At 59.0% G+C, this 117,350-nt stretch overlaps 3 protein-coding genes across 6 annotated transcripts; 2 read left to right on the top strand and 1 right to left on the bottom strand.

The window, feature by feature from the left end:
• The first annotated feature begins 3,982 nt into the window (after window positions 1-3,982).
• Window positions 3,983-24,999, top strand: LOC102455887 (adenosine deaminase domain-containing protein 2-like). Of its 3 annotated transcripts, none has more exons than XM_075914392.1 (10): window positions 3,983-4,133; window positions 13,788-13,982; window positions 15,788-15,913; window positions 16,433-16,558; window positions 18,303-18,453; window positions 19,530-19,697; window positions 20,429-20,643; window positions 23,655-23,889; window positions 24,295-24,427; window positions 24,755-24,999. In XM_075914392.1, exons 2-10 carry the CDS (start codon window positions 13,793-13,795, stop codon window positions 24,863-24,865), a joined length of 1,455 nt encoding a protein of 484 aa, XP_075770507.1. In that variant the 5' UTR covers window positions 3,983-4,133; window positions 13,788-13,792; the 3' UTR covers window positions 24,866-24,999. The 3 variants fall into 3 exon arrangements, with proteins under 3 accessions (XP_075770507.1, XP_075770505.1, XP_075770506.1); XM_075914390.1 differs by having other exon boundaries at window positions 19,527-19,697; XM_075914391.1 differs by having other exon boundaries at window positions 4,127-4,148; window positions 19,527-19,697.
• A 6,720-nt stretch (window positions 25,000-31,719) lies between these two features.
• Window positions 31,720-103,645, bottom strand: LOC102457460 (scavenger receptor cysteine-rich domain-containing protein DMBT1-like). Of its 2 annotated transcripts, none has more exons than XM_075914359.1 (17): window positions 103,345-103,645; window positions 87,017-87,043; window positions 85,519-85,848; window positions 76,719-77,048; window positions 66,402-66,731; window positions 64,425-64,754; window positions 61,208-61,540; window positions 56,474-56,803; window positions 54,105-54,434; window positions 49,191-49,520; window positions 45,680-46,009; window positions 44,572-44,901; window positions 43,707-44,036; window positions 37,085-37,414; window positions 35,108-35,437; window positions 34,273-34,386; window positions 31,720-33,758 (listed from the first exon to the last, which is right to left on the bottom strand). In XM_075914359.1, the coding sequence occupies exons 1-17, from the start codon at window positions 103,457-103,459 to the stop codon at window positions 33,628-33,630; spliced, it is 4,680 nt and encodes a 1,559-aa protein (XP_075770474.1). In that variant the 5' UTR covers window positions 103,460-103,645; the 3' UTR covers window positions 31,720-33,627. The 2 variants fall into 2 exon arrangements, with proteins under 2 accessions (XP_075770474.1, XP_075770473.1); XM_075914358.1 differs by having other exon boundaries at window positions 43,707-44,039; window positions 103,345-103,644.
• Window positions 95,431-96,859, top strand: LOC142823392 (uncharacterized). The gene is made up of 2 exons (XM_075914423.1): window positions 95,431-95,741; window positions 96,216-96,859. The coding sequence occupies exons 1-2, from the start codon at window positions 95,462-95,464 to the stop codon at window positions 96,632-96,634; spliced, it is 699 nt and encodes a 232-aa protein (XP_075770538.1). The 5' UTR covers window positions 95,431-95,461; the 3' UTR covers window positions 96,635-96,859.
• Window positions 103,646-117,350: the final 13,705 nt, after the last annotated feature.

Raw genomic sequence — 117,350 nt, 5'->3', positions numbered from 1 at the left:
TCCCTCCTAGGGCTGCCAGTTTTCCCGGCTAGGTTGGGAAAGCTGGAAACTCTCATACAAATGTCTTACAGCAGGACCCTTCCAGAAGCACAATTGCTCTGTGAGAATTAGGGTTGCCATGTGTCTGGTTTTGAACTGGACAGTCCAATATTTGAACTTTCTGGTTGGGAAACAAATTGAGAAAATATCAATGTCCGGTATTTTCTAAATAAGATGACATGTAGACTGTGATGTAATGTCAGGTGTGTCCGGTATTTTTGTTTAAACCATCTGGCAACCCTAGAAGGATGCCTAGTTTACCTTTGCACATTGAGACCGAGCCATTAGCCCGCTTGGAGTCCATTTAACATGAGGCATGTTCCTATTTTAATTTTCATGTTGTGCAGTATCAGGCCAAACACCTTACAGAAGAGCGTGTAAATCAATGAGGAGTCCTGTGGCACCCTAAAGACTAACAGATTTATTTTGGGCATAAACTATTTGGGCATAAACTTTCCACTTTGTTAGATGCAGTGAAAGAAAAGAGCATGAATTCTATGTCAACACTCTGACCTTTATGGTGCTGTGTAGAATCATAGAACATTAGAACTAGAAAGGATCTTGGAGCTCATCGGGTCCAATCCTCTGCCCTCACGGCAGGACCCAGTACCATTTAGACCAGTATTTTTCAACCTTTTTAAATAAAGTATCCCCTTTTCAAATAAAAAAATAAGTACCCCCAGTACCTACAGTTTTCAGACACACATTTGTTTTCTACCATTGCAACACGTGTTTAAACAACTTAATCATAGCTGGGCGGGCGATGACATTTTTGGGTGTAAAAAGTACAAAAATAATAAAGCGCTGTAAAACTTAGAACAAAAATTCAGTTTTCTCCAAATTTCAGTTGTGTTGACGTACTCCCCAGACTTCTCTCAAGTACCCCTAAGGGTACTTGTACCACTGGTTGAGTAACACTGGTCTAGACGATACCCAATAGATGTCTATCCAACCTGCTCTTAAATAGCTCCAGTGATGGAGATTCCACAACCTCCCTAGGCAACTTATTCCAGTGTTTAAACACCCTGACAAGAAGTTTTTCCTAATGTCCAACCTAAACCTCCCTTGCTGCAGTTTAAGCCCATTGCTTCTTGTCCTATCCTCAGAAACCAAAGAGAACAATTTTTCTCCCCCTTCCTTTCTCTCTTTTAGATACCTAAAAACAGCTATCTTGTCCCCTCTCATTTTCCAAACTGAACAAGCCCAATTCTTTCAGTCTTCCTTCATAGGTCATGTTCTGTAGTCTAGACCTTTTATCACTCTTGTTGCTCTTCTCCTGGACTGTCTCCAAATCTTTCTTGAAATGTGGTGCCCAACTAAGGCCTAATCAATACAGAATAGAGCAAAGGAATGACTTCTCATGTCTTGCTCACAATTCCTGTTAATGCAGCCCAGAATCATGTTTGCTTTTTTTGCAACAGGCATCACACTGTTGGTACATATTTAGCTTGTAGCATAAGCCCTTCTTTAGAGAGGCTAGCCATGTGGCCCCATCCCTTGTATCTGTAACTATCACCAAGCATAACTGAACCTGGGACCTCTAGAGCTTTGTGTAGGTACCACTACAGCTTGAGCTATGAAGCCAGCTGGTTTTCAGCTTAGGCTGTAGAGCTCCCAGTTCTTCTCTCTCACAGTAAGTGGTCTAAGTGCAACTACATGGGACAGTGAACTACACTGGGGGTACGTCTAGATTGTGGGGGGTTTTCAGGATACCAGAGGTATCCCGAAAAAACTCAGCTGCATCCAGGGAATGCATTTGCTCTTCCACTTTTTTTTGCAGAAGAGCAGACACGCTCTTTCGGAAGCCCTGTCTTCCTCGTTCCACCTCAAGTGCATTTTTGCGCAAATAAAATGAAAGAACAGGGATTTTTTCCGGTGTAAGTATTCCTCTTTCTACAAGGAATAACTCCTTTTTGCACAAGAGCTCTTGCACAAAAAGGTGGGTGTGGACGGGGAACAGGGGTTTTTTTGCGCAAAAAGAGGCAATCGAAAAGCGCCCAGTTGCCCTGGTGGCCATTCAGTAAATAGCAATCAGGTTCCTTTTTAAGAGAGTGTCCATGAAGTCTGGACGTTCTCTTGCACAAAAGTGCATTGCTTTTTTGATGTGTTTTTGCAGTGGGGACACGCTCCTGCGCAAGAAATTTTTGTAGAAGATCTTTTTTGCAAAAAGCTTCTTGCGCAAGAAGGTTGTACTGTAGACGTAGCCTTACTGGGCCGCAGGCTCACCAGATGGTGGTGCAGCTCAAGGTCTCTCTCTTCAGTTACTTCTCTCCTGGGTGCCTGGAGGAGGGACCCCAGGATTTTTCCCTCTACCAACCCTGGAAAAACCAGAACCCTGCTTCTACTACTTTCTGAACCAGAAGAGTCCATGGGACCCCTGTTCCTGCTGGTGGGGAGTGTGTGTGTGGGGTGTCTTGTGGCTCACCAGCATCAAAGAGCCCATTTGGGAAGATTGCTCCAGGAAAGGGTCGAAATCCAGGGCTCTGGCACCAGAATGAAGTCCTTGGGAAGGAATGACTCTTGTGCATGAGATTATTTGGTTAGCATGCCCCCTGCTACAGAATCACAGCCACTGGCTACATGGGACCCTGGTGTCTGGGATCCAAAGTGTTTATAATAGGGAATAAATTTCCCCAATGGTAAAAGGGTAAAAGGAAGGCGCTCCAGAGACAAAGGGGGCGGCTGGAAGGTGGGTGACAGCAGGAACACCTGGCCCTCAAGGCTGAGATTCACCAACTCATCACAGCAGTAGCTGCACAAAGTGTCAGCAGATCCTGCCTCTGTACCTCCCCGTCCCTGCTGCATCCTGGTGTGTGGGGGTCTCCAGGTCAGTACATCCCAAGGAGAGGTCTCTGGGTCACTGCAACTCCCCCCCCACTGCACCCCAAGGGGAGGTCTCTGGGTCACTGCAACTCCCCCCCCACTGCACCCCAAGGGGAGGTCTCTGGGTCACTGCAACTCCCCCCCACTGCACCCCAATGGGAGGTCTCTGGGTCACTGCAACTCCACCCCCCACTGCACCCCAAGAGGAGGTCTCTGGGTCACTGCAACTCCCCCCCCCACTGCACCCCAAGGGGAGGTCTCTGGGTCACTGCAACTCCCCCCCACTGCACCCCAAGGGGAGGTCTCCGGGTCACTGCAACTCCCCCCCACTGCACCCCAAGGGGAGGTCTCTGGGTCACTGCAACTCCCCCCCCACTGCACCCCAAGGGGAGGTCTCCGGGTCACTGCAACTCCCCCCCCCACTGCACCCCAAGAGGAGGTCTCTGGGTCACTGCAACTCCCCCCCCCACTGCACCCCAAGGGGAGGTCTCCGGGTCACTGCAACTCCCCCCCCCACTGCACCCCAAGAGGAGGTCTCTGGGTCACTGCAACTCCCCCCCCCACTGCACCCCAAGGGGAGGTCTCCGGGTCACTGCAACTCCCCCCCCCACTGCACCCCAAGAGGAGGTCTCTGGGTCACTGCAACTCCCCCCCCACTGCACCCCAAGGGGAGGTCTCTGGGTCACTGCAACTCCCCCCCACTGCACCCCAAGGGGAGGTCTCCGGGTCACTGCAACTCCCCCCCACTGCACCCCAAGAGGAGGTCTCTGGGTCACTGCAACTCCCCCCCCACTGCACCCCAAGGGGAGGTCTCTGGGTCACTGCAACTCCCCCCCACTGCACCCCAAGGGGAGGTCTCTGGGTCACTGCAACTCCCCCCCACTGCACCCCAAGGGGAGGTCTCCGGGTCACTGCAACTCCCCCCCTGCACTCCAAGGGGAGGTCTCTGGGTCACTGCAACTCCCCCCCCACTGCACCCCAAGGGGAGGTCTCTGGGTCACTGCAACCCCCCCCCCCCCCCACTGCACCCCAAGGGGAGGTCTCTGGGTCACTGCGGCTCCCGCCCAAAGCTGCGGAAGGGGAGGGGGAAGGGAAAGAGGAGGGGGAGGGGGAGGGGAGAGGTTCCTTCTTAGGCTCGGATCGCTCAGACACTCGGGGATCTGTCTCGCCTTCCTATTGGCCGAGTGCGAAGGGGCGGGGCCTCGAGGCTCCCGGGGCCGGGAGCGGCACGTGCCACTGCCACGTGGAGGCTGCAGCCTGCGGACCGGAGGGTAAAAGTGTCGGGGGTCAGCTGAGCCCCCCCAACTCCCCCAGCCAGCCCCCCGCCCCCCAGCCCCACAGCTGTACCCCCAGCCAGCCCCCCTCTGCCCCCCGCCCCCCAGCCCCACAGCTGTACCCCCAGCCAGCCCCCCTCTGCCCCCCGCCCCCCAGCCCCACTGCTGTACCCCCAGCCAGCCCCCCTCTGCCCCCCGCCCCCCAGCCCCACTGCTGTACCCCCAGCCAGCCCCCCTCTGCCCCCCGCCCCCCAGCCCCACAGCTGTACCCCCAGCCAGCCCCCCTCTGCCCCCCGCCCCCCAGCCCCACTGCTGTACCCCCAGCCAGCCCCCCTCTGCCCCCCGCCCCCCAGCCCCACTGCTGTACCCCCAGCCAGCCCCCCTCTGCCCCCCGCCCCCCAGCCCCACAGCTGTACCCCCAGCCAGCCCCCCTCTGCCCCCCGCCCCCCAGCCCCACTGCTGTACCCCCAGCCAGCCCCCCTCTGCCCCCCGCCCCCCAGCCCCACTGCTGTACCCCCAGCCAGCCCCCCTCTGCCCCCCGCCCCCCAGCCCCACTGCTGTACCCCCAGCCAGCCCCCCTCTGCCCCCCGCCCCCCAGCCCCACTGCTGTACCCCCAGCCAGCCCCCCTCTGCCCCCCGCCCCCCAGCCCCACTGCTGTACCCCCAGCCAGCCCCCCTCTGCCCCCCGCCCCCCAGCCCCACAGCTGTACCCCCAGCCAGCCCCCCTCTGCCCCCCGCCCCACAGCCCCACAGCTGTACCCCCAGCCAGCCCCCCTCTGCCCCCCGCCCCCCCAGCCCCACTGCTGTACCCCAGCCAGCCCCCCTCTGCCCCCCGCCCCACAGCCCCACAGCTGTACCCCCAGCCAGCCCCCTCTGCCCCCCGCCCCCCAGCCCCACTGCTGTACCCCCAGCCAGCCCCCCTCTGCCCCCCGCCCCCCAGCCCCACTGCTGTACCCCCAGCCAGCCCCCCTCTGCCCCCCGCCCCCCAGCCCCACTGCTGTACCCCCAGCCAGCCCCCTCTGCCCCCCGCCCCCCAGCCCCACTGCTGTACCCCCAGCCAGCGCCCCTCTGCCCCCTGCCCGCCAGCCCCACTGCTGTACCCCCAGCCAGCCCCCTCTGCCCCCCGCCCCCCAGCCCCACTGCTGTACCCCCAGCCAGCCCCCCTCTGCCCCCCGCCCCCCAGCCCCACTGCTGTACCCCCAGCCAGCCCCCCTCTGCCCCCTGCCCGCCAGCCCCACTGCTGTACCCCCAGCCAGCCCCCTCTGCCCCCCGCCCCCCAGCCCCACTGCTGTACCCCCAGCCAGCCCCCCTCTGCCCCCCGCCCCCCAGCCCCACTGCTGTACCCCCAGCCAGCCCCCCTCTGCCCCCCTCTGCCCCCCGCCCCACTGCTGTACCCCCAGCCAGCCCCCCTCTGCCCCCCGCCCCCCAGCCCCACTGCTGTACCCCCAGCCAGCCCCCCTCTGCCCCCCGCCCCCCAGCCCCACTGCTGTACCCCCAGCCACCCCCCTCTGCCCCCCGCCCCCCAGCCCCACTGCTGTACCCCCAGCCAGCCCCCCTCTGCCCCCCGCCCCCCAGCCCCACTGCTGTACCCCCAGCCACCCCCCTCTGCTCCCCGCCCCCCAGCCCCACTGCTGTACCCCCAGCCAGCCCCCCTCTGCTCCCCGCCCCCCAGCCCCACTGCTGTACCCCCAGCCAGCCCCCCTCTGCCCCCCGCCCCCCAGCCCCACAGCTGTACCCCCAGCCAGCCCCCCTCTGCCCCCCGCCCCCCAGCCCCACTGCTGTACCCCCAGCCAGCCCCCTCTGCCCCCCGCCCCCCAGCCCCACTGCTGTACCCCCAGCCAGCCCCCCTCTGCCCCCCGCCCCCCAGCCCCACAGCTGTACCCCCAGCCAGCCCCCCTCTGCCCCCCGCCCCCCAGCCCCACAGCTGTACCCCCAGCCAGCCCCCTCTGCCCCCCGCCCCCCAGCCCCACAGCTGTACCCCCAGCCAGCCCCCCTCTGCCCCCCGCCCCCCAGCCCCACTGCTGTACCCCCAGCCAGCCCCCCTCTGCCCCCCGCCCCCAGCCCCACAGCTGTACCCCCAGCCACCCCCCTCTGCCCCCCGCCCCCCAGCCCCACTGCTGTACCCCCAGCCAGCCCCCCTCTGCCCCAGCCCCACTGCTGTACCCCCAGCCACCCCCCTCTGCCCCCCGCCCCCCAGCCCCACTGCTGTACCCCCAGCCACCCCCCTCTGCCCCCAGCCCCCCAGCCCCACTGCTGTACCCCCAGCCACCCCCCTCTGCCCCCCGCCCCCCAGCCCCACTGCTGTACCCCCAGCCAGCCCTCCTCTGCCCCCCGCCCCCCAGCCCCACTGCTGTACCCCCAGCCAGCCCCCCTCTGCCCCCCGCCCCCAGCCCCACTGCTGTACCCCCAGCCACCGCCCTCTGCCCCCCGCCCCCCAGCCCCACTGCTGTACCCCCAGCCAGCCCCCCTCTGCCCCCCGCCCCCCAGCCCCACTGCTGTACCCCCAGCCAGCCCCCCTCTGCCCCCCGCCCCCCAGCCCCACTGCTGTACCCCCAGCCAGCCCCCCTCTGCCCCCAGCCCCACTGCTGTACCCCCAGCCAGCCCCCCTCTGCCCCCCGCCCCCCAGCCCCACTGCTGTACCCCCAGCCAGCCCCCCTCTGCCCCCCGCCCCCCAGCCCCACTGCTGTACCCCCAGCCAGCCCCCCTCTGCCCCCCGCCCCCCAGCCCCACTGCTGTACCCCCAGCCAGCCCCCCTCTGCCCCCCGCCCCCCAGCCCCACTGCTGTACCCCCAGCCAGCACCCCTCTGCCCCCCGCCCCCCAGCCCCACTGCTGTACCCCCAGCCAGCCCCCCTCTGCCCCCCGCCCCCCAGCCCCACTGCTGTACCCCCAGCCAGCCCCCCTCTGCCCCCCGCCCCCCAGCCCCACTGCTGTACCCCCAGCCACCCCCCTCTGCCCCCCGCCCCCCAGCCCCACTGCTGTACCCCCAGCCAGCCCCCCTCTGCCCCCCGCCCCCCAGCCCCACTGCTGTACCCCCAGCCAGCCCCCCTCTGCCCCCCGCCCCCCAGCCCCACTGCTGTACCCCCAGCCACCCCCCTCTGCCCCCCGCCCCCCAGCCCCACTGCTGTACCCCCAGCCAGCCCCCCTCTGCCCCCCGCCCCCCAGCCCCACTGCTGTACCCCCAGCCAGCCCCCCTCTGCCCCCAGCCCCACTGCTGTACCCCCAGCCACCCCCCTCTGCCCCCCGCCCCCCAGCCCCACTGCTGTACCCCCAGCCAGCCCCCCTCTGCCCCCCGCCCCCCAGCCCCACTGCTGTACCCCCAGCCAGCCCCCCTCTGCCCCCAGCCCCACTGCTGTACCCCCAGCCAACCCCCCTCTGCCCCCCGCCTCCCAGCCCCACTGCTGTACCCCCAGCCACCCCCCTCTGCCCCCGCCCCCCAGCCCCACTGCTGTACCCCCAGCCAGCCCTCCTCTGCCCCCCACCCCCCAGCCCCACTGCTGTACCCCCAGCCAGCCCCCCTCTGCCCCCAGCCCCACTGCTGTACCCCCAGCCAGCCCCCCTCTGCCCCCCGCCCCCCAGCCCCACTGCTGTACCCCCAGCCAGCCCCCCTCTGCCCCCCGCCCCCCAGCCCCACTGCTGTACCCCCAGCCAGCCCCCCTCTGCCCCCCGCCCCCCAGCCCCACTGCTGTACCCCCAGCCAGCCCCCCTCTGCCCCCCGCCCCCCAGCCCCACTGCTGTACCCCCAGCCAGCCCCCCTCTGCCCCCCGCCCCCCAGCCCCACTGCTGTACCCCCAGCCAGCCCCCCTCTGCCCCCCGCCCCCCAGCCCCACTGCTGTACCCCCAGCCAGCCCCCCTCTGCTCCCCGCCCCCCAGCCCCACTGCTGTACCCCCAGCCAGCCCCCCTCTGCCCCCCGCCCCCCAGCCCCACTGCTGTACCCCCAGCCACCCCCCTCTGCCCCCCAGCCCCACTGCTGTACCCCCAGCCAGCCCCCCTCTGCCCCCCGCCCCCCAGCCCCACTGCTGTACCCCCAGCCAGCCCCCCTCTGCCCCCAGCCCCACTGCTGTACCCCCAGCCACCCCCCTCTGCCCCCCGCCCCCCAGCCCCACTGCTGTACCCCCAGCCAGCCCCCCTCTGCCCCCAGCCCCACTGCTGTACCCCCAGCCAGCCCCCCTCTGCCCCCCGCCCCCCAGCCCCACTGCTGTACCCCCAGCCAGCCCCCCTGTGCCCCCCGCCCCCCAGCCCCACTGCTGTACCCCCAGCCACCCCCCTCTGCCCCCCGCCCCCCAGCCCCACTGCTGTACCCCCAGCCACCCCCCTCTGCCCCCCGCCCCCCAGCCCCACTGCTGTACCCCCAGCCAGCCCCCCTCTTTCCCCCGCCCCCCAGCCCCACTGCTGTACCCCCAGCCAGCGCCCCTCTGCCCCCCGCCCCCCAGCCCCACTGCTGTACCCCCAGCCACCCCCCCTCTGCCCTCCGCCCCCCAGCCCCACTGCTGTACCCCCAGCCAGCCCCCCTCTGCCCCCAGCCCCACTGCTGTACCCCCAGCCAGCCCCCCTCTGCCCCCCGCCCCCCAGCCCCACTGCTGTACCCCCAGCCAGCCCCCCTCTGCCCCCAGCCCCACTGCTGTACCCCCAGCCACCCCCCTCTGCCCCCCGCCCCCCAGCCCCACTGCTGTACCCCCAGCCAGCCCCCCTCTGCCCCCAGCCCCACTGCTGTACCCCCAGCCAGCCCCCCTCTGCCCCCCGCCCCCCAGCCCCACTGCTGTACCCCCAGCCACCCCCCTCTGCCCCCCGCCCCCCAGCCCCACTGCTGTACCCCCAGCCACCCCCCTCTGCCCCCCGCCCCCCAGCCCCACTGCTGTACCCCCAGCCACCCCCCTCTGCCCCCGCCCCCCAGCCCCACTGCTGTACCCCCAGCCAGCCCTCCTCTGCCCCCCGCCCCCCAGCCCCACTGCTGTACCCCCAGCCAGCCCCCCTCTGCCCCCCGCCCCCAGCCCCACTGCTGTACCCCCAGCCACCGCCCTCTGCCCCCCGCCCCCCAGCCCCACTGCTGTACCCCCAGCCAGCGCCCCTCTGCCCCCCGCCCCCCAGCCCCACTGCTGTACCCCCAGCCAGCCCCCCTCTGCCCCCCGCCCCCCAGCCCCACTGCTGTACCCCCAGCCAGCCCCCCTCTGCCCCCCGCTCCCCAGCCCCACTGCTGTACCCCCAGCCAGCCCCCCTCTGCCCCCCGCCCCCCAGCCCCACTGCTGTACCCCCAGCCAGCCCCCCTCTGCCCCCAGCCCCACTGCTGTACCCCCAGCCACCCCCCTCTGCCCCCCGCCCCCCAGCCCCACTGCTGTACCCCCAGCCAGCCCCCCTCTGCCCCCAGCCCCACTGCTGTACCCCCAGCCAGCCCCCCTCTGCCCCCCGCCCCCCAGCCCCACTGCTGTACCCCCAGCCAGCCCCCCTCTGCCCCCCGCCCCCCAGCCCCACTGCTGTACCCCCAGCCAGCCCCCCTCTGCTCCCCGCCCCCCAGCCCCACTGCTGTACCCCCAGCCAGCCCCCCTCTGCCCCCCGCCCCCCAGCCCCACTGCTGTACCCCCAGCCAGCCCCCCTCTGCCCCCCGCCCCCCAGCCCCACTGCTGTACCCCCAGCCACCCCCCTCTGCCCCCCAGCCCCACTGCTGTACCCCCAGCCAGCCCCCCTCTGCCCCCCGCCCCCCAGCCCCACTGCTGTACCCCCAGCCAGCCCCCCTCTGCCCCCAGCCCCACTGCTGTACCCCCAGCCACCCCCCTCTGCCCCCCGCCCCCCAGCCCCACTGCTGTACCCCCAGCCAGCCCCCCTCTGCCCCCAGCCCCACTGCTGTACCCCCAGCCAGCCCCCCTCTGCCCCCCGCCCCCCAGCCCCACTGCTGTACCCCCAGCCAGCCCCCCTCTGCCCCCCGCCCCCCAGCCCCACTGCTGTACCCCCAGCCACCCCCCTCTGCCCCCCGCCCCCCAGCCCCACTGCTGTACCCCCAGCCACCCCCCTCTGCCCCCCGCCCCCCAGCCCCACTGCTGTACCCCCAGCCAGCCCCCCTCTTTCCCCCGCCCCCCAGCCCCACTGCTGTACCCCCAGCCAGCGCCCCTCTGCCCCCCGCCCCCCAGCCCCACTGCTGTACCCCCAGCCACCCCCCCTCTGCCCTCCGCCCCCCAGCCCCACTGCTGTACCCCCAGCCAGCCCCCCTCTGCCCCCGCCCCCCAGCCCCACTGCTGTACCCCCAGCCAGCCCCCCTCTGCCCCCCGCCCCCCAGCCCCACTGCTGTACCCCCAGCCACCCCCCTCTGCCCCCCGCCCCCAGCCCCACTGCTGTACCCCCAGCCAGCCCCCCTCTGCCCCCCGCCCCCCAGCCCCACTGCTGTACCCCCAGCCAGCCCCCCTCTGCCCCCAGCCCCACTGCTGTACCCCCAGCCACCCCCCTCTGCCCCCCGCCCCCCAGCCCCACTGCTGTACCCCCAGCCACCCCCCTCTGCCCCCGCCCCCAGCCCCACTGCTGTACCCCCAGCCAGCCCTCCTCTGCCCCCCGCCCCCCAGCCCCACTGCTGTACCCCCAGCCAGCCCCCCTCTGCCCCCCGCCCCCAGCCCCACTGCTGTACCCCCAGCCACCGCCCTCTGCCCCCCGCCCCCCAGCCCCACTGCTGTACCCCCAGCCAGCGCCCCTCTGCCCCCCGCCCCCCAGCCCCACTGCTGTACCCCCAGCCAGCCCCCCTCTGCCCCCCGCCCCCCAGCCCCACTGCTGTACCCCCAGCCAGCCCCCCTCTGCCCCCCGCTCCCCAGCCCCACTGCTGTACCCCCAGCCAGCCCCCCTCTGCCCCCCGCCCCCCAGCCCCACTGCTGTACCCCCAGCCAGCCCCCCTCTGCCCCCAGCCCCACTGCTGTACCCCCAGCCACCCCCCTCTGCCACCCGCCCCCCAGCCCCACTGCTGTACCCCCAGCCAGCCCCCCTCTGCCCCCCGCCCCCCAGCCCCACTGCTGTACCCCCAGCCAGCCCCCCTCTGCCCCCCGCCCCCCAGCCCCACTGCTGTACCCCCAGCCAGCCCCCCTCTGCCCCCCGCCTCCCAGCCCCACTGCTGTACCCCCAGCCAGCCCCCCTCTGCTCCCCGCCCCCCAGCCCCACTGCTGTACCCCCAGCCAGCCCCCCTCTGCCCCCCGCCCCCCAGCCCCACTGCTGTACCCCCAGCCAGCCCCCCTCTGCCCCCCGCCCCCCAGCCCCACTGCTGTACCCCCAGCCAGCCCCCCTCTGCCCCCCGCCCCCCAGCCCCACTGCTGTACCCCCAGCCAGCCTCCCTCTGCCCCCAGCCCCACTGCTGTACCCCCAGCCACCCCCCTCTGCCCCCCGCCCCCCAGCCCCACTGCTGTACCCCCAGCCAGCCCCCCTCTGCCCCCTGCCCCCCAGCCCCACTGCTGTACCCCCAGCCAGCCCCCCTCTGCCCCCCGCCCCCCAGCCCCACTGCTGTACCCCCAGCCAGCCCCCCTCTGCCCCCCGCCCCCCAGCCCCACTGCTGTACCCCCAGCCAGCCCCCCTCTGCCCCCCGCCCCCCAGCCCCACTGCTGTACCCCCAGCCACCCCTCTCTGCTCCCCGCCCCCCAGCCCCACTGCTGTACCCCCAGCCACCCCCCTCTGCCCCCCGCCCCCCAGCCCCACTGCTGTACCCCCAGCCAGCCTCCCTCTTCCCCCCGCCCCCCAGCCCCACTGCTGTACCCCCAGCCAGCCCCCCTCTGCCCCCCGCCCCCCAGCCCCACTGCTGTACCCCCAGCCACCCCCCCTCTGCCCTCCGCCCCCTAGCCCCACTGCTGTACCCCCAGCCAGCCCCCCTCTGCCCCCGCCCCCCAGCCCCACTGCTGTACCCCCAGCCAGCCCCCCTCTGCCCCCCGCCCCCCAGCCCCACTGCTGTACCTACCCCCAGCCAGCCCCCCTCTGCCCCCCGCCCCCCAGCCCCACTGCTGTACCCCCAGCCACCCCCCTCTGCCCCCCGCCCCCAGCCCCACTGCTGTACCCCCAGCCAGCCCCCCTCTGCCCCCCGCCCCCCAGCCCCACTGCTGTACCCCCAGCCACCCCCCTCTGCCCCCCGCCCCCCAGCCCCACTGCTGTACCCCCAGCCACCCCCTTCTGCCCCCCGCCCCCAGCCCCACTGCTGTACCCCCAGCCAGCCCCCCTCTGCCCCCCGCCCCCAGCCCCACTGCTGTACCCCCAGCCAGCCCCCCTCTGCCCCCCGCCCCCCAGCCCCACTGCTGTACCCCCAGCCACCCCCCTCTGCCCCCCGCCCCCCAGCCCCACTGCTGTACCCCCAGCCAGCCCCCCTCTGCCCACCGCCCCCCAGCCCCACTTCTGTACCCCCAGCCAGACCCCCTCTGGCCCCCTGCCCACCAGCCCCACTGCTGTACCCCCATCCAAACCCCCTGTGGTCCCACTCCACCCCAGACACCCTTCCGGTCCCCCATATCTCTGGCCGGCCCCCATATGTATCCAGACCACCTTCTTGCTCCCCTCCAGCCCCCAATACTTCCTGGCCCCCCCATGCCGCCAGCCAGACCCCCTCTGGCCCTCCAGTACCCCCCGACTTCCTTCTGCCCCCTCTGGCCCCCAAACTCCCCAGCGACCTCTCCTCCAGCCCCCATATGCCCCCAGACCACCTTCCAGCCCCCAATACCTCCTGCTCCCCCATACACTGAGCCAGACTCTCTCTAGACCCCCAATACCCTCCCCTTCCTTCTGTCCCCCCTCTGGCCCCCCATTCCCCCAACTGTGTGTGGGGAGGGGTGTGACAGCCTGCCGCCGCCAAGCAACCCTTGTTCACGGTGGACAGGACTGCCCCTGGGGGCAGAGGCTGCTGGACAGCGTGAGCCAGGACCGAGCAGTCCCGGCTCGCACTGGTCCGGGACGCTGCGCCTCTGCATTTTCAATGTAGTAAGATCCCGGCAGCTCAGTCCCAGCTCGAGCAGGCTCCAGCAGCTACCCCTCTGGGGCTCTGCAGAGCAGCCCTTATCGACTAATCGTGTAGTCGATTCAAATTGTATCCACTATACGATTAGCCAGGTAACCACAATTTAACTCTGGCCCCCAATGTTTCTCAGTCTCCCCCCTTCTGTCCCCAATACTCCCACCTTCCCCTTTCCAGCCCTCCCTCTCCAGCCCCCAGTACCTCCCAGCCTCCCACCTGCCTCAGTACCTCCCAGCCCCCTGCCCCTACCTTCCAGGCTCCTAATACATCCCAGCTCCCTGCCCCAAAGACCTAGCTCTCCAAATTCCTCTCAGATCCACCACTGCACCTTCCAGTCTCCACATACCTCTCATCCTCCCCTCCCCTCCCCATCTCCTAGGCCCCAAACATCTCTCACTTCCACGTCCCTCCAGCCCTTCCTATCCCCTTGCTCCCAAATACCTTCCGTCCTCACCTCACCCCCCAACATCTCTGATCCTTCCCCCAAATACCTCTTAAAAGCCGGCTCCCCTGAGCACTGGCTCCTGACCCCACCCCCCAGTGTAAACGTAACTGCTCACTAAAATTTCCAGCAGTTACACGTTCACATGCACAAAGGCCAGTTCACATCCCTAGTGCTGATCTCAGCCTGGGCTGCTACTAACCTCCCCCCCCGCCCTTGCTGCTGTCTGGCCCACGGCTGGGTTGTCATTTCAGCTGGCATGGAGGGGGCTCCACTCGAGGGTTGCAAGAAACGCCGGCTGGCGGCATCTCTCTGGAGACAGCCCTCGCCCCCAGGGGAGTGCCTGGACTCGGAGGGGAAGGACCCGGGGCCCGAGAGGCCCCTGCCCGGCTCTTCAGGTTGCACCTCCTGGCCAGTGGATGCTGCAGTGCAGGAGGCAGCTGGTGGGGGTGAGTGGGGCTGAGCAAATATTGGGGCTGGATTAAGCCGGTCCTGAGTCCTAGGTGCATGGTGGCCTTGGGCTCTGCCCTCTCACCGTCTGTACCCCGCATCGTGGCAGAGCATCGGGGAGGCCCCTCCCCCAGGAGTGGCAGCAGGTCGCTCTAGGGATGCAAAGGGACGGCCCTTGGAGCTGGAGTGTGTCTGCTGGGGTGGGGGCAGGCAGAGTGGGCCTGCTGCACTCCCCCTCACCTGTCACACAGCAGAAGGGTGGGGGTGGCTGTGTATGAGGGAGGCAGGGATGCAGTGGGGGTGTGCAGAGGGGTGGGACTGGCTGTAGGAGGGAGGCAGGCGTGCAGAGGGGTGGGGGTGGGGTGCAGAAGGGTGGGGGTGGCTGTGTATGAGGGAGGTGTGGGAGTGTGGTGCAGAGTTGTGCGGGTCGCTCTGTCTGAGGGAGGCAGGGATGCAGTGGGGGTGTGCAGAGGGGTGGGACTGGCTGTGTATGAGGGAGGCAGAGGGGTGGGGGTGGCTCTGTATGAGGGAGGCAGGGGGCAGTGTGGGGGGCGGGGTGCAGAGGGGCGGGGGTGGCTCTGTATGAGGGAGGCAGGGGGCAGTGTGGTGGCCGGGGTGCAGAGGGGCGGGGGTGGCTCTGTATGAAGGAGGCAGGGGGCAGTGTGGGGGGCGGGGTGGTTGTGTATGAGGGAGGCAGGGGGCAGTGTGGTGGCCGGGGTGCAGAGGGGCGGGGATGGCTCTGTATGAGGGAGGCAGGGGGCAGTGTGGGGGGCGGAGTGCAGAGGGGCGGGGGTGGCTCTGTATGAAGGAGGCAGGGGGCAGTGTGGGGGGCGGGGTGGTTGTGTATGAGGGAGGCAGGGGGCAGTGTGGGGGGCGGGGTGCAGAGGGGCGGGGGTGGCTCTGTATGAAGGAGGCAGGGGGCAGTGTGGGGGGCGGGGTGGTTGTGTATGAGGGAGGCAGGGGGCAGTGTGGGGGGCGGGGTGCAGAGGGGCGGGGGTGGCTCTGTATGAAGGAGGCAGGGGGCAGTGTGGGGGGCGGGGTGGTTGTGTATGAGGGAGGCAGGGGGCAGTGTGGGGGGCGGGGTGCAGAGGGGCGGGGGGTGGCTCTGTATGAGGGAGGGAGAGGGCAGTGTGGGGGGCGGGGTGGTTGTGTATGAGGGAGGCAGGGGGCAGTGTGGGGGTGGGGTGCAGAGGGGCGGGGGTGGGTCTGTATGAGGGAGGCAGGAGAGCAGTGTGGGGGGCGGGGTGCAGAGGGGCAGGGGTGGCTCTGTATGAGGGAGGCAGGGGGCAGTGTGGGGGGCAGGGGTGGCTCTGTATGAGGGAGGCAGGGGGCTGTGGGGGGCGGGGTGCAGAGGGGCGGGGGTGGCCCTGTATGAGGGAGGCAGGGGCAATGTGGGGGGCGGGGTGGTTGTGTATGAGGGAGGCAGGGGGCAGTGTGGGGGGCGGGGTGCAGAGGGGTGGGGATGGCTCTGTATGAGGGAGGCAGGAGGGCGGGGTGGGGGGCAGGGGTGGCTCTGTATGAGGGAGGGAGAGGGCAGTGTGGGGGGCGGGGTGGTTGTGTATGAGGGAGGCAGGGGGCAGTGTGGGGGTGGGGTGCAGAGGGGCGGGGGTGGGTCTGTATGAGGGAGGCAGCGGGCAGTGTGGGGGGCGGGGTGGCTCTGTATGAGGGAGGCAGGGGGCAGTGTGAGGGGGTTCGGAGGGGCGGGGGAGGTTGTATACAAGGGAGGTAGGGCTGCAGAGGGTTGAGGCGGGAGATTCCTGGCTGTATCTGACCCTTCCCATGCCGATGCCTGTGCCCTCTGCAGATTCCTGCTTGGTGCCGATTCCACCCTGTGACCCTCCTGAGGGGCAGTTCCCGAGAAGATGCACCAGGCCCCAGGGTAGCCCCAGGGTGCTGCTCAGCCTGGACACCCAGCGCCCCCAGAGCCCTGGTAAGTGGGTATGTGACTCCCAGGAGAGCAGCAGTGGGAAGCTGGCCCAGAAAGCCCAAGGTGGGGGGGGGGCAAGACCCCCCAGCTAGTGCTGGGAGTTAGCGGCAAAGCTGGGAACAAAACCCAGGAGTCTAGTTCCCGGTGCCGCCCTTCTCCAACCACTAGGCACCAAGCCCCTTCCAGAGCCGGGAGTAGAGCCCCAGAGTCTGGGCGGGGGGGCAGCTCTGGTGCTCCTTAAGACAAGGTGTGCCCCTCCCCAGCCGGCAGGTTGGGACCTTTTCTCTTGCTGCCTGTAGCCAGGCCCGGCCTCAGGGCCCGAGCTGTGTCCGGAGGACGTCACCGTGGCGTCACGTCATGTGCGCTCCCCCGCCCTGACCCCGTCGCCTGCCCCCGCCCACTCTGACCAGTTGCCTCTGTCCTGATCCCACTCTGCGGTCTCTTGCTGCAGCATCCGGGCTGAGCCCCTCGATGCCCAGGGGCCGGATGTGCTCTCTTCACTTTCCTCCCCCCTCACTCCAGAAACCGTGTCCCCCGACGTGACTCAGTGCGCGGCCCTCACCAGCGACACCTTTGACTGGCTCCTGGCGGCCGACCCGCAGTACCGGAGCTGTAAGAGCAGCCTGGCAGCCTTCCTGCTGGAGCGAGGTGAGGAGCTGGCTGCCCCCACCTCACGTCCCCTCAGGGTTGGGTGGCGCCCAGGGGAGTTCTCACTTCCCCCGTGCCTTGAATAAACCCCTTGAGCAGATGCTGCCCGGCAGCAGGTGGCTGACCCGCTCTGCCTGCGGCCTTGGCTGGACCCGGACAGCGCTGTGCTCGGCACTGGTGGGTGGGCGTGGGGTCAGTGGACCGCAGACAGTCCTCCTCTGTGTGGGGTTCCTGGTGCGTTCTCTGGTGGGTGGGCGTGGGGTCAGTGGACTGCAGACAGTCCTCCGCAGGGTGGGGTGCCTGGTGCGTTCTCTGGTGGGTGGGCGTGGGGTCAGTGGACTGCAGACAGTCCTCCTCTGTGTGGGGTTCCTGGTGCGTTCTCTGGTGGGTGGGCGTGGGGTCAGTGGACTGCAGACAGTCCTCCGCAGTGTGGGGTTCCTGGTGCGTTCTCTGGTGGGTGGGCGTGGGGTCAGTGGACTGCAGACAGTCCTCCGCAGTGTGGGGTGCCTGGTGCGTTCTCTGGTGGGTGGGCGTGGGGTCAGAGGACTGCAGACAGTCCTCCACAGCGTGGGGTGCCTGGTGCGTTCTCTGGTGGGTGGGCGTGGGGTCAGAGGACTGCAGACAGTCCTCCGTAGTGTGGGGTTCCTGGTGCGTTCTCTGGTGGGTGGGCGTGGGGTCAGTGGACTGCAGACAGTCCTCCGCAGTGTGGGGTGCCTGGTGCGTTCTCTGGTGGGTGGGCGTGGGGTCAGAGGACTGCAGACAGTCCTCCTCTGTGTGGGGTGCCTGGTGCGTTCTCTGGTGGGTGGGCGTGGGGTCAGTGGACTGCAGACAGTCCTCCGTAGTGTGGGGTTCCTGGTGCGTTCTCTGGTGGGTGGGCGTGGGGTCAGTGGACCGCAGACAGTCCTCCGCAGTGTGGGGTGCCTGGTGCGTTCTCTGGTGGGTGGGCGTGGGGTCAGTGGACTGCAGACAGTCCTCCGCAGCGTGGGGTGCCTGGTGCGTTCTCTGGTGGGTGGGCGTGGGGTCAGTGGACTGCAGACAGTCCTCCGTAGTGTGGGGTTCCTGGTGCGTTCTCTGGTGGGTGGGCGTGGGGTCAGTGGACCGCAGACAGTCCTCCGCAGTGTGGGGTGCCTGGTGCGTTCTCTGGTGGGTGGGCGTGGGGTCAGTGGACCGCAGACAGTCCTCCGCAGTGTGGGGTGCCTGGTGCGTTCTCTGGTGGGTGGGCGTGGGGTCAGTGGACTGCAGACAGTCCTCCGCAGTGTGGGGTGCCTGGTGCGTTCTCTGGTGGGTGGGCGTGGGGTCAGTGGACTGCAGACAGTCCTCCACAGTGTGGGGTGCCTGGTGCGTTCTCTGGTGGGTGGGCGTGGGGTCAGTGGACTGCAGACAGTCCTCCGCAGTGTGGGGTGCCTGGTGCGTTCTCTGGTGGGTGGAGCCAGGACTCCTGGGTTCTGTTCCCCGCCGGAGAGGGAATGAGCTAGGAAATTTGCCCTCTTTGAAATGCTGTTTTGAACAGCTGCACAGCTTGGTCGTCTCAGGAGACTTGGCTACGCTGCTGAAGTCGGAGCTCCCAGCTCCCGCCCCCTCCCTTCCCTGAGCTGGGCCTACAACCCAAGGGTCCAGGCCCCCAGCCCCCTCCTCTGATTACTAACCTGGAGGATTCGCTGTAGTTTGGGGCTGGAGCAGAGATGAGGGCAGGTCATCCCTGGCCCTGCTGCCTCCTCGCCCTGCACTGTGCGTCTCCCGGCAGAGGTGGTGGACGCCCAGCAGGGCTGCAGGAGGCGGTTTGAGCTGGTGGCGCTGGGCGCCGGCGATACCTGCTACGGCGGCTGGCTGGAATTCAGTGGGCGGCGGCTCCATGACATGCACGGCCTGGTGATGGCTCGCCGGGCACTGCGGAGGTGAGATGTGCCTGGGACTGGGCTAGTAATGGGGCCGGGGACGGCCAATGGGTCTGGAGGAGCCAGCCTATACCAGGGAGGGGCCCAGTAGTTGTATTAGGAGACTCTGTCCTTCCCATAGTCAGACCCTCCCCTCCCACTCTAACCACTAGACTCCACTCCCAGAGCTGAGGATGGAACCCAAGTGTCCTGGGTCCCCACACCCCCGCCAACCATTAGATTCCATTCCTCTCTCAGATCTGGGGATAGCAGCCCCTCCTGCTCTAACCACTAGACCCCACTGCCCTCCCAGAGCTGAGGATAGAACCCAGGAATGTGCCTGGTCTGACTCTATTGTACTGCTCACCCCTTCCCTCCTGGCTGCCCTCCTGGGCCCTGTCGGGGCAGGGGAGAGGGGTCCTGGGGGAGGAGAGGAACTGAGGGTGTTCGGTGGGCTTGGTGCCCTGTGGGAGAAGTTGGGAAGGCAGGTGCTCGCTTTTAAATAGGCAGGGATGGGGAGGACCCTGGTCTTCTGTTTGCCTGTGGGTTTTCTACGGAGGGCTTGGGGAGGGGAATGCTGCTGCTTGTGTAACCTGGCCAGTGGGGCAGGGTGTGATCACAAGAGCGTGCGAGGTCTGGGCCTGCCAGTGGGGCAGGGTGTGATCACAAGAGCGTGCGAGGTCTGGGCCTGCCAGTGGGGCAGGGTGTGATCACAAGAGCGTGCGAGGTCCGGGCCTGGAAATGGGGCAGGGTGTGATCACAAGAGCGTGCGAGGTCTGGGCCTGGCAATGGGACAGGGTGTGATCACAAGAGCGTGCGAGGTCTGGGCCTGGCAATGGGGCAGGGAGGTGTGATCTGCACCTAGTGTCAATTCTAGGGTTTTGGTGCCAGGGGGAAGAGGGGGCGGGAAGACATCTGGGCCTTGAGGCCGAGTCAGGATTATATGGGCAGGGGCTGGGGGAGTCTAACGTGGATGGGGCAGGAGGAGCGATTGGTTCCAGGTTTGGGGGCACACACAGGCAGGTGCTGGAGGGCGGGGCTCTGAGCTCTTGTGGGTCTGGTCCTGGCTGTGACGGGGGATCTCTGCCCCTAAGCAGGTACCTGTACAAACAGCTGCTGCTGTGGGACAGGCTGGAGCACCCGGCGGAGCAGGGGAAATGCATCTTCCAGCCCGCGGCAGGCGGGGGGCTGCTGGCGCTCAAGCCCAAGGTCTTTGTGCACCTCTACCTGAACTGCATGCCCACGGGGGCCTCGGAGACCGCCCCGTGAGTGGGGGAGGCAGGGAAAAGGGCCTGAGGGGTGGGGCAGGACTGGGGAGTGGCAGGGCCGTGCTGTGAGACACAGGTGCGGGGGACGGGCAGGGAGCAGGCCTGTGGTCAACAGGGTGGCGAGGGAAGCACAAGAGTGGGGCAGATCTGGGAGCAGGGACAGGGTGGTGCTGTGGGGCCGTGGGGATTGGTAGAGCTGGGGAAAAAGCTAGGGTGCGGCAGGGCTGGTGGGTGGATCTGAGGGGCAGTACTGGGTGGTGGAGCAGAGATGTGGGGCCAAGGGGTGGGGTGGACATGTGTGGGGCAGTGCAGGGGAACAGTGCTTTGGAGAGTGAGGGGCTGCTGGAGACAGAGACATGTTTTGGCGCTGGGGGGTGGCTGCCGGTGGGAGAGAGGTGGGGCTTTGGGCCAGAGATGTGGGTCAGTGCAGAGGGTGCTTCTGGGGGGCAGGGCTGGGTGGCAGACGTGTGTGGCAGTGCTGCTGTGGGACAGGGGGTTCAGAGACATTGGCTGCTGCTGGGGGGCAGGAGCTGGAGGCAGAGATGTGGGGCAGTGCTGCTGTGGGGCAGAGGGGTGGGGCTGGAGGCCGTTGATTTTTTCTCCCCAAAAATCAGCCTTCTTTCTAGTGGCTGTGACTTAAAATAAATCCCAAGCTGCCCCGGGCCTGGTGCTCCTGTCCCCTGCCCCCCATGACCCACAGTGCCCATCCCCCGCCCTGCCCCCTGCAGCATCCTGTTCCCTGGGAGGAATCCATCCATCAGGCTCTACATCCACGCCAAGGGCCTGCTGGGATCCATCCACAGCTGCCCCCCCAGCGTGCTGGCTTCCCGCGTCTGCTGCGCCTCCGGCAGTGACAAGCTGAGCCGTTGGAGCGTGCTGGGCCTGCAGGGGGCGCTCCTCAGCCACTTCCTGGAGCCCCTGTACCTCTCGAGCATCATCCTAGGTGAGACATGTGGGCAGGGGTGGGGGCTCAGCAGGGGGCTGTGTGGGGGGAGCGGGATGGGGGTTCAGCAGGGGGCTATGTGGGGGGAGCGGGATGGGGGCTCAGCAGGGGGCTATGCGGGGTGGGGGTTCAGCAGGGGGCTATGCGGGATGGGGGTTCAGCAGGGGGCTGTGTGGGGGGAGTGGGATGGGGGTTCAGCAGGGGGCTGTGTGGGGGGAGCGGGATGGGGGTTCAGCAGGGGGCTATGTGGGGGGAGCGGGATGGGGGTTCAGCACGGGGCTATGCGGGGTGGGGGTTCAGCAGGGGGCTATGTGGGGGGAGCGGGATGGGGGCTCAGCAGGGGGCTATGTGGGGGGAGCGGGATGGGGGTTCAGCAGGGGGCTATGCGGGGTGGGGGTTCAGCAGGGGGCTATGTGGGGGGAGTGGGATGGGGGTTCAGCAGGGGGCTGTGTGGGGGGAGTGGGATGGGGGTTCAGCAGGGGGCTGTGTGGGGGGAGCGGGATGGGGGTTCAGCACGGGGCTATGCGGGGTGGGGGTTCAGCAGGGGGCTATGTGGGGGGAGCGGGATGGGGGCTCAGCAGGGGGCTATGTGGGGGGAGCGGGATGGGGGTTCAGCAGGGGGCTATGCGGGGTGGGGGTTCAGCAGGGGGCTATGCGGGGTGGGGGTTCAGCAGGGGGCTATGTGGGGGGAGTGGGATGGGAGTTCAGCAGGGGGCTATGTGGCGGGAGTGGGATGGGGGTTCAGCAGGGGGCTATGTGGGGGGAGCGGGATGGGGGTTCAGCAGGGGGCTATGTGGGGGGAGCGGGATGGGGGCTCAGCAGGGGGCTATGTGGGGGGAGCGGGATGGGGGTTCAGCAGGGGGCTATGTGGGGGGAGCGGGATGGGGGTTCAGCAGGGGGCTATGTGGGGGGAGCGGGGTGGGGGTTCAGCAGGGGGCTATGTGGGGGGAGCGGGATGGGGGCTCAGCAGGGGGCTATGTGGGGGGAGTGGGATGGGGGCTCAGCAGGGGGCTATGCGGGGTGGGGGTTCAGCAGGGGGCTATGTGGGGGGAGTGGGATGGGGGCTCAGCAGGGGGCTATGCGGGGTGGGGGTTCAGCAGGGGGCTATGTGGGGGGAGCGGGATGGGGGCTCAGCAGGGGGCTATGTGGGGGGAGCGGGGTGGGGGCTCAGCAGGGGGCTATGTGGGGGGAGCGGGATGGGGGCTCAGCAGGGGGCTATGTGGGGGGAGCGGGATGGGGGCTCAGCAGGGGGCTGTGTGGGGGGAGCGGGATGGGGGCTCAAGCAGGGGGCTGTGTGGGGGGAGCGGGGTGGGGGCTCAGCAGGGGGCTATGTGGGGGGAGCGGGATGGGGGCTCAGCAGGGGGCTATGTGGGGGGAGCGGGATGGGGGCTCAGCAGGGGGCTATGTGGGGGGAGCTGGATGGGGGTTCAGCAGGGGGCTATGTGGGGGGAGCAGGGTGGGGGCTCAGCGGGGGCTGTGTGGGGGGAGCGGGGTGGAGGCTCAGCAGGGGGCTGTGTGGGGGGAGCGGGATGGGGGCTCAGCAGGGGGCTATGTGGGGGGAGCGGGATGGGGGTTCAGCAGGGGGCTGTGTGGGGGGAGCGGGATGGGGGCTCAGCAGGGGGCTGTGTGGGGGGAGCGGGATGGGGGTTCAGCAGGGGGCTATGTGGGGGGAGCGGGATGGGGGTTCAGCAGGGGGCTATGTGGGGGGAGCGGGATGGGGGCTCAGCAGGGGGCTGTGTGGGGGGAGCGGGGAGGGGGCTCAGCAGGGGGCTGTGTGGGGGGAGCGGGGAGGGGGCTCAGCAGGGGGCTGTGTGGGGGGAGCGGGATGGGGGCTCAGCAGGGGGCTGTGTGGGGGGAGCGGGATGGGGGCTCAGCAGGGGGCTATGTGGGGGGAGCGGGATGGGGGTTCAGCAGGGGGCTATGTGGGGGGAGTGGGATGGGGGCTCAGCAGGGGGCTATGTGGGGGGAGCGGGATGGGGGCTCAGCAGGGGGCTGTGTGGGGGGAGCGGGATGGGGGTTCAGCAGGGGGCTGTGTGGGGGGAGCGGGATGGGGGTTCAGCAGGGGGCTGTGTGGGGGGAGCGGGATGGGGGCTCAGCAGGGGGCTGTGTGGGGGGAGCGGGACGGGGGCTCAGCAGGGAGCTGTGTGGGGGGAGCGGGATGGGGGCTCAGCAGGGGGCTGTGTGGGGGGAGCGGGATGGGGACTCAGCAGGGGGCTATGTGGGGGGAGCGGGATGGGGGCTCAGCAGGGGGCTGTGTGGGGGGAGCGGGGAGGGGGCTCAGCAGGGGGCTATGTGGGGGGAGCGGGATGGGGGCTCAGCAGGGGGCTATGTGGGGGGAGCGGGATGGGGGTTCAGCAGGGGGCTGTGTGGGGGGAGCGGGATGGGGGTTCAGCAGGGGGCTGTGTGGGGGGAGCGGGATGGGGGTTCAGCAGGGGGCTGTGTGGGGGGAGCGGGGAGGGGGCTCAGCAGGGGGCTGTGTGGGGGGAGCGGGATGGGGGCTCAGCAGGGGGCTGTGTGGGGGGAGCGGGGAGGGGGCTCAGCAGGGGGCTGTGTGGGGGGAGCGGGATGGGGACTCAGCAGGGGGCTATGTGGGGGGAGCGGGATGGGGGCTCAGCAGGGGGCTGTGTGGGGGGAGCGGGGAGGGGGCTCAGCAGGGGGCTATGTGGGGGGAGCGGGATGGGGGCTCAGCAGGGGGCTATGTGGGGGGAGCGGGATGGGGGTTCAGCAGGGGGCTGTGTGGGGGGAGCGGGGAGGGGGCTCAGCAGGGGGCTGTGTGGGGGGAGCGGGATGGGGGCTCAGCAGGGGGCTATGTGGGGGGAGCGGGATGGGGGCTCAGCAGGGGGCTATGTGGGGGGAGCGGGATGGGGGCTCAGCAGGGGGCTATGTGGGGGGAGCGGGGAGGGGGCTCAGCAGAAGGCTGGGGGGGGCCGGGGCTCAGCTGGGGGGCTTGGTAGCTTGGAAAGGCCACACAGCAGTGGCCCTGCAGCTGCCTCTCTCCTCCCCCTGCCCAGCGGACTCTGGCCCCGCCCAGCCCGCCCTGGACTGGGTCATCAACAAGCGGCTGCAGCTGGGCCCGGAGGCGGGGCTGCCAGCCCCTTACGCCCAGCATCAGGCCTGCTTCTTCCTGGGGCCCAGCCTCAGCCAGCTCCGCCCCAGCGCCGAGAGCCCCAGGCTGAGCCTCAGCTGGTGCCGTGGGGACGCCGCGCCCCAGTGGGTGGATGGCACCACTGGCCTGACCGTGCTGAAGTGAGTAGGGGGCAGGGCTCCCCTGGGTCTCCCACACCTCCTGGCTGGTCCTGTAGGGGCAGCACTGCCCATGGGGTGGGGGACGGGGTGGGGGTTGCTGCTTCCTGAAACCCGGTTCCTCTGCTGTGATCCCCCTTGGGCACAGTTCTGGGGGGGGGGGGCGTGTCTTCCTCCTGCAGCACCCCCCCTCTGGGCCCTCCCCCGCCAAACCTGTCCCCCCTGGAGCTCGGGGTGCCGGAAATGGGCACTGGAGCCTGGTCCCCCTCCACTGCAGCCACAGCTCCAAGCCGCCCCAGCCCAGGGGTGGCCCAAGCCAGCGGCTCCCTTCCCAGCGGGGGAGAACGGCGGCAGGCAGGGGGTCTGCAGCTGCCCAAGCCCCCGCTGAGCATCTCCTTCCTCCCCTAGAGACCCTGCCCTGGAGGGCCAGGCCAGCCGGAGCCGGATCTGCAAGCTGGCTATGCTGTGCTGCTTCCGACAGGTGGCGCAGGCCATGCACAGGAGTGACCTGCTGGCGCTGCCCACTTACCACCAAGCCAAGGTTGGGTGCTGCAGGGCGAGGGATGGACGGGAAACATGGTGGGAGCCAGCCCTCCTGGGGTCTATGCCAGGCTCCGGGAGGGGAGCGGGGTCTAGTGGTTACAGGAAGAGGGGCTGAGGGGCAGCAGGACTCCTGTGTGTTGTCCCCATGCCTGCCCCTAACTCTGCATGTGACGTTAGCCCGATCACTTCCCCAGCTCTGTGCCCCCTCCCCCCCGGACATGGCGCTGGTTCTGACCTAGGTGAGACCTAAACCTCTTTGCTCAGGAGTCTGGTAGCTCTGCGGTGCCTTGGCCAGGTCACAGCCTGATTCTCTCCCCCTCTTTAGGCCCAGGCGGCATCTTACCAGAGCGCCAAGGGACGGTTCTTCGCTCACCTGACCGCCCAAGGGCTGGGCAAATGGCCTCAGAAGCATCTGGTGGACAACTTCACCGGCTAGGGAGCGAAATATCTTGGCCACCTGCCCTCCCGGAAAGGCCTGGGACGCCTGAAAGAGGGACATCCAGATGGGGTGTGTGTGGGGGGAGTCTGGTCTGAAAGCTTGAAAAATAAAAAGAAAATGTGTCACTCCCACCCCTCTGGATCTGAGTGTGAGACAGAATCGAAGAGCAATTTCTGTCCTGCCCTGCTTCAACATGCTCATTCCTGCCAGCAGGGACAGACAGACACACCACGCTCATGTAGCTGGGACAGACAGACACACCACACTCGTCCCTGGCAGCTGGGACAGACAGACACACCACGCTCGTCCCTGGCAGCTGGGACAGACAGACACACCACGCTCGTCCCTGGCAGCTGGGACAGACAGACACACCACGCTCGTCCCTGGCAGCTGGGACAGACAGACACACCACGCTCGTCCCTGGCAGCTGGGACCTGCCAGAAAGTCTCTCTGGTCCGGGAAGGAATAGCAGACTGGCCCTTTTGCTGTGGTTTGCTGGATGGAGTTGGGCATGTGGGAAATAGGTCAATGGAGGGATGATAGGAGTTACTATAGAGAATTTCTGGGTGTCTGGCTGGTGAGTCTTGCCCACATGCTCAGGGTTTAGCTGATCGCCATATTTGGGGTCGGGAAGGAATTTTCCTCCAGGGTAGATTGGCAGAGGCCCTGGAGGTTTTTCGCCTTCCTCTGTAGCATTGGGCACAGATTACAGCTGGAGGATTCTCTGCATCTTAGGGCCTTCAAAGTATTTGAAGGCTTCAATATCTGAGATATAGGTGAGAGGATTATTCTGGGAGGGGTGGGTGAGATTCTGTGGCCTGCACTGTACAGGGGGGTGAGACTAGATGATCATAATGGTCCCTTCTGACCTTAAAGTCTATGAGTCTATGTGTTGATGGTGGCTGCGAATGACCCTCAGTAAAGCATGTTGTGAAGGGCGTCTGGAATGCCCGACACCTGACTATTCCTAACTTAAGACCTGGGCCTACTGGGGGACTGTGTGTGAGTCCTCTCCCTGCTCCGTGCCTCAGTTTCCCCATCTGTGACATGGAGCTAAGGCTGCTGAACTGTCTTGCAGTGCCTGGGGTGGCTGGTGACAGTCAAGCCTAGGCGGGCAGGCTGCTGTTCAGAGCATTTATTTCAAAGACAGTAAGATACATAAGAGGGCTGCCAATTAATTGCAGTTAATGCGTGATTAAATCAAACCATGAATCGCTACCTGGCCTGGGGCCTGCGCAGCACCTGGCACATGTCCTGGGCTGGTGCAGGGCTCAGCGTGGGGCCTACCCATCCTCAGACAGGATCCTGTCAGTGCTCCGTGGCTGACCAGTGGCCCAGACGGACCCCTGTGCAGAGCGGAGGCGTTTCAGGGGCCCCTCTTGGTGCATTGGGGCTTGCGTGTGAGTAAGATTCATGCCCTGTGCACTGGGGGGGGGGGATCACCAAGGAGTCTTGGACATTCTGGGGCAGTTGCACATTTAACTGGGAGAGCTGTTCAGCAGCCAGCAGGGGGAGCTGTGTCCTGGGGGGGCAGGGTTAGGAATTAAGGGGTGGGATCAGCTGTTGGACAGATCCTGCCACCTAGTCACAGCTGGTGAATGGCTGCTCCAGGTGGGGCTGAGCCTGTCAGAGGAAAACAGATCAAGGCCCCTGTGACATCGTGGGGACTGTATTCACTCTGGTTGTGTATTCACTCTGGTTGCTTTGTTGTGTTGTATGTGGTTCTGCTGTCCTGTGCTGCTCTGTAGTGACTCTGTGCGTGCGTGCGTGCGCATGCAGTGCCCAGCGGGAATGGGATCTTTGGGAGAGAACTCCTGAGGGAAGGCACATAGGGAATGGCCCAGGCCTCCTGTCACCTGATCCTAGGGGAAAGTGCAACCAGTGATAGAGACAACACCTTGGGCCTCCCTCTGAAGCAGGACAAAGGAGGGAGCAGGGTTGCCTAGAGGGCAGTGGCCAGTTGCTGGGGGTGTGTTAGTTTTCAGCTGGCTTGGGGGGCCAAACAGAGGCCCAGAACCTTGGCTCTGAGCCCGATTGCCAAGACGGATTGTACTGAACGCTCCTGGTTCCTGTAACAGCCAGTCTGGGCTACGCTGTGTCCCCGTCAACCAATAAACCTCCTGTTCTACCTGCCGGCTGAGAGTCCCGTCTGGCTGTGGATGGGGGCGCAGGGCCTGGTGACTCCCCCACCCTCCATGACAGTGGTAGTGGGATGGACTGCACTGCATGGGTGGAGCATCCGGCAGTAAGCAACGGGGGGCAGGAGAAAGAAGGGGGGCTTGCAAGAGCCAGGCGTGCATGGGATTGTTGTTAACACAGGAGCCAAGAGCCTTCAGTGCCATTCCTCTTGGGGAGCAGGGACCTCTTCCCCCCTCCCTCCTCTCATCCTAAAACCAGCCCCTAGTTCCCAGCCTGGTGTCAGTCCTGCCTCTCCCTTTGTTCCCTTTGGGAGGTGGGGGCCAAGGTGTCAGCTGACTCATCCTCCACCTAGTTCAGGTGTCAGGCTGGCCTGGGCCATTCCCTGTGTGCCTTCCCCCAGGAGTCCTCCCCCAGAGATCCCATCCCCTGCTGACATAGTCACTACAGGGCAGCGCCATAAAGCAGCCAGAGAATGCACAACCACAGTGAATACAGCGAACTACAAGACTGGACAAAATCTCCCTGCATCGCAGGGTCCTCCTGTGGACCGTGGGGAGTGAGCCCAGGAGGTGGAGGGGTCTACACTCTAACCCCCGGGGGGTTATGATGCCTAAGGAGGCTGACACACTGAAGGGTTCTCCCTGGGAACCGTGGAGAACGGGCCTGGGAACAGCTGGGATACGCCCGATACCCATCTCCTGGGGAGGGATATTGTAGAGCCGTGCAAGGGGAGAGGGACGAAGATCGGAGGGCTCAGCAAAACACAGCTAATGGCTTACCTGCAAGAGAATGATTCCCCCACGGAGCTGGATCCTGTCCCAGTTGGGAGCAGCCAGACAGCTCCAGGGTCTCCACCACAACGCAAAGGGCCCAGCACCGAGCTGCTGAGTTGGAAGCTGCTCCTGCAGGACTGTGACATGGAGGTGGTCTGTGTTGAGGACAGTGCTGAGTCCTGGCTGATGCTCTGGCATGGAGAGAGGGGTCTGAACTTCCCCAGGCCACTGGCCGGGAGACCCTGCTCAGTTCGTTCTCGTGCGGGGAGAGATGGGATGGAAAGAGGATTGTATCCGCTGTTTGCTTTGTTACGGTGTATGTGATGCCTACTGTCCTGTGCTGGTCTGTAGTGACTGTGTGTGCAGTGCCCAGCGGGGATGGGATCTTTGGCTGAGGACTCCTGAGGGAAGATATGTCGGGAATGGCCCAGGCCTCCTGTCACCTGATCCTAGGGGAAAATGCAGCCAGTGACAGACACAACACCTTGGGCCCAGGAAGCAGGACAAAGGAGGAGGTGGGGATGCCTAGAGGGCTGAGACCAGTTGCTGGGGGTGTAAATTAGTTTTCTGCTGGTTTAGGGAGAGGGGAATCTAGCTGGCTTGGGGGGCCTGGCTCTGGACACCCCTCTTCCCAAGATGATTGTACTGAAAGCGCCCAGTTCCTGTAACAACCAGTCTGTGCTACGCTGTGTCCTGTTCAACGAATCAACTTTCTGTTCTACCTGCCGGCTGAGAGTCACGTCTGACTGACACATTCTTGGTGAGCTGCAAGTAAGGCATTGCCACGCTCCTGCCTCCCCTCGTGCTCCAGCAGGGGGCGGCAGAGAACCCGCTTATAGCAACGAGCTGGTACGTCACTCGGTAACTCCCTGGCTCTCAAACAGGGGGAGGCAGAGACCAACAGGGTTCTATTAATGAGCGGGCAGCCACTCAGTAACCCTCACTCTCCAGGAGGGGGCAGCAGAGTCCCGAGCAAGCCACAACACTTAATTTGCATATTAAAGCCACGCTGTTCTAGGCCACTGGGCAACACAAGAGGGTTTGACTCTGCAGACTCCAGCTGGGTGTGTGTGTGTGTCCCCTTAGGAAATTCCTGAGTGAAGCTTGGCGAGAGATGGGGGTGGGGATCATGGTCACCATGATGTCAGTGTTTGCTGAGGTGGGATACGGGATCTGCAGGCTGTGGGACTTGTGTCATGAATTCAGAGAGTCTTGATAAGGCAGGTGCAGTGGTTTTGTTTTCCATGAGAGCATGGCAGTTCTTGGGGGTTCTGGTTTGCAACCAGCGGGGGGACAGTGTCCCTGCTCAGAAATAAGTGTGCACCTTGGGCAGTGGGTAGGGTCACCAGGTGGCCTCAAAAAAATACTGGACACACTTGATCAAAGATGGAGGGGACCAGCCGGGAGGGGAGCGGGGCTGGCCGGGAGAGGGGGTGGTAACCGGCCGGCAGGAACCAGGGCTGGCCTAGGGGGCAGGGTTGGGGGCAGCGGGGCTTGCCAGGGGGGATCGGGGGGGACGACCGGCCAGCGGGAAGCAGGACTGGCCGGAGGAGGGGTCGGGGGCAGCGGGTCTAGCTGGGGGGAGGAGCGGGTGGAGAGAATTAGCCGCCGGGGAGCAGGACTGGCCTGGGCGCATGGAGATCCCAGGGTGCTGCCCATCCAGCGCACGGTCCTGGCGAAGCGTGAGTGAGTCCGGCCCTGGGGACTCCCTCCTGCTCTGGCCCCGCCCCCTCGCGTAGTTGCGAACTGCCTTTGGCTGGTAGACACGCTTACGCCGCGTGAGCACGTCTACCAGCCAGGTAGTACGCAACTACGTACTGATACTCGTAATAATAATAAAACTTACCTAATTAGAAAATTTGGTATTTTCTCAATTTGTTTCCCAGACAGAACCCTCAAATACCAGACCGTCCGGTTCAGAACTGGACACCTGGCAACCCTAGCAGTGGGGAAGTTGTGTTGTGTGTGTCTCTGCCAGGAGAGGGTATGCACAGGGCATGACTTTACAAAAGGAAGCCTGCACATGATACAGCCTCACCACACCACAGACCTCCAGTCTACCCTCCAATGAAAAATAAGCTGTGGAGCTAGGAGGCTGGGAGTGATCGCCTCGTGAAATCTGAATTTCACGAGGCATAAAGGATCTGCCAACGAAGGGTGCTGGGGTCGGCAGATCCCCGTCTAGACTGCCGCACTGTGCTGACAAACAGCTGATCGGCACAGCGCAGCGGCCATTTTTATTTAAACGAAGCGGCGATTATTTAAATCGCCGCTTCATTTCCCTTTGTCGTCCTGCCTAATCTACATGGCTGTCTATGGAGGCATGTAGTTTAGAGACACCCTGACTCTCTCTGCTCAGCCTGCTCCCTAAGATACAGTCTGCAACCTCACCTTGGGCCTGTGCTATTACTGGTGAACATCAAATCGATCTTTCCTCTCTAACACCAGGGCAAAGGAAAATTTGGGTCCATTTTGGTTTCACTGTAGCAGCTTGGAAAGAAGTTTTCCTACTGTAAACCCTTCACAGAGGCAGAAGACTTATTGTTCTGCATCTGCTGTGTCTGTTTGTTTGCAAGCGTCTGGTCACAAGTCCAACTGGTGGAGTCCAGGCAGGCTGGGAAATCCCAGACACTCTGCACCTCTCCTTCGCCTTCGGCAGCTGCTGGCTGGACTGAGTCCATCAGACTCCAAGGGAGGGGCTAGAGCAAGGCTCTGATGGCAGCACCACACACCATGCAGACTCGTTATAGGGTACGTCCACATTTGCTCCCTAGTTCGGACTAGGGTTGCAAATGCAGGTGACCGAAATTGCTAATGAAGCAGGGATTAAAATATCCCACACTTCATTAGCAAGATCTCGCCTGGCCGCTAGTCCGAATCACAGCTGATTCGAACCAGGAAGTGCGCACCGAGAAGCGGAAGTTCGAACCAAAGTCCTTGGTTCGAACTAATGTTACTCCTCGAAAACTGTGGACTGTTGTCACTCGCAAGTTGTTTTGGAAGACCAAAACGACAAAAGAGTCCCTGTAGTTTTCGGATAGTACTCTCAGCAGTAGTGGACGGCATTATAGAGACTTCTGGCCATTTGCAATGGGCATCTACTACCACCAAGAACATGCTGCCTTCAAATGGGCCAGTAAAATCAACGTGAATACGTTGCCACGATTTATCAGGCCAGTCCTATGGGTGTAGAGGTGCCAGCTGAGGTGCGTTCCTCACATTCTGGCATGAAATACAAGCTTTTGCCTTCTCTTCAACGGCACCGTCCAAGCCAGGCCCCAAAAAATAGCTTTGTGCAATTTCTTTCATGCGCACCATTCCACAGTGACCTGAATGCAGCTGTTCTAACATCTGTTGTCTCAGTAGCGTTGGAATAATAAGACACATTCCCCACAGCAAGCACCCACAATGGATTGATAACTCCATCCTCCTGGACATGTAGGGAACAAGGTCAGGTGAGACCCGAGAGTCCCATAGAGATGTTCCATGTTCCATGCTGCCCTGTCCTCATTCTACCCCTAGGGATGGATGTGTCATCCCTTTCACACAGCCTGAGTAGTTAACCCCCCCAATAGCATTCATTGCCATGTGCAGTTAGGTTTCCATGCCCCATTTTGAGTTTATGTCCTGTTTCTGGTTGTGCCTCCGTTTAGCATTTCGAACTTTTTGTGTTTGTCGAGGGGAACGTTGTGCTAGTGTGTTCTGTTTTCCCAAATTATTTCCCAAATGTTTGTAAATTTAGCAGACATCCTTATTTCTTTTGCATATGATACCAGGAATTAAATGACCTCTTTTTATCCAAAAGCTTTAGCATTTGTCTTTAAAAAGGGTAGAAAGCCCCTCATGAAAGCGAAGCATAAACCTACCAATTTCCCTTATTTCATTTACCTAAAATAATGTACTCTATAGCCTTTGATATTTATTGGAACTTAGACCATATTAACTTTAGCTGTAAGGACTTTTAATTTAAATATTTAAACACCAATTTACAGGATATCATCTATAAAGTATGAAGACTTGGGGGTCAATATAAGCCCCCTAACATTTACAATAAACATTTAAAAAGAGAAGCAATATTTCTGTAACTGCATGAATGGGGACAGATTGACTTTTCTCATCCTTGTTATCTGAAGAAACATATCCCCCTCCTACTGTCAGCAAAAGAATAATTTAACTTAAGACTTTCTGACTATTCAAAGCACAGGTGGAAAGGTCACTCCAGATAACCCACATTTACACGTGTGTTTCAATAAAAAGTGAAGTTTTAAAAGCCAGCAGCCTCAGCATGAAGAAATGAGTAACTTGTAAGGCGAGAGATAAGCATGAAGCACATTTAAAGGAGCATGTTTCCCCCATCATTTACAGAGCAGTTTTACAATAAAAAAATGTTTAAAAAGAGCAGTGATATGTTTGTACCTGCATGAAGGAGGGAGATAAAAGTTGCCCCCCCTTAACCTTGTTATCCGAAGAAACATGTTTCCCACATCCACTCCTCTCTGTACAAAACAGTTAACTTTTGCAACAAAACGATTAACAGTAAATAGAATCAGAGCTGAACAAAAGTGACTAAAAGCGAGACAATCATCAATTTTAAAAAATAATGTAGACATTTTACAGCTTAAAATGTCAAGTGTATTTCATTGCCACAACTAAATATTTATCATCCCTATGATACAAATTAAATAACGATTTTAGCATTGTTTTGTCTCTGAAGAAAAAACCCTGTTAAATAGCCTTTCCTTTTCTAATTTTGCCTACATGAAGTGATGACCAGACTATAAAGCAAAAACACAAGGGAACAAAAGCTGCCCTGAGGACTTGTCACTTGTAAATGGTAAAGAAAGATCTAAAATGGAAGGTGTGGTACAAAACGCATACCTGATGATTTTTACAATTAAAAAGGTATTTTTTTGAAGAGACTAAGGCCATAGCTTTGTGACTTCTTGAGGGTCAGAGGAAAGACTGGAACCTCTAAGTGGCCCTTACCACCAATGCCCTATCCTGATTTTATTTTTCAGTTTCTCACTTCAGGTGCCTTTGCCAAACAGAGAGGCTGTGTCTAGACTGGCAAGTTTTTCTGCAAAAGCAGTCACCAGCTGTCTACACTGGCCGCTTGAATTTGCGGAAGAACACTGACGATCTCATGTAAGATTGTCAGTGTTCTTGCGGAAATACTATGCTGCTCCTGCTCAGGAACAAGCCCTCTTGCGCAAGAGGGCCAGTGTAGACAGCTAAAAACTGTTTTGCGCAAAAAAGTCCCGATGGCGAAAATGGCGATCGGGGCTTTCTTGCGCAAAACCGCGTCTAGATTGGCACGGACGCTTTTCTGCAAAAAGTGCTTTTGCGGAAAAGCGTCCAGGCCAATCTAGACGCTCTGTTCCGCAAATGCTTTTAACGGAAAAACACTGGGCCCAGACAGACAGGGGCTGGTACATCAGGCCTGGCACTCTGGGCACAGATGGGACCTGGTACATTGGGCACAGACACCCATAATCCATCTCACCCCATAGCTCGTTGGCATGGAGGGGCTGGTTGCTGGGTGGGGAGGAGCTGGCTGTCCCTGGGCACCTAACAATGGTTTGCATGGTGCACACACGCTGTCTGCTCGGCCTGCACAGGCTGCTCAGGGGTAGGGGTGCGACAGAGCAGGGAGCCTTCCAAGGCAGCTGGGGGGGGGGGATGGTGCCACAGGGGGAGCTGAGACCCCCAACCAGCAGCCCCAGCCCAGGACGTGTCCATCAGCATCCCACAGCCCAGGCAGCTGCCAGATCAGGCTGCTCTGTGCAGGATCCCACCGGCCGGTCTTGCTGCAGCCTGAGCCAGCCCGGCCCGGCTGGCATGCGGCTCTCACAGCACCACGTCCTCCCTCACCAGCTGGGTCATCTCACTGTCGGGCTCTTCGGGGGGCTCCAGCTTTGCCAATCTCTGGGGCCGGGGCGGGGTCCCTGGAGCCCCCAGCTCCTCCAGGTGCACGTGGCCTGCAAGCAGGAATACGGGGTGACGAGCCAAAGCCAGTGACCTTTGCCCTCGACCCTCTCCCCCAGGTGCCAGGGCGCCGTGTGAGGGGGAGCCCACCCCGGGGCAGGGCCGTAGGGACAGGCACCCACAGGCCAGGACATGAGCACAGGGCTGACACTGCCAGCCCCTCACGTTTTGGGGGGTGGGCGTCTCCTGACCCCCTGGAGCTGGAGAACCCTCTGCCTGCGGCGGGCTGTGGGTGGGGGGCTGCTCCCAGGTACGGTTCCCTGTTCACATCCCCACTCCCTGTGAAAGCAGCAGGGCCCCGGGTAGGGCAGCAGCGCAGGGCGCGGACAGGGCACAGGGGCAGCTGTTCAGCAGCGCAGGGCGCGGACAGGGCACAGGGGCAGCAGTTCAGGGGTGCTGGGCTCCGGGTGGGGCTGGACTCTTGAGTCAGGGCAGCTGCCCTCGTCCCAGCCCCCGCCCCTCCCCTGCGGGTTTCCCGCCTTGCAGCACTCGGGGGCAGGCTCTTACCCAGGGTGCTCCTGGCAGCTCTGTCCCGCCGCATCCGCCAGCAGAGCAGGGCCCCACAGATCAGCACCACGAGGGCAGCCAGGCTGAGGAGCAGGGAGTAGAGCAACCTGGGGTCTGGGGAGAGAGCCAGGCCGTGAGCCGTACCCCCCGTGGGCCTGCCACAGCCACGGGCTGACCCCGCCTCTGAGACCGACTCCCTCCCCTCCACAGCCCCCTGCCAAGGCTGAATCCATCGCCTGTCCCATGCCCCCTCTGGGTCCGACTCTGTCCCCGTCCCACAAGTCCCTGCAACTGGCTCCCACCCCTGCCCTCTTTCTTCCCCCGAGGCCACCTCCCTGTGCAACCCCACACAGGACTGACTCCCTCTCCTCAGGACCTGAGCTGGCTGATCCTATTCCTGGCCAGACCCCAAGGAGGAGGGCGGTGTGTAGAGCGGGGGCTCCCAGTTCAGACACCAGCCTGAATACAGGGTGCCCATGCGGGGCTGGGGGAGCTCTGGCTGCTGCCCTTGGGGACCAGCCCCAGCCCAAGGAGTGTAGGGGACAGAGATGGGATTCCTTCCCCAGGCCCTCTGGCTCGCTACACCCCCACCCCAGACTCTTCCCCTCAGCTCAGGATCTGCCTGCAGGGAGAGGGAGCCCCGGGGTGGAGGAGGCTGCTCAGAGACCCAGGCATGGAGCCACTGGCTGAGCAGGGCTGCTGGAGCCAGTAAGCTCCGTGTGGTGGGCAGGAGGCCTGGCACTGCCCCCGGGACACCGGCCTCTCTCTGGCATGGCTGGGGTGTCGCCCCCCCCCAGGTCTGCAGGAACGTGGGCACTGAGTGCTGGCCACTCACCGGCCTGCCCGGCACACACCACGCTGGCCTCGGAGCCACGGCTGCAGAGTCCAGGGCCCAGCCGCCTCAGCTGACACTCAGAGATAAGAGACTCCAGGCCTGAGCAGTTCACGCCCTCCAGCCAGACGTCGCCAACCCCGGGGCCAAACTGAGCGGACCCCGGGGCTGACAGCGCCGCGCCGCAGCCCAGCTGCTTGCACACCACCCCCGCCTGCGGCAGGCCCCAGCCAGCGTCACACACGGTGCCCCAGGTGTCGTTAGTCAGCACCTCCACTCGCCCGGAGCAGGGGCCTGTGCCGCTTGCCAGCCGCAGCTGCAGCTGGCCCTGATCTGAAACACAAAGCACAGGGCGTGAGACACAGCACGGCACATGGGGGTGGGGGGCCATTTCTAGATCACACATCTTTGTGCATAGGCACACAAACACTCTGCACCCTGCACACAGCACCACACACAGTCCCCTGCACACCTACATGTCCCTGTGCACACCCACACATTTCCTTAAGCTCACACACTGCCACTAGGGATGTTAGAGATTGTGTAACTGAATAGTCGTGTCACTACACGAAATCTTATCGGTACACGACTATTCAATAGCTACCGGGGGTGGGGCCAGCAGCTCCCAGCCCCACTCCCCCGCAGCCCCCACGAGGGTCTGAGCTCCCCTCAAAGAGAGGCTGCTGCTGGGGTGGGGAAGGCTGTTGTGAAGCAGCCTCTGTCCGTAGTGGGTCACCGTGGACAGAGGCTGGTCCGGCAGCAGCCCCTGTCTACAGGGGGTCCGAGCTCCCCGTGGACAGAGGCTGCTCTGCGGGATGTACAGCAGCCTCTGTCCGTGGGGAGCTTGGGCCCACTGCGGACAGAGGATGATCTGCGGGATGTACAGCAGCCTCTGTCCGTGGGGAGCTTGGGCCCACTGCGGACAGAGGATGATCTGCGGGATGTACAGCAGCCTCTGTCCGTGGGGAGCTTGGGCCCACTGCGGACAGAGGATGATCTGCGGGATGTACAGCAGCCTCTGTCCGTGGGGAGCTTGGGCCCACTGCGGACAGAGGATGATCTGCGGGATGTACAGCAGCCTCTGTCCGTGGGGAGCTTGGGCCCACTGCGGACAGAGGATGATCTGCGGGATGTACAGCAGCCTCTGTCCGTGGGGAGCTTGGGCCCACTGCGGACAGAGGATGATCTGTGGGATGTACAGCAGCCTCTGTCCGTGGGGAGCTTGGGCCCACTGCGGACAGAGGATGATCTGCGGGATGTACAGCAGCCTCTGTCCGTGGGGAGCTTGGGCCCACTGCGGACAGGATGATCTGCGGGATGTACAGCAGCCTCTGTCCGTGGGGAGCTTGGGCCCACTACGGACAGAGGATGATCTGCGGGATGTACAGCAGCCTCTGTCCATGGGGAGCTTGGGCCCACTGTGGACAGAGGATGATCTGCAGGATGTACAGCAGCCTCTGTCCGTGGGGAGCTTGGGCCCACTACGGACAGAGGATGATCTGCGGGATGTACAGCAGCCTCTGTCCGTGGGGAGCTTGGGCCCACTGCGGACAGAGGATGCTCTGCGACAGCCTTCCCTGCCCCACATTTGCTGCTGCCCTAATAGAGGCAGCAGAGCGGGAGAGCAGGTGGCTCCACGGAGCCGGGGCTGGGGGGAACTGGCTTGTAAGATGGCTCCTCCCACCACCAGCTCCTGCTTCCCCCTGCTCCTGCTGCCTCTGTTTCAGATTAACCGGTAAGCCTGGGCTTATGGTTAATCGTATAGTCGACTTCTCATTGACACACACAGATACACTCGGCCACGGAAACATTTCTAAATTGCCACACGCACACCCCTTCACACACCCCACACAGACACTGCCACAAACAGGCACAGAGACAATTACACACAAACTCCAAAACGCCCCCCCCCCCCACACCACTGTGCAGAGCCCCCATCCCACTTCCAGCGGCACCGACTCCCACCATCCTGTGTGTTACCTGAGCACACAACGCTGGCATCCTGTCCAAGGTCACAGTCATGCGTTCCCCATGGCCGAGCCTTGCATTCAGAGAGGGCAGTTTCTGCCCCTGTGCACCGAACCCCATCCAGCCAGATGCGGTTATTTCCTGTCCCAAAGTAAGCCCCGTGTGGGGCTGCTAGCACCTTCCCGCAGCCCAGCTGCCGGCACACGACTGCAGCACTGTGTAAGTCCCAGCCGCTGTCACACACGGTTCCCCACTGCCGGTTGTGCAGCACCTCGACTCTCCCGGCGCAGCGACTGGGGCCGTTCATCAGCCGGAGCACAGCCACTTCTGGGATGACTGCACCTGCAGATGCCCAAGGGATCAAACACTCAGGGAGGTTCCTGTGTATCGGGTCACTAGTGACACTGGGCCGTGAGCCACAGGGCTGGTGGGAGAGACGGATTCTGGAAACTGAGTCAAAAACCTGCAGGCTGCTGCTGAGTGAAACAGGACTTTGTTCAGAGCCCGTTTCGCACTCCAAATCCTTTCATGCAAGACCAGAGCCTGCACCCCAACCCTCTGTCCCTGCCTGGTGACAGGGAGGGAGGATGGGGGAGGTAGGGTGGACGGAGTGAGCGTGGGCGGGGCCTCAGAGAAGGGACACAAAGGAGGCGGGACTAGGGTATTGGGTTTGAGCTAGATCTTGGATTGAATTTAGCAAGGTTGGAGAGAGCTGCCCTAGTAACTTAGGGTATGTCTACACTACAAAGTTAGTTCGAACTAACAGACGTTAGTTCGAACTAACTTTAATAGGTGCTACACTAGCACTCTGCTAGTTCGAATTTGAATCGAACTAGCGGAGCGCTTAGTTCGAACTAGGTAAACCTCATTTTACGAGGACTAACGCCTAGTTCGAACTAGCTTAGTTTGAATTAACTAATTCGAACTAAGTTAGTTCGAACTAGCGCTGTAGTGTAGACGTACCCTTACTGTGATCTGTCTGTTTTCACTTGCAATTGCTTACACCCTACCTTTTACACGGAATAAAACCCCTTTTGTTTTATCAGAGCCAAACAACGGTCACCGGGAAGGGTGGAGAGCCACAGCTGTGCCTCCCTCTTTCAGGAAGAGCACGAGCCTTAGGAGTTTTCTCCGTGTCAGACTTTTATACAGCATAGGACATTGACTTGGTCCCTTTTGGAGGTTGTGTCCCTGGAGTCTGTCAAGGCCCTACAGCTGAGCCCTCCCAGAGCTGAGCTGGTTTCGTGTCTGTGTAGCTCTGTGAGGTGGGGGGTGTTGTTACCCCCCTCTGTGCCTTGGCTGGGGAAGACCAGTGCCTCTAACCCAGCAGGATGGGGTGGTGGGGCGCCCCAGAGAGCAGGTAGGTGGGCTCAGTGGCATGGTCAGCACACCAAGTGACAGCTTCAAGGGGACTTCTGAGAGCGTCATCTCTACAGGGCATTAGGGATGGGATCGAAGAGGAGCCCAGCAGGCCACAGAGCACTTTCCAGAGAGGGGAAAAGGGGAAGGAAACAGCCAAGCAGGCCCTCCCACCTAGCCAGAAGCTGTTCAGAGCTAGCGGCCGAGTGGATGGAGAAGAGGCTACGTGCACAGAAGGCCCTGAGACAGGGGCTGTGGTGGGTCCAGGCTGCAGCAGGGCGTGAGAACAGGCAAGGAAGGGATGCAGGAGCTACGATGAGGTTGCCAACATTGTATTTAAAAATTACAGGCCAGACCTCAGATGGGCGCAGTCTTGACTTGAGCCTCTGGGGCAAGTCCTGTCTCCACACCCACACGTCCTAAGGAGTCTCTCTCTCTCCAGATCTGGATGCTGCAGAGACCCCAGGGCCTCAGGTGTGGGGCCAGCAGCCGCTGCAGCTCGTGTGCAGGTTTTGTGTGGGCACCAGCAGCCGAGCCGGAGGCTGCCGTGGCTGGGCTTTGCCTGTCGCAGGGCTCTGCTCCCTGCTGGGGTAGTTGGCAGAGCCTCTGGGAGCGGGGAGGCTGCACCCCGGGAGAGCATCCCCCCCCCCCGTGCCAGACAGAGCCCCTCCCTGACCCGGGCTCCAGCCGCTTGCCCTGCCAGACGGCGCCTGTGCAGGGAAAGGGATCACACTGGAGGGCAGGAGTCAGCAGGGTGCCTGTCCAGCAGGGGGCAGTATTCACTACACATCTTTCCACTTGCCCTCCGCCCCGGCCCCTAGGCAGGCCCCGTCTGCTTTCCCTGCACAGCTCTGAAGGGCCAGCAGGGGAGGGGGCAGGTGCGTCGGTGAGCACTGCCCCCTGCAGTTGAAGTAGGGCAGGGATCCGCAGTCACTGGCTCCCAGCCCGGCAGGGGAAGCCGCTGGCGAGGCGCGAATGCTTTATTCACCTTGAGCATTGGCAGGTCCGGGCCCCAGAGCTCCCATTGCCTGGGAAGAGCGAACCCCGGCCAGGGGGAGCTGCAGGGACCGTCCCTGCAGACGCTCAAGGTGAACAATGCACCTCACGGCCCAGCAGCGGCTTCCCCCGGCGCGCTGGGAGCCAAAGGTGCCGATCCCTGACATAGGGGATATAAGGCTCCTGCACTGGCTCAGTTCGGGACAGGCAACTTTCTGTTTAAACGAGGCACATGCCTTGTAATGTGGGACTGAAGGGAGGCCAGAGGGTGGGTCGGGTCGGGTCTTCCAGTGGCCTAGTGCAGTGGTCCCCAACCTTTAGAGGCTCCTGGGTGCCAGAGGTGGGGCCACTCACGCGCCGGGCGCCCGGGGGGTGGGGCCACTCACGCGCCGGGCGCCCGGGGGGTGGGGCCACTCACGCGACGGGCGCCCAGGGGGTGGGGCCACTCACGCGACAGGCGCCCGGGGGGTGGGGCCACTCATGCGCCAGGCGCCCGGGGGGTGGGGCCACTCATGCGACGGGCGCCCGGGGGATGGGGTCATTCATGCGATGGGCGCCTGGGGGGTGGGGCCACTCATGCGACGGGCGCCCGGGGGGTGGGGCCACTCACACGCCAGGTGCCCGGGGGGTGGGGCCGCGTGTCCTGGGGCACGCCAAGGGTAGGGATGCCCTTGCACCCGGTGCCAGCATGTGCCCCAGGGCCAGGGCCGGGGCCGCCTGAGCGCCTTGTGCCGTGGATCCGGGGCCGGCGCCACCGCCCGAGCCACGCGCCTGGGGCCGGCACCGGCGCTGTGCGCCCGCATGTGCCCAGGGGCTGGGGCCACCCGAGTGCCGCGCACCAGGCGCCGGTGCGTGTCGCGCGCCTGGGGCCGGCGCCTCCAGTGCGCCGCGCGCCGGGGGCGGGGCCGGCCCAGGTTGTCGGCGGGTGCACACAAATGCCCCGGCAGGCGCCATGGCGCCCGCAGGCACCGTGTTGGGTCCACTGGCCTAGTGGATAAGCACCCAGGAGCCTCTGGAGCTGTGGGTTTGAGCCCTACTTCCTGCCAGCAGCCTGAGCAGAAACCATGAGCTTCCCCAAGGCTGGGCGGACAGGGCAACCCTAGGGCTATGCCTACACTGGTGGGTTATTGCACAGGAATGGCTGTTCTTCCAGAAAACATCCACACTGCCCACTCACTCTGGCGCAAGAAGATTTCCAGTGCAGCATGGTGAGAGAGGGCTTCTTGCACAAGAGCTATGCCCTTTTTTAACAGGCGTAAGCCCTCTTGCACAGCTCTTGCACAAGAGGGCAGTGTGGCTGCCTGGCTGGGATTTCTTGCGCAAGAAAGCCCTATGGCTAAAATGGCCATCAGAGCTTTCTTGGGCAAGAGAGCATCCACACTGCCATGGATGCTCTTGTGCAAAAGCACAGCTCGCACAGGGCAGTGTGGACGTTTTCTTGCACAAGACTTCTTGCACAAGAACCCTTGTGCAAGCGGTTCTTGCACAAGATCCGCCAGTGTAGACATAGCCTAGGAGACCCCTGCCAACACCCGTTTGCTTCCTTCTTCACTCGGCCTGGTCACTGTAGGCTACACAAAGGCAACCCAGAAAAGGGGAGGAGTCTGTAGTCTGGTAAAGCAGCTCCCTCTGACCCAGCTATGCCCAAGGGCCACTCCTGCAGCATGTGAGCAACAGCACCCTGCGGGGCTGGGCCGATGCTTCTACAGCCAGGCCCTGGTCTTTGTGAGGTCAGCGATCAGAGGAGCAACAAGGGAGCTCTCTGCGCTGTGCAACGGGTCTGCAGCAGAGCCCAGCCGCTCAGAGGAACCTGCCCAAGACAGCAAAAGAAGAACTGGGGGAGCACAGACTGCAAACCGCTGCTCTGAGCCAGGCGAGAGCTCTCCTGCTACCTCACGAGCCCCGTCTCTGTGAGAGGCAGCAGCCACGCCCACAGGAGACGCTCTCCTGCCAACACAGCCCTGTCAGGGGAGAGCTGAGATCCCTCCCTCGGGGGTGGGTGTTTCCCAGTTACACCCCAGCGACTGTGCAGCGTAGCCCTGGCCTTGTCCCAGTGGCCTGGGCGGGGCAACACTGCAGAGTGGGAGGAAAGAGAAGCCAGAAGGGGCCGGCCAGAGCTGAGCTGGCTGGGCAGAGGAGCGGCCGCCTGGGCTAGAAGGACACATGTGGCTGCACAACTGGAACAAGCATCCTGAACTTCCTCCTTTTGTGGGGGCTTCACATGGTCAGTGGAAGCTGAACCACTGATCCTTGCTAATAGCACAGGCCAGAGCATGCAGCCGACTGCACAACACGGCCGCCTTCCCCAGACGCCTCTCCACGGCGGATGGGCCTCGCCGAGGGGATACGACGAGCCCTGAACTCCCCTCGCCAATAACCTACGTCCAGCTACGGCCGATGGCTCCAGGGCTGAGGACCAGCCTCGCCCAGGCGGAGTGACAAGGAAACCCGTGTGGCTGGCAGGGCGCCTGGGCTCCTGGAATGCTGCTTCTGTAACTGGTGGGGAGGGGATGCTCTAGTGATCGGTGCAGGCTGCGCCAATGTCGCCAGATGGCGCCAGATCTGTATCTGAGTCTGAACTTGCCGGCTGGGTCCTGTACTGCAGGAAGATGCCGTGGCCCAGGCCTGCCTGTGTGTGCTGGAGCTGGGGTTTGTGCGGTTCAGCACGTTTCAGTGCATCTCACGTCCTGCTGGGACACCCCAGAACTCCACTCCAGAGCTTTCCTAGGCCTCTGCACCGGGGCCCTGCCACTTCGTTCTTTCAGGGCTCGAGCACTGATCAGCCAGTGTGATGCAGGCAAAGCTTGTGAGAAAGGGAGCCCTGTGGCCGGAGGGGTTTCCCTGGGACTCAGTAAACACAGAGGCTGGGTGTGACACTGATTGGTGGGGGTGTGCGTGGGTGTGCCTGTGCATGTGTAGGAGAGAGAAAGAGGCAGCAGAAACACACAGAAGGCTGCAGAGAAGGAGCAAAGAAGCCCAAATGCGGCCAGAGAATCACTGATCACGTGACCTGAAAATGCTAAGAGTTTTGGGGTCAGGATGGGCTGAAAGAGACTTTGAACTATGAGCAAAGAAACTCTCACCTGCTGTTTGATTTCGGCTCTGTTCAGAGAGACAGGACTTTGTACTTGCTTTGTAAATAACCAGGACTGTGCTGCAGAAATCCAGCAATGTTCATAAGACTATGTCTACGGAGCAGCATTATTTAGGAATAACTGACGATATTCCAAAATAACATAGACTGTGTCTACACAACAAGCAGTTATCTCAACATAATGTCGAAATAATGTCGAGCTGGAGGACTTCTTACTCAGACTGTAACCCTCGTTTTCCGAGGAGGCAGGGAAGCCGGAGGAAGAACACTCTTACTCGGACTTCCTGCTGTGTAGACAGCGCCAAAATAAACTATTTCGACTTAAGCTACACAACTGAGTGCCCAAACTCTCTCCCGCCTCTAACTTGCTATTCCCCGTTATACTTCACAGGATCACGTTTGCCTGCTTAGCTGCAGCAATTTCAATCAGTCTCTCCGAACAGAAACAACCCACTTGGCATGACCGTTAGCTAACTGCTCAGGTCAGAAAGAGGCCACCCCAATAACAAGTCATTGTAATGTACCGGGAGCAAACAATTCCTAGGAGCGGCCTAGCGCCGAAGCTTGGGGCAGGGGGCTGGTAAAACTGTTACTAAAGATGCAGCAAAGGCAGACAGGGGAGATGGAGGTGGGTTACCGGAAGCACGGGGAGAGACACCACACTTTTATACTTTACAGTGTAGACACAGCTTCTACCCTGACCCAGCAAAATCAGGCATGTGACCAGAAACACCATCTTGTCACCTCAGCGAGGACAAAGGCCTCAGGACCCCACTCCAGCCTGCGGAGGGGGCTGGGATGAGGTCACATGGCTGGTAGCCTGTGTGTCCCCTCACCAGTCCCCACTGTTCTCAGTTGTGACCCACGGAGAAATGGTGACCCTGACATCCAGGGGAACTGCTTCCTGAGGCACACAGGCCTTGGAGCACCACACTGGGGCCAGCCCTGCCAGCGAGGGAAGAGAGCCCCCCCTTGGAACTGTGAGGAGGGGGAATGGGTTCACCACTGACACCATGCCAAAAGCAGCACTTCCTGTCCCGCCAACTGGTTCCCTGCAGCGCGGCCCCTCAGCACCACCCTGGGGCACAGGGCTCAGCGCTGGCCGGACAGCAGAGCCGGGTCAGCGCTGAAAGCTCCCAGCCCGCTCCCTGCAGCGCCCGGCCTGACGCCAGGGAGGAGGGTTACCTGAGCACACCGCACCAGCGTCTTCTCCATGTTGACAGTTACCATCTCCCCACGGCCGGGCTCTGCATTTGGAGAGGGCAACTTCGGCTCCTGTGCACTGAACGTCGTCCAGCCAGATGGGGTCAGAGCCTCTCCCAAAGTGAGCCCCGTGGGGGGCTGCCAGCGCCGTCCCGCAGCCCAGCTGCCTGCACACGACTCCAGCATCAGTTAAGTCCCAGTCGTCATCACACACGGTCCCCCACTGCAGGCCATGAAACACCTCGACTCTCCCAGCGCAGCGACTGGGGCCATCAGCCAGCCGGCTCGGAGCCACTTCAGGCAACGGGAAGTCTGCTAATGACCCAAGGGAACAGACACTCAGGGAGGATCCTGGGCGTGATCCCTAGAGACAGTGGGGAACACAGCACCTCCTGCTGGTGTGTGCCACTGCCCACTGCTACCACACGGCCACCTCTGGGGGGACATGGCAGCTGATAACACGGGGGCCGGGTAGGAGAGGAAGGGAGGAAGAACCCTGTCTCCGGCCACAGCTCTGGGGGATGTCACCGATGCAGGCTAATTAGCTGAGATCACAATCACTGTGATGGGAGTGGGAGCCCGACACCTGACAGGAGCCAGGTTTCTACTGCCCTGAGCAGCTGCAGGTGCCATTTGACCCAAATCCCACCAAGGGGATCGAGGGTTACCCAGTACCCACTGTGCTGGGGGGGGGCAGAGGGATCAGCGCCCGGGAGGGTCCATGCAGTCAGGCTGTAATTCTGTGCTCGGGCGTTGGGGTCAACATGGAATACAAGGGGAGAGCACCCCCCCCCAAGACCTCCTCCCGCTCCCTGCAGCACTGCCGTGTGTGACGGAGGAGGGTCACCTGAGCACACAACCCCGGCGTCTTCTCCGTGGTTACAGTTGTTGTCTCCCCAAGGCCGAGCCCTGCAATCCGAGAGGGCAGCCTCTGTCCCCGTGCAGCGAAGGTCGTCCAGCCAGATGGGGTCAGATCCTCGTCCAAAGTAAGCCCCACGTGGGGCTGATATCGCCGTCCCGCAGCCCAGCTGCCGGCACACGACTGTGGCATCGGTTAAGTCCCAGCTGTCATCGCACACGGTCCCCCACTGCTGGTTGTGCAGCACCTCGACTCTCCCGTTGCAGCGACTCGAGCCGTTCACCAGCCGGAGTTGATCCGCTTCTGAGATGCTGGCGCCTGCAAACAGCCAGGGGAACAAACACAGGGAGGTTCCTGAGCGTCTGAGAGCCGCCTGCTGCTCAGCAGAGCCATCAGCAGGGGTCACTGTACCAGGGCAGGGGGCAGCAGAAGGTGAGGGTGCATGGTGTGCAAGGGCACTATTTAGGGGTACGAGAGTTTGAACCCCTGGATTTCATACTTGAGGTCTGCTTAAAGCTGCATTCCCTGGCTCCAAAGAAGTTCTTAAATGCAACAGAGTTTGAGCTGCTTGCAGCTTTGCCTTTGGGGCAGGGAGTTTGTTGTAAAAAGAGGGAGGCAGGTGATTAAGAATAACTAAAGCCTGGGGCATTCCAGTAATTGAAGGATTGTTAGAGCATCGTGAAAACATTGCCAGGTACTCCAATAAAAAGATAGGAGGGGAAAAGAGTAACCATGAGTGTTGTGCTGCTCAGATTTGCATTTGGACTAGTACAGTTAAGCTTATAAATGTTCTTGGAAAAAGGGTAAATAGTGAGGTGGCAACATTTGCAGACACTACCAAATTACTCAAAATAGTTAAGTCCAAAGCTGACTGCAAAGAGTTACAATGGGATCTCACAAAACTGGGAGATTGGGCAACACAAGGGCAGCTGGAATTCAGTGTTGACAAGCGCAAAGTATTGCACATGAAGAATATAATCCCAACTAAACATAGAGAAATGATGGGATCTAAATTAGCTGTTACCACTTAAGAAAGAGACCTTGGAATCATTGTGGATAATTCCCTGAAAACAGTACTGTGACGGAGGAGGGTCACCTGAGCACACAACCCCGGCGTCTTCTCCGTGGTTACAGTTGTTGTCTCCCCAAGGCCGAGCCCTGCAATCCGAGAGGGCAGCCTCTGTCCCCGTGCAGCGAAGGTCGTCCAGCCAGATGGGGTCAGATCCTCGTCCAAAGTGAGCCCCACGTGGGGCTGATAGCGCCGTCCCGCAGCCCAGCTGCCGGCACACGACTGTGGCATCGGTTAAATCCCAGCTGTCATCGCACACGGTCCCCCAGTGCTGGTTGTGCAGCACCTCGACTCTCCCGACGCAGCGACTCGAGCCGTTCACCAGCCGGAGTTGATCCGCTTCTGAGATGCCGGCGTCTGCAAACAGCCAGGGGAACAAACACCTGCTGGCGACGGGTGTGACAGTCGCTGGGGTGTGAGCCCCCACCACTGACCAGGCCAATCACTTGGCAAGGCTGAAATTTTCCACCTTCCTACCCACCAGCTGTCACCTAGTGAGATGGACGGGGCCACAGCCTGTGACTGGTCCCGCCAGAGCTCTCCGTGAACAATGGCAGAGCTGGGCTGGAGGGGGCAGCAGCTCTGGGGCAGAGTCTGGCAGATGGGTGGGTGATTGTAGAAGCCCTGACTTGTCGCTGCCTGTTGGCAGCCTGGGGCATAGCCCTTGGGCTGGGGTTCCCAGCCCCTGATGGGTTGGCCGGAGGGACAGCTGCAGCAGAGACTTGGCTTAGCCCCATCTGCGTGTGCCTGTGGGGCAGCAATACAACCAGGCCTCCCCCAGCTAGGGAGAGCCCCCTTGGAAGGCTGCATGGCTGGCTGCACAGCCCCATGGCTGAGCAAGGGCTGAACAAGCTCTCCTCTGACGGCCTCAGGGCCAGGCCTGTAGGTAGGAATTTCTTGGCGGGGGGGGGGGGAGGGGGGAGCTGTTTTTTTTTTTGGTAAATGTGGATTTATTTCCATATAAAGGAGCCCAGCCCCACTCCCAGCCTCGCCTGGGGGTAAGGCAATCAGCCCCAGCCTTCCCTCAGCCAGCGGAAGCACAGGGGAGGGCGGCTGGGGCAATGCCTTTCCCTGCCCATCCAGAATCGCTGTCCTCATGCTTACTTGGGAGATCATGGGGCGGGGGGGAGGGGGTTACACTCTTTGCATCCCCTGAGTATGGGCCTGAAATACTGTGCCCTCATCCCCGAGAACACAGAGCTGGTCGTAACACACCCAACAGAATAAAACTTGTGCTATGAAAAGACAAAACAAAAAAGTAAAACAAAACTCCCAGGTACAAATCAAAGTTCAAAACCCACCGCCAGTGCTAGAATAGAAACACAGGTGGAATTGCAAAAACCAGTAACCTCCCGCTACTGGAATGATTTTGAGCATTAGCTATTACGATCAATACACATAGGCTACGTCTAGACTGGCCACAAATTCCGGAAAAGGGATGCAAATCAGGTAAGTCAGCATAGGGAAATCCGCGGGAGATTTAAATATCCCCCGCGGATTTAAATAAACATGTCCGCCGCTTTTTTTCTGGCTTGGGGAAAAGCCGGAAAAAAGCATCTAGACTGGCACGATCCTCCGGAATAAAGCCCTTTTCCGGAGGATCTCTTATTCCTACCTTATTCCGGAGGATCGCGCCAGTCTAGATGCTTTTTTCCGGCTTTTCCCCAAGCCGGAAAAAAAGCGGCGGCCATGTTTATTTAAATCCGTGGGGGATATTTAAATCCCCCGCGGATTTCCCTATGCTGACTTACCTGATTTGCATCCCTTTTCCGGAATTTGGGGCCAGTCTAGACGTAGCCCTAGTGCCAGGACACGCATTGCACAATGATAATACAGAGAAACGATAAAATGTACAGAGTAATAAGAGAAAAAGAAACAACATCTGTAAAAGAGCAAAACTCTAATGGACGAGGGTTCCCAGGACGGGAGTGCAATTCAGGGAATCACAGACAAGCTTGTGAACTTTTAGGAGAAGTGACGTATGAACCAAAAGCCTTCGAAATCCTCCGACAGTGTTACGCATTCCCTCCAACGCGGTTGTGGGATGTTCTGCAGCAGGGGTGGGGAACCTCAGGCCCGAGGGCTGGATCTGGCCCCCATGGCTCTGGGCATTAGGGAGCCCGCGCTGACACTCCAGCCCCCTGCTGCCCTCCCGTGGGGCTGGAGCACACAAAATCTAGGCTGCCCTCCTCCCCCCCAGGCTCTGATGCGGGAGGGGAATGCTGGGAGTGTCTTTCTGCTTCTCACTCGGGGGCCACATCATTGAAAGGGGTTTCTTGGTGGGTTTTTTTGGTTTTGTTTTTTGTTTTTGCTTCTCAGTCGCATGCAGCCCCCGACCGATTTTTCTGTGGGTCGTTGGCCTCTGACCCCAAAAAAGAATCCCCACCCCTGTTTTACAGTGTTCTGTCCACTGTACTGTAGCAGTGCCGAAAAGGGCACTGTGAGGGCTTGCAGTGAGAGCCAAGGCATCAGGGCAATTGTACCTTTAAGAGCACAGCCGGGAAGCTGCCTTGTGCTGATACATTTCACCCTGAGGCTACAGCTATGCTGCAAGCCTCTTGCAGAAGGGCAAATGCAAATGAGATGCTCATTTGCATATGCAGGGATCTCATTTTCATTTCCCCTTCCTTTCCCTTTTGCACAAGAGGTTTTTGTGCAAAAAAGCGCTGGGTAGACAGTGCCTTTTTGTGAAAAAAAACCCCTTTTGTGCAAGAGCCATTCTGCCTCATTTTTTTGAGAAAATAAGAGCGCTCCATTTGCATTTGCTCTTCTGCAAGAGGCTTGGGCTGTGTCTACACTGGCATGAATTTCTGGAAATGCTTAAAACGGAATACTATTCTGTTTTCAGTTTTTCCGGAAAAGGAGCGTCTACATTGGCAGGCTGCTTTTCCGGAAAAGCCCTTTTTCCGGAAAAGTGTCTGTGGCCAATGTAGACGCGCTTTTCCGGAAAAGAGCCCCAATCGCCATTTTCGCGATCGGGGCTTTTTTCCGGGAAAGACTACTGGGCTGTCTACACTGTGTTCCGGAATAAGGACTTATGCCTGAGCGGGAGCAGAATAGTTTTTCCGGAATAGTGGCTGATTTTGTACAGTAGAGCATCGTTGCTTTTCCGGAAATTCAAGGGCCAGTGTAGACAGCTCTCAGCTAATTCCGGAAAAGCGGCTGATTTTCCGGAATAAGTGGCCCAGTGTAGACACAGCCTTGCAGTATAGACGTAGCCTGAGGCAATAAAAAACCCTCCCTGCCCCCCTTTGTGCCCCCCACATGCCCACCTTTTGCACACTCAGCAGGTGGTCGTTAAGTCCAAAGCTGACTGCAAAGAGTTACAATGGGATCTCACAAAACTGGGAGATTGGGCAACACAAGGGCAGATGGAATTCAGTGTTGACAAGCGCAAAGTATTGCACATGAAGAATATAATCCCAACGATACACAGAGAAATGATGGGATCTAAATTAGCTGTTACCACTTAAGAAAGAGACCTTGGAATCATTGTGGATAATTCCCTGAAAACAGTACTGTGATGGAGGAGGGTTACCTGAGCACACAACCCCGGCGTCTTCTCTGTGGTGACAGTTATTGTCTCCCCATGGCCGAGCCTTGCATTCGGTAAGAGCAGCTTCTGTCCCTGTGCACTGAACATCATCCAGCCAGATACGGTAATCTCCTTGTCCAAACCGAGCCCCGCCGGGGGCTGAGACCGCCGTCCCACAGCCCAGCTGCCAGCACACGACTCCAGCATCAGTTATGTCCCAGCTGTCATCGCACACGGTTCCCCACTGCTGGTCGTGCAGCACCTCGACTCTCCCAGTGCAGCGATTGGGGCCGCTCACCAGTCGGAGCTGAACCACGTTTGACATGCCTGAGTCTGCAACATCCCAAGGGAATAACCTTTCAGGGAGGTTCCTATGTGTCTGATCTGGGGGGGGGGGGGGCAAAATGGCTTCCGCAGGCTGGATCCAGCTCACCAAGCGGGTTGATCCAGCCTGCAGAGGCCCAATTATGGTCTGGGAGCGGGGAGAAGTGCAGGAAGTTTCCTTAGCCCTGCAAGGAGTGCATGGCACTTAGAAGCACCATGTGCTCCTGGCAGGGTGGGCGGGGACTTTGTGTGCTCCCTCGCCCCCAGACCAATCAGGGCCTGAGGGTCAGGGGAAGCACATGAAGTTTCTTCCGCCCTGCCCCCACCCTGCAAGGAGCACACGGTGCTCAGACGTGCCTAGCAGAGCAGGAAGAGACTTCGCGTGCTCCCCTGCCCCCAAGACTCTTCCCATCGCCAGGGGAATGGATACCTAGGGGGAATCTCTGGGGGGGGGCAAAGAGTTCATGGTCTGTGGGTGGGGAAGCAAGGAAGTATTCTGGCCCCACCCCTTCCACTTGAGGCTCCACCCCTTCCACATGAGGCCCCGCCCCTTCCAGTGTGGCCCAGGGCCACTTGAAAAATTTCTGAAGTGGCCTCTGCTAAAATATGATTGCCCACCCCTGCTCTGATCACTAGTGACTCTGAGGAACGGAGTTAACAGCCTCAGTGACAGCCTGTCAGGGGTTCACACCTGCTAAGGCTGTAGCCAAAATATAGTATTTTAATGTTGGTATAAGAATGTAAGTCTGGTGTAGACAGGCAGTCCCCGGGTTACGTACAAGATAGGGACTGTAGGTTTGTTCTTAAGTTGAATCTGTATGTAAGTCGGAACTGGCGTCCAGATTCAGCCGCTGTTGAAACTGACCAGCGGCTGACTACAGGAAGCCGAGGCAAAGCTGCTCTGCCCCGGGCTTCCTGGAATCAGCCACTGATCAGTTTCAACAGCGGCTGAATCTGGACGCCTGGGACAGAGCAGCTGGGGCGCTGCCGGGTAGGTCCCCACAGCGCCGCACCTCGGCACTGCGGGGACCAACCCGGCAGCACCCCAGCTGCTCTACCCCAGGTGTCCCCAAGTCAGCTGTTGCTGAAACTGATCAGCGGCTGATTCCAGGAAGCTCAGGGCAGAGTTGCTCTGCCCCAGGCTTCCTGGAATCAGCCGCTGATCAGTTTCAACAGTGGCTGAGTCTGGACACCTGGGACAGAGCAGCTGGGGCGCTGCCAGGTTGGTCCCACAGCGCCGCTCCTCGGCGCTACTGGACCAACCCGGCAGCGCCCCAGCTGCTCTACCCCAGGTGTCAGCGAGAAAACCCTGGTCTGCTGCGGGGTTTGCAGACCAGGGAGATGCGGAGCAAAGCCTCTGAGGACACGGGCGGCGGGACTGCGGCGCCTCTCTGCAGTCCTGCTGCCCGTGTCTCACTGGTCTGCTGGGGGGGAGCACAGTTAGTGCCCCCCCCCAGCAGACCAGGCTTTTCTCGCCACGGAGGACTCGGGTGGTGGACCGCCCAGACGCACTGCGGTCCTGCCGCCCGCGTCCTCCGCGGCGAGAAAAGCCGCTCCGCGTCTGGGGTGGCCCCCAGCAGACCAGGGAGACGCGGAGCAAAGCCTCGGCAAGAAAAGGGGGGTTCTTGCCATAAGACTGGGTTTTATCCTGCAAGCCAAGCCTCAGAGGAGCCTCAAATCATGATAGATGAACCTCCACTCCTCACTCATGCTCAATCTTACTTGGCTGGTAACATTAACTTAAGTCAGGACAGACTGGTAACTATAAATCATCTGCAGGACCTTTGTGTGTGGATGTATAAATGCATATGCAGCTTTTCATACTGTATTCTTAATAAACATGACGGGCTCGTGGAATAAGAGCCTCCGGAAAAGGGCGCTTTTTCCAGAGGATCAGGGCCAGTGTAGACGCTCTTTTCCGGCTTTTTTAAAAGCCGGAAAAAAGCGGCGGACATTTTTATTTAAATGCCGCGGGGGATATTTAAATCCCCCGCGGATTTCCCTACTACGATAGGTGAAATTTACATGCCCCTTCCGGAAAAGGGGCCAGTGTAGACGAGCCCGACATGTTGTCTTTTCCCCTAAAAAAGATTTTTTGCTTTTTTGCGGAAAAGACTACTGTGCTGTCTATACTGGCCCTTTTCCGGAACAGTTTTTCCGGAAAAGGACTTTTGCCCGAACGGGAGCAGCATAGTTTTTCCTGAAAAACACTGACAATTTTACAGTAGATCGTCATTGCTTTTCCGGAAAAGGACTTTTGCCCGAATGGGAGCAGCATAGTTTTTCCTGAAAAACACTGACAATTTTACAGTAGAACGTCATTGCTTTTCCGGAAAAGCAAGCGGCCAGTGTAGACAGCTGGCAAGTTATTCCGGAAAAGTGGCTGCTTTTCCGGAATAAGTGGCCCAATGTAGACACAGCCCCCCTGAGTCTAAGTATGGGGTTCCTGTGCTCTGTTTTAAACCCTCAGTCCATGTGCTTGGAGAACACAAGTCCAGGTATGAGCCCTGCTGAGGGTATAAAATGACCATTTTTCCGAAAAAACTTCACTTATGTCCACACTGCAATCATGTTCTTTCAAAAGAAAATTGAAAGAATGCAGGGGATTTTCCGACATGGGTAAACCTCATTCTATGAGGAAGAACGTCTTTTCCGAAAGACCTCTTTCCGAAAAAGGTGTGTGTGGATGGGGAAGAGGGAGTTTTTTCAGAAGAAGAGGGAAGAGGAAGAAACACAGGTGCCCTGGTGGCCATGCTATCCATAGCAATCACTGCTTACATGCGAGATAGCGTCCAGGCAGTCTGGATCTTTTGAAAAAGTGCAGCACTTTTTCGATGTGCTTTTGCAGTGTGGACGCTCTCTTTCTAAAGAATTTTTTTTGGAAGATCTCTTCTGAAAAAGGTTCTTTTGAAAGAAGCTTGCGGTCTAGATGTACCCAAGGAGTGAACAGAACAGGGAATCATCATGTGATCCCTTGTCTGTCATCCATTTCCAGCCTCTGACAAACAGAGGGTAGGGACACCATTCCTACCCATCCTGGCTAATAGCCATTGATGGATCTAACCTCCATGAATGTATCTTGTTCTTTTTTGAACCTTGTTAAAGTCCTGATCGTCACAACATCCTCTGGCAAGGAGTTCCACAGGTTGACTATGCACTTCACAAAGAAAAACTTTGGATTGATGTTGAGCAGAATTCATCATCAACATGGACACAAATACAGGCAGTCCCCGGGTTACATGGATCCAACTTACATCGGATCCGTACTTACAAACGGGGTGAGGTAACCCCGCACTAGCTGCTTCCCCCCAGCAGACCAGGGAGACGCGAAGCTAGGCCCCCCCCCCCACCCCGCAGCAGACCAGGGAGACGCGGAGCAGCTTTTCTCAGCAGACACCTCAGCTTGAGAATAAAGGACTAAGGGAAGTGAGGTGTGGGAGAATAAAACTGAGCTCTGGAGAAATGTTTGACTAGAGTTTCCCCTACAATATGTACCAGTTCCGACTTACATACAAAGTCAACTTAAGAACAAACCTACAGTCCCTATCTTGTATGTAACCCGGGGACTGCCTGTACTTTGAATGATGGTCAAAACATGGGACATATGAACCTTTAATGCATCTGGCACATAAATATCTTTTTATGCCAGCTACAACAGTGCCATGCAAATGCCTATTCTCACTTTCAGGCGACATTGTAAAAAAGCAGGCAGCATTATCTCCCATAAATATAAACTAACTTGTTTGTTCAGCAACTGGCTGAACAAAAAATAGGACTGGGTGGATTCGCAAGCTCTAAAGTCTTACTTTGTCTTATTTTTGAATGAAGTTATTTTTGTATATAATTCTACATTTGTAAGTTAATATTTCATGATAAAGAGATTGCACTACAGTACTTGTCTGAGGCGAACTGAAAATACTATTTCATTTGTTTCTTTTTTATAGTGCAAATATTTGCCATGAAAAATCGATATGAAGTGAGCACTGTACACTTTTCATTCTGTGTTGTAATAGAAATCAATATATTTAAAAATATAGAAAACATCCAAAATATTTAAATAAATTGTTTCTATTACTGTATAAAGGTGTAATTAATTACACAATAAATCACAATCAGTTTTTTAAAAAAAGCCTTATTCTGAACAATTGGGATGCAGCCGCCTCTGGTGTAGAACAGGGCAGCTGAGAGACCAGGCACAGAAACTCATGGGCTGTGTAGGCGAGGAAGGAAGAATCCTGGTTCCAGTCACACTTTGTGAGATGTTATTGGCAAAGCGGAGATGGAAATCACCTGGAGTGACAGGGGGAAGAGCCCCACACTTCATACAGGACCCCTGAGTGACTGCATGGCCCATTCGACCCACATCCCACAAATGGGATCAAGGGTTACCCAGAGCTCATGGTGCTGCGGTGGGGCAGGGGGCTCAGCGCCAGGGAGGGTCTCTCACCGAGGCACATGCACTGCTCCCTGCAGTGCAAGCCCTAAGTGTGATGCTGGGGAGCTGGGGGCCAGAACTCACTGTGAGGAGAGAGCGCCCCTTACTGAGGCTCTGTCCCACTTCCTACAACACCCGTGGTGACGGAGGAGGGTTACCTGAGCACACAACACTGGCATCTTCCCTATGCTGACAGTTATGCGTTCCCCAAGGCTTAGCCTTGCATGCAGAGAGGGCAGCTTCTGTCCCTGTGCACTGAACGTCATCCAGCCAGATGGGATCGGAGCCTTGCCCAAATCGAGACGCCCTTGGGGCTAACAAGGCTGTTCCACAGCCCAGCTGCCGGCACACGACTTCAGCATCAATTAAATCCCAGCCGTCATCACACACGGTCCCCCACTGCTGGTTGTGCAGCACCTCGACTCTCCCGGAGCAGGTACTCGAACCGTTCACCAGCCGGAGCTGAGACTCTTCTGGGATGCCGGCGTCTGCAAACAGCCAAGGGAACAAACATTGAGGGAGGTTCCTGAGCATCTGCAAGCTGCCTCCCAGTGACGGGTGTGACAGCCCCAGCCCCCACCACTGACCAGGCCAATCACTTGTCAAGGCTGATGTTTTCCACTCCCCTCCCTGCCAGCCAGGTGCACGGGGCCACAGCCTGCAACGGCTCCCGCCAGAGCTCTCAGTGAAACATCCCACCTCCCACCCCGCATTGCCCTGATGCAGAAGCCAGCAGGAGGCCTCCTGGGGTGCAGATTTACATCCTTGCTCCTGGCACTGCTATTGGCTCCTGTGCAGGGCTGCTTCAGCATATCCGTGATTCACAGCTGAGCATGACCAGATCCCTCCTGTCCATTGGGCAGTTTGGAGCAGCTGCCCCAGGCCCTGTGCTTCGGTGGACCCCATGGCAGCCACTTCAGCCATCCTATGGACAGGGCTGTGGGGCCCAGGGAGGCCTGGAGGATTATTGGGGTGGAGGAGGGGGGGCGCTGGCATGCCACGGCATGGCAACAGGGGTCTCCCCTCCCCCCTCAGCTCAGCAGTGGGAGCCAGAGCTACCCAGCAGCCAGCTCCATGCCATTCTGGCTCCGCCCTGCCTATGTCGCAGCCCGCTGCACTCTGCTTCACCGCAGCGTGGGAAACTGAGCTCCCCGACCCCAGCCCGTTCCCCCCCGAGCAATGAAGGGCTCAGGGTAGCAGGCTGGGACTGGAGTCAGGGTAGCTCCTGCTCCCGCCGCTGCAGTGAGTGTCGGGGGGTGGTCCCACCTGCTGCGTGGTGCCTGACCCGCCTGCTCCCGTTGCATCGCCCAGGGAGGAGGCTTGAGGCAAGGGCTGCAATGAGGATGGGGTGGGGCGTGGGCAGAACAGTGTCATGAATTGTCAGAATTGTCAAGCAAAAAAATTGTTTTGAAAAGGAGGCTGCCCCTTGAAGATGGCCGCCATCTTGGGCACCATTTTTAAAACTCCGCAGCTCCAACCTGGTAAACATAGGGGCTACGTCTACACTGGCATGATTTTCCGAAAATGCTTTTAACGGAAAAGTTTTTCATGAAAAGCATTTTCGGAAAAGCGCGTCTAGATTGGCAGGACACTTTTCCAGAAAAGCACTTTTTGCGGAAAAGCGTCCGTGGCCAATCTAGACGCGCTTTTCCGCAAAAAAGTCCCGATCGTTATTTTCGTGATCGGCGCTTTTTTGCAGAAAACAGTACTGTGCTGTCTACACTGGCCCTTTTGCGCAAAAGTCTTTCGGAAAAAGACTTTTGCCCGAACGGGAGCAGCATAGTATTTCCGGAAAATCACTGACGATCTTACATGAGATTGTCAGTGCTTTTCCGGAAACTCAAGCGGCCAGTGTAGACAGCTGGCAAGTTTTTCCGGAAAAGCGGCTGATTTTCTGGAAAAACTTGCCAGTCTAGACACAGCAAGGGAAGCTGGGAGTTCGGGGGGAGCCAGCAGGGGGTGGGGGCTGTTTGGAGTGGCCTCAGGAGTGGCTTTGCGAGCCTCACTTTTGGAGGGCAAGAGCTTCATGCAGCTTGCGAGCCACGGGTTGGCCACGTCTGGTGTAGAGGGAGGCATCACGTGGCCAGCTCCGGGGTCTCTGCTGGTCACGTGGGCCAGAACAGCGTGTGCTCCGCTCCCACCCCAGCCTGGCACCCCCCTAGCATGGTGCCTGGAAAGTGACTCCTCCTGACCCCCTTTCACTGCCACTTTGACACGCTCCTCACTCCCCCGCCAGACGCGGCAGGGGAAAATTGTCCCCGCCGGGCTTCCGTCGGAGGGAAACCGGAAATACCAGACATTTCACATGTCTGGTATTTCCTGGTTTTTTTTACCGGACGGAGCCCACAAATACCGGACAGTTCACGTGAATCCCGGACACCTGGCAACCCTAGTATGGGCAGTACAGTCTTTGAGAAGAGAACCATCTTATTGCTCCCCGAAGCACAGGCCCAAGCACTGTGGCCCATGATGAGCTACCCACCTAGCTCTCTGCAACACCCACAGTGATGTGTTGGAGGAGCGTTACCTGAGCACACAACACCGGCATCTTCCCCGTGGTGACAGTTATGTATGCCCCACGGCCGAGCCCTGCATACAGTGAGGGCAGCCTCTGTCCCTGTGCACTGAACCTCATCCAGCCAGATAATGTCAGTTCCGCGTCCAAAATGAGATCTCCCAGGGGCTGATGACGCCGTCCCACAGCCCAGCTGCTGGCACACAACTCTGGCATCCTGTAAGTCCCAGCCGTCATCACACACAGTTCCCCACCGATGGCCGTGAAACACCTCGACTCTCCCAGCGCAGCGATTGGGGCCATTCACCAGCCGGAGCTGAACTGCTTCTGAGATGTTTGCATCTGAAACACCCCAGGGAAACAAACAATCAGGGAGGTTCATGTGAATGTGATCGTTAGTGACACTGGGGATCATAGCATCTTCCACTGATGGGACTGAACACAGCTACCATAGAATCCCAGGGCTGGAAGAGACCTCAGGAATCCTCAAGTCCAGCTCCCTGCCCAAAGCAGGACCAACCCCAACTAAATCATCCCAGCCAGGGCTTTGTCAAGCCGAGACTTAAAAACCTCTGGGGATGGAGATTCTGCCTCCTCCCTAGGGAACCCATCCCAGCGCTTCACCACCCTCCTAGGGAAATAGTTTTCCTTATATCCAACTTAGACCTCCCCCGCTGTAACTTGAGACCATTGCTCCTTGTTCTGCCATCTCTCACTACTGAGAACAGCCTCTCTCCATCCTCTTTGGAACCTCTCTTCAGAAAGTTAATCATAGAATCATACCATAGAACTGGAAGAGACCTCAGAAGGTCATCAAGTCCAGCCCCCTGCTCTAGGCAGGACTAATCCCAACTAAATCAACCCAGCCAGGGCTTTGTCAAGCCGAGACTTAAACACCTCTAGGGATGGAGACTCCACTACTTCCCTAGGGAACCCATTCCAGTGCTTCACCACCCTCCTAGTGAAATAGTTATTCCTAATATCCATCCTGGATCTCTCCCACCACAACTTGAGACCATTGCTCCTTGTTCTGCCATCTGTCACTACTGAGAACAGCCTCTCTCCATCCTCTTTGGAACCTCCCTTCAGGAAGTTGAAGGCTGCTTTCAAATCCCCCTCACTCTTCGCTTCTGCAGACTGAACAAACCCAAATCCCCCAGTCTCTCCTCGTAAGTCATATGCTCCAGCCCCCTAATCATTTTGGTTGCCCCCGCTGGACCCTCTCCAATGCGTCCACATCCTTTTTGTAGTGGGGGGCCCAGAACTGGACACAATACGCCAGATGTGGCCTCATCAGAGCTGAATAAAGAGGAGTAATCACTTTTCTAGATCTGCTGGCAATGTTCCTTCTAATGCCCCCTAATATGCCATTAGCCTTCTTGGCTTCAAAGGCACCCTGTTGACTCATATCCAGCCTCTCATCCACTGTAACCCCCAGGTCCTTTTCTGCTGAACTGCTACCTAGCCAGTCACTCCCAAGCCTATAACAATGCTTGGGATTCTTCCCTCCCAAGTGCAGAACTCTGCACTTGTCCTTGTTGAACCTCATCAGATGTCTTTTGGCCCAGTCCTCTAATTTATCTCAGTCACTCTGGACCCTAACCCTACCCTCCAGCGTATCTACCTCTGTCTCTAACTTAGTGTCATCCACAAACTTGCTGAGGGTGCAATCCATCCCCTCATCCAGGTCATTAATAAAGATATTGAACAAAACCAGCCCCAGAACTGACCTTTGGGGAACTGCACTTGAAACCAACCACTAACCAGACACGAGCCGTTGGTCACTACCCATTGGGCCCGACAATCTAGCCAGCTTTCTATCCACCTTACAGTCTATTTATCCAATACATACTCCCTTAACTGGCTGGCAAGAACACTGTGGGAGACTGTACCAAAAGCTTTGCTAAAGTCAAGGTATCTCACTTCCACCGACTTCCCCATGTCCACAGAGCCAGTTACCTCATCATAGAAGCTAATCACATTGGTCAGTGAGACCTATGAAGGGCTCACTCTCTACTACTGATATGCAGACACCTCTAAGGTGAAACAGGGCAGCTGAGAAACAGGTGAGGGAAACAGTGGCTCAGTCACTTAGGCAGGACATGGGGGACAATTCTGCATCCATTCACAAAGGTGCCAAATATTACAGGTTCAAAGCTACTCAGCTAAGAAGTTAATTGGCTGGGGCAATGGGGTTAAGAGCCTGATGCTTGACCAAGTGACCCAGGGCCCCTACTTCTTGTGAACAGCAGCAGGCTCTATTTGACAGTGAATCTGACCTGCAGAGCTCAGAGTTCCCTAGGCCCAAAGCACCAGGTCGGACCTCCTGTGTAGCACAGGTCAGAGGCATGCCCCAGAGTACTTCCTAGGCAGATCTCTGAGAAATAACCAAGCTTGATTTTAAAATGGCCAGCAAGGGAGGATGGCCCACAGCCCTTGGTAAACTGTTCCAGTGGTTAATAATCCCCTGTAAATCTTCACTTTCTTTGTAATTTCTCTCTTCAGCTTCCAGCCACTGGATCTGGCTAAGCACTGGATTGTGAGATTGAAGCGTGCTTTAGCATCACATTTCTCCTCCCCAGGATGGTAATTGTAGACTGTGATCAAGTGACCTCTTCACCTTCTCTTTCTTAAGTGAAACAGACTGCTGGGTTCCTTGCATCTATCAATGCAGGGCAGGTTTTCAAATCCTTCTTTTCTGAGCCTATTACCTTCGTCAGCATCCTTCTTGAAACGTAAGCACCAGGACTGGCCCCAGGATCCCAGCAGCAGTCACACCAGTGCCACTGACAGAGATAAAATAACCTCCCCACAGCTACTCCAGAGTTCTCTCTGTATGCATCCCAGAGTTGCATTAGTTAGCCCTTTTGCACACAATGTCAGTCTGGGAGCTCCTGTTCAGCTGATTATCCGTCCCCAAAATCTTTCTCTGCATCCCTGCTTCGCAGAAGAGCGTCCCCCATCCTGTATGTATAGCCTGCATTCTGGGTTCTGAAGTGGACAATTTTATATTTGCTCATATTAAAAGACATCTGGTTTTGCTTGCACCCAGTTCACCTAGGCTACGTCTACACTGGCCACAATTTCCGAAAAAGCCATGCAAATCAGGTAAGTCAGGATAGGGAAATCCGTGGGGGATTTAAATATCCCCCGCGGATTTAAATAAACATGTCCGCCGCTTTTTTTCCGGCTTGGGGAAAAGCCGGAAAAAAAGCGTCTAGACTGGCGCGATCCTCCGGAATAAAGCCCTTTTCCGGAGGATCTCTTATTCCTACTTTGAAGGTGCCGGCGAGAATATCGGTGATGGCGAAGGGGACGATCTTCGAGGAACCGACTTCTTTTGGGCTTTTGTAGGTACCGTCAAAGGCATGGCGCAGGGTTCCTTGACGGGAGAATTCCTGGAGACGTGATCGTCATCATCATCCAAAAGCAGTACTGGAGAGTGCTGCACCGATACTGCTGGGGAGGCTAATTGACCCTCCGGTGCCTTAGGCGGAACCGAGCTGCTGCGGTCCGCTGGTGCCGCAATCCCCTTTTTAACAACTTGCGGTGCCACCCCCGGCACCGAGGTGTGACTGCCGCTCGGCACCGCATCAGGTGCCGTGGGTATTCAGCGCGTCGGTGCCGCCTGCTCTGTCGGTGCCGCCTGCTCTGTCGGTGCCGCTGGTTGAATCGGTGCCGGCTGCGGTGCCGTAGTATGCTTCCGCACCATCGGTGCCGACGTTTTAGGGTCAGACAGACTGATAGGTTGCCGCCCTTGAGTTATCGGCGCCGATTGTTGCCTGGTAGGCTTGGCGGCAGTGGACGGTGCCGGCACTGAAGATGACTGTCCCACCGACTTATTCCTGTCCAATTTTTGTTTCGTAGGTTTATAACCCATTCCGGAGGTACCTGGCTGGTCACCCTCACTGATTTTAGATCGAGGGACCACGGCCAGAGATCGTGCCGGGGAGACTCTTTTCGCTCTCTTTTGAGTCGACCCGCTCTGCGGTGGAGACGTCCTCGTGCGATTCTTAGAGGGATCTCCTTGAGGCGTTTCAGAAGGCTGCAGAGCCTTATCAAATAGAATGAGCTTCAGCCTCATGTCCCTGTCCCTACGTGCCCTGGCCGTTAGTTTGGAACAATGAGCACATTTGCTCGGCACATGGGACTCCCCCAAGCAGCGTATGCATGCGTCGTGGCCGTCGGACACTGGCATGGGGTCTTTGCATAGCGAACATTTCCTAAACCCCGGTGAACCGGGCATTTTGAATTTTCTGTCTCTAAAGATAAAGAAAACTAGAAAGAACAGTAGGCTTAACTAGCTACGTCCAACTTTAAGAACATTTTTTTTTAACAAATAACTAAGTAACTAACTAACTGTAACTATAAACTGAGGAAAACTCATGACAATTTTTAACTTTTCTATCGGAAGGAGCTGTCTCTGAGGAGAGAGTCCGATCTCCGTCAGCAACCTAGGACGGTTGAAAGGAACTGGCGGAGGGGCCGGACCGCGTGACTGAAGAAACCACGCGAAGCCTGCCGCGCATGCGTGGTCCGGCCGACTACGGCTACGAAAAGCCTCCGATCAGCGGCGCCGGGACGAGCCCGACACCTAGAGTGGAGCACCCACGGGGACCACTCGAAGAAGAACCCTACCTTCTGCAGCAGCAGTGCACCGGGCCAGGACTCACTGTGCAGGGGCAGTGCCCCAGTGAGTCCCTGACCTGCTTCTCACAGCACTCACAGGGGCATGACAGGGCTTACCTGAGCACACCACACCAGCATCTTCTCCATGGTGACAGTTGATATTCTTGCCCCACGGCCGAGCCCAGCATTCAGAGAGGGCAGCTTCTGTCCCCGTGCAGTTAACATCACCCAGCCAGATTGGACCGTGTCCTAGTCCAAAGTGAGCCTTGCCTGGGGCTGATACCGCCGTCCCGCAGCCCATCTGCCGGCACACAACCCCGGCATCGGTTATATTCCAGCCGTCATCACACACGGTTCCCCACTGCTTGTCATGAAGCACCTCGATTCTCCCGGCGCAGCGACTCGGGCCGTTCATCAGGCGCACCTCAGCCAGGTGTGGAAGGGCTGAGTCTGCAAACACCCAAGGAAACAGTCAAGAGAGATTCCTGTGCATCTTATCACTAGCAACGCTGGGGAATGCAGAGCCTCCCACTGGCAGGTGTCAACAGCCAGCCACAACGGACCGTCCAGGGCTCGCTCCCCACCACAGACTTGCTACCACCTCTGGGGTGGAACAGGGCAGCGGAGAGACAGGCTATGGAAAGCTGGTCCAGGAGCAGGTCAGGGACCCTCTCCACTGTTGCTCACTGTGACCCCGCACCCAGCTACGGCACTGCGGGTGCTCTGTGGCCTCTGAGTTCTAGTCCGACTCACCTGGGGCCTGTTTTAATGAGAGGGGAGGTTTGGCTGCTTAAAGCTGCGATTCTCAACCACCATGTCAGGGTGCCAGGCCACGAACCGCTGGCCAGGGCCGGATTAAGGAGTGGGCTAGCTGAGCAGCTGCCCAGGGTGCCAACCTACGGGGGGCGCTCGGCTCCCGGTGGGCTGCAGCAGCCACCCAGGGTGGGAGCTGTGTTAACCCTCGCAGCACTGACCAGCAGTGGCCTTCCCCCTGCGGCCACAGGGCCCTGCACGGCCAGGCGCAGCCCACCCCAGGCAGCCCCAGGCTGCACACCATCGGCGGTGGCCGGGCCGACTGGGCAGCGCATGCGCCGTGTGCCTGGAGGCGGGGCCCTGCACCCCGGGAGCGTCACTGCGCGCCTGGGTCCCGAGGCGCCAAAATGGCTTGGGCCAGCCCTGCAGCTGGCTGCTGGGCCACGGTGGCTGCCAAAGCTCAAGCTAGCTCTTCGTGGCGGCTCACAGCCATAGTGACTGATTTTGCCTGGCACTGGGGCTGAAGTGGCAGCAGAAGGAGGGGAAGCAGGAGGCGCCACCCTCCCTCCTTCCCCCTCACACCTTCGGCCTCCGTCCTTCCCCCTCCCCACCAAGGGGTGGCCCTGCCTCTGCGCATGGGGGCACGAGATGCTCTTGGGGAAGGAGGGGCATGAAGGAGGAGGGAGCACGTGTCACTAATGGCCGCTCCCCCTGCCCACAGAACAGTAACAGCCATGCTCCCTAGAGGGGGCAGCCTGCCTCAGAGGGGTGTGGGTGTGGGGTCAAAGGACACAGGGCATAGGGGTGGGGGGGGTCAAAGGGTGTTAGGCACTGGGGAGCAATGGGATGGGTTGGGACTAGGTGGAAGGCAACACTTTATTTGAATATTTGTTATTTACATTATTAATATGCAAATAAAATGATGCCAGTTCACCAAAAGTTTGTGAATGGGTTTGCCGGTCCAGGATATAAAAAATGTTGGGAACCACTGGCTTAAGGGAACAGCTTTGATGCGCTCCACCTGGGAAGCGGGGAAGAATTATGTTTCCCCAACGCAGCAGGCCTGAAAACCAGGCCTGTGAGATTGCCCAACTCGAGCCTTATGCCTTGCACGATGGCGAGACGGGGGACTGCAACTGATGGCCCACCAGCAGAGGCCACACCCACTGATGCATAATGGTCAGGTGACTAGAAGTAGAATGCTGATTGGACACCTCCAAGGATAAAGATTCCGGTTACTGTCCAATCCTTTTCTCAGCAACTTGTTGCTACGCTAGCTGCGGGCCACACCCCTGGGATCAAATTCCTGCCACCTGGCCTGTGTCCTGATCCTTATTCCCTTTACCCTCCTGTGTGATCTTACTGGATTTCAATAGGAACATGCAGATCATTGTTGCACCCCCTGTGGTGTGTCTGCCCCACATTCTGTGCCAAGTGGGCCACTTATTGCTTAAAAAGGGCATAGGACTCAGGGGCGGCCCGAGACGAGCTGCTGGCAACTGGCGCCCTAGGTGGAATGCGCGATCGGTGCCCCCCGCCTCCAAGATGAGCTGCCGGCAACTGGAGCTCTAGGCGGAATGTGCGATCGGCGCCCCCTGCCTCCAAAGCCCTCATCGGCAGTGCATCATCATTGGGCGCCCCGTTTAACGCGGCACCCTAGGTGACTGGCGAGTCTGCCTATATGCATGGGCCGCACCTGACAGGACTGCAAAAGGGCTTGATCATGTGACTGACTCCATTTTGGGAGGCGCCTGCACACAGGAGAACAATGGATTTCCTTCCACGTGGACAAGATCATGAAAGGGCTCCAGGGGTTCCTCCACTTTGTCCTCACTCCTGCTCTTTACTACAGAAATATCTTTGCTATGGACAAAGGGCCCAGACGGATTTGTTGACCCATCCTAACAAAGGGTGTCCTCCAGAGACTGTGTGATTGGGGTGTGTAATGTGATCTCGTTAATTCTACTCTCAACCTTTTCTTTCTTTTTATTAATAAGCCTTCTGATTTTAGATTCTAAAGGATTGGCCCAGCGTGCTCTTTTCGGTAAGATCTGAGGCATACATTGGCCTGAGGCGTACAGTGTCTGGTCCTTTGGGACTGGGAGAACCTATCTGGATTCGGTGAGATTGGTTTTTATAACCTCTCATCTGTATAGAGTGGGGCTGGTTGTGGCACAGGTAAAGCTGAAGTGTCCAAGGGGATTGCTTGTGTGACTTCTTGCTGGCCAGATTGGCAGCTGAAGTGTTCTTAGTGGCAGCTTTGGTGCCTTATAGAGGAGGACCCCCAGTCTTGGGCTGTAAGTAGTTCTAAGCAATTCACCCCGATTTGACCCTCTCAGTGGTGTCCCCAGATATATGTTATCTGACACCAGTGTTCCCGATGCCTCTTGCCTGGTCCAAGGAGGGAGGAGGGTGCATGTCCCACAGGGACACATAAACCTCCCCCTGCAGCAAAGTCCCCACCGCTCACTCGCTGGGGCACAGGGCTCACCACAGACTTAGACAGGAAAGCAGGAGCTGTGCTGAGAACTCTCCAGCCTGTTCCAGACAGCGCCCCTGTGCTGTGACAGTGGAGGGTTACCTGAGCACACAACACCGGCATCTTCTCCATGGTGACAGTTATTGTTCCCCCACGGCCGAGCCCGGCAATCGGAGAGGGCAGTTTCGGAGCCGGTGCAGTTAACGTCGTCCAGCCAGATGGTGTCAGAACCTCTCTCAAACAGAGCTCCCCCAGGGGCTGCTACCGCCGTCCCACAGCCCAGCTGCCGGCACACGACTCCAACATCGCTTAAGTCCCAGTCGTCATCACACACGGTTCCCCACTGACGACTGTGAAACACCTCGACTCGCCCGGCGCAGCGATTGGGGCCGTTCACCAGCCGGAGAAGACCTGGGTCCGGAATGACCATGTCTGCAATTGCAATAAACACTCAAGGAAATTCCTGTGCACCCAGTCACAAGTGATGCTGATGAATGAATCCCTACCACGGATGGGTGTGACTGGCCTCCTCACACAGCCACTGCATGCCCAGGGCTCAGTCCTCTCCACTGACATGCTGCCACTGGGGTGGGTCAGGGCACAGAAATACGGTTCAGGGCTAATTTTCTGTGGTGCAGATTGTCCCGCATGGCTGAATTAAGAGCCCAATTCTTGACAAAGAGGCCCTGGGTTTCTAGTCCCCAGGGGTGTGTCTAAACTACATGCCTCCGTCGATGGAGGCATGTAGATTAGACAGATCGGCAGAGGGAAATGAAGCCGCGATTAAAATAATCGCGGCTTCATTTAAATTTAAATGGCTGCCCCGCTCTGCCGATCAGCTGTTTGTCGGCAGACCGGGGCAGTCTGGACGCGCCATGCCGACAAAGAAGCCTTTCTTGATCGGCACAGGTATGCCTCGTGAAACCAGGTTTACCTGTGCCGATCAAGAAAGGCTTCTTTGTCGGCGCAGCGCGTCCAGACTGCCCCGATCTGCCGACAAACAGCTGATCGGCAGAGCGGGGCAGCCATTTAAATTTAAATGAAGCCGCGATTATTTTAATCGCGGCTTCATTTCCCTCTGCCGATCTGTCTAATCTACATGCCTCCATCGACGGAGGCATGTAGTTTAGACACACCCCAGGAGTGGCTGCAAGCTCTGTTTGACACCAAGTCCCACAGCTGGGATCCATGTGCCTCATTAGGCCTGGGAGGGATAGGTGGATCAGAGCAGGGGAGGGCCTCTCACTGTGCCCCACACAGCCCTCTGCAGCTCATACCCCCTCGCTCTGTTGTGGGGAATACAGTGCCACTGTCTGTGGGGCGAGCCCCTCCGGCTGAGCCCCACACTCTGCAGCAGAGACCTTTTATCAGGTAGCGGCAGGCTGGGGTCAGAGTGCCCCCTACTGTGTTCCCCATCTCCTCAGTGCTGCGCTGGGGCCAGAGTCTCACAGTCTCCATAGGTGGTTCTGGGCAGCTGCCCCAGACCCTCTGCTTTAGGAGTCCCCACGACAGTGGCCTCAACTGTCCTATGGATGGAAGGGACCAGGCAGATTATGGGGGGGCCTTGTGCAGGGTGGTAGCAGGAGTCATCCCCCCCTCCTGCACTCACTTTGGTGGTGGGAGCTGAAGCAGCCTGGCAGCCTGCCAGGCTCAGTCCTGCCACCCTCTCCAGGCCCACTCTGCCCTGCTTCTCGACAGCAGCAGGAAGTGGAGTGACCTGGGGCTGGCAAGTGCTGCTTTCTGACAGCGTGGTGAATGCAGAGGAGGGATGACCCCTGCTGCCACCCCATGCCAGGCCCCATAACCTCCTGGCTTGCATTGCTTTGGGGAAGAAGAAAGGATCCCAGCAGGGCTTGGGAATGGGCAGAGCAGGAGCAGGGCTTGGGAGAAGAGATGGAGAGGGGTCAGGGATGGAGCAGAGGCAGGGGCGGGGCCTGTGACGGGTGTGAGTGGGTGTGGGTGTTACCACAGACCCCGCACTCCCCTAGGGACAGCCCTGGCTAGAGCACAGGAACTCAGACAGAAAGCCAGACATCCACTCCCTGCAGCACCCGCCATGAGATGGGAGACAGGGCTCACCTGAGCACTCCACGCCGGCATCTTCCACGTGGTTACAGTTGTGCTCTCCCCAAGGCTTAGCCCTGCATTCGGAGAGGGCAGCTTCCGTCCCGGTGCAGTTGACCTCGTCCAGCCAGATACGGCCAGTTCCATGTCCAAAGCGAGACCCGTGTGGGGCTGCTACCGCCGTCCCGCAGCCCAGCTGCCTACACACGACTCCGGCCTCGGTTAAATTCCAGCCGTCATCACACACGGTTCCCCACTGCTGGTCGTGCAGCACCTCGACTCTCCCAGCGCAGGGACTCGGGCCGTTCACCAGCCGGATCGGAGCTAGTTCTGACATGCCTGAGTCTGCAAACACCCCAAAGGAAAATACTCAGGGACGTTCTTTTCATAGAATCATAGAATCATAGAGCTGGAAGAGACCTCAGAAGGTCATCAAGTCCAGCCCCCTGCTCTAGGCAGGACCAATTCCACTAAATCAACCCGGCCAGGGCTCTGTCAAGCCGAGACTTAAACACCTCTAGGGATGGAGACTCCACTACTTCCCTAGGGAACCCAGCCCAGTGCTTCACCACCTCCTAGTGAAATAGTTTTTCCTAATATCCAACCTGGACCTCTCCCACCACAACCATTGCTCCTTGTTCTGCCATCTGTCACTACTGAGAACAGCCTCTCTCCATCCTCTTTGGAACCTCCCTTCAGGAAGTTGAAGGCTGCTATCAAATCCCCCCTCACTCTTCACTTCTGCAGACTAAACAGATCCAAGTCCCTCAGCCTCTCCTCATAGGTCATATGCTCCAGCCCCCTAATCATTTTGGTTGCCCTCCGCTGGACCCTCTCCAATGCGTCCACATCCTTTTTGTAGTGAGGGGCCCAGAACTGGACACAATACTCCAGATGCAGCCTCACAAAAGCCGAATAAAGGGGAATAATAACATCTCTGGATCTGCTGGCAATGCTCCTCTTAATGCAACCTAATATGCCATTAGCCTTCTTGGCTACAAGGGCACACTGTTGACTCATATCCAGCTTCTCATCCACTGTAGACTCCAGGTCCTTTTCTGCAGAACTACTACTTAACTGGTTGGTCCCCAGCTTGTAACTATGCTTGGGATTCTTCCGTCCCAAGTGCAGGACTCTGCACTTGTCCTTGTTGAACCTCATCAGATTTCTTGTGGCCCAATCCTCCAATTTGTCTAAGTCATTTTGTACCCTGTCTCTGCCCTTAAGCGTATCTACCTCTCCCCCCAGCTTAGTGTCATCCACAAACTTGCTGAGGGTGCAATCCATCCCCTCATCCAGATCATTAATAAAGATATTGAACAAAACCGGTCCTAGAACCGAACCTTGGGGCACTCCGCTAGAAACCGACTGCCATCCTGACATCGAGCCATTGATCACTACCCGCTGGGCCCGGCCTTCTAGCCAGCTTTCTATCCATCTTACCGCCATTTATCCAATCCACAATCCCTTAACTTGCTGACTATTCCTAATCACTTTCCTCTCATCCAAGTGCCTCAATATGGATTCCTTAAGGATCCCTTCCATGATTTTTCCAGGAACCGAGGTAAGACTGACCGGCCTATAGTTCCCTGGATCATCCTTCTTCCCTTATTTGAAGATGGGCACTACATTTGCCTTTTTCCAGTCATCCGGGATTTCTCCCGATCTCCACGACTTTTCAAAGATTATAGCCAAAGGCTCCACAATGACATTTGCCAACTCCCTCAGTACCCTCGGATGCACTAAGTCCGGACCCATGGATTTATGTACGTTTAGCTTTTCTAAATAGTTCCTAACCTGTTCTTTACCCACCACGGGCTGTCCATCTTCATCCCATCTTGCGTCACTTGGCGCAGAAGTCCAGGAGCCGAACTTGTCCGTGAATACAGAGGCAAAGAAAGCATTGAGTACTTCAGCTTTCCCCACATCATCTGTCACTAGGTTACCTCCTTCATCCATTTGGGGCCGCACACCCTCTCTGATCACCTTCTTCTTGTTAACATGCCTGTAGAAACCTTTCTTGTTATCCTTCATATCCTTAGCCAGTCGCAATTCCATTTGCGCTTTCGCCTTCCTGATAACTCCCCGGCATTCTCGAGCTATACCTTTAAACTTCTCCCTGGTCATTTGTCCAAGTTTCCACTCTTTGTAAGCTTCCTTTTTGTGCTTAAGTTCACCAAGGATTTCCCCTGTAAGCCAGTCCAGTCTCCTACCATGTTTGTCTCTCTTGCTACGCGTTGGGATGGTTTCTTTCTGTGCCTTCAATAAGGCTTCTTTAAAATACTGCCTGCTGTCCTGGACTCCTTTCCCCTTCATGTTAACATCCCAGGGGATTCTGCCCATCAGATCTCTGAGGGAGTCAAAATCTGCTTTTTTGAAGTCCAACGTGTGTATTTTACTACTCTCTTTTCTTCCTTTGGTCAGGATCCTGAAATCTACCATCCCATGATCACTGCTTCCCAGGTTGTCACCCACCTCCACTTCCCCTATTAGTTCCTCCCTGTTTGTGAGCAGAAGGTCAAGCTGCACACGGCCCCTGGTCGGATCCTTCAGCACCTGTGTCAAGAAGTTATCCCCAACATTCTCCAAAAACTTCCTGGATTGCCTGTGTACTGCCGTATAGGTTTCCCAGCAGATGTCAGGGTGATTAAAGTCCCCCACGAGAACCAGGGCCTGCGATCTGGAAGCTTCTCTCAGTTGTCTGAAGAAAGCCTCATCTACCTCATCCACCTGATTCGGTGGCCTGTAGCAAACACCAACCACGACATCACTGCTGTTGTTTGCTCCTTTAAACTTAACCCATAGACTCTCAACAGGTTTTTCTCCCTCTTTATACTGGAGTTCAGAGCAATCGTAGTGCTCTCTTACATATAGTGCAACTCCTCCTCCTTTTCTCCCCTGCCTGTTGTTCCTGAACAGTCTATACCCTTCCATGACAGCGCTCCAGTCATGCGAGTCATCCCACCAAGTCTCTGTTATCCCAATTAAATCATATTTCTTGGTCTGGCCCAGGGCCTCCAGTTCTTCCTGTTTGTTGCCCAGGCTTCTCTCATTAGTGTACAAACACTTCAGGTAACCAGTTGATCGTCCTATCTTCTCCATGAGAAACAGAGGTCCTCCTTTCTTGCCCCTTCCTCTCTGCATTTCTTCCCGGTATCTGACTTTCCCACTCCCCTCAGGGTTTTGGTCACCGTCCCCCGACAAACCTAGTTTAAAGCCCTCCTCACTAGGTTTGCAAGCCTGCCCGCGAAGATGCTCCTTCCTCTCTTGGTTAGGTGGATCCCATCTCTTCCTAACAATCCTTGCGCCCGGAACAGAGTCCCATGGTCGAAGAAACCAAAGCCCTCTCTGCGACACCATCTGCGCAACCACGCATTTATGTCCTCAATTCGACGATCCCTGCCCAGTCCTTTCCCTTCAACAGGGAGGATGGACGAGAACACCACTTGTGCTCCGAATTCTTGGATCCTTCTTCCTAGCGCTACATAATCTGCAGTAACACGCTCAAGATCATTCTTGGCCGTATCATTAGTTCCCACGTGGAGAAGCAGGAAGGGGTAGCGATCCGAAGGTTTGATCAGCTTGGTAAGCCTCTCAGTGACATCCTGAATGCGAGCTCCCGGTAAGCAGCACACCTCTCGAGATTCCAGGTCCGGACGGCAGAGGGATGGCTCAGTCCCTCTTAGGAGGGAGTCCTTGACCACCACCACCCGTCGTTTCCTTTTGGGGGTGGTGGCCATGGAACCCCCATCCCTAGACTACGCATCCCATGCCTTCCAGTAGATGGTGTTCCCTTCTGGTTTCTTCCTTGTGAGGTCCCTTCCAGAGCTTTCAGCACTGCAGAGCCTGTGGAGAGAGCTTGAAAGCGATTGCTTACCTCTATAGCATCGGGGGATTCCTGTGCTGGCCTTTTTCCCCTTCTAGAAGTTACATGCTGCCAGTTCTCTTCTTGGTCACGTACTGCCCTCTCTGGCTCTTCTGCCTGCCGTGCTTGAAGGATTAAATGCTGCCTTCTATCGAGGAAGTCTTCATCCTCTCTGATCAAGCGTAGGGTTGACACTTGGGCCTCCAGTCCTCTAATTTTTTCTTCCAAAATGTCGACCAGCTTGCACTTGGTGCAGATGAAATCTGTTCTTTCTTCCGGGAGGAAGACAAACATGGCACACGCTGTGCAGGTACCAGCAGCAGACCCATCACCAACCATTGCTGCTGTCCTGGAAAAGGGATTTAAAAAGAAAGGCAAGAGAACCTCCCGCCCTTCCCAACTCCCTCTCAAAACTCCCTGTTAGCACTCACCTGTTCGCAAGCTCCTTGGTCGCTTGCCCACTGCCTTATAAAGCCCCTCCCCCTACCAAGGCTCAGCCAATCAGCAGAGGCTTCTAGAATTCAAACTTTCATTAGAAGCCAACAGTTTCCACCTGCCAATCACAGCCAATCACAGCACAAACTCCATCAAGGGGAGGGGGAGGGGGAGGGCAGAGGGGAGGTGGGGAAAAAAAACCTCACTCTCAAACACAGGGGAAAATAAATAAATAAACAGACAAAAAACAAAAAAGCACACACACCAACCCTCACTCACAAACACAAGCTCAGCACACAGCAAGAAAGCCCCAAACACAACACCCACTTCCCTCAAGACTCCTCTATCTGCTTCTCCTCTATCTGGAGAACTCCCTCTCTAAAGCCTCACTCAAACAGGGAAAGAAAAAAAAAAACCCCCACACCACCACACGCCAAACAAACACAAGCTCAGCACACAGTAAGAAAGCCCCAATAACAAAACACACTTCCCTCAAGAGTCCTGTATCTGCTTCTCCTTCACCTGGAGAACGCCCTCTCAAAACTCCCTGTTAGCACTCACCTGTTCCACGAGGCATACAGCTAGTTCGGATTAGGAAGCCTAATCCGAACTAGCTAGTCCGTGCCTCGTGTAGCCGTGCGGCACGGGGTCCGAACTAGCCGGCATTTAAAAATGGCGCCGGCCGGCTTTATGCAAATGAAGCCCGGGAAATTCAAATCCCGGGCTTCATTTGCAACTCTGTATGACTACATTACCCCCCCAGTTCGAACTATGGGGGTAGTGTAGACATACCCTTAGAGACTAACAAAAGATGTATTTGGTATCATGAGCTTCCATGGGCACAGCCCACGAAATTCATCTGAAGATTCTTCTGAAGAAGTGGCCTCATGATACCATCTACATTTTTTGTTAGTCTCTAAGGGTACGTCTACACTACAGCGCTAATTCAAACTAACTTAGTTCGAATTAGTTAATTCGAACTAAGCTAATTCGAATTAGCGCAGCTAGACCTAAAAACTAGTTCGAATTAGCGTTTTGCTAATTCGAACTAGCATGTCCACATTGAGTGGACCCTGAACAGAGGTTAACGATGGCCGGAAGCAGTGCTGGCAGGGCATCAGAAGAGGACTTAGAGCGTGGAGATGCTTTCTCAGGCTAGCCGAGGGCTGTGCTTAAAGGGACCCGACCCCCACCCCGGACAGACAGTTCTCAGGGGTTCCCCGCTTGCAAAGCAGTCCTGGCTTGGATTGCCCGGAGTACCCACACTGGGCACATCACAGCACTCAGCCATCAGACCGGCTGCACTTGCCACAGGCTGCCATCTGAGGAGAGGGGGCAATTGGGAGGCTGCAGGAGAGGTTCCACCCCCAGAAGCCCGCAGAGCCAGCCCAGTCCTCCCCATCGGGGGCTCGTACCCCATTCCTCCCTCACCTCCTTCCACTTACCCCTCCTTAGCCCCCCTTCCTGATGTACAAAATAAAGGACAATTGTGTTCAAAAATAGAATCTGTCTTTATTGAACAAAACTGGGGGAGACTGGGAAAAGGAGGTGGGAGAGGGGAAGAGAGAGGGTGGGAGAGGGGAGGGCAACTACAATGATGAGGGGTTTGGAACAGGTCCCATATGAAGAGAGGCTAAAGAGACTGGGACTTTTCAGCTTAGAAAAGAGGAGATGGAGGGGGTTATGATAGAGGTCTATAAAAGCACGAGAGGGGTGGAGAGGGTGCATACAGAAAAGTTCTTCATTAGTTCCCATAATAGAAGGACTAGAGGACACCAAAAGAAAGGAATGGGTAGCAGGGTTCAAACTAATAACAGAAAGTTCTTCTTCACAAAGCAAATAGTCAACCTGTGGAACTCTTTGCTGCAGGAGGCTGTGAAGGCTAGAACTAGAACAGAGTTTAAAGAGAAGTGAGATAAAGTGATGCAGGTTGGGTCCATGGAGTGGTATTAGCCAGGGGGTAGAAGTGGTGTCCCTGGCCAAAGTTTGTGGAAGGCTGGAGAGGGATGGCACGAAACAAATGGCTTGGTCACTGTCTTCGGTCCATCCCCATCCAGGGTCCCTAGTGTTGGCCACTGTCGGCAGACAGGCTACTAGGCTAGATGGACCTTTGGTCTGACCCAGTACGGCCATTGTAAGCTCAGGGTTCAGGGTCGGGGGTCTCAGTGGACCACCTTGATTTTCATGCACACCTGCTCCTGGGTGGCCAGGCTGGCAGCTCTCTTGCCCTAGACGGCCACTTTCCTGTGCATAGTGCGGAGGTCGTGGATGAGGTCCATGATGGCTGCACTAGACCAGGCGGGTGCCTACCTCTTGTGGTCCCGGGCAAGCTCCCTGGAGCCGCCAGCCTGGTCCCGGGAAGAGGGGGAGGGCTGGGGGGCATCGGGTGGCTGGCTCGAGCCGTGCCAGGTGCAGGGTCTGCTAGCTGGGTGCTGGCAGTCTTGCACCTGGCACGGGCACTGTAGCCAGCCCATGCCCCTTTAAGGGGTCCGGGGCCGGGAGGGGGGCAGTAGAGTTTCCCTGGTGTTGGCCAGAGTGGCCATCAGGGAAAGCTGGGGAGGGCTAGCCTCCCACTAGTTCAAATTAAGGGGCCACACACCCCTTAATTCGAACTAGTAAGTTCGAACTAGGCTTAGTCCTCGTACAATGAGGTTTACCTAGTTCGAACTAAGCGCTCCCCTAGTTCGAATTAAGTTCGAACTAGCAGAGTGCTAGTGTAGCGCCTATGAAAGTTAATTCGAACTAACGTCCGTTAGTTGGAATTAACTTTGTAGTGTAGACATGCCCTAAGTTCCTCCCTAGATTGTCACTTCCCATTTTGTATGTACGGTTACAATCCCCTGTTACTGGTCCTGACGTTGTCCAATCCCACCTGTGTAAGGACTCACAGCTAAGTAGCTAATTTGGCATTTTGCCAGGGCAATAGGGTTAAGAGCCTGACACTTGGGCTACGGCTACACTGTAGCCTTCTTCCGGAAAAGCTTATGCAAATGAAACGCAGTGTGGAATATCACTGCGCTTCATTTGCATAATTAATTAGCAGCTGCTTTTGCGCAAGAGGCTTTTGCGCAAAAAGGAGCTGTGTAGATGGCTCCTTTTTGTGCAAACCCCCTGTCTTGCTCAAGAGCCATTCTTCCAAGAGCAGCTACTCTTGGCCAGCTAGGGAAGAGATAGAGCCTGTAGTGCCTTCCTCACAGGGCCTGTTGGGCCAGGTCAGAAGACAGGAGCCATGGGGAGACAGACAGCATGGGGCTGCTGAGTGGTCAGAGAAGGGCTCGTAAGGGCTAATGGGGAAGGACAGACTGGGACAGAGGCTGCATGGGAGTGAAGATGGAGGCCCAGAAGGTGATATAGGACCACACTGGGGAGGGGTGATGGCTGAGAAGGAGCACAGAGACACATGGGGACAGAGGGTGCAGGGCAATATAGAGACAGGGAGTGGCTAAGTGGGGGGCAGAGACACACATGGGAATAGGGATTGAGGGAGTCTATGTCTGAATGGGGACGGAAGGACACATGGGGACGGGACAGATGTATCTGACTGAATGGGAGAGGCTGGGATCAGCCAGCATCTGGCGAGGGAAAACTCCCTAACAGTCCCTCCACACGTCTCACCCCTAAAAACCTATTACCTACTTTTCCCACCCATAGGGAGCAGCCCTCTGTAGGGTATGTCTACACTACAGAGTTTTGTCAGAAAAACGGCCGTTTTTCCGACAAAACTTGAGATATGTCCACACTGCAATTGCATTCTTTCGAAAGAAAACCGAAAGAACAGAGGGGTTTTCCCGATGGCGGTACGCCTCTTTCTATGAGGAAGAACGCCTTTTCCAAATGAGCTCGTTCAGAAAAAGGCGTGTGTGGACAAGGAAGAGGGTTTTCTTTCGAAAGAAGAAGCCTCCAGGAAATAACACAGGTGAACTGGTGGACACTCCGTCCCAAGTAATCACAACTCTATAGTTCTTGTCTCCTGGCCCCTCTTAAAGCTTCAGGCACCATGAACAAGCTTTGTGGCAGGAAGCCGGCCTAGGAGCAGCACCTGACTGTGCGGTTCTCCCTGCCACAGGCCTGCTCACCCATGGCCCAGCCACAAGCCCCTTGAGATTCCTCTGGTCCTCGCAGGGAGCAGCCCCAGGGGTCCTAGAACCCACCTTGGGGGACCAAGAGGTGGGCACCCTCCTGGCCCGGAGCGGAGATTCTGTCCCTCCTCGAGCTGTTGGGTGAGGAGGAGACATTGCAGGATCTCTGCTCCAAGGCCGCAACAGGGACATTTATGGCCGGATGGCTGAGTCCCTGGAGGAGCACAGACACCCACCCTGGACCTTAGACCTAGGTGTAGAGTGTCAAATTTAAGCATGAATGACAGTTCAGAGGATTCTCTTTCAAGTCTGGTGTTAAAATGTCTCAACAAAGACGCTAATTATCGTACCCATTACAAAGATAGCTTCCCCAATTATCACCTCTAATATCGTTAGCTCACAGACATTTACCTCCCCCCCATCCCCTCTCTGTTCGGAAATTTGATTTGTCCTTTTCATATGTGTTCATTTTTTTATTGTATCCTTTGGTATATATGGTTGTGCCAATTTTCTTCCACTATTTGATCTGAGGAAGTGGGTCTGGCCCACGAAAGCTCATCACCTAATAAACCATCTTGTTAGTCTTTAAAGTGCTACATAGTCCTGTTTTTTGTTTCAGCTACCCCAGACTAACACGGCTACATTTCTATTACTATTTGGCAGTATGGACGCTTTCTTTTGAAAGATGTTTTTTCAGAAGATCTCTTCCGAAAAAACTTCTTTCGAAAGAAGCTTGCAGTCTAGACATAGCCTAAGTTCACACCCAGGCTCCTTTCCAGCAATTCCTTCCCTCTCCCTTCGTTCTTCTGTTATCCCTGACTCCCCCCAGCCTTAGCATTGCCTCTGAGGGGTATGGGAAATACAGTTCTGTATTATAGTTTAAATGAATTATTATTCAGAGTTCTGAATTAATATGCCTAGCAGGGAATCCATTTGTCAAAAAAAAAAAACATTTACTGACTCTTTTTTGCTGTCTATAGTGTTACAGACTTATCTGCTGACAGGTTTTTTTTTTAAACCAAGATAATTGAAACAGGTGTGATTATCTTGTGATATTTTGACAAACAAAGTATAAAGAACTAGAGGCTTTACCTGGTGTTGCTTGGGTCCTTAACTGAAATACTTTTTGTTTTTCTTCATTTGAATCAGTGCTCTGGGGTGGGGCTGGGGATGAGGGGTTCAGGGTGCAGGCTGCCCTAGGGAGAGAGGACAACCCCAGCCCTCTGCCACCGCAGCAGCTTGGGGCCAGGGAAGAGGTGCCTCTCCATGGCTGCAGCAGCTGCAGTGGGCACAGCAAGGAAAGGGTTGCATATCCCCCAGCTGGGGGACAGACAGACACACATACAGACACACTCTCTGAAATATGTAGTAGATAGATGTCTCTTTCTCCACCCAGGCCCTTTGCTGCCCCAGTGAGGCTATGGCTGTCCTGATCCCCGTCTCTGGCCCCTTGTGGCTCTCCTATGATCGTTATACAGTATATTTGTGCCTTCCAGCAAACCTCTTCATTTCCCTTTTATGAGAAACTATCGAATTCCAGGCACATCCCATTGTCCTGGCACAACCAAACCTTGACTTTGCTTTAAGTTATGATAAGAGGAAGCTGCATATCAAATTTGGTGGCCCTAGCTCTTACGAGGGGTTACTAGGAGTAGTAAGGAGCTCTTCCCATTTAGGAGTAGTTCTTGAACAAAGAAACTCACAGACAGATACACACAAACGCTCCCAAATATATAGACTATTTTGCAGAATTCTCAATGTTGTGTGCAGAATGTTTCATTTTTCAGTGTGGAATCCACCCAGGAGTAATATCTCTCTCCCTGCAGCACAGCCTTTGGCACCTCATTGGGACACTGTGGTCACCATTGACTCAAGCAACAAAGCCAGGACTATGCTAAAATCTTCCCAGCCTGTTCCAGACAGCACCCCTGTGATGTGACGGAGGAGGGTTACCTGAGCACACAACACTGGCATCTTCTCCATGGTGACAGTTACTCTTTCCCCACGGCCGAGCCCTGCAATCGGAGAGGGCAGCTTCAGCCCCTGTGCAGTTAACCTCGTCCAGCCAGATGGTGTCAGAACCTCTCCCAAACTGAGCGCTCCCTAGGGCTGCTACCGCCGTCCCGCAGCTCAGCTGCCGGCACACGACTCCAGCATCAGTTAAGTCCCAGTCATCATCACACACGGTTCCCCACTGATGGTTGTGAAGCACCTCGACTCGCCCGGCGCAGCGATTGGGGCCGTTCACCAGCCGGAGAAGACCTGGGTCCGGAATGATCGTGTCTGCAATTGCAATAAACACTCAAGGAAATTCCTGTGCACCCAGTCACAAGTGATGCTGATGAATGAATCCTTACCACAGATAGGTGAGACTGGCCTCCTCATACAGCTACTACTTGCCCAGGGCTCAGTCCTCTCCACTGACATGCTGCCACTGCTGGGGTGGGACATGGCAGCTTAGAGTCAGGGCACAGAAATATGGTGACTGCGCATGACAGGAATTTGGGGGAAATGTGTCCAGTCAGAGCTGTGGGGACATCAGAGGTTCAGGACTAATTTTCTGAGGTGCAAATTGTCCTGCATGGCTGAGTTAGGTGCTTAACTCTTGATAAAGTGCTCCTGGATTTCTAGTTCCCAGGAGTGTCTGCTATCATAGAATCATAGAATACTAGTAATTGAACGGACTTCAAGACTTCAAGTCCAGCCTCCTTGGTCCTCACAGCTGGACCAAGGACCATTTAGATCATCCCTGACAGATCTCCAGTGCTGGAGATTCCACAACCTCCCTAGGTAATTTATTCCAGTGCTTAAGCACCCTGACAGGAAGATTTTCCTAATGTGCAACCTAAACCTCCCTTGCTGCGATTAAAGCCCATTGCTTCTTGTCCTATCCTCAAAGGTCGAGGAGAACAATTTTTCTCCCTCCTCCTTGCAACACCCTTTTAGGTACTTGAAAACTGTTATCAAGTCATTCTTCTGCTCTGCTCTGTGCTGATTAGGCCTCAGTTGGAGTATTGTGTCCAGTTCTGGACACCACATTTCAAGAAAGATATGGAGAAATTGGAAAAGGTCCAGAGAAGAGCAACAAGAATGATTCAAGGTCTAGAGAACATGGGCTATGAAGGAAGACTGGAAGAATTGGGCTTGTTTAGTTCAGAAAAGAGAAGACTGAGGGGGGACATGAAAGCGGTTTTCAGGTATCTAAAAGGGTGTTAGAAGGAGGAGGGAGAAAAATTGTACATCTTGGCCTCTGAGGATAGAACAAGAAGCAATGGGGTTAAACTGCAGCAAGGGAAGTTTAGGTTGGACATTAGGAAAAAGTTCCTACCTGTCAGGGTGGTTAAATATTGGAATGGGTTGCCTAGGGAGGTTGTGGAATCTCCATCTCTGGAGATATTTAAGAGCAGGTTAAATAAATGTCTATCCGGGATGGTCTAGAGTCTAGACAGTGCTGGGTCCTGCCATGAGGGCAGGGGACTGGACTCAATGACCTCTCAAGGTCCCTTCCAGTTCTAGTGTTCTATGTTTCTATGTCCCCTCTCAGTCTTCTCTTTTATACAGTAAACAAACCCAGTTCTTTCAGTCATCAGTCACAGGTAATGTCTTCTAGACCAGGGGTCAGGTTTTAATGGGGGCTCTCCAAGATTTTGGCAAGTGCTTAAGGGCTGTATTTCTACCAAGGGAGCTTGAGGTCTGGGACAGAGGCTGGGTGCAGAAGGGAGCTTGGGGGTAGGAGACTAGTGTGCAGGGGGTGAGTGGAGTCTGAGAGGGAGTTTGGGTGAAGGAGGGGGTTGTGACGGAGGGGGTTGGGATCTGGGGCAGAGGCTTGGGGTGCAGAGTACAGAAGAGAGTATGGGTGCCAGAGAGGATTCTGGCCTGGGGGAAGGGTGTAGGAGGGGGTGCTGGGTCTGGGAGGGAGTTGTGACCTGGGTGAAAGGGGTACAGAGGGTTTGGGTGGTGGCCTAGGCAGGTAGTTGGGGGAAGGAGGGAAGAGAGCAGGGGTGCCAGAGTCAGGCTCTGGCTGGGAGGCGCTTACCTAGGCAGCTCCCAGCCAGCAGCCCTGCAGGAACCTGAAGGCTGCAATCGCAAGCTGCTCCACATGGCTCTGCTCCAGGAAGGATGAAGGGGTGGGAGGAGGGAGGGAGGAGGCTTGATTGACTGCCCCTGCTGCCAGCAAAATATCTCAGCTGCTATTGGTCGGAAACTGTCCAATGGGAGCTGAGAGGCAGAGCACAAAGCCTGCTTCACCCAAACTCCCTCTCAGACTCCACTCATCCCCTGCACACTAGTCTCCTACCCCCAAGCTCCCTTCTGCACCCAGCCTCTGTCCCAGACCTCAAGCCTCCTCCTCCCAGAATAGAGAAGCTACATTTAAAGTAGCTGCCGCTGCGCCACGCCTAAGGGTGCCAATGAGGCAGCCATGGGCTGGATCTGGTGGGTTGGTGGGGCAGATTCGGCCCACTGGCAGCCGCTTGCCCACCTCTGCTCTAGGCCTTTAATCATTTTTGTTGCTCTTCTCTAGACACTCTCCAATTTCTTAACATCTTTCTTGAAATGAGGTGCCCAGAGCTGGGCACAGTACTCCAGCTGAGGCCTAATCAGCGCAGAGGAGAATGGAAAAAATGGTTACTTACCCCTGTAAGGTTGTTCTTCGAGATGTGTCCATTCCACGTAGGTATGTGTGCGCTGTGTGCACGTGTTGTCGGAGGATTTTCCCTTAGCAGTACCGGTTGGGCCAGTAGGGGAGCCCCCTGAAGTGGCGCTGATAAACCGGCTAAGATATACACCTGCTGGCCCTCCAACCCATTGGTTCCTTCTTACCAGACTACCCCAAAGGAGGGGAGGTGGACGGGATTTGGAATGGACATGACAACACATCTAGAAGAACAACAGTTACGAAAGGTAAGTAACTGTTTCTTCTTCTTCGAGTGATTGCTCATGACCATTCCACGTAGGTGACTCCAAAGCAGAAAGCCAGGAGGTGGGATCGGAGTCCTAACCTTCAACTGAGTGTAGGACAGACCTGCCTAGGGCTGTATCCTCCCTAGCCTGATGAGCCAGTGCATAATGGTTGGCAAAGGTGTCTTCTTCTTAAACCCTTGTACTCCGAGTGGAGCATAGGTCATCTACAAGTCTCCTCCACTTCACTCTGTCTCGAGACAAAACTTCTAGCTGACTCCAGGAGTACCTCAGTTGTTGTCCTTCAATCTCAGTAGATCTTCTCCACGTTGTCCAAGGTCTTCCTCTTTTGCGTTTTCCTTGCAGGTTCCGTGTGAGAGCTTGACGGATTTTGCTGAATGATGGTTTTCTGAGAATGTGGCCTAGCCATCCCCACTTTCTTCTCTTGATTTGAACGTCAAGTGGTTCTTGTCCTACTCTGTTCCAAAGCTCCTCATTTGTGACAAAGTCTTGCCGTTTGATGTGAAGGATGTACCTCAGGCATCTGTTTATGAATGTCTGTAACTTGTGATTTGAAGACTTTTTAGTACGCCAGGTCTCGCATCCATACAAGAGCACACTCTTCACATTTATGTTGAAGATTCACAGTTTCGTCTTCACAGATATTATTTGTGAACTCCATATGGGATGAAGAGTCTTGAATGAAGCTGGCGCTTTCCCTATCCTAGCATGGATATCCTTGTCTGTTCCTCCATCTCTGCCCATAATATTCCCCAAGTAGATGAACTGCTCCACATCTTCCAGGTCGTCCCCTCCCAGTGTGATGGTGTTGTTGTTGGACTGGTTGATCCTCATTGTCTTGGTCTTTCTCTCGCGAATGCTCAGTCCAATCACTAGGCCTGAGCCTTAGTGGAGTGGCCTGTGATGGACGGCACTGGCACCCCGACCAGCTCATAACACTCCTTAATACAGGAAGAGATCCACTGTGTGGAAACCAGCTTCCCTGTCAACTGTTCCACCATTGCAACAAACAGCTGAGAGGACTTGTGGAAGGGCCTTGTCCTATCTATATAATACTCCAAAGCTCTCCTGATATCTAGCGTGTGTAATGTTTATTCTTCGCCCGAAGCATGGGGCTTAGGGTAAAATACTGGGAGGAAAATGTCTTGGGAGACATGGAAATGAGACACTACCTTTCGCAGGAATGCTGGGTGGGGATGTAACCTAAGCTTATCCTCAAAGAACACTGTATAGGGAGGGTCCGAAGTGAGGGCCCTCAGCTCAGATACCTGTCTAGCCGGCATGATAGCCACCAGGAAGGTTACATTCCAGGAAAGGTACAGTAGCGAACACAATGTGAGGGGCTCAAAGGGGGGGCCCTTAAGTTCGGTCAGGACCAGTTTGAGGTCCCACTGAGGTACAGGTTGACGCATATGCGGGTAGAGCCTATCCAAGCCCTTCAGAAAGCAGTGGACCATTGGGTCTGCGAAGAGCGTCTTGCCCCATGAAAGCCAAGGTGGAAGGCTGAAATGGCCGCTAAGTGCACCTTAACTGATGAGGAGGATAATCCCTGAACTCTAAGGTCCAGAAGGTGGTCTAGGACCAGTGGGACCTGGGCATCCCTAGGTGACACCCCTCTGTGAAGAATGGAGAAGCGCCTCCACTTAGCTAGGGAGGTGGCCCTAGTAGAGGGGTTCCTACTTCCCAACAGCACTTCCTGCACCTGCTCTGAGCATTGCAGTTCTGCTGCTGTCAGCCGCAGAGCTTCCAGCCCATTGAGTGCAGGGACCGCAGGTTCGGGTGGCAGAGCCTGCCGAAGTCCTGTTATCACATCCAGGTCCAGCAGTAGGGCTATTGGCCACTTGCAGGACAGGCTCAGAAGGGACATGCACCAATGCTGCCTCAGCCACACCAGTGCAATGAGTATCAGTGAGGCCCTGAACTCCTGCACCCGTAGGAACACAATGGGAAGGGCGGGAACACATAAAGTAGTCCCTGGGCCAGGGACGATGAGCACATCTCCCAGAGACTCTCAACCCAGCCCCATGAGGGAGCAGAATCTGGGGCACTTCCTGTTCTGGCGGGTCACAAACAGGTCCAGGAGGGGAAACTCCCACCTATAGAAAATTTGGAGGGTCACATCCTCCCTGAGAGACCATTCGTGTCCGGAGTGAGAGCTGGTCTGCTAAGGTGTTCTGAGACCCCAGATAGGCAGCAATTGGGTGGATAACCTCCCCAATCACAGCTCCCAAGAGCTGGAGGGCTTCCCAACCTGCCTGTTTATGTACAAGACCACGGAGTTGTTGTTGGATAGGATCAGAACCGTCCCTCCTCTGGGCCTGGGGAGAAAAGCCTGACAGGTGAGGCGGACCGCCTGCAGCTCCCTGATATTAATGTGTAGGGAGAGGTCTTCCCGCGACCACATAACCTGGGTCCTCCCGGGAGATTACCCTGCACTCCTCTGCGAGGGACTTAAACTCTGAACAGGAGACCCTGGGGAGCACCTCAGCAAATGTGTCCATAGTCGCCCAAGTATTGTACGCAGAGCAGCTCAGCAGATCCTGCTGGTTCGCTATGCAGAGCTGCAGGCCTCCCGAGGTATAGGTCTTCCTGCCCAGGAGAGCCATCTTTTTGGTCTCCCTGTTTTTTGTTGGCCTTGCCTCTCCCTCTGGCTGACGCCTGAACAACCAGCGACCTCGGGGGCAGGTGGGAGAAGAGAAGTTCAGTCCCCTTCTGTGGCACAAAGTATCTCCTCTCGGCCTGTTTATCAGTTGGCAGGATGGAGGCCGGGTCTACCAGAGGGTCTTTGTGATTTTTGTGCTGGTTTTGTTGATGGACAAAGCCACTCTGCCAGCCTGAACCCCCAGGCTCTGGGCCAGGCGATGGAGGAGATCCTGATGAGATCTCGAGTCCATAGCTGGCATGGATGGGAGGGCCCCGCCAAGAGCTTCCTAGGGCGAGGAAGATGACAATCCCTTCATGCCCACAACCCCTGAGTCAGTTGCTTGCAATGGGGCCTGAGAAGCCACTGGCAAGGCCACTGTTAGTGGGCTGGGCAACAGATGGGCCCCTCTCTATCTATGGCCCAGGCGAGGCTTGCCCCGGAAAGAGAGACTGCTCCGACACTAGGGAGTGGGTTTGTTGGGTCGCCGACGGGGGAACCCTGGGTCCCAAGTAGGCCGACCCTGGCCCAAAGGGACCCACATTCTGGCCTTGGTAACAGGCCCAGGAAGTCCAGAAAGGCAACTGCACAGGCACCTGTAGCTGAGGGGGCCGAGACTGTAGCACGCCTGGGGTGAGCTGTGGCCAAGGCTGGTGCTGCTGCTGGGCGGGGTGCGCTCATGTACTGCGGTGCCGGGACCGGTGGCAGGAGTAGGAGCGGAGCCATGACCTCGATCCAAAGCCCTGAGAAGACCAAATCAATTCTGCCTCTGAATTGGTTGAGTACTCAGATGTCAACCAGGTGCAGGAATAGTGGCAATCAGCGACCCCCATCGCGGGGCGTGCCATGCTTCAGGCTTCCCTCGGTGGACTGGGATCTCTGCACGAGCGGGAGCAGTGTGGGCCCGACCACGATGGTCTGGGTGCTGAGCTCGTCGGTGCCACATGTCCCGCCTGGGGGCGCATGGAGGGCACATGCCTTGCAGGAGACCTGCCCCGGCTAGGTCTCCTCCAATTCTGCAGCACTGGGGACTGAGAGCAGTGTCAAGGCCTGTGCAGTGCCGGAGAGGCACACCAGTGACTAGGTGCCTCCTGCACCGAAGCCAGTGCGCTTTGGGTAGCCAGTGCCGGGTCGGACGCTGGTTCCGGACGCGGTGCCGCCTCCGTTAGGATGATCTTGAGACAGGACTCCCTCTCTCATTTAGAGACCAGTTTGAAGCCTTTGCAGATTTTACAGGCCTCAGACAGATTAAATTTTCTGCGGCACTTGAGGCAGGCTCTGTGGGGGTCCCTTTAAGCCTTGGGGCCTCGGCATGCCCCACTGGTCACGCTGAGGACCCGAAGGAAGCCCCGTGCCTAAAACTGTGCACTAAATACCGCACTTAACTATCAACTGCTAGACAAAACAATAAATTGTGAAAAACTTTAAGGTCAGACTAAACTACTAAGATGAACTGCTCAGAGGCGATTGCAGAGCACGAGCAAAACACGTTCCAACGACCGATGCTCGCGAACGGTAAGAAGGAATCGAGGGGGTGGAGAGCCAGCAGGGGTATATATTAGCCGGTTTATCAATCACTCCAGTGTCACACTGTTGACTCCTATTTAGCTTGCGGTCCACAATGACCCCTAAATCCCTTTCTGCAGGACTCCTTCCTAGACTGTCGCTTCCCGTTCTGTATGTGTGAGACTGATTGTTCCTCCCTAAGCGGAGCACTTTGCATTTGTCCTTATTAAACTTCATCCTATTTACCTCAGACCATTTCTCCAGTTTGCCCAGATCAGTTTGAATTCTGTCCCTTCCTCCAAAGCACTTGCAACCCCTCCCAGCTTGGTCCATCTGCAAACTTTATAAGCGTCCTCTCTATGCCAATATCTAAATGGTTGCTGAAGATATTGAATAGAACCGGTTCCAAAACAGACCCCTGCAGAACTCCGCTTGTTATGTCCTTCCAGCATGACTGTGAACCATTGATAACTACTCTGTGAGAATGGTTATCCAGCCAGTGCCGCACCCACCCTATAGTGGCCCCATCTAAGTTGTATTGCCCTGGTTTATTGATAAGAAGGTCATGAGAGACTGTATCAAATGCCTCACTAATTTTTGTTTGACACCAAGTCCTACAGCTGGGAGCCAGGAAAGGACGGGGAGAGTCAGAGTGATCAGAGAGGGGGAGGGCCTCTCACTATGCCCCATGCCCTCTCACTCTGCAGCTGACACCCCCTAGCTCAGGTGTGGGCAAAAGGGCCTCCCTGGGCCGGATCTGGCCCACAAAGCAGGTTGATCCAGCCCGCAGAGGCCCTACTGCTCCCCCACCCCCAGGCCAATCAGTGCCTGGGGGTGGGGGAAAGTGTGCAAAGTTTCCTCCACCCTGCCCCTGGCCTGCAAGGAGCATGTGGTACTTAGAAGTGCCATGTGCTCCTGGCAGGGCGGGAGACTTCGCGTGCTCCCCTGTTCCCAAGCCCTGATTGGTCTGGGGGCAGAAGGGAGAGTGCACAAAGTCTCCTCCCACCACCAGGGGCAAGGGCACCTAGGGGGAACCTCTGGAGGGGCAAAGACTTCACATGCTCCCCCACCCACAGACCAATCATGATCTGTGAGTGGGGAAGAAGGGAAGTATCTGGCCCCGCCCCTTCTGCTTGAGGTCCCGCCCCTTCCAGAGTGGCCTGGGGTGACTGCAAAAATTTCTGAAGTGGCCCCCGGTAAAAAATTATTGTGCACCCCTGCCCTAGTTCCATTCTAGGTACAGTGACCATGTTTTCTGAACCAAATTTAGGGACACATTGGCCACGCCCCTGACTGCTGTTAGTCACACCCCTGAGCCCCATTAGCCACGCCCCCTGCCATAAGAAGTCCCTCCCCTGGAGGTAGTACTGCCGAGGTCGAGATAGACACATGACTAGAAGAAAGGCTGTCATACGACCCCTCTAAGAACGCCTCCCATCACCATCCTACCAATAGGGATGAGTTTGGCACCCAGAGGACCCCCCCATGAAACTAGCCTGAAATTGCATTAGCCCAATTTGCATTGCATTTACTCAGGGGGAGAGGCTGGGAGAAGTGTTCCCTTCAGCACATGCCCTCAGTGCTGCGCTGGTTCACGGGAATTCAGACGGGGAAGCAGAGACTGGGCTGAAACCTTCTGAATCTGCTCCCTGCAGCACCCGCCGTGAGATGGGAGACAGGGCTCACCTGAGCACTCCACGCTGGCGTCTTCCACATGGTTACAGTTGTGCTCTCCCCAAGGCTTAGCCCTGCATTCAGAGAGGGCAACTTCCGTCCCGGTGCAGTTGACCTCGTCCAGCCAGATACGGCCAGTTCCATGTCCAAAGCGAGACCCGTGTGGGGCTGCTAGCGCCGTCCCGCAGCCCAGCTGCCGGCACACGACTCTGGCCTCGGTTAAATCCCAGCCGTCATCACACACGGTTCCCCACTGCTGGTCGTGCAGCACCTCGACTCTCCCAGCGCAGGGACTCGGGCCGTTCGACAGCCGGAGCTGAGCTACTTCTGGACTGCCTGAGTCTGCAACACCCAAAGGGACAGACACTCAGGGCTAGGTAGAGGGAAGGAACAAGGGGCTTTTCTCCTGCCGTTTGCTCTGGATCCCATTCAGCCCCAGTGTAGCGGACTGGCTGGCTCGGGGGGTGAGAATAGGACACTTGGGCTTCCCCTCAGGAGGTCACCAGCCCTGATCCAGCCCCAGCCTGGGGGAAGGGCTGACTGGTGGGGCAGAGAATGGGACACAGGGGTTTTCCTCCTAGGGGACGCTGGTCCCTCAGTCTGTGCGAGGGGGATGAGCTGATGCAGTAGGTTGGGGGAAGGAGACCCAGTCCTCGACTGGCCCCAGCTCAGGCAGGGCAGTGGCTGGCGTGGTGGGAGCAGGCACTGGGCTTTCACAGCTGGGGCCCTGGTTCCAAGCTGGCAGTGCCTGGCAGTGGCAGCCAGTGCAGCTCTCTGGTGCCCAGTGTGTGAAATGAGCAGCTGGGGAGAATTTCCCTTGTGCCCGGGCAGGTGTGTGCCGCCTGGCCCAGCCTCAGTCTGAGCGGCTCCCAGGCGAGGGGTGAGGGACTAAATGGTCAGGAGACTGAACTGCCCTTCGCCCTTGTCTGGGCTCTCTCCCCATCTGCGCCCTGATGCCCAGCACGACAGGGCTGTAGAGTTCCCCCAAAGCCCCTGTCTGGGCTCCACTGAATTCCGCAGTGTCCATCCTGAGCATTGCCCTGGTGCTGAAGGTGCCAGCAGCCTGGGTCCTGGTATCCCACCCCCAGCAATCACAGGCCCCAGCTGGTGCGACACCCAGCCCCCCGGTGTCAGCACACAGCACCTCCACTGGCCCAGGGCAGGGCCACGTGCTAACCACAGTCGGGCTGAGCTGGAATGGCTCTAACAATCACGAAAGCTAAATCTGTTGGGGCAGATCTTACCCCCGGGTAAATCTAGGGTCACCCTGGACTGACACAGCTCAGCCAGGAGCTGCCAGAGCCCAAACATCAATTGGTCTTGCTGGGTACAAGGGAGCCCTCAGGACCCTGGGTAGCCTGCACATTTCCACTGGGGCCCGACAGCCAGAATGCCCTGTCAGGGGCAGAATTTGAACACGAATAAATAACCATAACTCTGCCCTTCATCACTCTGATTTACAAGAAACACACGGACTGATCCTGCACCCTCTGCCTGTGTCCGTACCAACCTGCCACAGGGAATCCGGTCATGGAAGCTGAAAGAAAGCAAAGAGCTGAGGTGAGTCTCTGTGGCTGGACATTGTGGGGATGTGCAAAGGCTGCCTGGTGTGCGCCATGGCCTGAGCGAGCGCTCCCCTGCCATCTCGTGATGCGCGGGAGGAAAGGCTTCAGCCGCTCACTTGCTGTATTTCAGTGACTTGGCCCCCGCCCGGGCAGTGGTTTGCCTGCGCCCATGGGGGAGCCCCTCCTGCCGGCGTCGGTAGCATCTACACGGAAGCGCTGCTGCTGCCGAGCTGCCACAGGGCCGCTGCAATGTTCCAAGTGCAGACGAGCCCGAAGCAGCTGGCAGATGGCAAGACCTGGTGAGCGGCGACTGAGCCAGTGACACAGCACCAGGCCTTCCAGGCCAAGCCGCCTGATTTCACACGGCCTGCACCGCTGAGGGGCCCACACGCCCTGCTCCCCTCAGGCCTGGCTGGGGCTAGCGACCCCCTGCCCTGGAGTGCGACAGCCCCACACGCCCTGCTCTCCTCAGGCCTGGCTGGGGCTAGCGACCCCCTGCCCTGGAGTGCGACAGCCCCACACGCCCTGCTCCCCTCAGGCCTGGCTGGGGCTAGCGTCCCCCTGCCCTGGAGTGCGACAGCCCCACACGCCCTGCTCCCCTCAGGCCTGGCTGGGGCTAGCGACCCCCTGCCCTGGAGTGAGACAGCCCCACACGCCCTGCTCCCCTCAGGCCTGGCTGGGGCTAGTGTCCCCCTGCCCTGAAGTGCGACAGCCCCACACACCCTGCTCCCCTCAGGCCTGGCTGGGGCTAGCGACCCCCTGCCCTGGAGTGCGACAGCCCCACACACCCTGCTCCCCTCAGGCCTGGCTGGGGCTAGCGACCCCCTGCCCTGGAGTGCGACAGCCCCACACACCCTGCTCCCCTCAGGCCTGGCTGGGGCTAGCGACCCCCTGCCCTGGAGTGAGACAGCCCCACACACCCTGCTCCCCTCAGGCCTGGCTGGGGCTAGCGACCCCCTGCCCTGGAGTGCGACAGCCCCACACGCCCTGCTCCCCTCAGGCCTGGCTGGGGCTAGCGACGCCCTGCCCTGGAGTGTGACAGCCCCACACGCCCTGCTCCCCTCAGGCCTGGCTGGGGCTAGCGACCCCCTGCCCTGGAGTGTGACAGCCCCACACGCCCTGCTCCCCTCAGGCCTGGCTGGGGCTAGTGTCCCCCTGCCCTGGAGTGTGACAGTCCCATACACCCTGCTCCCCTCAGGCCTGGCTGGGGCTAGCGACCCCCTGCCCTGGAGTGCGACAGCCCCACACGCCCTGCTCCCCTCAGGCCTGGCTGGGGCTAGTGTCCCCCTGCCCTGGAGTGCGACAGCCCCACATGCCCTGCTCCCCTCAGGCCTGGCTGGGGCTAGCGACCCCCTGCCCTGGAGTGTGACAGCCCCACACGCCCTGCTCCCCTCAGGCCTGGCTGGGGCTAGTGTCCCCCTGCCCTGGAGTGCGACAGCCCCACACACCCTGCTCCCCTCAGGCCTGGCTGGGGCTAGCGACCCCCTGCCCTGGAGTGTGACAGCCCCACACGCCCTGCTCCCCTCAGGCCTGGCTGGGGCTAGCGTCCCCCTGCCCTGGAGTGCGACAGCCCCACACGCCCTGTAGTGGAACCCAAAAGTGTGTTATCTGGCCCAGCCACTAGGTGACAATGTGTAAAATACCTTATGTAAATCTATCCTCAGCCAGGCCTGGAAGAGCCTTAAAGGGTCGTGGTGTGTAAAAGTAAGCTCTGTGACCAGGGGCGGCCCTAGACTAGTTGCCAGCAACTGGCGCCCCAGGCGCCCCATGCAATCAGCGCCCCCACCTCCAAACCCCTCAATGATATTGCGCCACCATTTGGCACCCCATTTGACTTGGCGCCCTAGGTGACCGCCATGTCTGCTACAGAAGGACACAGCATGGGGTCTGGAGTAAACTATGCACAGAAACAGAAGGGACAAAGCTACAGAGGTTACAGGAGCTTGTCCCCATGCCACTCTTCAGTGCCTCAGAGAACTTCAGCTTTGACAAACTTCACCATGGCCAGAATGGAAATAAGATTGCAGAAGATTTCACATTGCTGCCAAGCTGCACAAAGAAACTGGAGAGATGCAGGAATCTTCTTTAATGTAGGCCGGGGGTGGGCAATAATATTTGTTGGGGGAGCCGGTCCAAGATTTTGGAAAGTGGTTGAGGGCTGCACTCTTCCATGATATTAATGGAGGAGATGCAGGGTCTGGGATGGAGGTTGGGTGCAGAAGGGAGCTTGGGGTAAAGGGCTGGGGTACAGGAGGGAGAATGGAGTCTGGGAGGGAGTTTGGATGAAGGAGGCAGTTTGTGACCTAGGGTAGGGGACTGGAGTGCAGGGGTTTGGGATGTGACCCAGAGCAGGAGGGGATTGTGATCTGGGGCAGGAGATTGGAGTGCCAGATCTGGTAGGGGGTATGGATGTAAGAGGGGGGGCAGAGGGTTTGGGTACGTTGATTGGGGTGCAGAGGGTTGGGGAAGGGAAGAGCTGGGGGCCAAGAGGCAGGTTCTGTCCAGGAAACTTAGCAGCCAGCAGCCAAACCAGCCTGCCTGCCTGTAGAGTTAAGTCTTGCAGAGCTTAAAATCTTTCCCAGCCAGCCAGCCAGCCTTCCTACCTGCCTGCCTGGCCATGCGCTTGTGTGAATAACTGAGCCAAGGAGAGGAGGCATGGTTCTTCATGGCTGCCTGTTATTCAAACAGGCAGCTCCTATTGGCCAATTTCTGACCAGAAACCGGCCAATGGGATTGTGCTAGGGGCGGGAGCATCTCCTGAAGTTTTCCTTCCTCCCCTCCAGTTTTGAAATAGAAACGGGGTCCAGCAGCCACATTTCTGAACAGCATGTGGGGCTGTGGGGCAAGCAGGGGAGCCTCCACGGGCCAAATCCAGTGGCTTGGCAGGCCAGATGTGGTGATTCTGCCCAGGTCTGATGTAGGCTATAGGAAGCCAGCAGAGCATGTCTTTAAATCCTTTGACGTAAGGATTTTTGACTTAATTCTGGGCTACCTATTACAGAAAGGATATACGCATTACAGTGCTTTGTGCTTTGAAGGACAGGACTAAAATTCAATACTCTACACAATTAGCCAGACACCTGCTTCTTAACACCCTCAGTGTAGACATGGCCCAACATAGCTACCTGTTCTCACAGGACTAGGGTAGTTAAGCTGACGGGGAGCTCTCTCCCATCAGCTTAGAGTAGTGTAAGGAGGGTCTAAATCAATGCTTCCACTACAGCTAGTTGGAATGGAAAAGGAATCCTGGGTGTGGTTATGTTCACTCAGTTTGATTAGACCTGGTAGGTATTCAACAGATATAGTGTAAATACAGTTCATCTGAAGTATTGAGTCCAGTTCTGGGCCCCCACTATAGAAAGGATGTGGACACATTGGAGAAGGTCCAGCGGAGGGCAACCAAAATGATTAGGGGGCTGGAGCACATACCTAGGAGGAGAGACTGAGGGATTTGGGTTATTTAGTCTGCAGAAGCGAAGAGTGAGGGGGGATTTGATAGTAGTCTTCAACTTCCTGAAGGGAGGTTCCAAAGAGGATGGAGAGAGGCTGTTCTCAGTAGTGAGGGATGGCAGAACAAGGAGCAAAAGTCTCAAGTTACAGTGGGGGAGGTCTAGGTTGGATATTAGGAAAAACTATTTCTCTAGGGCTACGTCTAGACTGGCCCCAAATTCCGGAAAAGGGATGCAAAGCAGGTAAGTCAGCATAGGGAAATCCGCGGGGGATTTAAATATCCCCCGCGGATTTAAATAAACGTGTCCGCCGCTTTTTTTCCGGCTTGGGGAAAAGCCGTAAAAAAGCGTCTAGACTGGCGCTGAAGGTAGGAATAAGAGATCCTCCGGAAAAGGGCTTTATTCTGGAGGATCATGCCAGTCTAGACACTTTTTTCCGGCTTTTCCCCAAGCCGGAAAAAAAGCGGCGGACATGTTTATTTAAATCCGCGGGGGATATTTAAATCCCCCGCGGATTTCCCTATGCTGACTTACCTGATTTGCATCCCTTTTCTGGAATTTGGGGCCAGTGTAGACGTAGCCTGGGAGGGTGGTGAAGCACTGGGATGGATTCCCTAGGGAGGGGGTGGAATCTCCATCCCTAGAGGTTTTTAAGTCTCAACTTGACAAAGTCCTGGCTGGGATGATTTAGCTGGGGTTGGTCCTGCTTTGGGCAGGGGGCTGGACTTGAGGACTCCTGAGGTCTCTTCCAGCCTTGGGATTCTATGATTCTATGACAGAAGTTGCTCTTTCAGAGCCCTATAGATTAAGCTGGGATGGGAGTCAGCAAGCTGCATTCCCTCCAGATGTGAGCTGTAAGACTGGTTCAGTCTGTTTCTCCCACTGATTCAATGGTAGAGTTAAAGAAAGGCTCCATAAGGGATCTCTTTTGTATGTACATGTACTCCAGTGGATGCTGGAATCTCTGGGGGCTGGGCTGTGCTTTGGGCCAAGAGCTGAAATCACTGAGAGCTGACATCACTAGGTTTGGCCCAGAGCCAAATCCGCACTAGCCAGGAGAAGATGCAACGAGCAGCGAGCAGGGTGGCGTTGGAGAGGCGTGAGGAGCGGCCAGCAGAAAGGTGGCAGCGAACGGCGATGAATGGCCAGCAGAGCGGTGCCAGAGAGCAGTGAGCAGGTGGATGGCGGGTGACCAGCAGGGTGGGTGAGATGCCTTCTACCTGTCTGCCCCCAACATGGGAGGGGGGGTGAACTCTGCGGATCACCTCTGAGCATGGGCAGCGGCTGAGTGGGATGCAGAGAAGGGCTGGGCATGTGAAGGGACATTTACATTGCTGGACTTGAGAGCCCGAGAGGAAAAGGACATTGTCCAGCCTACCAAAACCAGCTGATTTTGGTTATGAACTCTGTGGGGTTTTCCTATGGACTCTGTCTGTGGTGTTTTCCCAAATTAATGCCACATTACTTCCCATCCTTTTTAGTAAAGGCTTCTTTCCTACACTCAGACTCTGTGCTTGTGAGAGGGGAAGTATTGCCTCCAGAGACGCCGAGGGGTGTTGTGTGGATTTCCCAGCTTACTGGGAGGGGTCTTGAGCCAGTTCTGTGTTAGATGGATGGAGAGGAACCCCTAGACACTGAACCCAGCCCTGGCTGCTGTTGGTGCTACCTGGCAGAAGAGTTACAGGAGTCACATTAGAGAGCTTACAGAGGCACAACTACATTGCTGCAGCTTCACTGCTGTGATCTCTCTAGAAGCTGTCATGGCTGATGCCCCACTCTTGCATGATAAATCAGAAGTGGGGGCCCACGAAAGTACCCCAAAACCTTATTTCTCCAGGCTTTGGTATAAAACTCCCCCCCCCCAATCCTAAAAACCTAGATTTTGGAGGAAAAAAAATCCGCTGCCACCATCAAGTGTTTTTGAACCCTCAAACAGGTGGACACTTGAACGAACCTCAGGGCACCCAAAGCTTTTGTCTCCAAAGAGGTTGAAAAAGAAAGAGAAAATACAAACTGCAGTCTGTGGTTGCTGCGTTCTAGTCAGAGGCATGCAGATCCCACAGACAGATTTTCCAGGACACAGAACTGAACCAATAGCAGGTTAATAAAAAAAATAAAGAAGTTTTATTATCAAAAAAATAGTCCTGTTCCAAGCATAGTTGGATTGGCTAGATGGTAAGAGCCACCAGTGAATAAACTCATGGGGAATTTTCCCATGAGCTCAAAACTTAGGGTATGTCTTCACAGACGTTAGTTCGAAGTAACTTTGATAGGCACTACACACGCGAACTGCTAGTTCGAACTTAATTCGAACTAGCGGAGCGCTTAATTCGAACTAGGTAAACCTCATTCCACGAGGACTAATGCCTAGTTCAAATTAACTAGTTCAAATTAAGGGCTGTGTAGCCACTTAATTCGAACTAGTGGGAGGCTAGCCCTCCCCAGCTTTCCCTGGTGGCCACTCTGGGCACCACCAGGGAAACTCTTCTGCCCCCCTCCCGGCCCCGGACCCCTTAAAGGGGCACGGGCTGGCTACAGTGCCCGTGCCAGGTGCAAGCCTGCTAGCACCCAGCCAGCAGACCCTGAACCTGGCACGGCTCGAGCCAGCCACCCGCTGCCACCCAGCCCTCCGCCTCTTCCCGGGACCAGGCTGGCGGCTCCCGGGAGCCTGCCCAGGTCCGCAAGAGGCGGGCGCCTGCCTGGTCTAGTGCAGACATCGTGGACCTCATCCACGACCTTCTCACTAGGCACAGGAAAGTGGCCGTCTAGGGCAGGAGAGCTGCCACCCAGGAGCAGGTTTGCATGAAAATCAAGGTGGTCGAGTGAGACCCCGACCCTGAGCCCTGAGCTTAGAATGGCCGTACTGGGTCAGACCAAAGGTCCATCTAGCCCAGTAGCCTGTCTGCCGACAGCGGCCAAAACTAGGTACCCTGGAGAGGATGGACCGAAACAATGACCAAGCCAATTGTCTCGTGCCATCCATCTCCAGCCTTCCACAAACAGAGGCCAGGGACACCATTTCTACCCCCTGGCTAATACCACTCCATGGACCCAACCTCCATGACTTTATCTCACTTCTCTTTAAACTCTGTTCTAGTTCTAGCCTTCACAGCCTCCTGCAGCAAGGAGTTCCACAGGTTGACTATTTGCTTTGTGAAGAAGAACTTTCTGTTGTTAGGTTGAAGCCTGCTACCTATTCATTTCATTTGGTGTCCTCTAGTCCTTCTATTATGGGAACTATTGAAGAACTTTTCTTTATGCATCCTCTCCACACCACTCATGCTTTTATAGACCTCTATCATATCCCCCCTCAGTCTCCTCTTTTCTAAGCTGAAAAGTCTCAGTCTCTTTAGACTCTCTTCATATGGGACCTGTTCCAAACCCCTGATCATTTTAGTTGCCCTCCCCTCTCCCACACTCTCTCTTCCCCTCTCCCACCTCCTTTTCCCAGTCTCCCCGAGTTTTGTTCAATAAAGAGAATTTCTATTTTTGAACACGTGTCCTTTATTTTGTACATCAGGAAGGGGGGGCTAGGGAGGAGTAAGTGGAAGGAGGTGAGGGAGGAATGGGGTACGAGCCCCCGATGGGGAGGACTGGGCTGGCTCTGTGGGTTCCTCGGGGTGGAAGCTCTCCTGAAGCCCCTTGATTGATCCCCCCTCCGGATGGCAGCCTGCGGCAAATGCAGCTGGGCCGATGGCCGAGTGCTGTAATGTGCCGAGTGTGGGCATTCAGGGCACTCCAAGCCATGAGTGCTTTGCTGTCCCCCATCGAATTAGACAAGCGAGCAGGGAACCCCTGAGAACTGTCTGTCCGGGGTGGGGGTCAGGTCCCTTTAAGCACAGCCCTCGGCTAGTCTGAGACAGCAGCTCCACGCTCTAAGTCCTAATCTGATGCCCTGCCGGCACTGCTTCCGGCCAGCCTTAACTTCGGTTCAGGGTCCACTCAATGTGGACATGCTAGTTCAAATTAGCAAAATGCTAATTCGAACTAGTTTTTAGGTCTAGATGCACTAGTTCGAATTAGCTTTGTTCGAATTAACTAATTCGAATTAAGTTAGTTCGAATTAGTGCTGTAGTGTAGACATACCCTTTGTTACAAAAGAAATGAAAGCCCATTTCTAACAGCACAGGTGTCTGTTTATGTCTTCTGTCATGGTCATGAGGGCTGGCCAGCAGCCTGGGAACTCAGGAGTTAACTGTGTCCCTATACCTAGCCAGGTAGCATTCAGCCAATAGAAATGCAGGTAGGGATTTCAAACTGAGACAAAGGAATTTGGGGGGTTTCTCTCCTTTGTCTCTGGGCCAGTTTGCTCTAGAATAGTACAGACATCAGATCCCAAGTCCCATAACAGAAAACAATAAAACCTAACAGAGTGTATTTCTACACTGCAAAGTTAATTCAAACTAACAGCTGTTAGTTCGAATTAACTTTAATAGCGGCTACACATACAAACCGCTAGTTCGAATTTAAATCTAACTAGCAGAGCGCTTAATTCGAACTAGGTAAACCTCATTCTACCAGGAGTAACGCCAAATTCGAATTCAGTAGTTGGAATTAAGGGCTGTGTAGCCACTTAATTCGAACTAGCTGGAGCCCAGCCCTTCCCAGTTTGCCCTGGTGGCCGCTCTGGGCCAAACCAGGAAAACTCCTCTCCCCTCCCCAGCCCTGGGGCCCTTACAGGGGTAGACTTGCCACTGGGCACGTGCGAGAGCCAGGCCTGCCAGCAGCCGCAGACCCTCAGCCAGTGGCCACACAATGGCAGCCTGGAGCAGCCAGCTCTCCCCTGCCCAGGAGCCAGCCAGGGGCCTTAGACAGCGCGCACCCTCCTGGACTAGTGTGGAGGTCATGGACCTCATTGAGGTTTGGGGGCAGCCCCCCAACCTCCATGGTCTCCGCTCTAGGCGGAGGAACGCGGCCGTCTACAGGCGCATAGCGGCCGCCATGGCCAGGAAAGGCCACAGGCGCACCCCGGAGCAGGTGCACGTGAAGGTCAAACAGCTGCGGCAGGCGTACGCCAGGGCCACCAGGGGCGCCGCTGCAGGGGCTGCCACCTGCCCCTACTTCCCCGCCCTCGACCGACTCCTGGGGGGCGGGGCGGTCTGCGCCAGCCTGGGAGACAGCGACCTGGGACCAGAGGGCCCCGACCTGGGCACAGCAGAGGGGCCACCACCAGCTGTCCCGGCACTGGAGTCGGCAGGGTCGTCCAGGGAGGCCCTACCAGGTAAGTGCCAGCACTGTCCCCTGCCCGGGGGGGGAGGCGGGAGGGAGACCAGGGACCGCGCGCGTGGGCCATGCCTCCCACAGATCACGCAGCCACTTGTGCACCTGCGAGCACATGCCCTGCCACCCAGGGGCCGTGGCCCAATAGGCACATGCGTGTGTGGAGAGACCTGACACGTTCCCGACCCCGGGGCGGGACCCTGCAGGATGCTCTCCCTTCACAGGCCCCTTCTACACAGAGTCAGGGGACATCTCCCCCCCGCCCCGGCCACACTATACACGGCACAGGGGCATGGGTGCAGTCTTGGGGCAGCTCCCAATCCCGGGGAGAGCCAGACATCCTGACCATGGCCTCTGTGCAAGCACATCGGTTCTGACAGTGCAGGGCACGGGTGCCCTCACGTCGCAGGGGCGGGCTGGGCATCGTCCACTGCGTCCCCAGGGAGAACTGACCACTTCTCTTCTTTCTCTACAGCTGCACCAGCTGCTTGTGCAGGGCGCTCCCACACCTGGCAGAAGTACTGGGACCAGCACCTGGGGGTCCTGAGAGCCCTGCACCACACCATTGAGGCCTGGACGCGGGAAGACCTGCAGCTCCGCCGGGAGCAGCTGGCTGAGGACCGAGCCATAAACGCTAACCTGCAGGCCCTGCTGCAGAGCATGCTGCTCCGCGCCGGTCCTGCACCTGCTGCCCCCCCCCGCTACGGGTCCTCCTCCCACTCCTGCCCCCCTCCCACCTCTTCCTCCTCAACCTCCACACCCTCATCCTCAATGTCCACCCCCCCACCTCAACCTCTGCACCCTCCTCCCCATCTCCCCGGGGACGCCGAGGCCTCCTCCCCCGCCATGCTGGGAGGCGGTTGGCCCGGCGAGACCCCCACCCCTGAGCCCTGAGCTTCTCCTTCCCCTTCTTCCCCCTTCCAGCTCCCTCCTCCCAGTTTTCCCCCTCCCCTCTCCCACCCTCTTCCTGCCCTCTCCCGCCTCCGTCTCCCCAGAGTTTCATTTCCCCTCCCCAGTTGTGTTAAATAAAGGGAGTTGCTATTTTTGAAAATACGTGTCTTTTATTTGACATCAGGAAGGGGGGGCTAGGGAAGGGTAAGTGGAAGGATGAGAGGGAGGAGTGGGGCACAAGCCCCCGGTGGGGCAGACCGGGGAGACTATTAGCGCTCCTCAGGGTGGAAGCGCTTCCGCAGGGCCCCCTGGATCCTGACATCCCCTCGATGGTCCTCCCGGATGGCAGCCTGCAGACAGTGCAGCCAGGCTGCCGGCAACGTGTCCACGAGACGCAGCAGAGTCCCCGGGGGCAGGTCTGGTTCCATGTTGCAGCGTGCCGTGGTGTCCCGAGTGAGGGCAAGCAGAGCACTTAGCGAGGTGGACCAGCAAGCGGAGAAACCTGAGAACTGTCTGTCCAGGATGGGAGTCAGGTCCCTTTAATCACAGACCTCGGCTAGCCTGAGGCAACAGCCCCATACACTAAGTCCGACCCTGATGCCCTGCCGGCACTGGTTCCGGCCAGCCTTACCTTCAATTCAGGGTCCACTCAGTGTGGACGTGCTATTTAGAAAAATTCTATTTCGAATTAGTTTTTTTGTCTAGATGCGTTATTTCGAATGAGCATAATTCGAATTAACTAATTCGAAATAAGTGAATTCGAAATAGTGCTGTAGCGTAGACATACCCAGATTGATCTAAACTTTACCCTTCTGACACATTCTGAAGAGTCTTTTTCTTGGAGAGAGACATGTCTTCTGTCTCCCTCAGTATTCTAGAGCAAACCGGCCCAGAGACAAAGGAGGGAAACCCCCAAAATCCCTTTGTCTCAGTTTGAAATCCCTACCTGCATTTCTATTGGCTGAATGCTACCTGGCTAGGTATAGGGACATAGTTAACTCCTTAGTTCCCAGGCTGCTGGTCATCCCTCATGACCATGACAGAAGCCATAAACAGACACTTGTGTGTTAGAACGTATTGGGGTAAGACCCCCCCCTGAGACCAGGAGAGAGACCACTCAGATTAAGAGGGACAAATCCCAGCCTATATGCAGAAGGGAAAAATTCAGCCTGTCCAGCCAGAGGCACATGGTATAATATTTACATGAATTATGGGCATTTTGCAGCTGTGTACAGCACCAGAGCACGTAGGGATCTGACTCATCGCAAACAACCAAGAGCCATTGTTTGTGGGATCCGTCACCTGTGATCACAGAGAGCATGTCTGGAGAATGAAACTGAATGCTAATGGCAAGACAATTCTCTATAAAATTGACTCCTGAGCTGATGTCTCTGGCATTTCAGATGGGACTTAAAATCTACACTTTGCTAGGTCTACACTGCAAAGATAAATCGGAAAAAGAAACACCATTTGCAGTACGCAAATTGTGTATCTTTTTCCGCTTTACTGTTAAAAGAGGCTTTTCCAAAATTTGGCATGTCTACATGGTGCCACATTTTGGAAAAAAAGTCCTCTTTTGACACATCCCTCTTCCGCGTAAAATGAGGTTTACAGGGATGGCAAAAGAGCACGTCTGCTTTTTTGAATTTTTTTCTGAAAAAGCAGACACGCTCCTTGGACATGGCATTGATTTCCGGGATACGCCGGTATCCCGGAAAAGTGCTGCAGCCTAGATGTAGCCCTCCAGTCCCTCCCAGAGTAGAAGTCACCTAAAACAGCTGTAACTAGCCCTGGACTTATCTGACCTGCCTGTGCGAGTTCACCACAGAAATAAGTGTTATATCAGAAAATCTTCCAGCAAGTTCTTCTGCCTTTCTCACCAGGCCCATCTTGGCTGCCACACTGCAGCTCAGAAGGTCGCTGGTTGTCTGTGGTTCTTTGATCACATTCACTCTCAATGCAAAGCTCTAGTCTTAGCCTATGGAACTCCTTGCTAGGTGATATTGTAAAGACCAAAACTATAACAGGGTTCAAAAAAGAACTAGAGAAATTCATAGAGGACAGGTCTATGAGCTAGGATGGGAAGGGATGTAACGCCATGCTCTGAAGTGTCCCTAGACTCTTTTTGCCAGAAGCTGGGAGTGGATAACAGGGGATGGATCACTTGATGATTGCCTGATCTGTTCATTCCCTCTGAAGCACCTGGCATTGACTCCAATTGAAAACAGAATGGGTACAGGGCTAGGAGCATTGCTCTGCTCTAGTATGGCCATTCTTATGTTCTTAGGACCCTGGGCTTTTGAAAGGGGAACCAGTACAACTCAACATAAGAGACAATACTGAACTATATAGCGCACAAACGTTCCCACCAGAGAGACCTTGAAGAGACTAGCTGCAGATTTAGGGAAATTCAGAGTCCTTCATTACCTGGTCACCATGGATTATTTTTCCGGGTGTATAGAGACAATGTAATTGAAAGGCACATTGCGGTGTTATCGAGACACTGAAGTGCATTTTTGCTCACTTGGTATTCCAGAGCAACCAGTGACAGACAATGGACCACAGTTCACTGCAGCAGCATTTGTCATTCCGAACAAACTGTTATCCCAAGCTCCCCACATTACCCCAAGCAAATGGAGAGGCTGACGGAGCTGTATAGGGAACCAAGAAAACCCGATAGCAGGAAGATCCATTCCTTGCTCTTCTCAGTTACAGAGCCACACCCATAGCAGCTGCTGAAAACAGTCCAGCACAGCTCCTGATGGGAAGACAATTCAGAATCCTAGAATCCTAGGGCTGGACAAGACCTCAGGAGTCATCGAGTCTAACCCCCTGCCCAGAGCAGGACCGACCCAACTAAATCAACCAGTCCAACTTTGGAAAAGAATTGCTTTCCAAAGGAAAGGGACCAGACACGAAGATGCCAAATAAGATAAAAAAGTTAAACCTCCAGAGCCACATGCGGCTTTTCAGAAGTTAATATGAGGCTCCTTGCATAGGTACCAAATCCAGGGCTGGAGCTACAGGTGCCAACTTTCCACTGAGCTGGAGGGTGCTCGCTGTTCAACCCCAGCTCTGCCCTAGGCCCTTTCCCCCCAGGATCCTGCCACTTCCGACTGAGCCTGTCACACCCACGCTTCTCCCCTCCAGTGTCTCCCACTGAGCGAGAGCGGATCCCAGTGGGCAGGAGGAAAAGGAGAAGGAGGCGCTGACCGATGGGGCTGCCAGTGGGCGGGATGTGGTGAGAGGTGTTTGGGGAGCTGATCAGGGCTGGTGACATAGAACTGTAGCTCTTTGGCAATGGGCGCTGGTACATTCTGGCTCCTTCTCAGGTTTAGGCTGGACACCCCTGGGCTACACTGACATACTGTAATGGCACTAGGGGCGGGGTATTGCAAAATGGGACCCTACCCCACCCTAAGTTATCTTGGGGGGACAGGAAGCAGCCCACCCCTCACTATCCGCTACACAGAGAAGCAGGCTGGGGAAGCGGAGGGACACTAGTAACTCCAGGAGATTTCTTGCCCCAATTTACCTAGAGAGGCTACACCAGCAGGGCCTTGCCTACGGGGCCCCGAGAACACTCTGGGATTGGGCTACTGCCCTGTTACCAGCTATCCTCCCTCTTGAGGGACCTCACAGCTGCTCCTGCATCCCGAAGGCCGAACCTGAACACTGTAGACTATGGCAAAGGGGCTTCCAGATCACCTTGTCCCCTCACCACACAGCACCCCCTCCCCAGCTGCTGTCCACATGTCGGCGTCTGTGAGCTGCAGCGCTCCTGCCTGGCTACTGGACAGCTTTCCAATCAGTAACATGGGCGGGGCTATCTGGGGTTGTGCTTTTATCCACATCTGACATGTAAAGAAGAGCACACACAAAACGCCAACACAAACACAACAGATTTCTCTCTGCCTGGAACAGCCTGGCAAGGGGTGAGAATTTGTGAGCAAGTTTAAGGGTGCACTAAGCAGCTGAAAGATTTGAAAACATGCTAAAGCAATCGTCACACTCTAGCTGATACCTGCATGGGAAACATACTGAATGATTGACTCTGAATGTACATGTTGCAGTGCTTTGTGCTTTGGAGGACAAGATTAAAAGTCAAAATGATCTGGGCTAACGGGAGTAACGGTCTGAAGTAAATAGGATGAAATTCAATTCAACACAGGAATAAATTGCCTAGGGAGCTAGCGTGGTTGAGGAATCTCCCTCACTGAAGACTTTTTAGAGTGGGTTAGAGAAACGCTTGTCAGGAAAGGTTTCGATAATACCTAGTCCTGCCATGTGTGCAGAGAACTGGACGAGATGCTCTCCCAAGGTCCCTTCCAGTCCTGCGTCTCTGCGGTTCTATACAAACCAACACACCTTCAGCAGTCACACTCTCTTCTCTGGGATGCTGAAATTCGGTGCTGTGGTTGCTCACCCCAGAAGGGGGTGTGCTGAGGTGATATTTCATCCACTGGGTTATGGCTTCCCTTGATGCTTTCCCACCTCTGTTGGGAGGGGGCACAGTGGAGAGCTGATCTCAGTAACACTCACTTATCTCCTGTGTCCCTTCCCCTCACTCACCTGCTCTCTCCATACCAATTATCTCAGCAGCCTCCCGCCTCTTTTCTCTTTTTGCACTAGCCTCACATCTCCCCCCCAACAGAGCCTGGTTTGGAAGGTGAATGCTGGTGATTGCCCACGCTGATGAATGCCTGGTGACTGCCCCAGCCGAGTACTCACCAGTCAGTGGGTGCTCAGCCCCTGTAGCCAAGAGTCAATGGAAAAGGAAAGAAATCGAGAAAAGAAAAACCCTTCCTCCTCTGAGCTCCGGCCTGCTGTGAGGTGGGGCTGCCTTTGTCCAGGCCGTACACGGCTAACACAGGGCCCTTCCCCAGGACAGGACCAGGCAAACCTCTGCAGGGCCAGTTGCAGTCATCTGCCTGGCTCAGGGGCTGCTGGACGCCCCCAAGGCCGGGGCAGTCACAGCTCCCTGCACGGCGGGTCTCGAGGCAGCGTGTGGGGGGATGTTTCTGGGACAGCTCAGCCCGCCCTGCTGCCCACTTGCTCCCCCTTGCGGGGTCTCTGCCTGTCTCCTGCTCCCACACAGCACGGCCCTGATCCTCCAGCCCCTGGCAACCCCGTCTCTGCTGTTGGGTTCGCTCCCTCTGCAGGGCCCTGTCCAGCTGGGCCTGTTGCTATATCACAGTGGGACCCTGGCCCCTCACCAACCCTCGGCCCACCCCCACTGACCCTGGCTCCCCCTCCGCATCGCTGACCTTTACCTCACACCTCTCACTAACCCTCGCTACACACGCCTCACTGATCCTGGCTCACCCCCCACGAACCCTTTCCCCACCCTCCTCACTGAACCCCTCCCCTCACCTCTCCTCACCCCACCTCCTGACTGGCCCGGGCCCTCCTGCCCCACTGCCTCGCCCCCATTCACTGACATATGCCCCCTCACCAACCCTCACCCGCTCTCCTCAGCACCCCATGACCCACGCCCCTCACCAAGCCTGGCCCATCCCCCCACTATTCCTGGCTACATCCGCGGGCCCCACTCCCCTGCTGACACTCACTGTGCTGCCTCTTTTCTGCAGCCTTGCGAGAGTCTCTGGGCTCCGCAGACCCTGCCCAGCCCGCGCACCCCACACAGGGGCCGAGGGAAAGGTTCAGAGCCAGAGACTCCTAGGCCAAGGGGGCTGCGGGCCGCTCGTCAGCCCCGTGGGCTTGGTTCCTAGCTGTGCACAGTTGCTCGTATCTCTGTTAAAACACAGATTGTTTGCTTGCACCAGTTTACAAAGTGCCCAGCTTGCGCTGAATCCGTGACCTGTCCCGTTCCGTATTTACACTCCCCGGTTGTGTCATCTGCAAACGTTCTCAGCGACGAGCTCTGCTTTCAGCCCCAGCGACGGGGCCGGCGGGTCTGTGTGGGCCCACAGAGCGGCTGGCCAGCCCTCTGGAAATGCCAGTGGGGGCTGAGAGGGAGCTGCGATTTGGGATGGTAACGTGTCCTTGTCCCCCAGTGATGGCCAGAGCCGGAGAAGGGCTGTGTCTGGGGACAGCACGTGTCATGGCTGGTTGTGAGCACAGCAGGGCAAAAGCTCTCCCTGGCCGTGTGGTGCACAGCACCAAGCACAGCAGGGCGGGTTTGGCTGGCACAGCGCAGGCTGAGCGGGGAGCTGACTGCTCTGTAGGACCCCATCAGGGAACCCCGGGGAGGGAGAGGAACCAGTGAAGCCAAAGGACAGTGTTGGCACAAGAGCTACTGGGGATAAACTAGCCAGGAATCACGTTAGGCTGGAAATGAGAAGGGGGGTCGGGACCAGCCTCCTAACGGGGGAGGGGAGAACAGCCTCACGCGCGTGAAGATGGCGCTTGGTAAGCGTGTGACGGGGATTGTATGACGTGTCCTCCCAGCCCGATGCCCCGTGTTCCCAAAGAAACCAGCCCAGGGGGGCTGGGAAACACCTCCAGGAGTCACTGACAGACGTTAAACAAAAGCTAAACTTATTGTGCTGTAAAATCGTACATGCAGCTAGATAAACCCTGGTAAGACCCTCCCCAAACCATCGCCCCCACTCTCCTGCCCCCAGCAGCAATGCACCCAGGAGTCCCGGCTCCCAGGACACAGCTATGCTGTGCCTGATGGGTGGGGATGGAGGAGAGCAGGTTGCCCACGGGGCTACTCAAAGCCAGAGCAAAGGGAAAAGGCCACTCACCCCACAGCCAGGCCAGCAGGATGGGGATCCTTGTGTACCCAGCTCCAGAGCAGGCAGCTGAACTCCTGCCACGGGGGCGTCCAGCTGGGAGCAGGCAGTGCCCAGGAAACCCCATGCCCCACAGCAGAGGTTGCGGGGCAGCGTAGCCAGGCACTAGTGCAGGCGATGGCCCTAGCGAGAGAGGCAGGCTGAGCTCGGTGTGACGGTCACAGGCTGGGAGGTGGGGGAGATGGGGCAGGCACCCAAGGGGGCAGGGTGTGTGACAGGCCTCTCATTGCTGAGACCCCTCCCTCTGCACCCCCTAGCACTGCCCCAATGGGCGTGTGCAATGGAGACCACAGAGGGGAAGTGACCCACGTGCCCAGCGCTGTGGCCTTATTTATATCACTGGATTGTGAAATCCGTGTTCTGGGAACATGCTGAGCAAACAAACTCCTCTTGGAACAGCTGGCTCTGGGACACATGGGGCAGGAGGGGCAGTTCCTGGAACAGGTTTGCAGGGACTCAGTAGAAACGACCCACGGAGGGCTGGAGGACTCGGGACAGGCACCCAGGTTTGGCTGAGGGGATGAGGATCAGGTGCCCGGGTTTGGCTGAGGGGGCGAGGACCAGCCGATGCCGTTAAAGCCAGGCTGATGGCCGTGAGGACACCCTGACTCCAGCTGAAGGCTGTGGGTCTATGCCCACCTAAAACTTCGGTCAACCCAGCTATATTGCATCGGTGTGTGTGAAAAATCCAGAGCGCTGGGGACGTGGTGAGGCCGACCTATGTCCTGGTGTAGCCAGCAGAAGGTGAACAGAAACATTCTCCCATTGACCTGGATAGCATCGCTTGGAGGGGGGATTAACTACGGTGACAGCAAAGCCCCTTCCATTGCTGCAGGGTCTGTATTACAACACTCCAGCGGCACAGTCCTGCACGTGTAGGGTCGACACAGCCCTTGTCTGCCCAGGGCAGGGGCATCACTGCACCGGCCTCACCCTGGGGGGCACCCCATGTACCTAGAGCACAATCACACCTGAGCTTATACCCAAGACCTGTTTCCATGTCACTATCTCGGCAAATCCCAGAGAACACGGCTTCCTTGCGGAGCGAGGGCCCAGTGGCCCAGTCCCTGCTAGCCCCTGATGCTCTCTGGGGGCTGTGGGTCTATGCCCACCCTTGGGGCTCTCAGTGGACCATGGAGGCGTTTGGCGCCTGTGTGATCACCGGCTGCGGAGCAGCTTTCGTTGGTAAACGCGCTTCATCATCCACTGGTCTGTTCCAAGGGAGCCGCCGCTGGAACCGAGAGCTGGCGGGGGGGAGGGGGGGACGCTGGGTTCAGCTACCAAGACCTCAAGCTGATATTGTCTTGCCCCAGCCCAGGGAGCAGCTGAGCTAGGTGACGAGAACCGAGAGCTCCCCACTGTGGACAAGGCCTAAGATGAGCGTTGCCCCCGAGCTGAGGCGTGTCGCTGCCAGGGCGTGGGGCTGTGCAGAGGTGTTGGCTCTCACCCCCCGAGCCTGTGCCAAAGCCCGGAGCAGGCAGCGCTCTGGCAACTCGCCCTGCACCAGGCGTGCGGCTCCCTGGCCGTGCCGTGCCCAGCTCACACACACTCACAGGGCTCCGGGTGGCCAGCACGAGGGTTTGCAGCTGGGCTAGGTAATGTCGAACTGGCCAAAGAGGAGCCCCCAGTGGTGACTCTCCCGGCATCAAGGAGATATGAGGCTAGGCCTGTCCTGGAGTGGGGGATGGGGGGTTCACACATTTATTCCCTCGTGGGAGCAGAGCCAGGTTTACAATGGCACCATGGAGCTGAGCCCATGCCCAGAAGGGCCTCCGTCCTGCTCTGCTTGCACTGTGCCCTGAAGCCCTGTCAGCCCACTGGCTCCTCTCCCCGGCCACCCACCACGTACTCTCAGCCTGCCTGCTGGTCAGCTGAGGGCTCCTTTCTGTCTCCCAGACTCGCCCGCCAGCTTCTCTCTGCCTGCTGGTGGGATGCCGGCTCGGAGCAGTCTCTGCATCTGACCACCTGTGGGGCCCACCTGTCTCGCTGGAGCTGAGCCACTAAGGACCAGTGCAGAAGTCTGACCAGTCTCAGCCCATTGCGGGAGGGAGCGTGGGGCGGCTTCGCTGGGCCCCTCCAGGCAAGTGGGTCCTGAGGGAGCCTGTATCACTCCCAGGTTGCTGGAGCGATTCCCTGCCGAGGACCTGCCCTGTCGGCTCAGATGCAGTCACTTCCTAGAGGGCAGTGAGTGGAGGCAGGGCATGGGGAAGTGGGGCTCAGCAGGGGGCGCTGTACTGCAGTGGGTGGGACGGGGCTGCAGTGGGTGGGACGGGGCTCAGCAAGGGGCGGGATGGGGCTCAGCAGGGGGCGCTGTGCTGCAGTGGGTGGGACGGGGCTCAGCAGGGGGCGCTGTGCTGCAGTGGGCGGGACGGGGCTCAGCAGGGGGTGCTGTGCTGCAGTGGGCGGGACGGGGCTGCAGTGGGTGGGACAGGGCTCAGCAGGGGGCGCTGTGCTGCAGTGGGTGGGATGGGGCTCAGCAGGGGGCGCTGTGCTGCAGTGGGCGGGACGGGGCTCAGCAGGGGGTGCTGTGCTGCAGTGGGCGGGACGGGGCTCAGCAGGGGGCGCTGTGCTGCAGTGGGCGGGAGGGGGCTCAGCAGGGGGCGCTGTGCTGCAGTGGGCGGGACGGGGCTCAGCAGGGGGCGCTGTGCTGCACTGGGTGGGACGGGGGCTCAGCAGGGGGTGCTGTCCTGCAGTGGGCGGGACGGGGCTCAGCAGAGGGCGCTGTGCTGCAGTGGGCGGGACGGGGCTCAGCAGGGGGCGCTGTGCTGCAGTGGGCGGGATGGGGCTCAGCAGGGGGCGCTGTGCTGCAGTGGGCGGGATGGGGCTCAGCAGTGGGCGCTGTGCTGCAGTGGGTGGGATGGGGCTCAGCAGGGGGCGCTGTGCTGCAGTGGGCGGGACGGGGCTCAGCAGGGGGCACTGAGCTGCAGTGGGTGGGACAGGGCTCAGCAGGGGGCGCTGTGCTGCAGTGGGCGGGACGGGGCTCAGCAGGGGGCGCTGTGCTGCAGTGGGCGGGACGGGGCTCAGCAGGGGGCGCTGTGCTGCAGTGGGCGGGACGGGGCTCAGCAGGGGGTGCTGTCCTGCAGTGGGCGGGACGGGGCTCAGCAGGGGGGCACTGTGCTGCAGTGGGCGGGACGGGGCTCAGCAGGGGGCGCTGTGCTGCAGTGGGCGGGACGGGGCTCAGCAGGGGGTGCTGTCCTGCAGTGGGCGGGACGGGGCTCAGCAGGGGGGCACTGTGCTGCAGTGGGCGGGACGGGGCTCAGCAGGGGGCGCTGTGCTGCAGTGGGCGGGACGGGGCTCAGCAGGGGGCGCTGTTCTGCAGTGGGCGGGACGGGGCTCAGCAGGGGGCGCTGTTCTGCAGTGGGCGGGACAGGGCTCAGCAGGGGGGCACTGTGCTGCAGTGGGCGGGACGGGGCTCAGCAGGGGGCGCTGTGCTGCAGTGGGCGGGACGGGGCTCAGCAGGGGGCGCTGTGCTGCAGTGGGCGGGACGGGGCTCAGCAGGAGGCGCTGTGCTGCAGTGGGCGGGACGGGGCTCAGCAGGGGGCGCTGTGCTGCAGTGGGCGGGACGGGGCTCAGCAGGGGTCGCTGTGCTGCAGTGGGCGGGACGGGGCTCAGCAGGGGGCGCTGTGCTGCAGTGGGCGGGACGGGGCTCAGCAGGGGGCGCTGTGCTGCAGTGGGTGGGGTAGAAGGCTGATGCTGTGCAGTGTCCCCCTCTCAGTGGAGGACTCTGGTGGAGTCCAGCACCATGAGCCTCTTTCACACTCCCCCCCCCCCCCCCCGTCCCAGTCATGCTCCTCATGCCGCCTCCTGGCTGCTGTGACCAAGGCTGCTGGAACTGAGCCTGGGATCCCCCGGCTGCACCCCGGGCTTAGGGCCCTTTCTCGATGGCAGAGTTATGGAGAGAAACCAGCTGCCACCTGCCTGGCGAGCCCAGCCCCAGCGCCCGACAGACGGACAGAGGGACGCAGGGACACGGCTGCCGGAGCCCGGGGGGTTCGGCCATTGCAGCTGGGCGCGTCTCGTTGCATTAACCCCAGCGGCCCTGGCCATCGTTGTGGGGCTGGGCAGGGCCCCGGCTCGCAGGCTGCTGAGGGGCTGGTACCAGCGCGCTTGGGGGAGGTTGCTGGCACCACTGGTTCACAGCCTGCCTGTGCCCACAGATCCAAGGGCAGAGCAGGTGCCTCCTCCTCTCCCGTGTGGGCCGAGCAGTGTCCAGGGCCCAGCTGCAGGCATGGGGGTCATGCCGGGAACAAGCCTCACTGGAGATCGGGGGCGGGGGGCAGAGGGCTCTGGTGGCTCTAGCCCGCTCCCAGGCTCCAGCGCAGCCCCAGCACCCAGCCAGCGCCCTCCCTGCGCCCAGGAGTCCTGGTGCCCCTCAGCCAGCCGGGCGAGGGACGTCCCCTCCACGTCCTGGGGAGAGAAAATGGGAGGGGGCTCAGCTATGCACAGTGCAACCCCCAGCCCTACTCCCCCCCTTATCCCCGCTAGGGGCACCCAGCCCCCTGTCCTGCCACCTCCGATCCCACTGCCCCAGCACCTGCCCCATTATCCCCAGAGCCCCCGATGTGCCCCACAGCCATCCTGGGTGTGTGCAACTGTGCAAGCCCCTCCCCCCATTACCCCCCCAGCGCCCCCTGCTGGCCCCTGCTGGGTGGGTGCCCCCCCCTCACCCCCAGCACTGAGCCCCCCTCACCAGGCTCCTGGGGCAGGAGGCAGCAGCACAGGATCACCTCAGTGCTCGTAGGTCACCATGTCATAGTGCACGGGGGGCAGTGTCTGGAAGAGAGGCAGGAGGGGTCAGTTCAGGCTGCACTGCCCATGGCCAGGCCCATCCCTCTGCCTGGGAGCTGCTGCGCCCCCCCCCCAGCCCCCCAACCGGGGTTAGCAACTCCCATCGCAGAGTCCCTGCAGGTGGGCTGCCCCACATACTCAGCCCCACGGCAGCAGGGTCCCCCAGGTGCTCAGCCCCATGGAGGCAAGGTCCCCAGGTGCTCAGCCCCATGGCAGCAGGGTCCCCTAGGTGCTCAGCCCCACGGCAGCAGGGTCCCCCAGGTGCTCAGCCCCATGGAGGCAAGGTCCCCAGGTGCTCAGCCCCACGGCAGCATGTCCCCTAGGTGCTCAGCCCCATGGAGGCAAGGTCCCCAGGTGCTCAGCCCCACGGCAGCATGTCCCCTAGGTGCTCAGCCCCATGGAGGCAAGGTCCCCAGGTGCTCAGCCTCACGGCAGCATGTCCCCTAGGTGCTCAGCCCCATGGAGGCAAGGTCCCCAGGTGCTCAGCCCCACGGCAGCATGTCCCCTAGGTGCTCAGCCCCATGGAGGCAAGGTCCCCAGGTGCTCAGCCCCACGGCAGCATGTCCCCTAGGTGCTCAGCCCCATGGAGGCAAGGTCCCCAGGTGCTCAGCCCCACGGCAGCATGTCCCCTAGGTGCTCAGCCCCATGGAGGCAAGGCCCCCAGGTGCTTAGCCCCATGGCAGCAGGGTCCCCCAGGTGCTCAGCCCCATGGAGGCAAGGTCCCCAGGTGCTCAGCCCCACGGCAGCATGTCCCCTAGGTGCTCAGCCCCATGGAGGCAAGGTCCCCAGGTGCTCAGCCCCACGGCAGCATGTCCCCTAGGTGCTCAGCCCCATGGAGGCAAGGTCCCCAGGTGCTCAGCCTCACGGCAGCATGTCCCCTAGGTGCTCAGCCCCATGGAGGCAAGGTCCCCAGGTGCTCAGCCCCACGGCAGCATGTCCCCTAGGTGCTCAGCCCCATGGAGGCAAGGTCCCCAGGTGCTCAGCCTCACGGCAGCATGTCCCCTAGGTGCTTAGCCCCATGGCAGCAGGGTCCACCCGGTGCTCAGCCTCACCCTGGGTGCCGGGACAGGGTCAGTTCTGGCTTTAGTAGGGGAAACCCAGGGCCCCTGCCTCACTGCTCCCCCTCCCCCTGGTCATCCAGGCCTGAACCCCCCACTGCAGCCAGGGCCGGGGTGCAGCACCTACCTTGGAGGTGCAGAACTGGCCAATGTCTGCATCTGAGAGAGAGATGGGGGGTTAGATTGAATCACATGGGCAGGTCCCACAGTTTCCCACCCTCTTCCCCCTCCAGCCAGACACCCCTAACCTCTCCATCCCTGGGGAGCCCCAGTCCGGGGAGCCCCCAGACTCCCCCACCTATAGCTCCACTGGGGGGTCCTTCCCCCACCAGCGCTCCCCGGCCCTTGCAGCAGCAGGCCCAGCGCTGCACATGGACACGGTGCCCCCGTCAGCCTATGGAGGTGCACTGCCGGGACCCCCAGACGGGGTGGGGGTGGACGGTCACAGTGAGGGAGGGGGCCCCGTCTCCATCAGGCGGGGACAGTGAGAGCTGCCAGATGAAAAGGACCCAGCTCGTGTTGCCCCCCCCCCCAGCGGCATGGGGGAGCCTGGCAGGCCCTCACAGTGCAGCTGCCCCTCGGTGTGTCCGCCACTGCCAGGGCCCCCGTGACGATCGCCAACACCAGCCGCAGCGTCATGGCCAGGGCCTCCCGTGCCCGGCTGCCTGTGCAGGACAAACACAGCCGGCTCAGCGCATGCCACCCCCGACCCCCTGCCCTGCCACCCACTGCACCCCTGCAGCATGGCCCAGCCCGCACCCAAGCTCGGCCAGGGGATCAGAGGGCCGTGGGACGGGGGAGCAGGCTGCAGAGGGGACCCAGCTGTCAGGGACATCGGAACCCTCCCGCGCAGTTCGGTTGTGCCCCCAAAATCCCCCCGCCCTGATCCCTGCTGCAAGGGAAGCCCAGGGGCACCGTGCCAGGGGGACTCCTCCCCGGGGCCCACCTACCTGGGTCTTCGCCAGGACGACACAACTGGAAGAAAGAGGGAGAACGTCACTAGGAACCGCGCAGGCCCCCCCTGCCCCCACCACGCTGCGGCTGTGCTGGCACCCGCTGCCAGACGACCTCCATCTAGGCAGGGGCTGGCCAGCGCCCAGAGGGCTCCGATATGCACCCTGAGCCCCCGCCCTTCTGTCTGTCCCCATTATCCCTGGGCTCCGGGCATTGCACCGTGGCTGCAGAGGGATGAGGAGTAACGGTAGTTTGAACTAGGAAGCCTAGTTCCAAGTACCTAGTTCGTGCCCCGTGTAGCCGCGCTGCACAGGGTTCGAACCAGCGGGGTTTTAAAAATGGCGGCTCCCCGCTTATGCAAATGAAGCCCGGGAAATTCAAATCGAACTAGGAGGGTAGTGTAGACATACCCTCAGAGGCTTGGCCTGAGCCAGCTGGGCTCACCACTAGAGGGCAACACCAGCACACGCAATGGGATGGGGGGTTAGCCTCCCACTGCAGAGAGGGCCATGGGGCCTAGCAGTTAGCGCAGGAGGGCTGGGAACCAGGTTTCATCCCCAGCTCTGGGAGGGGAGTGAGACCTAGTGGTTAGAGTGGGGGGTGGCTGCCAGGATGCCTGGGTTCTGTCCCTGGCTCTGGCAGTGGCCGTGTTGTGCAGGGACTTTGCACCTGTTTCCTCCCCCATCCTGGGTCATCGGCAGGGATTAGCCCTCCCCAGGCCAGGACAGACCCTCAGGGAGCTCGGGGGCTGAGAACAGCCCTAGTGCTGGGTGCGGGTACCTGGGCTGGCGACGGCGGCTCCGTCCTGGGCACCTGCAGCAAAAGGAACGGTCACAGTAAAGGGAGGAGGGGGCCAGAGGGGCCAGGGCTGCAACTGGCTCTGGGAAGGAGCCAGACACCAGCAGAGGGTGTGAAGGGAATCCCTGAACTCCAGCCCCTGCCCCCTTCTATCCTGCCCCCTTCCAGCTGCGCAGAGACCTGGGCAAGAACAAGGGCCAACAAGCAACCTGCCTGCTGGCTAGCTGGGCGGCCCATAATGCCAGCCCGCCCCTCCCCTAATCCCAGCCCCCCAGCTGGGCACCAGACCGCTCCTCTAATCCCAGCCCCCCAGCTGGGCACCAGACCGCTCCTCTAATCCCAGCCCCCCAGCTGGGCACCAGACCGCTCCTCTAATCCCAGCCCCCCAGCTGGGCACCAGACCGCTCCTCTAATCCCAGCCCCCCAGCTGGGCACCAGACCGCTCCTCTAATCCCAGCCCCCCAGCTGGGCACCAGACCGCTCCTCTAATCCCAGCCCCCCGCTGGGTACCAGACCGCTCCTCTAATCCCAGCCCCCCAGCTGGGTACCAGACCGCTCCCCTAATCCCAGCCCCCCAGCTGGGCACCAGACCGCTCCTCTAATCCCAGCCCCCCAGCTGGGCACCAGACCGCTCCTCTAATCCCAGCCCCCCAGCTGGGCACCAGACCGCTCCCCTAATCCCAGCCCCCCCGCTGGGCACCAGACCGCTCCCCTAATCCCAGCCCCCCAGCTGGGCACCAGACCGCTCCTCTAATCCCAGCCCCCCAGATGGGCACCAGACCGCTCCTCTAATCCCAGCCCCCCAGCTGGGCACCAGACCGCTCCTCTAATCCCAGCCCCCCAGCTGGGCACCAGACCGCTCCTCTAATCCCAGCCCCCAAGCCACTGGCAGCACCAGTCATGAGCAGAGTTTGGGAAGGGCCCGCAGAGCCTCTGACCCTGCTTGTGAAAACCCAGCCAGCCCAGGCTGTCACTGTCCTGCCAGGTTCTCTGGCACCATGGGGTGCTCCAGGAACCGGGGCTGTTCTGGGCTGTGCCGGCCCAGCCAGCTCCCCTAGACACAGTGATGGGGGGCAGGGAGTCCCTGCCCTGCAGGAGGGGTGTGACGGAGGCTGCTGCCCACACATGCCAGCTGCCCCGGAGCCCCTTCTGCTCAGCACAGCCCCATGTTCCTGCCCCAGCAGTGGGGTCCGGCTGCTCTGGGTGGGGCAGGTCTGGACCTCAGGGCCTCACCGGTCACACGCAGCGTCCTGGAGAGGCTCAGGTTGGAATTCAGCAGCTCCTTATTGTCACTCCTGTGCTGGTACCAGCAGGAGAAATTCCCAGCGTCCCCCGGGCCGGAGACGCGACGGGTGAGGTGGTAGGTGAATGGCCCGGGGCTGAACACTTGGCTGGCAGCCTCCCGCCCGTCCTTGCAGAAGATAAAGCGGGTCACAGGGGACGCTCCAGGGACCAGACACCTCATGGTAACAATGACCCCAGGGACGGGTTCAGAGAGAGCAGGGGAGCCGGCAGGCACCCTGAGGGGAGACGTGGGAGTGAGAGCCCAGCTGGGGAGCCGCAGAGAGACTAGAGTCAGTCTAGTATCGCGTGTACAGCTGGGGGAGAGCTAAGTTCCCCGCAAGCTGTTCTCATCACTCAGCCATCACCACCACTGCCCTGCCTGTGTCCTGCTCCTCATCCCCGCCCCCACTCTTGTCCCCTGTTCTCCTCCATCTCCTCCCCTTTCCCTTCTCCTGCCCCTCCCCATTTCTACCCACCCTGCCCTGCCCATCCCCGTCCTCTCCCTACCCCCCCGTCTGTCTCCCTCTTATGTGAGGGCTTTGCTGGAAACGCCCCCCCCCCCCCCACCCAAGCCAGGGAGATCTCCCCTCCAGGAAAAATTCACCCCCCGCATCTCGCTCCCTCCACTCCACAGTATTTCCTCCATTCCCCACAGTTGAAAATTGAGCTCCCCCATCCCCTCAGGTGACAGTCGGGCTCCCCCATACGCAGCTGCCTAGGTAGGCGCCTCCCCAGCCAGAGCCTGTCCCTGGCGCCCACGTCCCCTCCCCGCCTGCCTGTCCCAGGCGACCACCTGAACCTGCGTCCCCCATTCCCTCAGATCACAGCTCCCTCCCTGACCCTGCACCCCCCGACACCCCTCGCCCAGGCCAGACTCCTCTCTGGCACCCGCACCCCTCCCCCAAAACCTCTGCTCCCCCTTCACCCAGGTCACAGCTCCCTCCCAGACCTGCACTCCTCTAGAGCCCCTCCCCCAGGCCAGACTCCTCTCCTGCGCCCATACCCCCTCCTGGACCCTGCACCCCTATCCACCGCCCCAGATCATACCCCCCCTCCCTGCACGCAGGCTCCTCCCCTAAGCTCCCTTCTGCACCCAACCGCCCCGTCCCAGACCCCAAACCCCTCGGTAGAAATGTGGCCCTTGATCAGTTGCCAAAATGGCCCCCCCATTACAAATTATTGACCAAGCCTGATCCAAATGTTTTTTGAAACATTGTTTAATGAGAATGTAAATACAATTCAATACAATTGGGAGGGTTGGGGGGAGGGGGATGCAGCTGCTGGCTCCTCAGCTCTTGCTGCTCTCACTGGGTGTCTTCCTGCTGCAAGGGAAGCAGAATCCGTCACATTCATCCCTGGGGACTCAGGGGAACTGGCCCCCCAGCATTTCCACCCTCCTCCCCCCTGCTCTCTGGTCACCCCCCGTCAGGCCCGCAGGGTGAGCTCCTGACCCCCCCCCCCAGAGCTCCTGACACCTCGGCCCCCTCCCGCCTCCTAGGACAGTTTCTGTGTTCAGAGCCTCCCCCACCCCCAGGGACGCTCGCAGGGGCAGGAGGGATTCTGCCAGCAGGGACGTGGGGTGGGGGCAGCCTGAGGAAAGGGGCGGGGGACTCCCTGAGGGGATGGGAAGGAGACCCTGGCCCTGCCCCACTCTCCTGATCTGCTCCGGCTGCTCACCATGTATTCCAGGAGCTGATGGGCCTGCCCATGCAGGGCGTGGGCCAGGACCAGCCCGGCCTGGCTGGGGCGCCGCAGGGGGGAGCGGGCAGCGAGCAGAGCCTTGTCCAAAAAGCTTTTCTCCTGCTCTGCTGTGAAGAGCTGCCCAAAGACCTGGAATCAAGAGCACAGGAGGTTTCAGCTGACGGCCCAGAGCCCGGCCCCAACTCCTGGGGCTAAAACAGCTTCCTCCTCCCCCAAACTCCCTTCCAGACCCTGCACCCAGACGCTCTCCTCACCCGGCACCCCAACCCCTGCCCCAGGTCACAGCTTCCTCCTGCCCCCAAGACCCTCCTACCCCCACGAGGGCCCCAGCCAGCCCCACCCCCGAGCCCTGCCCTGCCCTGGCAGCGCGTCCTTACCTCTCCCACCCGCACGCTGTTGCTGTGAGCCAGGACCCATTTTTCCTTATAATAGTGTCTGCACCACAGGTCCTCTGCCTGGTGGATGTTGAGGCCTGCAAGAGACACAACAGGGTGATTCTGCTGGCAGGTCTGAGCCCTTCCCCTCCCACGGGTCCCTGCAGGCATCCCTGGGCAAATGGAGGGGCACAGGGGGCAGAAGGGGAACACAGAGGGACGCATCCCCCCTTGGGCCAGTCTGGGGGAAAAGGGCTGGGTCCCCTCCCCCCGCCGCCGGCACCCTCAGGGTGTCCCTGGGGCCCAGGTCCCGGCTGGGTTCCTTACCCCTGTGGTGCAGGAGGAGTTGATACAGGCTGTGCACCCCCTCCCGGGCCAGCCGGCTGACGTCTTCGGATGGGTCCGAAATAAAAAGGCCCAGCTGGGCCACGTGGTGACCCATCCTCGGCCAGTCGGCGGAGTTCTGAGGGGAGAGAAGAGGGGGGGTCCCTCAGCATCCTGGGGCTGCACGACCCATGCAAACGGCCGCCGAGGCGGGTCTGAGCTCGGGGGACGGACAGAGACACCTCCCGGGGCGGGGCGGGGCCGGCCTTGCGAGGACACAACCCTGAGCAATGGCCCCGACTGAAGGGTCACTCCGGGGGTGGAACAAGGGGATCCACTGACGGCCACTCCCCAGTCCCCAGGCCCAGTCCCTCAAGAGCCCCCCTGAAGGGCCCAGGGTCGCCCCTCCCCGGGGAAAGGAGAACGCGGCCCATTCCCGGCCCATTCCCGGCCCTGCCTCTGCCTCCCGGGGACGCTCCCAGCCCCGCGCCCTGCAGCCCCAGACCCCCCGGCTCCGAGGTCACTTACGTCAAACCCCGGGAGGGTGGTGGCGACTCCCAGCAGGGCCGTGGTGCTGCCAAGGGCCCTGGCTCGCTCCTGGGGAAGGCGGGACTCCAGCCACGGGCTCAGGTGCTGGGGGGGAAAGAGGCAGGTCAGGACCCGTAGGGAGGTGCCGGTTCTGGGCAGAGCCTGGGGCTCCTCTCGGACTGTGCCCCCCCCCAGCCACTGACACTGCTCCTCTCTCGCCCCCCCCCCGAGGAAGCAGGGACAATGGCCCCGTCCCCCCCACGGGGCTCACCTCCATTATGAGCTGCAGCCGGGCGGTGTCTGGGGACTCGGCGAGGAGGCTTGCCAGTAGGGCCTGGAGGTCGTAGGGAAGGGCCCGGATGAACTGCTGCAAGACAAGGGGGAGCCCTGGGTCAGAGGGGGGTTGGGGGATCCAGGCCACCCGCTGGCTCCGGGGTGCAGCCTAGAGCAGGGTCTGAGCCGCCTCGCAGAGCAGGGAGGAGCCCAGGCTGGGCGTGGAAGGGACGGGCCCCCCGGGAGAGCAACGGGAACCCTGGAGGGAAGGATCCAAACCTGCAGCTTCTTCCCTCCCTCTGCCCCCCCCTCCTCTCTGGAGCTCCAGCCCAGCCCGGGAGCAGGGCCCGGAGGGACGTACCTGAGTGTGGATGGGCTCCTGCTGCCAGTCCCCAGACACTGTCTGTCCCACGGCCGCCGTCAGCAGGGGGCTCAGGAGCTGGGCCCGCAGGGGAGGCTGCAAGGTGCTGGCAGGAGAGAGGGGCAGAGACTGTTAATTCAGCAGCAGGAGACAGAGACTTTCCCACTCCCTGGCCAGGGGATCTGCTCTGGGGGGAGTCGGCGGGGGGGGGGGGGGTCGGTACCTGAGGCTGCAGGCGGCGTTGAGGCAGTCGGCCAAGACCAGCGGGGGGGGCGAGTCCTCCATGACCTCCTGGGAGACCCAAGGAGACAAAGGGGCGTGTGAGGCTGGGCCCCCAAGAGACGCTCACATGGCCAGCGCCCCCACCCAGCAGGATCCAACCCCACTGCCTCCCGCTGCCCTGTAGCCCCCCTGCCCGACACAGGGCCCCTCCCAGCACCCCCCTCCCAAACCGGGACCAGCTCAATCCTTGTCCCCAGGCCGTCTCCTGCCCCTCCCTGCCCTGGTGACCAGCCTCTGAACCTCCTCATCCCTGCTCCCCAGGCGCATCCCCAGCAGCCCGCTCGGCTCCCTTCCAGCCCCCCATGGCCCGGGGAGACCCCTCCCTGTCCCGAATCCCCCTTCCTGTCCGGCACCCCAGACCTGCCCCATTTCTGTGTCCCTCCCTCCTCCAGCATCCCCACCCACCCTCCCCATGTCCACCTCCAGCCCTCCTGGCTCCACCCATCCCGTTTCCAGCACCCCCACCCGCCGCCATGGCCCAGGCAGACCCCTGTCCACCCCACGTATCCCCTTCCCTCCTCCCGGCTGCCGCGACTCGCTTACAACGATCCTGGCCATCATGGTGTCCTTGCAGCAGCGCGGCGCCAGGGTGTCCTCGCCCCTTTGGAGGGCGGCGAGGCAGGCGAGGGGGATGGCCAAGAGGAACCGCTGCAGGGCGGCTGGGCTCTGCACCCCAGAGAGAGTCTGTGAGCCTGGGGCCTACCTGCCCCCCACGGACAGCTGCAGGGCTCAGGTCTCCCAGGAGTGGAGGTGGGAGCTGCCGGTTGTCCAAGCACCCACACTCCCCCCCCAACTGCTGCCTCAGGCTTGTGGGGGCCCAGCTGGTGCATGACAAGAGCCCCCAGCTTGGGGGGTCCAGGTCATGCAGGAGAAGGGGCCCCAGGGGGATCCCCAGGGACAAGCCCCTCCCGGAGGGGGGGGGGACGTGCTGGGAAGGGGCCGGACAATCTCGGGTCCCCCCCGTGTGGAGAAGGTTCCTACCGTGTCCCGGGTGTGGAGCTGCTCTTCGATGTCGTAGATGGCCCCTTCCTCCACCCGGGAGTCCACCCGCTCCTGGCAGAGCTCCGCCGAGGCGCAGGGGGGCTCTGTGCGGGAGGGAAGGGACCAGGGTGACTCCAGCGGCCAGCAGGGGTCACGCGCCCCCATGTCAGGGACCCAGGGCAGGTTGGGCCCCACACGCCCCTCGCAGGGACCCATCCCCCTTCCACCCTCACATCTGCCAACGCCCTCAGC

The sequence above is a fragment of the Pelodiscus sinensis genome, chromosome 33, assembly GCF_049634645.1.
Source record: "Pelodiscus sinensis isolate JC-2024 chromosome 33, ASM4963464v1, whole genome shotgun sequence".
Lineage (NCBI taxonomy): Eukaryota > Metazoa > Chordata > Testudines > Trionychidae > Pelodiscus > Pelodiscus sinensis.
This window is presented reverse-complemented; position numbering and strand designations above follow the sequence as displayed.

Coding starts and splice junctions, on each gene's coding strand:
- LOC102455887 (XM_075914390.1), top strand. CDS start 13,793: ATGGAGGGGGCTCCACTCGAGGGTTGCAAGAAACGCCGGCTGGCGGCA. Junction 13,983..15,787: donor GCAGGAGGCAGCTGGTGGGG/GTGAGTGGGGCT, acceptor TGCCCTCTGCAG/ATTCCTGCTTGGTGCCGATT. Junction 16,559..18,302: donor AGCCTTCCTGCTGGAGCGAG/GTGAGGAGCTGG, acceptor GTCTCCCGGCAG/AGGTGGTGGACGCCCAGCAG.
- LOC142823392 (XM_075914423.1), top strand. CDS start 95,462: ATGGCCAGGAAAGGCCACAGGCGCACCCCGGAGCAGGTGCACGTGAAG. Junction 95,742..96,215: donor GTCCAGGGAGGCCCTACCAG/GTAAGTGCCAGC, acceptor CTTTCTCTACAG/CTGCACCAGCTGCTTGTGCA.
- LOC102457460 (XM_075914358.1), bottom strand. CDS start 103,459: ATGGGGTTTCCTGGGCACTGCCTGCTCCCAGCTGGACGCCCCCGTGGC. Junction 64,755..66,401: donor TGCCGGCGTGGAGTGCTCAG/GTGAGCCCTGTC, acceptor TTGCAATTGCAG/ACATGGTCATTCCGGACCCA. Junction 54,435..56,473: donor TGCCGGTGTTGTGTGCTCAG/GTAACGCTCCTC, acceptor GGCTGTTTGCAG/ACGCCGGCATCCCAGAAGAG.